General features: G+C 36.7%; 1 protein-coding gene across 22 annotated transcripts; it reads right to left on the bottom strand.

Moving 5' to 3' along the window:
- Positions 1-33761: 33761 nt before the first annotated feature.
- On the bottom strand, positions 33762-120336 carry TANK (TRAF family member associated NFKB activator). Of its 22 annotated transcripts, none has more exons than XR_011428509.1 (9): positions 120069-120328; positions 84270-84417; positions 64398-64506; positions 63172-63290; positions 55446-55613; positions 44896-44972; positions 44140-44255; positions 38063-38643; positions 33762-34618 (listed from the first exon to the last, which is right to left on the bottom strand). XR_011428509.1 is itself a non-coding variant. In XM_070241877.1 (9 exons), exons 3-9 carry the CDS (start codon positions 84366-84368, stop codon positions 34439-34441), a joined length of 1281 nt encoding a protein of 426 aa, XP_070097978.1. In that variant the 5' UTR covers positions 84369-84417; positions 103798-103900; positions 120069-120330; the 3' UTR covers positions 33762-34438. The 22 variants fall into 22 exon arrangements, 12 of the variants coding, with proteins under 12 accessions (XP_070097978.1, XP_070097977.1, XP_023478772.1 ...); XR_011428510.1 differs by lacking the exon at positions 120069-120328 and adding an exon at positions 103798-103906 and having other exon boundaries at positions 44011-44255; XR_011428508.1 differs by lacking the exon at positions 120069-120328 and adding an exon at positions 103798-103906.
- Positions 120337-144179: the final 23843 nt, after the last annotated feature.

Raw genomic sequence — 144179 nt, 5'->3', positions numbered from 1 at the left:
TTTTCATTATGTCTATTGAAAAAGTAACTTTGCTTATAAAAAGGAAATATTTGAAGAAATTTGTGACAGTTATCGATATTAACAAATAAAGTCATTCTTAAACTTTTGTATGCATCAGAATCCAGTAGAGATTTTGTTACAACTGTGTCCAGGTTCCAGGGCCCCACTTCCAGAGATTCTGTTTCAATTGGTATGAGATAGAGACTAGGACTCTGTATTTTAAATAAATATCCCAATCTATTCTTTTACCTCTCTGTGTTTCCCAGAGTTCTTAGCTAGCAGTAAAGAAGAAATTCTCCTTTGAATGGATGTAAAGTTGAATGTTTATTTTGGATTCAAACTTAAGGTGTGTTATACAACTGTAATGTATAGGAAAGAAATTAGTTTTCACATCTAATCCTCTTCCAAGTAGGGCAATACTGAAAATTCCATTTAATACTTATTTTCTTAATGAATAACATTTGGGGGCATCTCTTCATAGTCCAAGTCACATCTGAAGATGATAAACTAAAATCACTTCAGATTATTATTTATTAGTAAGACTGTCTAATATACAATTATGAAAAATTAATTAAAATTAAGGTAACTATCTCAGTTGTTTTTACACTCATCCTTACTTTTTTAAAAAATGTTCTTTCTAAAAACCAACTTTTGCCCTCCTTACCTTGTAGTAACACTTTTCCATGTCTTTTAAGTGACCCTGTTTTGAGCAGTGTTAACACTTCAGAAAAATCTCCAGATATGTGTCATGTATCTTTTGGTCTACTTTAATGACAAAACAGAGTCTCCTTGTTATCCTCACTTGCTCAACCAATGTACATTCTTGCCCCTGTGTTTATACAGTGCATTCATTAGTGGGTTTTACTTGTCTAGTCTTTTGGGCCATAAAACTAGAGTTTATTATCCTCCAGGTGATGAATCTTCTTATTTACAAATTAATTGCAGATCATGTGTGGGCAGCATGATTGCTGATCCTGCCTAATGAATACATTTAGTGTTTAACTTTTTTTCTGTTGCTATTTTCTAATTTGAAGTGGGTAGACCAAAACCAATTAATTCTATTCCAGTTTTTCAGCACTTTGCTGCATGCTTCTTCTGTCACTACAGATGCTTATGACTCTTAATGTATGGCTTTAAATAACATCGATATTAGAGATGTGCTGATATTAAACTACATGTTCCTGATAACTGCATCTTTCAGGTAAACCAGACATGCTAATGACTTTAAGAAATTTTAGGTTACATACTCATAATTTGAATTAATTTATCTTTAACAAAACTGCTTATATTTCAGATTGCTTTAATAATAATCATAGTCATAGACCTAGAAATCTTTAAGAACATTTAAAAACATAGCTCAAAGACTATAATACCTAGCAGAATGTGATTTTACCAGAGGGAAGTTTTGTGGGACTTTTTTATATCTGAATGTGAAATTAAGAAATAGACATGTGGGATATTTTAGATGTGGACATTAGCAGGCTTTTGAACTCAATACCTAGTCACTCAAGAGTTATGAATGAAGCTGAGGAGCAACTCTGCTTTTGTGAAGACAAGCATTTATTGAGGCTATCATAAAATTTCTGGGAATTTTTATAGCTTGTGACTGAGATCTGAGCATTAGTGAGTGAGTAGGAAGGTGAGTTAAATGAACGGGTGAATATTTATGTAAATAAATCATGACATAGTCAATAACCCCAATACCACAAAAATTTAGTGTATAACAGGAGTATCTTTATTTTTTTATGTTAAAGAATCATGAATTGGTTCTATATCATAATATTGGACTAATGATACTTCAAGGACCCTAATCATAACATAATAAGGGATAACTAGGTACCAAAAAATTATGTGACATTAATTAGCACTAGATACTTGAAACATAAAGAGTAGTGAGTGTGATATAAATGGATTTAAATATGACTAGTTGTCAGTATGTATAATATTTCTAGCACTGATCTAGGCATGATTAGATATTTCATTTAATCCTCAATCTTATACATTGCTTGCAGATGAAGAAATAGTAATTTATTCCTGGCTTATTAGTTTTCCTGTTCTCAATTACATATGCTCCAGCAGAAGCAAGCATTAGCATCGCTAGAATTCTTAAATCTAAGGCTGCGTAAGGACTTGAAGAGATTCAAGCATCAGATGAGTGCTTGAACCGGTGAATTCAAAATTCATCCAACCCTGGGATTCTATAAATTTATGTAATGCTGCTCCGTTTTAGATCATGGAGAAGCCTTAAAATCCATGCAGCCAGGGCTCAAAACCAGCAGGTAACATGAACACGAGACAGAAACCATGCTGATGCTCACAGATAGGCCACATTCATGGCAATCTGTCCCAGAGAGTTTGAAGCTGACTATGTATATGAAATTAATTATTTGTCCTTAATTGTCCAAATCACAGTAAAATAATCACCTAATATATAAAACATGAGAAAGAATTGGCTAGAAAGGATCCCCCTCCCCCATTTTTTTAAGTAGTCAGCTTTATACTCTCACCTACAGAATGAGCAGAGGTTAGAACATTCTAATTCTATTTCTCTGTAGGACACCAAAAATAGAAGCAGCTTGCATTGAAATAGTACTGTGACTAAGCCTAGCCTCACTGTTGCATGTTTCTAATTGCATGCACTTCAAAGTTTGAGTTTTTTTAGAAAGCTATTAAAAAGTAGGAAAGTAGGCCCTACAGTATGACTGAGAGCTTACTTTTCAAAAATTCAACTACTGAAAATTCATTAGTATTTAAGGCAGTGTTTATTCTTTACTTCTTTTTACTTTATTCCTTTTTATTTCCATAAATAGTCATACAGATACATTATAAGCTCATGTGCATGGACTTAAAAAAAAAATAACAATCTGGAAAAAAACAAAGATGGCCAGTTGTCAAAAATATAGAGGAAAGACTAAAGGAAAATTTGATAAACTTTGTCTTACTTCAACATTATCTTTTGGCTACACTACATGATAATTTGTGTTTGAATGAACTCCAATGACAAAGAATTCTTAAGTGTTTGCTCCAAAGAACTGTGAAGAAAGTTTGGTTTTCCTGCTTAACCTCTCAGATGTTTGCATCCTCTCTGTAGTATAATTTCCTTTTTTCGAGGCAAGTAGGTTCTTAGAGTCAGTCCCTAATTTCTCATTCAAGTTAATCTTAACCTCTATTTGTTTTATTGTGGTAAAATATACATAACATAAAATTTACCACTTTAGCCTTTTTTAAGTGTACAGTTTAGTGGCATTAAGTACATCCACACTGTTGTACAATCATCATCACCATCCATCTCCCTGTCTTTTTTTTTTTTTTTACCTCTTATTAGTAGAGATGTAGAACTGAGCCATTGCTGCAGCTTTCCTAACCCCCACTTTTCCTTTCTTAGCTGGTTTCCACAAGATAAATTTGCCAAAATTCTTCTAATCTAAAAGGCCACATTTGTTTATCTGTCTTTGCTACCAACAGATACTAATAGTATGAGGTAGCTAAGAAAACTGACATTAGAAAGTGGATGGGCCAAAGCAAATTATGAGGAGAAATAAGGATGTGTGCAGGCTCAAAGATGTTTTGAACCTTCTGTAAGATTACAATCATATAGTTGAAATGAAGAATTTTTAAAAATCTCTAAAACTTAAAGCCAAAGTTTAAAGCTATGAAATTCTGTAGCATGGAATTCTTTTTCTCCAGAATAAGAAATACAGCACACAAGATATGAATTTATATGATATTGAGAAAAAAACTTGTGAAAATGTCAATTCTTTGCACATTAATTATTTGTATATCTGAACATATTACCATAGATATTGAATCTCCAAAATAGCTTCATACAGTTGTTCTTAAAACATTTGTGTAAGAGAAGACCAAATTCACTCTTGTAGTTGATCTATTCATTCCATAGTTTAGTTCTCAATTGATCCTGAACATGCGTCAGGTGGAAATAAGATGATCCGGATCTGTCAGCATCAATGTACACATAGGTGGTTTATTTATTATAACTTATGAAATGCCTGCAAGCTGTCTTAGTGAGCGATCCCATAAGGAGATAATCAATATATAAGACGGCAATGGTCAAGTCATGCAGTTTAGTGAAGTGATCAAGTACAATATATTTTAAACATCCAAGGCAAATTGTTGGCCTGTTCAAAGGCGAGGTGCTATATAGTATAGCATTTTAGTGCAAATTATTTGATATCTTAAAAGCTATTTCTTGTTATTTCTTTTCAGTCTAAAGTGACTGACACCACTTCTGAAATCACTGGTTTCCATTTGAGTAGCATTTCATTAAAAATCCTAAGCTAAGACCCCTCTTATCCCTTTATTAAGTACTGCAGTCTACATCAAAACTGTCCACGGCCATGAGTTGTTTGTGTTTATGTCTTTACATTAACTGCTTTTCGATTGTATTGAGAAAATCACTTTTGTTTTTCAATTACTTATTGGATTCTAAAAGAAACAGTTGTCAGAAATAAGATTACAGTGGCGAATGGCTGCCTCAGTAAGTGTAAAATCAATTTGTAATTTTTATTTAAGAAAAGGGATCTGCCAAACTACCCACTTTTCCTTTAGTTACTGACTTTTGGTAGTGATGGCATATCTAAATCCAAAGAGAAAATTCTGTTTTTTTAAAAACAAGATAAAGTACTTTACCACGAAGTCAAGCATATGATGAGTTACATTGACATTTTTCAGGAAATAGGTTTTTTTCAATTTTCCTTCTTTGTATGTCTTAATTTTCTCCCTGAAATGATATGATCATCTGTTTACCCTACATGTAAATTTATTTCAGAATCAAAGTTCACAGCGGAGAGCCAATGATCTAACTTATTTAGCGTTAAGAAGGAGAAATGACAAAGACTGCAGAGAAAACTAAAGGACTAACTACGCAAATAGATGCTATGCTACAATAAAGCTCATAATTTTAGTTTTTTACCCTTTACATTTCTCTTGAGGTCAACTCCTGCACTTCAAAATCAACAACTAAAGTAGCATAAGCAAGAACAGTAGGTAGATACGTTGTCTAAGAGGGTTATGCTGATGCCAGCGCTCATTTGAGGTAAAAGTACTATTGCTAATTTGCAAATATTAAAATAAGGCCACATACGGCATTTGGGTCCTTGCTTAAACACAACTAACATTCCAATGAATTTGCCACGTGGAAGATTTTGATACAAATAATAACTAGAGAAGTATAGTGCTTGCAAATACTCAGAAAATAATTTTAAATTACCAAAGGCAAAGTATTAACGGCCTGTATTTGAAAACAAAACTGTTGCGTTGAAGTGTAGCCAACTAGACAGAAACAAATGGTTGTGTGGGACCCCGTGAAGTGGATAAGTTATTTTGGGTCTACCTGAGGAGGAACAAAGATGAGAGGAGCCATTTAAGAGCAGTTCTGCTTTCTGCCTCTTTTGTTCTTGCCAGGGTGCCCATTTTTAAAGTATTCAAACAAAGAACCACAAACCGCCAGTCACACCATAATACCAGCTTGTGTTTACATTTTCAGCTCTCCGGATCGTGATCCTATTCAGTGCACACAGAGCGAGTGCTCGTGTACACGCGCCCGTCCGCCATCAGGAGGACTGAAACTGTAAACACAAGCTGGTATTTTGGTGTATTCACTCTAATATGGCGGTTTGTGAGGTCAAGGGGTGGAAGGTGAATTATGGATCCAGAATTTCCTTGCTTTTGTCAGTTTAAGTCAGGCTGCTTACGCAGTAGCTGCTTTTCAAATTTGAATAACTCAGCTATTTTAAAGAAATCTGGACCTACCTTAAATAATTAGAGGGACTACACTGCAGAACTGTCTTTCCAGGAAAGTTGTGGAAGCTCCGTTCTTCAGAACCTATAAAATTAGACCATGAAAGGCATGTAATAGTCTAGTTCAGGACATAACTATGTGTTGGTCGCTGCAAAAAATGTTGAGTAGAATAACCCAGTGTCTCTATGGGACTTCTCACTTCAAAGGAAAACCATTTAGGGGGCTTGTTTTATTATTAAAAGTCCATTTAACCAAGAAAATTGAAAAAAATTGTTTAATTGTTCAGTGTACCCTAAGGAGGAAAGGACCAAGTTTGAGACGTAAGTCAGAATACTTTTCCCACTTTGCTGTTAAACAAAAATTTATTTTTGCCGTTTAATTACAGGTAGGTAATATATCTTTAACCAAAGTTGCGCTAGATGGGACCTTCAAGATTATTTGGGTTTTGCAGAACTATGGAAGTATCCTCAGAACAAAAAATATCAGGAATGGTATCCCAACTCCCTCTAACAAGAATGAGAAAAAGACCATTAGGAGCTGATCTGTGGGAGCTCGATTCCTGTGGGAACATAGGCCAGCTACTAAACAGACAATGTTTTATAGTCTCATTTATTCTTTCATACAGATACAGGTAAATATAATCCTTTTAGTCTGTTAATATTTAAAAAGTATAATCTTACTAAAATCATCAATATTAGAAAGATAAATGGTGGTTTCAGTAAATGGGATGCGTTTGTCTTGCCCTTGGTTCTTTTGAGTGAAGGTTACATGAGGTCTGGTTATACTTCTAGTAAGTAACTTAAAATTTCCATTCCTGCTGATAACACGGAATTCCTTTCAATGTGTATTCTTTAGATTTGTGTGAAAAATAGTTATCAATAGTTAGCAGTGTGTACAGAAATGAAAAACAGAAAGAAAATTTTCTTCTTCATAGATGAAGTTGTTTCTGGTTCATCAGAATTCAGTTTGAAACAAAGCTCAAAGAAAGTTTTTCATCTTAAGGCAAACAGGTCAATAATAATTGTATATAATAATATTATATATATATTTAGTTGTCCCATGGAGAGCAACCTTTCCTATGATCACACTGCAGTTTCTAGAAGTAAAAAGTTCAAGGAGTCCTTTGGTCCATTATAATCCTCAAGCTTTCTACAAATGTGGAATTATCTGCCATCCATAAGGTGGGATATGTAGAGTCTCCTTCTCTTAGGAGTCATCTCTGATTAATACAGAACAATTGGCTATTTCTTCCCTTTCATGCGCATGTGTTCATATGTAATAATATATGTAATAGATGCATATAAATATCTATATAATAAACAAACCTACAAATAAATAACTAGAATAACTAAATAATCCATATTAGTTTATTTTAAGTGAGCTCATTTCGAGTTTATCTTGTCTCTCCTAGGAGACCATCAATTATTTAAAAATTTGAACTATATTTAGTTTGTAGCTCCCAAAGCATCATTTATTCTGCTGGTCTCAGGAATGATGGCAGTACTGATTAAAAATGGAGGTAGTGAGCAGTGAGAAAATAGACTGTAAGGAGAGCCCAATGTCCCGAAGGCTGTTAAGACCTCAGTATGATTTTCCACATTTTTACATATCATTAACATATCTTTTATTACTTTGGTCTGCAACAATGTCTTTATTTTCCATTCACTTTAGAAATACATCTCTTTTAGAAGGAAAAGGGAAGTAGATTTAAAGAATAAAGAAAGTAATGGGAATGATTAAAGACAATCAAAAAGCCAGACCATTTCTTGCTGTATTTTCCTGCTTTAAGGGTTTTACGTGCCTCTTTCTTCCTTGAAATGCTTTAATAGAAAAATGTATGAAAGCAGCTTTATTTTCTACTTGTTTAGTTAAAAATTTTCCCTTCTTGCGAAAATGGGTGGCTATTTCTGAATTTGAATAGTTAGAGAAGAAGGGGGTAACTATCATTAGATTTTGTTTCATCTTATTAGCATAATGCCTTTTCATTTAGAAAATAGTGATAAGTCTTATGACATGATTATTTGGTTAATAGTTATTCTACTGATCAGATCAGATTCTGTGGTGTCTAATGGGACAGGTGATGCCCACATTTTCTTCTTAATAGTCTTACGCTAGAAGTCACATCAAAATGGCATCGAATGAGACAATCTCAGGCCTCAATCGTAAAAAATTTTCCTCTTTTCAAGAAAGAAATCTGTTCAGATTAAGTTAGGCTTCAGAGAAAATGTTGAAAACCTTGGTTTAGATATTCAGTTCTGAAAAGTGGAGATCAAAACCTATAGCTGAAATCTGAGCGAGAGTCTACACAGAGCAAGTCAGTTTAAGCATTTGTAATGTTTAAAAAATTTACATGCTTGGAAGGCAATTTCTCGTGATATGTCAGTATTTTTTGTCTTATTCATTATTTAAAATATTTCTCATATGATAATATAAATAGAAACAGGAAATAATTTTATAACTGTTACATTGTATACAGTATGTGTCAAAGTAGAGAGCCAGAAAGACAAGAGATAAGTAATACTTTTGTAGTTCTTATATTTCAATTACAAAAGCATGGACAAGACAGTCTCAGCAATAAATAATGTCATGTGTGAGGTAGGCAAATAAATAGAAAATAACATATCAAAACAGAACATACATTAATAAAGAGTAATTCCTAGTGGGCTTAAAGCAATGTAAGATGTACTTGAAGAAAAATATCAACTCAGTCAGATATTATTCAATATAAGACAGACAAAATGCTAACATGGGATGTATCTACTCATTTAAAAGCATTTAAAAATTATTCTATCTTTAGCTTTTGATAGAAATGCTCAGCTGCATCTCCTTAGAAGTTTACCAAGAGGGACCAACAGTCCAGATTCTCCACTGGTCTCAATATAACGTGTATGAATAGTATCCACTGAGTTAAATAGAAATTTGCTATTTGCTGCTAAACAAAGAGAAAGACGTAATCTGAACTAGGCATTTTCCAGGCAACCTTTATTTCCTTTTTTCTTTTTTTTTTTTTTTGAGGAAGATTAGCTCTGAGCTAACATCCACTGCCAATCCTCTTCTTTTTGCTGAGGAAGATTGGCCCTGAGCTAACATCCATGCCCATGTTCCTCTACTTTATATGTGGGATGCCTGCCGCAGCATGGCTTGATAAGCAGTGCATGAGTTGGCGCCTGGAATCCAGACTGACGAACCTTGGTCTGCTGAAGCGGAGCGCATGAACTTAACTGCTCTGCCACTGGGCCAGCCCCCGCTTTTTCTATTTTTTAAGAGAGTTTTCTTTGTTTGCTTTTTATAGCTTTGTAATAGGTGGGACGCGTGAAGAGAGGAATGGCCGAAAAGATGGAGATGTAGAGAATAATTATAAATATTTTACATTATACTTTAACAATTGTTTACCAGGGTTTCTCTGTGTAAAAAAGCATTGTTTAAAAAACATCACAGGTTTATTTAATTATTTAATACAGAAATGCATGCTTGCTGTTAAAAATTAAAACAATACATCAATACGTTAGAGTAAAAAGTGAAAACCCTTATCAGCACCTTAAAACATATCATTTTATCATCAATATACCTCCTTATTACAGAGGTAAAGAAAAGTGTGGTATCTATTGTTTCAAAATATATTTTTATGAATTTATGTCACGTACATTGTTTGGAGAATTTTGTTTCTTTTTTTAACTGTCAACAATATATCGTAGAGCTCTTTCCATGTACCCATATATTTATCTACCTCTTCCTTTAAAACTGCTGCCTGGTGTTCCAAAGTACAAATGTACCTTGATTTACACAACCATCTGTCAATGATGCACATTCAGGTTCTTTCAGTATTTTCTATTGAAAACAATGATGTAGCCTTGTATCCCTATCTTCGTGGGTATGTTGGGGTATTTTACAGGATAGTTCAAAGAACTGGAATTGGTGGATCAAATGTATGTGTATTAAACCCCAATGAACCGTGCCAAACTGCCAGCTATGATGAATGAGAACGTGGCTGAACACTTCCAAATCGTATCTTTAAAAACGGTAAAGTTATGCAGAAGTTCAAAGAACCAAAGGTTCCAATTTTGATTACCGTTATTTTACATTGTCAGTTCATCCAATTGACAAATAAATATTGAGAGCTGCCACGCCTCAGGGGCTGTTCAGTGGTGGGACAGTGAGTGACAAGGCAGAATGAACACTATCCTCACCTGGAACATCACAGTCAGTTTTGCAAAGAAAACTTCAATTTTTTTAATGGGTGTGTTGTGTGTGGACAGGAATGGCAGAAAACACAGACATCGACACGCTTTGACAGCCTATTAGTCATGCAATATGAAGCTATCAACAGTTAGGATAATGCAATAAAAACAAAAGACGTGGACCCCATTGGAAGGCTTTCAAGCAGCGAAGGCCGTTCAATCAGGCAAAGATGAGCAAAGCAGAGAAAAGCGAGAACAGGCCTTCGTGTGGGCCAAAATGAAATCAGGGCCAATAATATCAGTAGTTTGCAAAGAATATTTTAAACAATTGGGCAGGATTAATTGACCCATTTATAATATGCAAATGCTCTGCTTTCTTACACAAAGTTTACACCACTTAGCTAAGACTTAGGAATAAACTAATATGCTTTCTAGATACATACACACATTTCTCAGAACCATGGGCAGATAATTAAATAAAAACAAAACCACCTTACTTCATTCTTGTTTTCTACCAAAACACATTTCTTATGATTGGATCTAAATTAATTTATAGGTTTGCAGTATAGTTTTGAAAACTGACATTTATTCTTTCTTAAAAATTCTCATCTCACACACATATATATATACATATAAGAAACAGCCATTGCCGCATAAGAGTGAAAGCAAAGGATGTCTCAGCCTGTCCTAACTGCCCTTTTACTGAGCATTTCTTGGTTTCTGTATTACAGATCCCTTTTAAAACACACGAAGATGCTCCCTTTCAAAATTCAGTTTTTCAGAACTAACAAATAACATTTAAAAGGGCATTTTAGTTCCAAAACTTGGGTCTTTGTAGGACATTAAATATATGGCTGTAAAATTAAGCCTTAAAGTAATGCTTAAAAGTGCATTTAAGGGGCAGGCCTGGTGGTGCAGAGGTTAAGTTTGCACACTCCGCCTCAGCAGCCCAGAGTTCGCTGGTTCAGACCCTGGTGTGGACCTACTTTGTCAAGTCATGCTATGGCAGGCACCCCACATGTAAAGTAGAGGAAGATGGGCATGAATGGTAGCTCAGGGCCAGTCTTCCTCAGCAAAAAAAAAAGAAAAAAGAAAAAAAAGGAGGATTGGCAGCAGATGTTAGCTCAGGGCTAATCTTCCTAAAAAAAAAATAATAATAATGAAAACCTCGAATTTCTATGTTATACTCAAGAATAAATGGGTATAGTTTTGGCAACATTTTATTGGATGCTTGTGAATAATAGCCCTAAATAATCCAAGAGCATAACTGACCAAATGTATTTCTAACATATCTATTGCTATTCATTAAGGAGAAATAAGAGTAAATTAAACAACTGTGCTATTTTGCTTCATGTTCAAAATGTACATAAATAGGCCAATATATTGCTATGATGAAACTACACAGTAAATATTTGAGCTACTTTATTAATGAATAATACAGATTGAAGTGCTGGCAACTTATCTTGAGATAAATTCACAGGCTCACAGTGTTAGAAGAGCTCATCTGATATGTCACTGACCTTCAAAGGACAGTTTTAACAGACTGATAACTGTCTATTCTCTTACTTATGAAATAGGATATTTCTCTATCCAGAAGTAGAAATTTTAAAATTGTTGTTGGTATTTATCTCTAGTGTTTCCTTGACCCAACAATCAATGCTTCGTTATAAAAGTCACATAAAACTGTCTGTTATAATATAAACTTTTTGTTCTTATTTAGATGTAGAGAACACCTGCTCTACAGATGTTGATCTTTTCTCTGAAAATAATTCCTACAATTGAAGACTAATCAGGTCACATCTTAGCCTTCTAAGACTGAATAACGCCAATTCCTTTAGCTTTCCTCAAGGACCTAAATTAGATGTCCTTAGCTATTTTTCTGTTCTTGACCTCTTATCAATTTCTCCACATCCTTTAAAAATGTGATCCAAAACAGGAAGCAATTTTCAAACAAAAGTATAATTAATACATGATATAGAGGAGCAACTGTCCCTTGCCTATTTAAGATTAGTTAGGGAATCATAAATATTGTTTATTTTCTCCCATATTGTTGACTATTTGCATTTTGTAGATAAACCTTAAAGTCTTTTTCTTCTGTCCTTTTTGCCTAGACACTCTTGTACATCCTACATTGCACTGAATGTCTATAAGCCTGCTTTGCATCTGCTTCTTTTGAGCATCATTTTTTTTTTTTTTTAAAGATTGGCACCTGAGCTAACAACTATTGCCAATCTTCTTTTTTTTTCCTGCTTTTTCTCCTCAAATCCCCCCAGTACATAGTTGCATATTTTCTTTTAGTTGTGGCTCCTTCTAGCTGTGGCAGGTGGGATGCCGCCTCAACATGGCCTCATGAGCGGCGCCATGCCAGGATCTGAACTGGTGAAACCCTGGGCCACCGAAGCGGAGCGCACGAACTTAACCGCTCGGCCATGGGGCCAGCCCCTCGAGCATAATTTTTTTCATACAATCCAAAATTGAATTGTAGATTATTTTTTCAGGATATTAACCACTTCAATTAATTTAATATCATTTGAAAATTCGTGCAGTGTAGTTTTGACTTTTTTTAATAAACAGAAAAATGTTAATTATTATAGGTCCTAAGAGTAATCTGTCAACCCCGTCTTGGTAAGGCCTTGAAACAACTTGCTTATTATTCTAAAAGTAGTATGCATGAGAAGATATTTTCTTCAGTTATTAATGAGATGAACATATGTGGTGGAATCAAAAGTTTATTTATTCACCAGGAAAAAAAATGGTGGAGAATAGTCAGAAAAATCCTGTAAAAGAAAGAGTATGCAGTAGGAGCTAATCTACCCTTCCACATATTAAAGTGTCTTACAAGGCTTAGCATACTGTGAGGAAGCAGACATACGTTTATTGATTAACTAGATGCCAGGTGCAAGGTGTTTGACATTTATCATCTGTAGCATTGAATTTTCATTATAATCATATTTTAACAATGTGGAACCCGAGACTAAAAACATAACTAGCTCAGTGTGGTAGATAGCGTTATTTGTTTGCAAGTCTTCATTTTCTCCAAGTCACTGACTTGCCTTCCCTGTAAAGGCCATATACTTTCCTTTCTCATTCACCTAGGGCTTGGCCATGTGATTGTCTCCGACCAATGAAGTGTGGATGGAAAAGAGAATGTGCTTATGCAAATATGAAGTTTTAAGAATTAAGATTTAAGAAGTGTGGTCAAGTTTTCACCAGCCCTCTTGAACTCTTGCCATTTATCATGAGAAGAGTCTGTTCCAGGGAGTTGTTGTTACCTCAGCCTGAAAAAAGAGGCACGTGGAACATCATAAACCTGACCTGGAGCCTGGAGCAATGTCCATTTGTCCAGCAGAACACTGCAGCGTCATGGTTGACCCAGATACCCATGAGAGAGGAGTAAATGGCGGTTGTTGTAATCCATTGGGATTTGGAGAGTGTTTGTTACACAGCACTAACGCCGCAAAACCTGAACAATATTCTCAGAATCTCACTAATACAGATGCTAATACACATGTATGCAGAAGATAAAGTCTAGACCGAGGTTACAATATATCCAAGAACTTCGTGGAGAAAATATGGATTGCTCAAAAATGGCTGTGGGAACATTAACTAAGAATTTGGAAAAAATATGGTTAGATCTCTACTTATGTCTTAAGAAAGAAAGTCTAGATGGGTTAATGATCTAAGTGCAAAGTATGAAACCATAAATACAGTTAGAATAAAACACAGAGAATCTTTTCTTACTAATCTTTTCATAGAGAATGTCTTCCTAAGAATGATACCAAAGACATTAAATTCAGTGATAACTTGTAAATTTGATTACATAAAAATTTGGCAAAAATGACAGACAAAAAGGTAAAAGGATCAAAGACATTAAAGAAATACATATCACAAACAAAAGATTAATATTTTTAATCTTTAAGGAGCCACTTACAAGTCAATAACGGTAAGATATAGGCTCTGGAAGAAAAACAAGAATAGGATAAAATAGCTAATTCACAAATATAGAAATAACAACCGACCATAAACTTATGAAAACACGATCAACCTCATTAGTAATCAAACTCTGGAAATTAAAAGAACAATGAAATACCATTTCCCACATATCAGATTATAAAAGGTAATATTTTAAAAATAATATTAACATTCAATACTGAAAAAGCTTGAGAGCAAAATCACTATGACCTCACAGGACAGTTTGGCAATATGTTTCAAAAGTTGTAAATTATGCAGACTCGTTGATCCAGCATTTCCATTTCTTGAGGAAATAATGTATCAAATGCAAAAAAGATGTTTTAGAATATTCATTGTAAAATATTGGAAACTGCTTAAATGTTAATCAATGGAGGATTGATCACATAAATTATGGAACACCATGTAATAAAATATACGTTTTAATGGTAGCCATTAAGAATCATGAAGATCTGTATTTATGGACAATAAAAGACAGCAGTGATTATACATCAAAAGAAAAAAAGAGGCTATAAAACAGTGTGTCCAGTGTAGTCTCATAAATATATGAAATATTATGAATCAAATATGAATATGAACAGAAGTAATTCTTGAAGAATAGGCAAAATACTATTAATAGTGGTTTTTTATGAATGATAGTGTTATGGTTGATCTTCATATAAGAAAGTCCTTTTCTCTATAATATTTGAATGTGTTTTACAATGAGAATATTATATATTTATAGTCAGGAATAATAGCAATAAAACACTTTCCTTTTAAAAAAGAAAAATATGAAAAATAGCAGTATCTTCTACTACAAATGTGGAAAAACATGTACAGGTCTCAAAATAGGTCATATCTATTGTTTCCTCCCTGTCTAGTTTCTCATAAATTATTCATGGAAATCCTATCTAAACTAATAATTATTTTTATTCATTACTCCTTTGCATTTCTTTTCAGAAAATGACAGGTATTATACTCTGCAGTCATTTATATTTCAGAATATTCTTCATACTTGCTATTTTCTTAAGTCATGTTTACATGATTCAAAAAAATCATATAAATAAAAACAATTACAGTGAGTCAAATTAGAGTATTTCTACATAAACCAATAATTTTAGTCTGAACTTGAACTAACTTTAACTGACCAATTACTTTATTTTTAAAGTCAAGAAAAAATAATCAATAGCTTCCATCCATTATTTAAACAAAAAAATAGTTATAAAATATTTAATGAGACAAATTAACTTTACAAACAATAGCAATTATGCAATATGTATTTATAATATTCTATATCTATATTTCTGTATATCAATCTATAGATGTAGATACATAATTTACATGTATCTATCGATATATAAAATCTAGGGTTAAACTACAGAGCTTGTGTAGGAGCTATCTGAAGAAAATTACAGAACTTTACTGAGGAAGGTAAAAATTTTTGAAAAGTGTTCCTATGTGGAAAAATGACAATATTATAAGGATGTTCCAATTCATTTATAAATTTAACATAATTCTGTTTAGAATATCAGGTCAATTTTAAAGCCAAACTGCCTAAAAAGACTACCTTATAGTAAAAAGCAAAAGTTCCTCTCCCTCACAATGTCCATCCCCACTCCCCAAAGGTAACCCTTATTAACAAGTTTTCAGGCGATTCTTCCAGAAATTTTGCATGTTTCTATAAGGCATGTGCCACATGCACATAGGCATGCACACACACTTCCATACTTTTTCTGATTTCCTTTTAAAAAATTATAGGAGAGAGAATATCATACATACTGTTCTATGACTTGCTTTTTTCACTTAATATGTCTTGGGCATTTTTCCATAGCAAAACATATGTTCTCAAGTGAATTTTCTAACGTAATAAAGTAACTCTGGAGGATATAAAGAATAAACAGGCAAAAATTGACACAGAAAATTTTGGGGAAAAAAACTACTCAAGGACTTTCAATAACAGATGTAAGAATGTGTAATTAAAATATCGTGATAAAGATGGAAGAGTGGGAAATCAGTGGAGAAGAAATTAATCTTAGGAGTGGATTCTGGAACATAAAAGCGTTCAGCTTGATTCAAAAATCTTTTTAAATCAGTAGAAAAGAAGTACATTATTCAAGAAATATTTAGGGGCAATTGCTTAACAAATGGAAGAAATCATCAAATCCTCACCTCACATGATAAATCAGAATAAGTTGCAGTTTGATTAAAGCATTAAATGCATCAAATGAAAACAAAAAAAACCCAAAGTCATCAAATATGTAGGGGAAAATATAAGTGAGTATGTAATCTTTGTGAGGAATATTTTCTAGATGTACAAGCAAGGGTAGAAATTTTAATGAAAACATTTGAGAAATTGATAATTTAAAAATACAGAAGTCAATAACAAAATATGATACTAGCTTGGAAAAATACTTGTAAAATGTATGGCACAGTTTTGCTATCCTTACTACGTGAAGAACTCTCATAAATTAACTTAAAAATGCAAACATCTCAATAGAAAAAATGGATGATGTATAGGAAAAAGCAAGCCATAGTGAAACAATATAAATGGCAAATAAACATATGAAATACATTAAACTTTTCAAGTAACCAAAGTAACAAAAATAAAAAGAACAAAATTTCTTTCAAACATCACATTAGAGAAGATTAAAAACCTGATAACATTTAGTGTTAGTGAAGATATGGATAAATGGACTCTTTTACACTTCCATTTTGGAAGACACTTTGGCCTTATGTATCAAAACTTGTAAAAAAAAAACTTTTCCACCCTGAAATTCCTCTTTTGAAAATTTACCTGGGGGCGGGGCCAGCCCGGTGGTGCAGTGGTTAAGTTTGCATGTTCCACTTCGGTGGCTCAGGGTTCGCCAGTTCAGATCCCGGGTGCGGACATGGCACTGCTTGGCAAAGCCATGCTGTGGTAGGCATCCCACATATAAAGTAGAGGAAGATGGGCACAGATGTAAGCTCAGGGCCAGTCTTCCTCAGCAAAAAAGAGGAGGATTGGCAGTGGATGTTAGCTCAGGGTTAATCTTCCTCAAACAAAACAAAACAAAAGAAAAAAATTTACCTGGGGGCAATAATTATAGATGTATGTAAACATTGTCTACAGAGATGTTCATTATAGTATTGTTTATAATGTAGGAAAATATAGAAACCACCAAATATACAGTTTAGAGAACCTGTTAGATAAACTATGATGCACTATACAGTCATTCAAAATAATTCTGTTGACAAGTATTTAATGATAAGGGAAAATATTTGTGCTATATTTTAAGTGAAAAGTGTAGCTCACAAATGGGATATGTTATATATTCTAATTATGATTATATCGTTGTTATTATTTTTTTTGCTGAGGAAGATTCACCCTGAGCTAACGTCCACTGCCAATCTTCCTCTTTTTGTATGTGAGCCACCACCACAGCAGGGCCACTGACAGGCAAGTGGTATAGGTTGGCACCTGGGAACCGAACCCGGGCTGCTCAAGTGGAGTGAGCCAAACTTAACCACTAGGCCACCGGGGCTGGCCCTAATTATTTTTAAAACATATTAGTGCATAGAAAAATATGTTGTAAGAATATACTCTAAAGTATTAAGAGTGGTTATCTCTAATTGGCTTGGTTATGGGTGATTTTTATTTTATTTCTGTAATTTCCACAATAAACACTCATTAGTTTTATAACCTGAAATAATGTTATAAAAATAAAATAGTTTAAACAAATGTTTATCATGCAGACATTGAAATTTATGTTTTTCCTCAAGTGACTAGTTGCTTTGGGTTGCTTTCTGTTGTTTAGGCATAGTCTCAGGTCAGCTTCCAGGCATTTTATTGAAGAAAATAAATCATTAGAATAAAATTATATATTGATTTTGTGAAAAACAGTGATCTTTTGTGAGATAAAATCACAAAACTAAAATATGATATTTTCATTATTTAAAATGAAACAAATGACCTTTATAATTAAAAGAATTCAATTAGTATTATCTGTCTTCAAGATTAAATGACTCCCTCTCAAATTACATTATGTAATCCAGCTTCATTTTTTAATTAATAGGAACACAAATATAATTTATAATTTAGTACTCAGCAACAGATCTTTTTTAAATAAAAAATTTCTGAGGTTGGCCTGGTGGCACAGTAGTTAAGTTCGCATGTTCGGCTTCGATGGCCTGGGGTTTGCCCATTCAGATCCCAGGAACAGACATGGCACTGCTCGGCAACCCATGCTGTGGCAGGCATTCCACATATAAGCTAGAGGAAGATGGGCACAGATGTTCGCTCAGGGCCAGTCTTCCTCAGCAAAAAAAAAAAAAAAAAAAAAGGAGGAGGATTGGCCACAGATGTTAGCTCAGGGCTAATCTTCCTCAAAAAAAAAAAGAATTCTAAATATTTTTCCATATACTGCCCCTAGGGAAAAAGTCATACTAAAACTTATGGCAAATAACTTCTGGGAAAAGTTGTTCTTTCTAGAAAATGCTGACTTGTTGATTTGGTGGCAAACATATGTACACACATTTTGAAATTAAATCAATGCAAACAATGAAATAGTGAAATCGTGAGGTGCAGCTAGTTAAAACTACCCATTCTTGCTCATGTATCCTTCTTTCATTTGCTGTTTATATGAGTAAAACAACCTTTGCACAATCCACAAATGGTTAATTAATATAAAATTTTAGGGGGCCAGCCCGCGGCCAAGTGGTTAAGTTCACGTGCTCGGCTTAGGCGGCCCAGGGTTTGGCCATTTCGGATCCTGGGCACAGACATGGCACCGCTCACAAGGCCATGTTGAGGCGGCGTCCCACGTAGCACAACTAGAAGGAGCCACAACTAAAATATACAAGTATGTACTAGGGGGGTTTGGGGAGAAAAAGCAGGAAAAATAAAGCAGATTGGTAACAGTTGTTAGCTCAGGTGCCAATCTTCAAAAAAAAAAAAAAGCAAAAAACTGTAAGCCTCCCAAAGAGCAAGTATTGTACCTGTTCTTCTTTTAGGATCTGATTTTAGGCATGACTACTTTGGCTGGCAGTATGATAAGCAACAACCTGTATGACATGTAAACAGGAGGCAGGAAGTTCCAAGCACAGCCTGAATGAGGAGTGCAACTCATTTTCCAAAACCCAGATACCTTTTTAACACATCAACGCAGTCTCCATGTAAAACCAGGTGCTGTTCCCAAAGGAGAAAACACTGCCCTCCAGTGGTCTTTATTGGAGAGATGGAAATCGTTTCAGGTACCATGATTACAGCATTTATATAAAACACCAAGTATTTATCTAGTCCCATTTCTGGCTATATTTCTTAAGCTGAAACCTCCGTCTACAAGCAAGCATAAGGGAAAAACCTCCAAATTAAATTCTAACATATAGGTAGTTACTTCAGTTACATTGAAATATTACCCAGGAGGAATGATTATGGCTTTCTGACCCAAAAGCTGACCATTTATTTGACTATTACAGTTGGATTAAGTTAGCCACCCATAGCTTCTCACTTCCCAGATAAGGAAGAAGAGATTTCATCTCTGTTTCCCTTGTTGGCCAATTTTTTAGCTAAAAGACATTTAAAATTGTACAGCAGGCAGAACCCCAGGGGACCGAACAGTGTTCCAACATCCTTAAAGCTTCCCATTACTTGAAAAACCAAATTCTTCCTCCTGTTTCTTAAACTAACCAAAGTAGGCAACAGCAATTTAAAGAAGTCTTTGTGTCTAGCATTGGAACTTTCTCATATTTCACACCATTATATAAATGTCACTCTAACCTATATGTATCACAAATGCTACGCTAAATTAGGGCCAAATTTGCAACCTAGTTTAACTGGGTTTCCTCTTTTTGCAAATGCATTTTTTGTGTCTGCATTTAGCAATGCATACAAAACTGTCCGTGTAGCTAACTGCTTCGAATTGCTAAATTTCAGGATGGATGCGTAGATGGCCTGAGTCTTTATGCATGTGTCAAAGCAATCCTGTTTTTAGTCATATAAAGACTTCCTAATCTAATGGACCTCGATTACAGTGCTAAATTCTTGGACTACTTCATTGACTCTTTTTCATTTAGTAAGGGAAAAATGGAATTTTAAGAGGGGAGAGATGGTTTTCTACCCTCCTCCATGCCTCCATCCTTCAGGCACCAGAGTGGAACTGCCTCACATGATAAGATTGCAAACTTTAGAGTTCCCCAGCCATAGGGACTTGTCCATTATAGCTACATGACAAACTTAGCATCGTTTTCCTTATGAGTAAAATAAAGATAATAATGTTGGTCTCATAAGGTGGTTATTATGATTGAATGACGGAATGTACGTGAAGCGTCTAGTGCAGAGAAAGGACTTCACCAAGAATTTATTATTATTATTCTATCACCATCACTTCTTAGGCTATTAATGCAATGGCTGAATAAATTTCCTAGAGGCATGATTTTCTAAAAATATTATCCTTTATTATCTTAAATAAAGGCTCCTCATTCAGTTTACTAGATAGAATACATCCTGAGTGCTCCACATAAATTCTTCACAACAAATGGCCTGCGCTAAGATAAAATATTTGAACATCATATTGCTCAAATATATCAGCTTCAAATATGAATCAAGCTTTTCCTCGTTTCGCTCTCAAGGAAGGTGGTATCTATTACATATTCACCTGGATTCACAAAGTGTTTTAGAATTAAAAAAATGACAAACATAAAAATTATAATTATTACGAAAGTGGTATGGGAATGAGATATATTGTAGTGAATTATAAAGTTTCTGGGCTTGAGAGTATAGAGTTCCACAACCACACTGGTTCTGGTTATTTAACTCAGAAAATGTAGGGGCCGGCCTGGTGGTATAGCGGTTAAGTCTGTGCACTCTACTTCGGTGGCCCAGGGTTCACAAGCCCACATCCCAGGCATGGACCTACTCACCACATATCAAGCCATGCTGTGGTGGGTGTCCCACATATAAAGTGGAGGAAGGTAGGCACAGATGTTAACTCAGGGCCAATCTTCTTCAGCAAAAAAGAGGAGGATTGGTGGCGGATGTTAGCTCAGGGCTAATCTTCCTCAAAAAAAAAAAAAAGAAAGAAAATGTACACCTTAGAAAGAAATATTGCTTCCTTTAAGGAGGTTAATGCACTCTCCTTTCAGATGAAAAAAACCCTACTAACGTATTTTAATGAAACACGTACTTTCCCCTTTTCTCTATCTGTGGCAATGAGTTTTTACTCAGCCATGGTCCCACATCTACATCTCCTCCCACTGTGTACACCTGCAGCATTATAAAACATACTTTCTATCTGGATAAGTTAATTGAATGTTGTCTTCACTGTCCATGACATCTCACCAATCATCTCATTATGATACTTTGTGTCATACAACATAGAATCTTTGATTAATCAAAACAGTTCTTATAATGCAGTCAAACTGTTTATGATTTAAAACAGTAGGATAGATTGAATTGAGAGTACAACAATAATGTGGTAAATATCCTTAGAAAAATTTGAGATGAGGCTCCATTTAAAGATGGAACAAAGTAAGTACTGCGAGATATTGTGATAGTATATATGTGTTACATTGAAGCCCATGTATAAGCATTATCTATGCATCAATAAAAGTGCAGAAAATAAACTTTGGTTATAACAGTTATAGCTAATCTAAATTAATCTCAAAATTTGACAATGAAACACATGAATGTGTGACAAACATTCTGAATTTTAAAAAATGCATCATATTTGTAACAGCACCAAAATAATCTAAAGTCAGAACACTTTTTCTGGGTATAATTATATTATTATAATTCTCTACCTTGACAGATGACAATTTTAGAAAACTCTAAATACAATTTCTAGTATATGCACTAAAATAAAATGTAACAGATAGACAACTCACCATAGTATAAGTAACACATTCAAATTTAGTAATTTATTTTCCAGGTGGAAACCAGGCTTCTTGGAAGACTTCAAACTATGCCAAATGGTCTGATTTTACCATAGAGGTAGGCACTAAAGGACTAAATTTACTTCTGTGTAATTTTTGTTAACTACATTTTACATGCAAATGTCTATACAACCATGTTAATGAAGCTATAGAGAAGGAAAGAAAGTTGGCATTCCCATTTTTCTGTTTTATTCAAAAGCAACTTTTCAATTGACTTGCTATATCATTTTAAATCACTTTTCATTTAGTCATAAGAAAACAGAAAAGCCTAACAATGCGTTCAAATTGGATCACAAGTCAAGAAAAATAATACCTTACTTATGAATAAAATTTAGGCTTGACAATTTTTCCTCCCATACCTTGTAATCTTCAGAACATAGGATCCTTCTTTGGAATCAGACCAAAAAAGCTCTGTTAATCATAAACATTTAGAAAAGGGCAATCTACTGACCAAGTGTTGGTTATTTAGAGGAAAGGATTTTTGTCCTTCTTATTAGGGGCTCAAAATTTCTGTACTCCAATGGGATTGGATGGTTAATTGACAGTTACCCAAAATCTTTTTTTCCAAGAAATACAAACAAATATACTTATATTCTACATGGGTGAATTTCCTATTAAAAATCTGGTATTCCAGCTTCAAAGCCCATATTGGTAATGACAGCGTACAGTATCCTTTCAACTGGAATGTTAATAATCCAAAACTTGTCTCAGATTATAAAAGAACTGTCCTTAGGCTTTAAGAAAAAGAATGTTTTTAAACTAAAAACACACTTGATTTGCAATAAAACTGAAAGTAATAAAGCCATAAGTGTAGGTGAGAAAAGAAGAAAAAGGCAGAAATAACGGTCGCAACTCCGCATTTATGGTACATGTTACAGCCAGGATCGATACAATCTCACCCCCAAACACCTAGAAAAATAAAACCTCCCTCACCCTTACACATGGAAGAGAATCAGGATTCCGACCCAAATTTCAAACTCCTGAAACTTGGAAATATCTTTAAATCCTCCAACACACCAAGGTCTCTGAAACCGGCCACATCCCAGAAACAGGCAGAACTTCAAGGTGAAAATATGACTATTAAGAATTCACAGATTAGCTGAAACATTTGTTAATCACCCCACCCCCGTGCTGGAGGGAGAGGTAGAGAATTATAATAATATAATTATACCCAGAAAGCGCTGGGGAAGCTCTGCTGTGAAAATGCCAGGCCCTTCTTGGGGCTTAGGTTGTCAACCTAATCCCAGCCGCCACTACTACATGACTGGCTCAGGGCAAACAGTGCTCTTGGATGTGTGAGATTTGGAATGGGGTGGGGACCAGGATGTTAAGAAATTTAACCAATCCATACGATTTCTTTCTTTAAACATTTGAAAGGGTTGTGTTTATACATGCTGGGCAACATAAACCATAAATCTTGCTGGATTTCTGCACACTGCTGCGTGAAGCATACAAATGGCATTTCTGTCAATGGGAGGAAGAGACAGACAGAAATCAAGATAGAGACAGGCAGCAGCCCCACGACGTGACGCTTGTTCCTACTGCAAGCTGTAGTGGAAGGAGAGGATGACATCCAGAACAAAATGTCTTTTTCACGAGGATGCTGAGGATGCGAAAGCACTTGCTTTGTGATCTCTGTGTATAGAAGGAAAGATCAATGAAAAGGACTCAATTTCCCCCTTTTCTGGAATCAAAATATAAGGGCTTTTTAGTTATTTTTAAACTTCTTCCTGTAGAGTCCATTGTTGTGTTCCATGGAACAGACAAAACTCAGCAAGACAACAAAGACTTGATCTGCAGGAGAGAAGGTAATAAAGAGCAAGTCCTCTCCAGAGGGTAATTAATCCTTAGTCATTCATCCTAGAAGTCCCAGTTATAGTTAAGGTTAACGTTCAGGTAGCTTCTTTCTATTTCCTTTAAAAATTTTTTTAAACATTTTTTTTTTTACAGAATGTTATACTATTAATTGCCAATTTGCATATGTGTGCAGCTGCTGTTTTGGCTCTGAACTCAATCCGATAAGCTTGCTGGAGGTATCGCAGAGCACTTGGCAGCTTTCCTATTTGAAAAGAAAGCCTCTCCCCACTACAGAACAGCTGATCGTCTATCAGCGATAGACCCTGATGGCGTGAATTACAATTACACTACTTTTCACACTAAATCTGGGTGATAGCTACTTGGAAAGAAGTTTCATCATTTTTTACCACAAACTGGAAAAAGAATTACATGGTCATGCTGTGCTTTTAAAGGCAGTTTGGTTCACTTTTGTCTATTTAACACCTAATTCCAAGAAGTCCATAGGCATCCAGAGATCTGAATGGCGCGTAATGAATTCACTGTTTAGATTGAAGATTTTTAAAATCTACCTCAAATTACATTTATTAACAAGGCGACCAGGAAGTGTTAAAGTTGTTAGACGCTTCATTTATTAAATAATTTGTGGGTATTTTCAGTTGTCATATCTAGAGTCATGGGGTTTGCTTATTTTTTTAATTAGCAATCCAAAACAATGCTACTGCAATTTAACAATTCATCACATAATCTTGGGCTCTTCAGTTCAGCTGTTAATGTTAGATAATTCAGATTGTTATTTTGATCTGTTTATAAATGATTTAGGTTGCATTGTTCTGCGAGGAGAACTGCGGCAGCCGAGGCGAAGATCTTGCTCATCTTTCTCGAATTGCTCAGTGTGGCTGAGGGGCCTTCCAAAAATGCATTTTGGGAGTTTAGCGTTGAGCAGGGGGGAACGAGTGATTGGGGCAGGGGGCACTAATAATAACTTGACTTATTATCCTTACTTAGTTCACTTCGTTATTAATTTACATTTCCTGTCTGCTTGGAAACCTGAGGAAGGACTTCTTCGCCAAAGGGCATTTTATTAGAATCCTACATCTCATTTTCTGGGACGGCAGAAGTACCTCTTTCCTCTTCTTGCAAGAACGGACCAATCACCAGAAAATTTTAAGAGGCCCCTGAATATCCCTCTTCTTTCTTCTTACTCTCCCTTCAGATCTCTTCCCCTCCCATCTTGACATTTAAATCCATTTGTTTAAAAAGGAAAAAAAGAAAAAGAACAAGAGTGAAACCCACCTCAAGCAGCAGAAGTGGAACACACTCCTCCTGACGTAGTTAACCTAAGAGAAAAATAGATTTTGTTTTCCTTTTTTAGGCGCTAGCTTTATTAGATTTCTCACTCTCACAGATTATCCGAAGACTACCCATTGATTGATCGCCCGTAGAGCTGCATTTGGTGTAAAGAAAAAACTCACAGCTTTATTGGCTCCCAGGAGACAAAACAAACAGAACAAGATATTCATATTAATGCAAACAATGCAACAAATGAGGGAAGAATCGCCCGGCTGCAGCGAGGCGCCGAGCGGCGGCGGGCCGGGCAGGGCCGGGCAGGGCCTGGGCCCCCAGCCGCCGAGGATCCCGGGCTGCCCGACCCCGCTCCCCCGGACGGCCGGCGGAGGGGCCCCGGGCCCAGGCGCCCCCCGCAGGCCCGCAGGCCCGACGGCGCCCGGCGAGGCCTCCAGCCCAGGCCTCAGGGAAGCGCCGCCTCAGGCCTCGACCCCGCCGCGCAGGCCCGGAAGGCCCCAAGCGCTGCCCTGGCTGCCTGCGTTCCCTGTGCACACGCCTCCAGGGGCCCAGCTCCCGCGGCTCAGTCTCCCTCTCCCTCCGGGGCGGGGCGGGAGGGGAGAACTCCCGGTGTGCCTCCGCGCCCACCTGAGGCAGCCCGGAAGGGGGGCGAGAAAGACGCCAGGGAGCGCCGTGGAAGGAGGAAGCGATGCGACGCGCATTCTCTCTTCGAAAAGCTCACAGGATCATGGAGGAGACTCTGTAAACACACGTTTAAATACAACACAACACACTGTATAATCAACAGCGACGGGAGTAGGATGTACAGCGGAGGAGCAACATTTAAGAGGCACTGAGCCTTTCCCTGCGAAATGCGGAAGAAAGAAAATTCCAGGCACGGAAGGGGATATTTGCTCCACATCTAATCACCGTCTACCCCCCGCCCCCAAAACACAGAAAGCGAAAAACTAGGGGAAAATTTAAGTAAAACTGGATTTCACATCTTTATAGTCAATGAGATATGAAAAATACGGTTGCCAAGTATTGCAAAAAAATTATCTGAAATTCAAATTTAACTGGGCATCCTGTATTTTTATTTGCTAAATCGGGCAATCCTAACTAAAAAATACTTTATTGAAGAAATCATACAAGAAGCAGGGCTTATTCTCTACTGTATATTTATCAGGATATTCGGGACATTTTTAAAGGGACTTTGCTTGGAAAGGAAGTGAGTTAGCCCCACAGCATACTTTTCCAAGCACATCGTAGGGTGGAGGAAGAAGAAATGCCTGAAACACTTGGAAATGTCCTATTTTGGAGGAAGTGGCAGTGGCATTGTTGACTCTTGACTAGAAAATGGACCAGCATTCCCTCCCTGAGGCTGGCTCCTTTCCGGGCCAGTAGAGGGACCCTAGCGAGTCCGGAAGTCGTGTCCGTTACAATGGTACTCCCATGTCAGAAATACGTATCTTTTGTCTAAACTTTTACTATAGACCCACCTTACTTATTGCTATTTGTTTTATTTCGAAAGAAACAAAGTTGGGACTTGAAAACTTTAATCGTGGAAGGGCGGAGCAAAATCTGCTTCGAAATTTATCGTGTTCTAACCTACAAATAGAGCTCATCCAGGCCTTGTAGATGCTGAAAGAAAAGACTTTCAAAATGGCAATGGTAAAACCTCAGGAAAAACTAAACAAAATAGTGGGTCTTTGCACACTGGAGTGCTTGTGTGTGAGTGTGAGGGAGTCCCAACGCTGCTTTGCGGAGGAAGCCTGCTGCTTGCACTTCTCCCTCGGTCCGCGTTAGAGAAAGCTGTTTCAAGAAAGCTTTATCACCCTGACTGATACTTTGGATTCCCAGGGAGCCTGCCTTCCTTTTAAGCCAATTGCTTGAAGTTGTATGAATACATCCACACAGGATGCCCCTTTCTCGCTGGCGATTGATGCTATTTAACAACTGCAAATGGAGAAACTATTTGTCTAATGAGAGCTGTTTCCTGTTGATTCACCAAAACTTGGAAGCTAATACAATGCTGAGACTCCTCCGGAGTCGCAGGGCCATCTCTAGAGTGAAGGCCAACTCTTGAACCAAATGACATATTATGTTTGGTTTAGAGAATGTTTTAGTTCCAGCTTAATAGTTTTAGAAAATACATAGGTTCGCTTCCAGTTCAAACTGGTTTCCTTTTTGTTTTCTCTCCCACAGAAGCTATAAACTTTGGTTTAGAATTTGGACTGTTAAAGAGCTAGCACGGTGGTTTGGGTGTTATGGTGAGGTTTGACTCCATGCTTTAGAAGTACAAACCTTTTTTACCTTCTCTTCTACCTTAGTTCCTGTCTCAAGCTACAAAAATACGTTCGACACTAGTTGTGCCCTCATTGGAGCAGGCATGAGAAACGCTGCACATTCTGTGCGCTAAGGTGCTTCATCCTCCCAGCAGAACTGTGCTGGGGTCCGTGTCAGGGCGGTGATAAATTGATAATCCCTAAATAATACACCCCACCCCATGGTCAGTAATGTCAGGCTCCCTCCTGCCTCTGTGGGTTAGCATAATGGTTAGTCTCTTTGTATACAAAAGACTTCTGATATAATCATTTAACCTTCCTGTGAAGCCAAGTACAAAGCCAGTGAAAAACTTTTTCTTTTTTGAGGTGAGGGATTATTATGGAAAAAATAGTGGCTGGAAAGGCAGGAGAGCTGGAGTTGGGTTCTAGCTATTTGAGTTGGCTTGAAGAACTCTTCATTCAATTTAGACACAGTTTCTTGTTTTTCTTGTTGTTTTGTTTTGTTTTGTCCACACAAAAAGAAAATTGGATTAGGCAATCTTTAAGATTTTATTTCTAAAACAACTATGCCTTCAATTAATTAATACGTGACATCTTTTGTACGCTGCTTCCAAAGGATATAAGCAAGATATTTTTTTCAATTTATTCATGATATAGCCCTAAACAACGAAGGAAGCGTGGGCACACGCCAGGTTATCTACAGTCCAGATTCCAAGGGGACATTCAAGTGAGGGAGACCAGTTCAACATTAAGGGGTTCCAGAGTCAGGTGCGAATACTTTGGAGAAGTGTGAGTGACTTAAAGACAAGCAACCTTGTACAGACAGGACCAGGGGATAACATGTTTGAGAACTTATACTTCAGTCCTATTTGGGGATGGAAACCACAGAAAGAAGAAGATTGCGATAAAGCTAAGGTTATTTAGTAAATATATGTGGCATCATCATTCTGGAGGTTCTGGTATTTGCTGACTTTAAGTGTATGAATTTATCCACGAGGAGCTCTGAGGCTGGAGGAAGTTAGCAATCTAGTTGTAACAGGTTCTAGAAACAACCTAAGAAGCTTGCTTCCTCTTATCCTATCAGTGTTATAAGGTGATGTGTCTTTTAATTTGAGGCCCTCGTTGAACTGTAAGCTCCAACAAGCTTTCGCTAAACAGACTTCATTCACATTCTGAATCTGGTTTTTGTCTCACACATATTAAATTTTACAAAACAGAAAGAAACAATAGAGCTTATTAGGAAAAACTTGTTTTGAATCGTAAATTAAGCATAATTGAAATAGGCACATGTTTTAGCACAGTTTTCCCCCCTTTTTTACCAACTGAACATTTACATCTTTTTCAAAGCGCTGTGATTTTCCCCTAAAGTCTTAAGCTGGCACCACACACTTTCAATAAATGAGTCTTACATCATTTGTATCTACTGAGAGAAATCATTCTAATACTGTGGATTCCAAATGCACAGCCTTCTGAAAAAAGAGTTTTAAGCAATCATCCCTCCACTGTATTAATCAAATCATTGTGGCATTCGAAGAATCCACAGAGCTACCTAATTTCAAAGACTGTAAATCAACTGTCAGTTCTGACTGCTTTCAAATTATGCCCTGTTCTTGGAGACTGGAAACCTGTACATTCAGAGGTACACCTGACTAGATGGTTTGTTACTGAGAGATATGCCCCAGGTGGAGGCGTCTTCAAAGCCAATATATTTTCTTTATAACTGGTGTCAAATTGATGTATATATTAAAAAATCTTGGAAAATGATCTCAAAAAGGAAGCAACAGCCCAATGAGCCATATGTTCAGGGAACCTAACAGGTTTCCATTGGGACCAAATTTCACTTCACCTTTTTGTCCTTATGTGCAAATAAAAACTTCTCTGTAAATACACCATTAAAAACAATCATGCAAATTTGTGAAATCTATAGACTGAGAAGAAATTACACTAAACCCATAACAACCAAGTTGTTGGAAGGTAAAGAATTTGATTAGATAATAGAAATGCATCACATAACATGGAATTGAACTATATTTACTTGAACTCTATAGGTTCATAGCTTAAAGAGAGACTTTGCTTCTATAGAATTGGTTAATGAAGAAAGAGAGAATTGGTTAATGAAGAAAAGGCTGATGAATAGTTAATAGATTCCTTAATTTTGATAATGATGGAGCATCTGAATCTCCAAGTTTACATTACTAAATGTAAAGTTATTTTTTTTCCTATTAGATAGGTTGCTATTTTAACAGATTCAGATGCCAGAGAATTTTCCAAATGCCAGATAATATTCTAGCACTGAGAAGTCTGTGATGCACTAAGGGCAGAGAGGCCGGCTCAGTGGTTTCCCAAATAGTGGAAACCAAAAAGCATTAACATTTACTTACACACAATTCTTTATGTAATTCTTTTAAGAATTCTCAATTTTAAAACTTTTAAACATTGTGTATTATTTTAGTAGATCCTAACAATTTTGCATTCAGCTATTGTATTGTATTGTATATTGTAGACTATGCCTCGGGATATGCTAAAAGGAAAAATGATTCACTCTGTGCGTTTGTGTAGTTTTTCATACCATTAGATCAATGATGATGATATAAAACACCAAAATTTACTCATTTGTATTTTATTTTTTGTGTTGTACTTTTATCATGAAACATTACAAACAAAGAAGAGTAGAGAGAATAATATAAATGAAAAACTCGTGTATATACGACAGCTTTATCAAACGTTCACGTTTTACGTTGATTTAAATGAACAATTGTGTGTGTAAAGTTCTGCAATAGTAAAGGTTGGCAGGAAAAAAATCAGACTGCATGGATTATCTTTCAGCCATTTCCTTTGCCACCTATGGCTTGGAGAAGGAAGTTTTATGATGTTGATTTAGACACCTGGTTAGCTAAATAGCAGGGAACGCGGTAGAAGGAATTGCATCCTCATTCAGTCCAAATGCCTACCAGTTCTCTGTAGCTGTGATCCCTTTAACCTAGTTAAGACAGAAGAATGTCAATGTTTTAATGTTTTTTTAATCTCTAAGGGTACTTTCTGTAAATTTGTAATAGTGAAAATGTAGGAATAAAAGTGTATTTTAAGCAAAAGCTTGACGCTCAACAATCAGCTTTTCACCTCAAAAGGAGGAGGAAATTGTATCCAAAATCTCAGGTCCCGGGCCTTCCTCAACAGGTACAGGAGACCTTTCTCGGCAGACACTCGGGTTCCGGTGGATTTTCTGTGGAGGCCAGAACACCGTGCGGAGCAGCCAGGCGGGGTGCTGCCAGATAGGCCCCGGCCCCCTCTGGCCTCCAAGTCTCCGCGGCAGAGGGTGGGGTGGCCGGTTTCTCAAAGGCGCTCTCTCACCGCGATGGTTTAATGGTGTTTCTCTGGGGGACCAGAAGTCCCTTAGTCTAGACTTGGGGTCAGGAGGTCAGGCCTTGGAAGCACAACTAATGCAAAGGCCCTTTATTTATCTTTCCTCTCTGTGCTTATTAATCGGGTAGGTATCCTTCTGGCCTGATTGGGGCGCGGAGGGTGCTGGGGTCTGCAGGGCTCAACCAGGGAGGGGGACTTGGCTGGCGGCTGCTCCCGGGCGGCCTGGGGCGGTAGCAGCGGCGCTGGGTCCGGGTCGGGGACCTGCCGTCCGTCCAGGGGCCTTCTTTGCCTTCTGGCCCCAACTCTCTTGCCACCCCTGGCTGTCGCTCGCCCTTCCCGAATTCGCTTGGCTTCCCACTCGCTGCCCAGCGCGTGCAGTGCAGCAGCAGAGAGCAGCGGGCGCTTGAAGGCAGGCTGCCGGGCCTCTTCCCTGGACGGGGCGCGGCCCGCGGGCCCTCGGCACCCCCGCGCGGGGAGCGCTCGCCGGCGGCGCGCGTGCGGCCCGGGCCACCGGAGGGTGCCCGCAGGGGACGCGGTGGTCGCGGTGGCGGTGGCTGGGTTCCACTCGCCAGCGGCGGGAAGGACGCGCGGGAAAGCGAGGGAGGAGGAAGCGGGTGGCGGCGGCGGGCCCGCTGGAAAGGAGGGAGCGCCGCAGGCGGGAGGAGGGAGCGCGGAGGAGGGAGGCCGCGAGGAAGGAGGGAGCGCGGCAGGCAGGCGGAGGGAGGGCTGATTAGCATGCAGCAGCGCTCGCGCGCCCGGCTCCATTGTTTTAACACCTCCCCTCTCCTCCGCGCCAATCTGTCACCGTTCAGCAGGCGAACGCTGCTGCCTCAAATGCTGCTCTTCTCAAATGAGACGGATAATTAGTTGCCCCGCACGAATGCCGCACTCTTCTCACCCCTGATTGCTATCACCTTCTTGCTCCTGGCAGTTTTGACACCTCGTAATCAGCCTGCTGCTTTTCTCTTTTCTTCCCGACTTCTGCTTCCCTCCCCCCCTTTCCTTCTTAGTTTATTTATTTATTATTATTATTTTAAATGCAATCCCGGTTCCTATTTGGACGAGGCCTCCGCCGAGTTAACCTTACGCGTATACATGGGCGCATAAATGTGTACACGTAAAATAGAGTGTATGTGCGGGAGTCGGGGGCGGGCTTGCAGTTTTGCGGGAAACACTGCTTCCACGCGGAGAGAATTCTCTTCTCCTTAAGATATTTTTGGGAAGGGAGGAGTTGGGGAGAGGGACGGGAGGGGAGAGTTGGGGAGACCTCAATTAATGCTCTAAAGATCTCTTAGAAATTAACAAACTGGGGAGTCTCGGAATCTGCTGTCAGAAGCGTGTTTTCCCCTCTCTCCTCTAACAAGCACTGACAGTCTAATTACTGTAGCTACAAGCAGCTGTCGAGGCAGCAGCCCGGGAGAGAAGGCGCCACAGGCTGAGCGCACCCGGCCGGCCCCTGCGCCCGGCAGACCCGCCGAGGCCCGGCCCAGTCCGGGGAGGACGGAGGGAAGGGCAAGGCCCTGCACCCGAGAGCCCCGCGAGCGCGGAAGGCGGGCCTAGGAGCCAGCGGACGCGCTTTTCGTTTTATATTTATCAAGTCTTTACCTTGAAGGTTAAAAGATGTGAAGAAAAAAGGAGGGGACGTGGGGGAGTAGGAAGAACATCTCTTGAGCTTCTATCCACCTCTTTCCTACCTCCTCAAGCTCTCCCTCCCCCCGTGTTGGTAAAATAACCACGCAACCCGGGCTGAGGGGGCGGGGTGAGCCAGGCTGGAGTGTAAGAAAGCAGATGTCCCCGCTGGCAGCAGCCTCAGCCTCCGGGGAAAGCTGCACCGGGGGGGGGGGGGGGGGGGGGGGGGGGGGGCCCTCTCGAGGACATTCACCTCCCACTTCTCAGGCATCCCGCTCACAACTGCCTCGCCTCGGCGGGGGTGGTTTTTTCAGACTCAGCGTTTTCGCGTGTGCAGCTTTTTTACCTGGGAGCTGTTCTTACCCGGCCACGCTTAGCAGATGCCAAGATGCAGCCCCTGCACGACTCAGTACTAATAAGAGACAGAGGGAGAGACCTGGGGGGTGTTTCAAGTTGCAGCCAGGGCCACCTCTGCAGTGCGGGACAGGAGCCTGTTCTCCAGGCTGCCTCTCTTGTGGCCCAAGAGGGCCTTTGTCCCTCGGAAGCTGGAGCTTGCGGTAGCCTTGGAACCGAAAAGAAAACAAGAGTATTAAAAGTGGTGGAGGGGGGAAAAGGGTGGACTGGAGAAGAGGGGTCAGTGATACACTTTGATGTGAGTCACTTTCTGGGCTCTAATTTCCTTTGGCTGTCAGCAGGCAAGTAGATGTCAACTGTGTGAGAGGGGCTCTTCCTCTTCTAGAAAAGAAGGAAAAGAAAATCCCTTTCACTAGATAGGTACAGTCGTATATTTTGGCTGGTACACGCTGGGAAGTTTTTATTTTTAATTTTGTGTGTGTGGGAGGAGTGAGTGAGAGGGGAGGCTGGGTGGGCGGGAGGTAGGGGGAAGGGAAGAGGCTTGAATAATTGTCTAAGCATTTCCATTCAGCCCCAGCGGCAATGAAAGAAAGATGTACACGCCTCAGAACCCTTCCCAGTGAATACCGAATAACCCCTATGTCACCTGGGTGAGGAAGATGTCAACGTGATGTGCTTGACGCCCTGAGAAGTCTCGGCACCGCTCTCGTTCTTCCATAAGTTAAGGTTCTTTACAGTGGCACAGGGGCCTGCTCCAATTCCCCATCCTAAACCTCCAGCTCTTTAAAACACTTGCTCCAAAGAACGCTTAAATTTCTGTTTTGAGAGTTGCAAATCAATGTTTACTTCATAAAATGGAACCCATGCCTCGAACATTTTTAAAAATTGAGGGGAAAAGAGAAACCTAAAAGACAATAATCATACGGAAGAAAATGAAAGGGAGGTCTCATTTTAAACAAAATTCTGCAGCTTTCTGCAATTTGGTATCCTCTCTCTGAAATGCCTTCCAGTGGCTGCAGATCAGGCTGCTAACAATGAATAACAAGTTTCTCAACAAGAATGTGAACATTTCTAATATAAATTAATAAATATGGATAGTCCTTACAAGGTTTTAGATTTGCTCTCATTAAATACAAATGTCTCTTTAGCAAGTTTAGTTTGAAAAGTAATTTTAAAATTCAAAGTGATCTACTAGTTATAATAAAATGTCACTAGATCTGGTATCACTCTTCTATCAGGTTACTGGAAAGAAAACATGAATTTTATAAACTTCTCAAAAATGTGATTTATTTTTTTACTCAGGAACAAAGACCACATTAATAATCACAACAGAAGTAACTTTTTAATATTTAACTCATTTTGTCATGTAGCTATACACATAGTAAAAATTAAAACCATGTATATTATTTTAAAAAATCTAAAGTGTTTAAATATTCTACCAGTGATTTTATCACTGGGCAACAAATGTCTTAGGTTTGGTATCTACTTAGATTTTTATGTTGTCTGCTATTCTCTATTAGAGGTTTATTCAAAAAGAACATCACCTATAGCATAAATAACCTAAATTTTTATATGAAAAAACTCTATAAACATTTGACATCACCAAATTCAATAGATCTAACTAGAAATCCAAGCAATAAGCTTAGATATTTGAAACAAAGATAAATTATGATTCTATAATTCCATAAGTCACATACATAAATTTTGAATTATGGTGGTAAACACTGTAAACATGAATACAATGAATTGCAGTTTTGTACAGAATGATCCTTTAAAAGATAATAAAAGTTACAGTATACGTTTAGAAAAAATTAAAATAGGTCTGACAGTAGATTCTTCAATAAATGATCCTGAACTAAGTTTGCAATCAAGTATTTATAGTATTACAAACCCCAAATCATCACACAGAACTTGGTGTGTCTGTTTTCAAATGCGTCTTAAGTCTCCCCATTAAAGTGTGAATTAAGATGCCGGAGGAAATCCCCCCTGGATGTAATGGATGGTGGGAAAACTGCTTGACAGAATTCACATACTCGAGGTATATGCAGTTCTGCGCCCGTGCCACTGAGTACCGATGATAAGTCACTGTCTTGATGAGGAAAGGGCTTCCAAACGGGCTGCAGGGAACAAATAAACAAAAACATCTTCTGTTATTTGTATTTAAAATCAACTTGCATTGAATTTCAAATTCCCTAATATGAAAGCAAATGACCTTTCCATAGAGTTAGCATGAGGACACGACTCAATTCTCTTTTTCATAAAGGGCACAACTAAATTTTGATTAAGAATCACTTAAAATACACATTCATGCACTTTGTCTTCACATATTTAAAAACCCACCAGCTTTAACATCAGCACATTTTAAAACCCGTTATCACAATGGCAGTAATTTTGCAACAACAGTCAATAATTGAGACTTTTAAATATTAAATTCTATCTTTTCTATTTTACAATAGAAACCTTAACTTATAGGGCCTTTATTAATACATAGTACACTAGACATGATTTGTGTGTACATGCATTTTGATCAAGAGCAATTTAAATTTCACTATTTATAAGCAAATATACAATGAATAAATCATATAGAAATGTGGTGTTTTGATTTCTGAAATTCTTTTCTTATAAGGTACTAAACAAATTCCATTGATCAGTTGTTTTTTGAAACCTCAAATATTTAATCATTCAACAAAATCTGACACTGGATGCATTCTTTTGACTTCTTATTTTGCTCCTGTTATATAGCGCAGAGTTTGGTCTTCTTTACTCTTTCTTGCAGCTGAATAAAGTGAAACCTGCCCATAGGTGCCCAATTAAAGGATTATGGAAAATCATAATTCAACAGAACTACCTCCATTATAAGCAGCACATATATACCCTTAAATGTTAACTGCATTTATTATTTTTTTAAAAAAAAGTCTAGAAGGGAAAGAAAAAGCATTTAGTTCAACAGTAGGTGCTCAATAAATGTCTGTGGACTGGAATATCTTCTTCTTCTAAAATGTGCTAAGCCAAATTATTTTTTAAATTTGCATTCTTACCTTGACATAGGTAAATTACCTTGACATAGCTAAATTTTGATACTTTGAGGAAAATCACCTCAAAAAGTCAATTTAAAGAGACCTCTTTGCACTCCCATTACTAATATGTTTTTAAAGTAACAGCCTAATCCAACACCTGACACAGCATTAGTTTCCATTCCCTTAACCAATGTCCTTCATTCTAGTTAACCAATCACTTATATAAACAGTATATTACTAATTGAAGCATTTGGGTTTCACGGCATCACTATTTTCTTATAAACATCTTACTGGACAGCTGTGTACAGTTGGTGTAAATATACAAAGTCTGTCTAAGCACCGAGATACATTAAATATCAGTACAGAGGGCTTATAATAACACTGACTCAATTCCTTGTGAGAAGTGGCAATTTTATTACAAAAAATAGTAATATTTAAGTATACATTTTGAAATTTGGGGTAAAATAATTTTCTTTAGAAAAATCTTTCTTCCATGATAAAAGAAGAGCAGTAATAATTGTGAGTATATAAGCAAAAATCTAGTTAGAGTTAACTAGATTTAAAATTCACTGTTTGCAGTTTAAACAAAAAGTACAATTGATTAATATGCATCACTCTAATGGGAAATTTATATGATATAAATAAAAGATTATTATGTTAAAGATAATTCTTAAGGTCTATAAAATAGTAATAAATAGACTTAGAAGCAACTTAGCTTCTAAATTTGGTGAGCCAATCTTCTACTGCCAATTTATCTTCAAAGTCCCTATCTATCCTCCTCTATTAGGAGCTATTAGTTCAGATTTGATCTCTTCCTGGAATTCAGTTGGGACCCCAATAACTGACTCAGTAAAGTAATAAGAAAAGCAAAGCACATAGAACAAAAATAAGAAGATAAATTTTAGACTTTATGGTAGCTAAATGTTTAAAAAAGGTGTTAAGTAGTAATGACTGATATACAGTAAAAATTTGAAATATGTAACCAAAATTTCACTTCTCTTTGTTATTAGCAACAACTCAAGGATTCTGTATTTATCATACTAGCCTTATTAATGCACATATAATAGCAAAATGTTTTTAAAAACCCATTTTAAGAAATATTCTTTCAATCCTAAACTGTAACATGGCCTTCAAAACAAACTAATTTCTTTGCCTTTTCTGCCAAAATATCAATTATCTAACCTTATGCCCCATGTCTTGTGACAGCTCAACACCAATTCTCCTGCATTTTTTAAGCTGAATACTTTTCCATCAAGTTGTAATCACATACCAGCTGTTTCCCTTGCTGTAGCATAGAAAGCAAATGCACAATGCAGGGTGCCATCTACTGAAACATGAATGCACAGACTAACTAGTAAAAGAACAAGCAAGAGAGAGAATGGAGAAAAAAGTAACAAGCATTAGAACTGATGCACTTCACAGCTCCACAGGAATTCTTCTTGCAATAAGTGAAATTGTTTAATTTGTTTCATTTAGTAGTAACTATAACTCAGATGATGATGTGAAATAAGGTATAATGTAGAACATAAATGAGTTTATAATGAAAGCTTATTGTCAGAGATGCCTCGTTTCCCCACTACTAAAACATACCACAGCTTGATTACTACCTCCTTTGTATGCTGATTTAAAGGCTATAAACTATAAGAGTGCTTATAAAGCCAAAGGATATTCACCAAGTTGCTTTTTTTTGAAATTAATATCTCAAGGCAAAGAGAAATCAAACAAATGTTTGCAAGTTATATAGACATTTATACTAATCTGTATTTTCATGAGCTTCTGTTTATTGTAACAATTATATATTTTTCATTTGCCTTCAGGCATTAATTTTTTTTTTTATGCTGAAGGAATCATTCTGTGATAGAACCTGAATAAAAGGGAGGATAGGAATGGACTGGGGGGCTGTAAGTAGTCTGCAAGCTTTAGAAACATTAAAGTATTTGATTAAAATCATATGTATGCAGAGACTATTTAAAAAATATATTAGGCTGCAGGTTCAGTGCCAGATTAGAAACCAAAACCAAAACCAAACCCTACAGACTACGTACTGCGTAACTGAGAATGAAATAGAAGCATTAATTGAAAGACAGTTCATTTGTTTTGATAAATAGTAATATACAATATGATTATTTACTTATGAAAAATGCATTCTTGTAAAGATAAGTATGATATAAACTTTTTAATAAAAAAATGTCATTTGTTTCACAGTATGAAATTTAATATAGAATCCCATTATAATACTGATGCTGAGTAAAAAAGCTTTGAATAACAGGGGCTAAGAAAGTGACACACTAGATATGGATAAGGCTTACACATATTTTAAAATGTGCCATAAAATTTAAGGTACTTTATAACAGAGTTTTACCATATTCATCTTTTATAATTTCATGTCATTTATTATAGGACTTGGATTTCTTATTGAAAGCTTAATTTGGCTAGTCATTAGTTTAAAAAGGATGTCTGATAACCTGAAAGAGATGCGTATCTGTGCATGTATGGCAAAATGTGTGTTCACACATAATATATTTGTTACTGTAAAACAGTTACCTGCTGTGGTCCTCGGATGGCTTTTCCAGGGGAATCGAGTGAAGGAAAAGATGCATCAGACGGGTCCTGAAGTGGGAATGTATTTACATATAATGCATTATGATCTCCAGGTGGCAAACACGGAGCTCTATCCAGAGCTGTCCTGATACAAGTGTTTACAGGATTTGAGGGTTTTGTTTTGTCAGTTGTTTTAAGGTTTTGTATAGCTGAAGCTATGGGGTCAATTCCCTGAATTTCAAATAAGGTTTCTTCTGTTTTAACAAAGTTTCCCGGGTTGTCTCTGAACTCCACATTAAATTTATCCTGGCACACGGCCTCAGATGTGGCAGGACCAAGGACGTTGGGTCTTTCTGCAGTGCTATGTAAGAAAGTAGAGTCACTGTCCATAGGTGGAAACTTGATGTTCAATTTAGAAAGTGATTCAAAAGAGGTGTCTTCCTCATCTTGGCCCACTCCTCTCGGTGTGACAGATGTGATGCATGGTGCACCTCTATTTATATCATCTTTAGCCTGAGGCTTAAACAGCACTTCTTGTTTATCTGTTTTATCTGTACACTGTACAGGCACAGAGCACTGTGTTTCTGCAAGGAAAAGAACACAAAAGGAAAACAGTCGTATTCCAATCATTCTTAAAAATCTGAATGTTCAATTAGCTTTGGACAGATGAGTATTATTTTTCCTACTAGTTTTTATGGCAACTGAAGACAATTGGGATTTTTTACATTTGCTACCATTTACAATTGCTTATTAGTTGCAGTTTAACTACTTTGTCTTTTCCTAGGTGTTTTGCTGTAAGCTTTGCATCTTGTTCACAGTTATACTGCTCTACACTTAAAAAACATTTGCTTGTAGTGTATACATTTAAACATTTGTCAGTAATGGAAGCTGCAACTGTGAGCTTGCTTAGACAAATCAGTTGTTAAAAAGGAAAATCCCTACTAGGCATATATATATATACACCATACAGGTAAGAATCTATATGAATTAGGTGATTTATTCCCCCTAACATCACTGTGTGACAAAGTTATCACCAATCAATTTAGCCATTGTCTACTCGCAATAATCTATGTGAGGGAGTGGTGGTGGTGGGGGTTAGGGAGAAAGAAGACAGTGGAGGCAAAAGAAGAATGTAATTTGGGGATGCATGTTCAGAAAATTTTATGTGAATACACAATTTTCTCATTTTATATACATATATATATGGCCTCTGTGGATAACAGGTAGATGCCAGGGTCTCTATAGCTTATATATCTAGAAGTCACTTACAGAACAAATTCGGCTCTCTAGGACACAGGCAAAAGCTAGAAAGTAAGTAAACAGAGCTTCTGAGGAGTCAGAATTAGAGCCACAAGCTCCAGAGCTACATAAATTTTGCTCTTATTCTCATTTTAGATTTATTCTAACAAGCTTGATGATGTTTCCCTAGCTCACAGCTGGTTAGAAGCAGCAAATTACAAGGTATGGATATGAGTTGTTGAAGGCAGACATAGATATCAACAAGAGCTGAAAGCATGAGAGGAGACAAGAAAAACAAAAAGCAGATATAAGAACTTGGAAAACACTACAGCCTAGTGTAGGGCCAACAAGGGCTACATTCTCTGCAAAAAAGTAATGATCAAAGCACTCTCCATGTTGATGATCCTGAGACACTAGAAAAAGCTAAATTGTGTACCACAATGCTATTTCAAGAAGGCAGTGAGATTGGAGGTTGGTAACGTGCATACTTCCATTAAATGGACAAATGATAAACATTAAAGAAATTAGCACTTTATTGTTTTGGGTGGGGAAGACTGGCCCTGAGCCAACATCTGTTGCCAATCTTCCTCTTTTTTCTTGAGGAAGATTGTCGCTGAGTTAACATCTGTGCCAGTCTTCCTCTATTTTTTGTACATGGGATGCTGCCATAGTGTGGCTTGATGAGTGGTGTGTAGGTCTGTGCCTGGGATCCAAACCCATGAACCCTGGACTGCTGAAGCGCAGCCCGAGAACTCAACCACTACACTACTGGGCCGGACCTCCAAAATTAGCACTCTAAAAAGGTAGTGGTCAGTGAGGTTGTACATTTACAATGGAGACTTCAACAGTGATGCCTATTTATGCAGACAGGGTGTGCAGAGCACTTTGCATAGTGTCTGTCCAGGTTAGCAGGCACTTAAACGTCAGCTCATTTCCCTTCCTCTGGTCTTTGCATCTCAGGACACCTTTCTATCTTTTGCCACAGCACATTTCAACATGAGAAATCTTCCGTTTGGACATTGCTGTAGTACAATGCAACCAACTTTTTGGTTCATCCTGTTATATATCTCCTGCTTCTCTTTAGTACTTATTATCTTCTCTTACTGGATTATTACAATAGCCTTTGAATTGCTTCCTTGCCTCTAAATTTATCTCATACTCAATCTATTTTCTACATTGCATCCCCCTTACCTCCCCTTAGATTTCTAAAGTATAAATTTGGTCATGTTATCTTCCTAATAAAAACTTTTCATGGCTTTCCAAGGCCCTCAGCCCTTAAAGTCATACAAAACTGTTCATGATTGGCCCCTGGTCCCCTCTCCATGCTCTCATCTTTCACCATACCTGTTTCACTCCTTATTCCAGCTGTAATGAACTTTGGTACAGTTCATGTTCTCTTGTCTTTGGGCCTTTGCACATGCTGTGTGGACTGCCTGAAATGCCCCCTCCCATTACTCTTTGCCCAACTCTTATTTGTTCTTTATGTCCCTGGATGACTCTCTCCAGCTTCCCAAGACTGGTTTAGGCTTGACTCTTGTGTGCCCTGACAACTAAATACTCTGCATTGTATTTGCAAGTCTATCTCTCTTTCTCCCATTAAAGTAAGGTTTTGTAAGGTCCTGAACTATGTCTTGCTTCCTGCTTATACCCGGTACCCTGTCCTGTGCCTGGCACATGGTATGTCCTCAATAAATACATTCTGGATGAATCTGGATTCTCTTCCCTGCAGAGCCAAGTATAATAATCTATATTTACCAGATAATCTGACTAGGAAAAGTACGGTAATTGAGACTAAACTCCAATGTTTAGCAGGATTTCTTTGTCCTCTGAGGTTCTCAAAGTCCATTAACTCTCAAGTAGTCATTTTTCCTGGTAGTAGACTTAAGAGTGGCAGGAAAATCTAGGAAACAGTACTTTCTTTGTAGGTTATAAATTTGTTAATTGCAAATAACAAATCAGGAAAACCAACTGTTGAGGTAACCAAATTCTGTAACACCTAAAAATGAAGAAACACTTATCAAAATGATACTCACAAGGAGAACAGGGTGAATGCCAAAGAATCTGCTGCTGCTGCTAATGACTACTAACATTAATAGCACTTCTACGTGCCATGTACTGTTATAATCACTGTATGTGCATTAATTCATTTAATACTCAAAACAATCACATGGTAGGCACTACATTATGCCCACTTTACACGTGAAGAAACTGAGACAGGGAGAAGTTAATTCCAAGCTACACAGCTAATGAATGAGTGGTAGACCTGGCACTGAAACCCAGGCAGCCTAACTCTAGAGCCTGTGCTCTGAACTGCTATGCTAAATTGAACATGCTGGTTTCTATATATAGAGGAGTCCCCCAAACGACAGAAATGTGCTTTAAATTTCTTTTCCAGTAGTTGACCTATCTTCATTGTGAGCAGAACACGGAAAACCCAAATAGCTATAATAAAGCAGATTATTTTCTTTCAGGATAGCTAGCTGGCATAAGTCAGCCACATTAAAATAATCTTCTGAATTAATGTGCTCAAGCATGAGAGTTACTATTTACAAAAAAAAAAAAAAAAAAAAAATTAAACCTAAGATTTCTAAGGCTACTAGAAATCCAGGCTCAGAAAACTTAAAACTCAAACAAGGCGCATGAAAGCACTCGTCATCCTGACACTATACTGAGAAACTTGATCGGGTGAGCAAACTGCTTTTCTATTTTGTCTATTTTAAGAACACTTACTTTTTCAAGGAAAAAAGTAAAATGAGAAACATTTTTAGATTTCTATATTTTAAATACTGCCTGTCCATTTGGATTACTTCTCAGTTTTTACCTCGTATATTGACAGAAGAAAAAGATCTGATGGTTGTTTGTAACCTCTAATTCTATATTCTTCTCTCCTGATCTCCACTGAAATAGGAACCTTCTTTATGGACCAAATAGTATATTTTTTGAAGCCACATTTGCGTAACTGTACATTTTATCTTTATCCCTTCTCAAGGCTATTGTCATATGTGGATAAGAACAAAAACAAAGTAATAAAAATGAAATGTACAATTCTACTAAGAACTCAGCAATTTTCATGAATTATATCTGTGTATTTAAAAGTAAAAGTCAAATTTGAACAAAAATTAACATAGGGACAAAAATGTTATATATACTCTTTCTAGATGTGTTATACAAATCACATTTGAAATAGTTTCTTTGTATTTTTATTCAATGTAATGTTCATCCTTGAAAAGCCTGAATAGGCATCTTTTTCCAAAACATTTCTTCTTATTTCTTTCTCCTCGTGATCTACTGTCAGAAGTACAATATTTGATATTTTGGTTTCTGTTTGAACCTAGCAAAACTTCACTGGAGTCTGTAGCACAACAGATCTAAAAGATTTCAAGGATAATGTTATATTTATTATTTGTGACACAGTTAATACAAAGTATAAGAATAATGTTAGGAAGCCGTTTTAGTGGGGAAGAAATTGAAGTTAAACACTCAGTGTTCTAGTTGACAGATACGTACTCAGATTTAGACCTGTGCAATTTAAAAATGGTCAAAGTATTAAGCCACTGATAATGGGGTAGGTTTTCTGTGTAGCAATGAATATCTCACCATTACAATGTTTTGATAAGATGTTGATGTTCAAAAAAGCATGTTTATGAATTCTAGGTACTACATCTCTATAGCTACTATATTTTAAGTAAAAATGATTCTTTTACTTTAGAAGTATCTAGTGTCCAAGTACTTAGTCTGCACAAAATATCAATTTCTCACGAAAATGGCAAAAATTAAGATGGAAAAATTGAAGTGGTTTTTGGGGGCATAGGGGGAAATGAGGGGAAGAAACAAATTATGTCTGTCTTCAGAGATTGTTTTGTTTCTCCAACACCACATTGTCTACCTTTTCTGAAAATAAAATGGTAGTAGGAAGCAAAAAGTGAACTTATACTACAAAATGATTTTTAAATAGCCTAGATATACGAGCTGTAAGAAATGGAAAGTGCTCTTTAATTAAAGGGGTGTTAGCACTGCTGCAACTTCTCTCAGAGTGAAAACCACAAATCCATCTCTTGGGAACTGTACGCAGAATCTCTCAGATCACGAGGGTAAAGGAGAGTTTGTCACTACAAATCATCAGTGTACCTTCCTACTGTTTACGGGAGGGCTTGGTGGTCAGGCATAAGCTGTTCACATGGAAAGGCTGGAGCAAGCGCCAGGAAGCCAGTCTGGGATTTTAGGGAAGGTGGAGTTTTCACAGAACACTGCAACACATGTGTGCAACAGATGTTCCTTTTAAGCTATATTTTATACTAAATTTGCACTTGGTGTCTCCAACAGAATGGGCTACATGAAATGTGAAACATTTATTTCTTGAACCAAATTATAAGAATTTATTCGTAGTGTTCAATTAACTTTCAGGTAGAAGTTTTTACAAACAAACTTGAGGTTATAATTTTACTTACTGCTCATTTATTGGTAGTGCAGCTTCAAGGGTGCTTACTAATACATGAATTAGTGTTTAATAAGACTCCCAAAGAGCAATGAAAACTTTGAGAGATATATCCCGTATTTATTTTGTACTTTTTCCAAGGTTGGGACTTCTCATTAAAATGATTAGTAATTATCTCATTCAATTCAATCTATATAGTACCACACACAATAAAGAGAGAAGGAAAAAGCCAGCAACTATATAATGTAGTACATTACGGAACTTAAACAACACTTACCCCATTACAATGGTGAGGTGCAAGTTGCAGATCTCTAGCACTTAAGCATTTAGAAATATTTTCACAATCAAAAAGAAATCAATTTCAACCAATAAAATTAATATTACTATACATTAAATCAAACCTTACCAGTTGCAGTGACTGGTACATTAAGTTTGCTTAAGTGGTCTTTTTGGGCTTTTGCTAGCATGCATATTCTATGAAATTCTTCTTTCAGATCACAAAAAGTCTTCTCTATATAACCCCTAAAAATAAACCAATATTTTAAAATATAAGGCTATATCTTCAAATATTTTTTATCATAATTAAACTTACATAGCACCTTTTTATGTACCACAAAATAATTATTGAAAGGTTAAAGTTAAAAAAATTTTTTTTAATTCCTAGAAAATGTCCCCCAAACTACTCTAATATTTAGAGAGCCAAGCACAAAGTAAGCAATAAATTAAAAGTTCTAATACATAAATGTAGTGCAGAATAAGCCTATCTACTTATTCATATATCACAATTATGCTGGCTGTCTCATTCTCATATTAGAAATTTCAATGTATTGATTCTTGTTCTCTGTAAACATCTTAAATAGAAAATTAAATATTCATTACTTTGATAAGGTCACATTAAGACCCATGCATATAAAACAATGTGGCATTAATACTTGGTCAACTGAAATACCAGAGCTGCAGAAAGTTCAGTTTTTAGATCCATCTCTGCTATTAACTGTATGACTTATTTAGGTCATTTTCACATGGAAGAGCCTTGAGTTGGTCACCTCCAGTTCTAAAAGGCTACTTTTTGTTACAATTGCTAAAATTTTAAAATACATAAATAAAAATATATTTCAATATTTATGATTTTTAGAGTTGGTAAAAAAGGATATAGAACTACCTTTCATGGAATAAAGGAATGCCAAGACTCCTTGGTGAAGTTTCTTTTCTAGGAGAAGAAACCTCTTGTCTTCTTACCTTAAAGACACAAAATAATTACCACTTTAAATTGCTTCTAAATGAGAACGGGTTAACAGAAAACACAATGGAAAATTTATCTTCCTCAGTGAAATCCTAAGTTTAGGTACCTTACAGATATATATATAATGTCTAATAGATTTTTTTCTTTAAATGAGAACCATCAGGGAAAAAGGAAAATGAAGGTGTAGAAAAACAGGATGAAGACATGAAGTATTTCTGGTAACTTTTTCAATTACTATTTCCAGTACTGATAATTCAAGGAATTTATTCAAATTCAACTATTGATCAAAATTGCTACTCTGATTACCAAGCACCTTATTTGACTAGAAACTTTAGGAAAAAAAAAAGAATCTGTGTTTGTGTGTGTGTGTGTGTGTGTGTTCACTTCTTTCCCATTGTTCGCCTATACATTTAAATCACTGTCTTTGTATTCTGTTATAGATTCTTTGCTGAGGAATGCAGCTGTATCAGAGGAAGAAAGAAAACCAAACTACAGACAGCTCCTTAGCATTTAACAGGCATTTTAAAGATACTGCAATTATGCACGAAGCTACTTTACCACAAGTTCTTGCCTTTCACTCCCACCGTGTGGCTTACACTGGTATTACATTTATTCTGACAAAAGTCAACATTAAAGAACATGTTGTAATAACCTACTGTATGGTTTAGGCTTTTGAAAAAATCTTCAATCATATATAGAAAAATTTTGTGTACCTTCTAAAGCTATAAATTGAAAAATTCAAAGATCTGAAGTCCTATTATTACACAATCATAAATTATAATTTGGCCAAAACTGTATAGGTCTTATTTTAGTTCAAATTCAAACCTGTGGATATTTATATTTAGCGACTTTTTAGATTTTATTTAATTAAGGTAATTGTAGCTATTTTTAAAATAGATGCTTTTATTACATTGTGTATCATCTGAGTACACTTTCCTTTAATCTTGCTTTTCAAAAAGTTCTTTCAATTTCTTAGGAGTCCTACTTGTTCTTTAAGAAGAAGACTTGATTCCAGTTTGTTTTCCTTAAAATTAATATCTTCTTCAATTTATTAGTTTTTGCTCAGTTACTGGTCTACTCTTCCAGCTTTTTCTAAATATGAATGTTTGGTTAACATTTCTAAAATAGAGTATTACTTTACAGTAATTAGTAAAACAAAATCTTGGCGACCTAAACAGTTTGTGATTTTATATATTATGCTGTCAGACTGAGGTATAATAAAGATCATTTGCTGCTGCATACTTTCTGTCTGACAAATATTTAGGCCATGTCTTCTTATGAATTACAACTGCTTTATTGAGCTTTATAAAGCCGTCACATCAGAAGACATTTTCACATTCACAGTTTGTTTTTAAAAGTGGTAGACAAGGTTTTTCTTTAGTATTATGTGCAATTAGAATACTCAATGAATTTTAGTGTGGACTAGGAAAAAAGGAAACATTTTAAAGCTAGCCAACCATTCAGGATACTACAAGTATGAAAGAAATTTTTAAAAGATTATATTATAGTAAATCTATATCAACAAAATGAGAGAAGAGGTATTAAGATAATAGGAACATCTGACAACGTAATATGTTAAACAAATCATAATAAGTGATTAAATGAAATGATTAATCTCTTCTTAAAATTTACTACTAGACATTCTCAATGCGAAAAAAATTATCTTACTAGGAGCTAGAAAGAATCAATAAGAAGTACTCCGTAATTTCAGCCTAAAAATGAAGTTAGATAACAAAGTGGTAAAGAAGACTATCCCATTTCCCAAGTACTGATTTTGACGATAAACTAGAAATGACTGTCCTGACGTTAAAGACGTCTAAAACATTAAGCAGGTGGGAAGACAGAAGGAGGTGAAGGAAAAGGTAGGAGAAGAATGATAAGCTTGTGTTTGGCTTGGCAAATAACTAGTATCAACTTACATCTGTGATGTTTCCATTTTATAACTGGTGTGGGAGAACTGATCTGGAAGAGATTCTCTGGGTGTACTGGCCAGGGGAAGGGAGGCCGCACTTACTGCAGTATCTATTTCTATGACCTCTCTAAACTAAGGGCTTCAGCTTATGTGGGGTTAGGAACACGCTCTGCTTACTATTATTTTTGTTATTATTATTGAAGAAAAGTATTACTGATTGTACTAAGCAATACCTGCACCTTCTATCATTCACATCAAATAAATATGTTCATATATTTTGAATGACAATTTTAGGTCCCAGCATCCCAAGAAAAAATTTCAAAAAGGGACCTTTTAACATGTTAGTTCAAAGAAAAAAGGCAAGCAGTTCTCTGACAGACATTTTGAAGCTGGGTTTACCTAGAACGGGTGTAGCATGTTAATCTATCTTCCATTGTACCAATCTGACACAACTTTCTGAAACTATTTTTTCAAAGGATTTAGGACTGGTATAGTCAATGACGCCAACACTTTCCCCAGAAACTCAGACTTTCTTTTCAGTGCTAAATTATCTTACTTAATGAAGACTACCCAGTTTGTTGAGCATCCCAGAAATTAAGTAAACATTAGAAGAGGTAACTTGTATTTTTCTTTCTATTCTCAAATGCTATCTGGGTGGACTGTGCAACGCAGCAAGTTGAATTTATTGCAACTTCAAATAAAAAAGCAAGGGAAATTTGAACATTATATTTTAGGAGATTTTAAACGTTAAATCATTCAACAAATGAATTTATCTTGAGGTTCTAAAACTTAAAATACTTAACATTATAAACTGTTCCAAGTACTAGTTTGGAAATGCCGAACTTGTGGAATGAATACAGAAATAAGAGTTTTACACATCGTACTTTTCATTTACACTTCCAGTATGGCGCTGGATAAATCATTCAACTAAATCATTAAGATAAATCCATTTCAAACAGTTGGAAGATGTTGTGAAATGATTCCTTAAATTTCCTCTTATGTGAATTGGGAGAATTTTGTTTTAGGGTAAATCAATTTAAGCTTCTCATAGATGGGTAGCATATAAAAAATACATGTTTGAGGGCTAGTTGAATAAGCAATGATATTTAAGAAGGAGAAAAACAAAAAGTAGTTAATAGTTCATTAGTCCAAATCCAGATTTATTCTTAATGCAAAGATAATGGAAAATGTTTTTGTGTTGGGAGTCCAGGATCTGTTAGACATCAACATCTCAAAGAAGGAAATGTACATTTTCCCTAATGTCTGGCTTTTTTTACATTTGGTACTAAAAGTGAAATTATTTCGTTCCTTTTATAAACCAACTGAAAAATACAGAAATGATTCACAATAGCTAAGATACGGATTCAACTTAAATGTAAATTGATGGATGAACGAACAAAGAAATACACAGGAATAGTGTATATACACACACACACACAATGGAATATTGAATACATACAGGAATATTTTAAGGCTGAATACATCAGCCTTAAAAAAGAAGGACATCTTAACATTTGAGACAACATGGATGAACCTGGAGGGCATTATGCTATATGAAATATGCTAGGCTCAAAAGGCAAATACTGCACGATGTTATGTGTGGAATCTAAAAAAGTCAGACTCATAGGAGCAGAGCATAGAATGGTGGTTTCCAGGGTTTGGGGGGTTGGGGGAAATGGCGGCAAAGTTTCAGTTATGCAGGAGGAATAAGTTTGAGAGACCTAATGTATGGCATGGTGACTATAGTTAATACTACCATATTGTATACTTGAAACTTGCTGAGAGTAAATCTTAAATGTTTTCACCACAATAAAAAAGAAAGGTAACTATGTGAAGTGATGGATATGTTAATTAAATTGATTGTGGTAATCATTTCATAATGCATACATATATCAAAACATCATGTTATGCACTGCAAATACATACAATTTTTGTCAATTATACCTAAAAAAAGCTGGTGGAGAAAAAAGAAATGCAATGAAAAATTTTAATTCAGAATCATGCTTTTTCTTAGAACTTCTAAGCAATTAAAGTTAGCAAAATTAAATTGAGTTATGGAACTTTTCAAGATATTAAACTCACTAATATAATGTATATTCTCTCATATGGAAGAAATCTAAACTTTAAAAGGCTAGGGCCAGCCCCAGAGGCTTAGTGGTTAAGTTCAGTGTGCTCTGCTTTGGTGGTACACCACTCATCAGTGGCCATGCTGTGGCAGCGGCCCACATACAGAATAGAGGAAGATTGGCAATAGACGTTAGCTCATGGCAAATCTTCCTCAGCAAAAAAAAAAAAAAAAAAAAAAGGGCTAATACTGAATAAAGGTAGTAAGTTTTCAATGAGACATATTTGAACTGTAGCAGTGACTATCACTTTACTCCAGGGTTCATATCAAAGATTCCCTCTAAACTTTAGTTGAGATCCTTGCATGCAAAACTCGAATATTTATTTTTAGGTAGCTCAGGTAACTGAGTGTAGCCAATATTTGACTTTGTTTCTGGATGAGGCTTAGAAGAATCATGCTTTTAAAACAGAAAAGAGAACTATGCTCTTAGAACAATGTAAACCACGGAATAAGCCAAGGTGAGATGGGATAGATTAGTAAAGGGAATATAAACTGTGGAACAGTTATAAATAATGCTTGATAATTTACTACAGAAAAAGGAAAAACGAGCAGTAGAAAAAGAATCTGAAAAAAAGGATTTACTTTTATCACTTAGACTTTTGAAACTAAGAATGAAATGTTAAAGGATAACCTGAGGTTGAATATTTCCTCACCAGTTTTAGATATACTGAGACAAAGATGTTAGAGTGAAGTCAAGCACTGAATATGGTTGAACCAGGGAGTAAGGGAGAAAAGAGCTGAGACAAGAAGAGATTAAGGTAGAAAAGAGAAACAGAAAAAAATTACTAAAAAGAGATTTGATAGGAGTAAATATAAAAGTATAGTAAAAGAAAAGTTTAAGGAGAAAAGATAAAAATAATATAAGGAAATTATATTTATAAGACTTTATGGCTATGTAAATCTATGGTTCTCTCACCCTCATTAATATTACTGAAAATCTAGCAAAGCAAGAGGAACACAAATTCTAGGAGCCTTGTCTGTTCTGCACGACACAGTATGCTAGGCAAAACCACTGCCAGTGCGGGAACAATTCCAGGGCAAAACGGGATCCATCCCAGAGTTTTGAAGGAAGTGGCAAGAAAATAAACAATATAAAAATAAAATGAAATACCCCAATTACTTCCAAGTTCTTTACAGGGTTTTGGTTTAATGTAAATCCCCCAAAATCTCTATCAATTCAATGTTACAATAAAACATTCTTTAAAAAAGAAGTTAAAATCTTTTACCAGTACTGCCACAATTACTGTAACATCAATTCTATGCAGTTAATTTGAAGCAGAGTGAGATAAACACTTTCCTAGTGTCTGTCTTTTGAGTCTTTCACTTTGTATTAGGTTCTTTTTGCATATATCTTTCTGAATTCATTTTCTTAATAGAAAGAAATACCTAACTGTGCGGATGGCTTTTTATGCAAAATAGAAAATGAATAACTTAAAACGAGCAATTTAAAAAAGTAAAGGCTTCCCATACTCCCTTCACCCCTTTTCCAAACACTAGGCTTAAAATGAACTGATTTGGGAAACTCCTTTTCATTAACCACAAATATTATGTTATACCATTACCATGGTGAGTAGAAAATATCTCGATGAAAATAGCTATTATTCAAGTAATTTTCATGTTACTATTTAAAATCTTGTGAATTAAGTACTTTAACTTGATTTTAAAGTTTACTGTAGTAAATAAGGCTTTGGAGAAGTCAGATAGTTTGCCTACAGTCCAGCAGGTGGAGTAGCTGCGACTGGAACCCAAGCCTCACCACCAGGCTCTTCACTTCTCAGGCACAGGGCTTGGCTGCTAGAGAAGCGACAGCTGTCTAGCACGGTGAGGTAGGTAAAGAACATTGCACCGAGGCAAACTGATTTTAAGATTCTAAAACCTGTCTGTCATACAACAAATATATTTGTCACTGAGGAACACTTATAAGCCAAGTTTTGATGTTTAAATATTGCCTTGGAAAAAAACCTTAGGTACGGTCTATTTTGTGCTCGAGAACGTCTAAGTAGAAATTTACATCCCCAAATAACCTAGACAGGTTTATGCCAAACCAGTTCACTTGTTGACAGAGGCAATTTGGCAATAGTTTTTTAATCAAAATTTCATACTTTTAAGTGTTTCCCAAACTTGCTATTAGAAGTTAACCATTTGGGGGCGGGCCCCGTGGCTCAGTGGTTAAGTTCATGTGCTCTGCTGCGGCGGCCCAGGGTTTCGCTGGTTCGGATCCTGGCTGTGGACATGGCACCGCTCATCAGGCCACGCTGAGGTGGCATCCCACGTGCCACAACTAGGAGGACCCACAACTAAAATATACAACTATGTACTGGGGGGATTTGGGGAGAAAAAAGCAGAAAGATAAACAAAAAAAGAGAAGATCGGCAACAGTTGTTAGCTGAGGTGCCAATCTTAAAAAAAAAAAAAAAAGAAGTTAACCATTTGACAAAGAATGACAATGCAGTATCTGTTAATTCTATCCTCTCAAAACCGTAACTCTCTTCCTTGCCTCCCTATCTCTTAATAGAAGACTGGGCATAGTCACAGTACCTGATTTAAAATCCTTGTCTTACAACTTTAGTGTCTGGATCATCTCAGGGTTGGGATCTGCTGTTCCCTTGAAACTGGGTAACATTTTCTTGACTCTCCATATGTTGAATAATTTTGGACTGTACCCTGAACGTTGTGAACATTATGTTGTGGAGACATTATGTTACATGGTGCCGAAGGGTGTTGATGTTCTTGCTTTTGCAGGCAATTAACGTGGTTAAGGCTCAGACTCTGAATTATGGCTCTTTTGAAGAGCAGCAGCTCAGATCTCAGTTTAGTCCTTGAAGACTCAGCTGCAAATGGGTTTCGGTTTGCCCTGCACACCCATGGGTTAGGGGATAGCCAGACACTTGAGCTGAGTTTAAACACAGAACTTAGGGTTCTCCTCTGACTCTCTTCTCTCTGGAGCTCCTTCCCTCACTCTCTTGGTTATTATTTCTCACTCTCTCAACGGTATTCTGGGCTCATTCTCCTTCCTGGTTCTTCCAGCCAGAATGATGGTGGGCTTTCTACTGGAATTTCAGCCACTGTAACTGTGGCCCCCCTCAGAACAAAATCAGAGAAAACAGAATTTACTCTGAGCCAATTACTTGCTCTACATTTTGAGTCCTCTCCAAAATATGCAAAGTTCAGTCTCCAAAGTCCTCAGGTAGTTGTTTTTTGGCATGTTGCCCAGTTATTACTGTTATTTGTAGAGGATTGGTTTGATCAGTACTCATTCCTTTAACCGAAGCTGAACTCCCAAGCTCGGGGTTTTTTTAATCCCTCCATTTTTCTGAGATTTCACCATGATTTTCCAGAGATGTCTTAATCACCAATCCAATGGCTTTTCCTAAAGCTCTTATTCTGCTTAACGCTTACTTGACAGTATTTCACACTATTGACCAGCTCCTCTTTCTTGAAACGTTTTTTGGCTACCAGTATAATATTTAGGTTTTCCTCTTAAGTTTTGGTATCTTCATTGGTCCCTCTTGTTCCTAGGCCATAAACATGGGTCATATTCTAAGGTTCAGACATGGGGACACTGTTCTTCTCTCATTATACATCTTTCTTACCATTCACTCTCATGGCAAATCTATTGAGTATTCATGCCCTAAAGTCTGTATCTTCAGGTCCACCCTCTCTCCATAGTCACTCTCAGTTCTCTTTCCATCCAATATATTTTCACTTGTTCTGTTGTCTATTTTAGACCACCAAGTTTTAAAACATGACATAATCACCTTTTCCTCAAATCTGATTCATGCTTCTAATCTTCATTTCCCTTTTTTAATGTATGGCCATTCTCCTTGGCATCAAAAAATCTTAGGGCAAGATAAAACCTTAAAGAAATTGAGATGAGGCTTTCCTGGAATAGTAAAATGCAAAACAAAAATAGGGGTCTGAAAAGGGCTGCCAACTTTTTATCTTGCCAAGAAAGAAGTCCGTAAAAAACAACTACCTACCAAGATCTATTATCTTCTTCATGTCAAAAAGGGATGGATATTTACCAAAAAGTAGGAAGGAGAGAGTTTCAGATTCAGCTTTATAAAATGGTTATCACTTCATCCTCAGGACACGAAGAGAAGCAAAAGCTAGGGGCAGGAATGGGGATTCTGAGGCTCAGCGGGGGGGGGAAGAGAAGGAGGAGAGAATGTTCAATCAGCAGGAGCAAGAAGGAAAACAAGATTTACTGATGCCATCTGGCCATCCAGCAGAAATACATTCCAGATGATACTTTCAGGGAATAGTGACAAGTCAGTGACCCCCTGTAGTATTATTTGGATGAAATGTAGAGGGTTACATCCTTACGGTTGAATAATAGTGAGGAGTGATTAGGGGCAGAAATAACAGTGGATAAACCCATCCAATATAGAATTACTTAGATGAAAACTGAGTTGGAATACAAAAATCAAACCACTACTTACAAACACAAGAGAGAGAAAACAAAAGATATCCATCTCAGAATTATTTTGTTTTCCAAAAGGGACTTTATCAGGGAAGAAAAAAAATCACAGGTTAATGACATAGAATGCCTGGGAATTACATTACAATAGTTTTATTAGGGTTCTAAGACATATATACACATAGGTGTTAGAGCAGAATACCACGGGTATGGAAAGATGTATAAATGGCAACAAGATCACCAAAAAACTTTCAGGGAAAAAGTCAGCTTTCATAACATGGCAAGACTGCCTATGCAAGCAACAGAGAAGTTCAGTGAGCACAGCATATTAGGTGCAAATGAAAAATTAAGTGAAGCTTTCCCTCCACTCCCCTGCCAAATTCTAGCAATATCTTAGAGGGGACTACAAATCCAACAAGAGGTTGTTAAAATACAATATTAGGAAAAGTGCTAGCTAAAGATTCTGTGGTTAAATGAAGCTAAGCGCTTTTCTTACTGTTGATTTCAGATCCTATGATACATTCTTGTGCCTTTAAAAATTACCACAGAGCACACAGTATGCAGCATTTCACAGGTCTAGGGTTCTGTGGAACACCTCAGGAAATGCATCAGGCACCATTCTATCTTTTAACAGATTAGAGTCAAAATTCAGAGTTTGCTTTAGTCTTGATATACTAGGTATAGGTAAGTAACCAGGAGTAATTTACAGGTATCATGATTTAAAGTATAATGATGTAAAAGAATTATTTATTCAATAAACGTGAAAAGGACCTATGAAGAAACAATATGACCTCCATGCATAAACAAGGGTTCCTGAGGCGATGCTAGAGTATTCTTAGAGCATGACATTTTTTCAGTAGGATGAAAAGTAAATAACCTAATTGACACAAAAGCAAAATTATTTTTCTAACAGGAAATTATAATCTGGTAAAACCAGTGGTTCTCAAACACAGTCTAGGATCCCTGGGGGTCCTGAGATCACTTCAAGGGGTCCGTGTTGGGAGGGGGAACCTGCATGGGACCTGAGAGTCCCTGCACTTTTCGCTGTGCATGCCAAGAAGACAAGCTCTGACTGTTTTTTACTTGGGACATTTCTCAGGGTTGTGTTTGTAGAGGGCAAACTTGAAAGATGAAGTAATGTCTCCCTCTTGGACAACAAGCAGGCTGCTTATTGCTTGCTATAAAATGGTGGGTGTCCCAAGCTCAATGTCTTTCTCCTTTAATGCAACCCAATGCACGTGCAGGTCCATCTGGGTCTACTGCATCATCCCCCAGGTGGGACGATGAAAACATAATGCTCTTGCTGCTTGCTGTGATATACATAATAAAGACTTTATTCTCTCTTCCAGGAGTCTTGTGTCTTCTTTCAGCATCTATGAAGCAGTAACTGGCTAACTTACTAGCTTGTAAGGAGGGAAAATCAAATCCCAGAGAAATACATGCAGTCAACTATTGTCACGATACTATCAGATGTTACTTGCCTTTTCTACTGTGTTGGCATTTATACTGATTACACAAAAGCAATGGTTAGTAAAATTGCTGGTGCCTGAGTATGACAACCAAGGCCGTGATACTAAACTGTAGCCACTGTATTCTTCAATGCCACACACTCAGTAGAACAAGAAGCTAGTTTTACCTAAGAATGTCCTTGACGAGGCAGTAAAAAGTATTAATTTTATTGAATTCTGATGCAAGTTAACATCTTTTTGATATTCTCTGTGATAAAAAGGGAAATATACACAAAGGATTTCTGTTTCATATTGAGGTACAAGGCTCATCTTGGGGAAAAACACGTGTGCAACTGTTTGAGTCGCAAGCTGAACTAGTCACTTTTTAATGAAATGCCATTTTCACTTGAAAGGATGACTGACATGCAAGCTAAGGTTATTCAGACATTTTCTCAAAAGCAAATGAAGTTAGTCTCTCACTTTAAGAAAAACAACTGACAAGATTTGTTGTCCATTAAAAATTTAAGTTTTCAAGTGAAAATTAAAACTTTGGAAAACTCATACCTGTTACAGTTAGCTTGACAGCTGCCCAATACTTTGAAGACTTTTCTGATGAGATTAGTGATGATGTTACATGTGATTTAAAAATATTATATCATGAAATAAGTCAATATTTTGCAAGATCTCCATAGCTTAATGAACCAGTATTTTCCAAATGACCAATTCAGGAGGCTACAAAGTCAAGCATAGGTAAAAGATACATTCAAAGTACAAGATAGACCAATGGCTTTTAATGCAGCAGAAAAGTTCATTGGTTTCAGCTTTTATACTGCAGCTAACATTTAGGAAACTACCCCTTAAATCGAGTGTTAGTGTAGTATCCAAGAATATCCACAACTCCTAAAAAGGTTATTAAAATACTCTTCCCTTTCCCAAATACATATCTGTGTGAGGCTGGAATTTCTTCATATAATTCAATCAAAAAAAGAACCCCCTGCCCCCAAAACGTATTACAACACATCAAATGAAAAAGCATTTCGTGACACTAAAAAACAACAACTTTTAGGCTGACAGATTATAATATAGTAATAAGAGAAACTAGACTGTTTTAGGGGGCTAGTCCTAACCTACTGAGGTTGAGACAACAGCCTTTCATGCCTTGGTCAAGAGAAATCAGGGCTGAATAGAACATACAAACTCTGCTTTGTGGGCTCTGGAGAAGAGTAGAAAAAAGAAAAATGGGAAATGCGAGAAAGGGTGTAATAGGGGGAAATAAGAGGAGAAAAGCCACACTAGAGATATTCAAATCTGCTTAGCCAGGGAAGAGAATTTAAAAAGTGATATGCCACTTCTCATTTTCTTCTCCCTTCAAAAATTACAGTATTATAACAAAGCATAAACCCCAAAATGATATATTAAATTAAAAAACAGAGACCCAGAACAGGAAAGGGTTAGGATGAATAAATAACTCAGATTTAAAAACAAAATGTCCGCAACAGAAATTTCAATATAAATATTAAAATGCTTTGGACATCCTAAAGTTTATGATATATTTATTATGACACTTTGGAAAAAAGTCTGAGTTTGACTGAATGAACTGGTTGAAGATTTTTTTCCTTCTAATTATTCTTCTACCAGAGAGTCTATAAACAAAGGCTAGTCTCCAAAGAGGAGTAATACAGAGTGTTACATATAAAAACAAGGTATATTCGATCGAGTCTCCAGAAACAAAATAGAAACAAAACCAGGAGGAATGGGACATTTGCTCTCAATGAGAAAGCACGGTGCTACACACACACACACACACACACACACACACGTTTTCTCCAATCCTCCATAAGCCCCAGCCTAGGATGGCATGTGTCATTGTATAGTGGGCAAAATGACCGTTTCTATCTAATAAAAGATGATGAAAAAAAGAACCAAGCATTAAAGAAATACAGGGATAGTTCTTTGTTTGTTTGTTTGTTTTACGAAGTTGAGGCATAATGAACATAAGCAGTCAAATTTATTTCAAGCTTCTCTCTTAAGAAAGGTACTGTGTGTTAAGATGATGTACACCAGATTTGATTTTCCCAGAGAAATCACTTGATAGTTACATGTCTTCACTAATGGTCTAATTTCTAACTTTTGTTCAAATGATGAACAACATATTTATCATACAGCTGCATACGATACTTTTATTTTTAAGCTTTTACAATGTATATAAAACCAAGTACCTGGACAATATGTAGAAACTTTACAAACAAATATAGTGTAAAAGACTTGTAATAGAGAAAGTATCTAGAGTGTTAAGAGAGGCTATAGGGGCCTAAAACTCAGATGAAGATTCCCTAAGTGGTAACTGCGCCTGAAGTCCAGAGTACATGAGAAATGAACAGTTCAAGGATGGGGATGCCACCAAGACTTAGACTTGTGAGGCTAGGATGTTATAAGCCACAGATGGCCAGAAAGCAGAACAGGGCTAAAGTTCATATACTGCCTGCTGAAAACTGTCATACCTAATAACTGGAGTAATACACCATGGTAAATAGTTCTCACTTGAAAGACTGTCTATAGAGTAAAGTAACAAAAAGGTAGGGAGCATTCTGTCCTCTGAAGCCATGAGTATGTCATTTTAAAAAGGTTATAGTAAATGAAATTGCTCTTTAAAAATCCTCAGTTTTAGCTTTCATTTTATACAATGTTCTCGAAAGGGGCCTGTAATAATCTTGGTTCTTGTCATTATTATTTCTTCCATTAAAATCTTGTAGAAAACTTAAGTTTACGTATCTATGCGCACATTACCAAGATATAGGCAAGAAATAATTTGTTTTCCTTTCCCTACTTGAACTAAATGTTGAGCCCCTGCTTAAGCCTACCTTCAGCTCATTGGGAATTTTTATTTTAAAATTAAGGTCCTATATGTTTTATCTGTACCATAAAATTGTAATTAGGATTTCATTTTGTCATATAATTAGGACTTCACATTGTCTTACAATGTTTGCTAATTGCTTCGGGTCTCCAAATCTTTTGTTTCTCCAACCAGATTGTGGCTCCTTAAGAGAATTAGTCTTGTCTTACTCTGTTTTTGTATTTCTGTCAATAACTAGCAAGACCGGGCAAATAGAAGGAGTTCAATAAATACTTCCTGTCTAAGTGATTGACAAGTGAATTTTTAGACATCAGCCTTCTTCAAACATGTCAGAGCTTCTATATTTACTTGCAATTGCCAGGTACAGCACATCTTATTTCCTTAACGTTAGCACTGATGGCAGCTCCACAGCTACATCACTGTTTTACTATTCTAAACCTACAATATTTCTTGCTCCTGCTACAACATAGCTGCTGATGTAATCGCAATGAGAGCTACATCAGAAATTTGCCAACTGTCTAACTGGCATCCTTCAATAACAACTGTATTGTTTGTATTTTTAAACTTTAGCTTAAAGCATATAAATCAGACAAAAAAAGACATATAAAGAATAAATTAGAAACATACATAGAAAATTAGAAATGAAGCATAAAATCAGCTCTTGGAACACATGATCTCTATTTAAATAGTTGAAAGTTCAAATAAACTCACACTGTATTTACTGCATATCTTGGATCCTAGAATCTGAAAAACCTTTACAACATTCAATAATGTCTATTTTGGTTATTAAATCAAGACTTTAAGCCAGAGGGAATGGACAACATCTCTTTGCTCTTCCAGTGGCTGGCAGCATCAGGTACAGAGAAGTTCAGAGTTACGCAATGAATGAGTGAAGAAAATTTACCAATATCACCAAATTCTTTTATGTATTCTATACTGTTGCTCTCTACATATTTTCTTGTATCAAAACACTCTAGACTTTTGTATAACTTCCCAACAACAAAAAATGGGACAGAAAGATGATGGCAAACAATTTTTGTCAAACCCTTGACACTTAGAATAGTATTTAGTTTGGCAATTGAAGTGCTTCCCAGAAACAGTATTATAAAAATCTCTTATTTCCAAGATCATATAAATTATCCAGTATATTACAATCCTACTTTTAAAAAAAGTGAATTAAACAATGCCAATTTGTATTTACATTAAAACACAAAATTTGTTATTTAAATAATAACTATTAGGAAATATGTTAGTTTGACAACAGTGTTCAACAAACGAGAAGTGTCTTTGTCATGAATAAGTGTGTGTGTTTTTGTGTTATTTGACTTCCTATACACAAATATTTTTAATTTTTAGAATTGGTTATAAAAAATTAGCAATTAGCATACAACTGTTTCTTGATTCTCTAAAGCACTGCTCAGGTATTCTCTGGAAAGTTATATTCATATTAAAATTTTAAAAATTGTTAAGATGATAAACTATGATATTTCTTTCCTCTGAGATTAATAATGATAGGATTGAGAAAGTCGAATTCATTATTATATTCTGCCAAGTTCCTTTAACCTTTCATTAATATTTACCATATGGGAATTAAATACTACTCCCCACACACACCCCTGATCTTTGGTATCCTCTTTTGTACATCACAATCTACAAGCTCTGATGCTTTAAAAATAAGTCTACAAAATCTCTGACACTTCCTTACAAGAAGAGGAGCTTATTTCCTCGCCTCTGTTCATTATTTCTAATGAACAGAATAAAGTGGAAGCGAAGGCATGTGATTTTAGAGACTAGGTCATAGAAAGCACTGTGGCTGTCTCCTTGCTCTCTCTTCTGGATCTCTTACTTTCTTATTTCGAGGAAGTTAGCTGCCAGCTTGTGAAGAAAGGCCTGCGTGGTGAGGGCTCCCGCCAACAGTGAGTGAACCAGCTCGGAAGCGGCTCCTCCAACCACAGCCAAGCCTTCAAACGACGAAAGCCCTTGCCTACATCTTGACTTTTCATCACTTGAGATTCTGAACCAGAACCACCCAGCTAAATCACTCCCAAATTTCTGACCCACAGAAACCGAGATAATAAATATTTGTTATTTTAAGCTGTTAAGTTTTGGGGCAAATTTTGGGTACTTTGTTATAAGAATGACCCCTTTGCCAAAATCAGATCTCATCAAGAAAGACTGTGCAAACTACTATGGTGTACAAGTTCCATTAAACTGAGTACTTTTCTCTATTGTCTCTAAACTATAAGCAGAGTAGTAAGAGTTATCCATCGATAGAGGCTCTGTTGTCTTGACTTATGCCTTTTTGGAAGTCAAAAGATTGTTGCAAGCTCTTTGTGTAGGATTACCATGAACAGAGGCTGGACTATAACTTTCATGTTTCTCAAACAAAATTTTCTAAAAGGGCCTCTTACCCCTCTTTCCTCCACTCTTTGTCTCATTTTCCATGGCAGACAAAGTTGCCATTTGTCATAATGTCCACAGGTCTTTACTCTCTCAAACATCCTAATCAAATCCTAAACAAAATAAATAGTCTAAAGAAAACAAATCCTCAAACCACCCACCAAACAGAAGGAGGAAAGAACTGTGGGTGGTTAGTAGTAGTTTCCTTCTGTTACTGGTTCAAAGCATTTCTACTAACTTACTAATTCATTACAGAGCCTAGGCCAACTGATTTGGAATACGATTTCTAGAAATCAATTAGTTTTTGAGAAGACTAATAATATAAAAATATATTAAAAATAGAAAAAAAACAATTATGCCATTATGCTAGCCACTTCTGCATGCTGCCTTCTAGTTTTTGTCCTATTTGTAGATGCATACTTTTATAAAATTGCAACCAACCAAAATGGAATTTTTTCATTTTGGAAAAAGCCCTAATATATCCAAATTATTCAAAGTTCCTTAGGAAAGGATTTTACTTGTATTAGCTAAAAGTGACTTTAAGTCAGTAAATAGAGATCTACATATGCCAATGAAAAAGATTTTAATTTCAATTGCTTAAGTGGCCAGTATTTTTCTAAATTAGGCCTCATTTTTTACAATGAATATATAGCCAGCTCTCAAATATTTAATAAGTCCAACTTATCCATTCTTTTAGAATATATTTTTTCTTCTCTTTAATCCCTTATATATTTAGTTTGGCTCTAGATATATAAAGGAAGATGAGAAAGCTGAAATACAAGACAGCTAATTTTTATTATAACGTATAGTAAAAGAAGATTGAGTTGATGAGCTATTCAAAGTATTAAATATGTGGCTGTCACATAAATCTTTCCTCTATTATTAAAGATAAGAGAACTCACTGAATTTACATTTATTTCCTACTTGGAGCTTTATATTTTTTTCTTCTTATTATCTGTCCACAATAAAGTTACCACTGATTGCATTGCAACATTATTAAGTCTTTGAAAATAAGCTGTCTCTGACATGATTTCTGTTTCTTACACTTAATTTCAGCCTAGGTATCCAGATATATATTTAGAGATAAAAGACACCTTACAAAATTAAAACAAATTTAAAAAAGAATTCTGTTGAAAGTTCTCTTTGGACACTTACTGAATGAAAAATAAACTCTAAAACTTTCATAAATAATGACAAATCATCCAAATTTAAAATAAAGTAAATTATTAACATATCTTAGAGCCTTTCACATCATCTTTTTTGTACTAACCAAAATATATACCTCCTATATATTTTGAACAGGAGATATTCTATTACCGTCAAAGAAATGTAACTGGAATAAAGAATTGTGATTAAAAATTAATGGTAAATAATGACATTTAGAAGCCCCTGAAACAGGAAAATGGACTGTAGATATTGTTTACCTAAGCACTGTAAGTCAGCATTTTATAGTAGTTCAGTGATTATGTACATTAATAGACGCAATCATAAAATTATATTCCAAAAGTCAGAATCATTGTTTCTGAATTTTGTGTTTTGTAAAATAAATCTGAACGAATTCCAGTGCCATGGTTTCTTGTGTTTATCAGCATTTTTAGATAAACAGAAATTGGAGTGGGGGTGAAGAGAAGTGAATGATTCAAATAAAAACACAATAATAATTTTGAAGAAAAAAATGAATTGGGAGATATCATAGAGAACTTCTTATTCTAAAATTTTTATTTATAGAAGAGTATCAAAATTGAATCTCTCAGAATTGAAGTAAAATAAAAACAAGTTAAGATAGTCTTGGTTACAGGATCAATATCTGAATAACCCTGACACACAAAGCTAAAATCTCCTACCTTATTTAGAAGGAAAGAAATAAATATAGTACTCGACTTAATTGGTTTGGTGGATGTTGAGTCCTCACTTGTTAGGAGATCTTATTTTATTCAAAAGCTGTTTCATCCCACTAAAATCTAACTCATCTCAGTTAAAAAATTCCTTTTTAAACATAAAATGTCAGTGATTCGGAGAAACATGAAGAATAATATAATACATCTATATATCCACTACTCTGTTTAGCAAGTGTTAACATTTTGCCATATTTACTTCACATATTTTCCTCAAAAAAAGAAAAGTTACAGATACAACTTAAATGCCCCCTTTACTCCCTTCCCAGAATCATAGTCTCTTCTCTCCCCAGCTGTAGAGGTGATCATCTTTCTAAAGAAGATGTGTACCCTTCCTGCCCATGTTTTTATAAAAACAAAAATAAGTAGTAAAAGTATAAACAGTCATACTGTCTAAAAAATTTACAAAAATCATTCCCATTTTATCACTTTGTAATTTCCATGTTTTACTCAACATTGCTTTTGAAATCTAGGCATATTAGTATACAAATATTTAGTTTAGTTTTTCTCAAGAGTTTCATTGTAAAGATGTATCATTCTACTATTGGATGTTTAGGTTGTTTCTAACCAACACAGCGTGAATACACTTGTACATGTCTTTTTGCGGATATGGAATATTCCTTTCTATATTGCTTCAATGAAGACTTTTGCTTAAGCAGGTCAGGTGGATTTTTTTTTTTGGAATTAAGCACAGGCAATTGAAGAAAAAAACTAGAATGCTATTTTCTAATCCAGAAATATCTGTGTCATACTAGCTACCTTAGTTTAACCTTTTATTTCTTTGCTAAATGCCTATACAGAAAAGAGAAAACTAGGAAATATTGAAACGTAGGCCTTTATTTTACTGGGAAATAGTGTTTCTCTTTAGGAATATGTAAGTCATTTGTTTGTATATACAGAATTTCTGTTTAGAATTCCAGTGGATCCACCTCAGGAAAATAAAATGAGGAAGATGTGTTATGTTCAGCATTTCAATGTTGCTTTTTGCAGAAGCAATGTTAGGATTGAAAAGAATCTTGTCCACTTTCTCCCCTCCCCCTGCTCATCAAAATTGTGACAGAATAATCACTAAATAATTCAGGAAGTCTGTGGAACCTGATTTCTCATTTCCTTTCGGGAATAAACCATCCGCACAGTCTACCTTTGATTCTTTTTCTCTTGGTATTCCTGATTTTACTTTATCAAGTGGCGCATCAAGAGTCAAATTATTCTTCCTTGCTTCACTGTCTTCAAGCAGGGGAACATAACCATAACTGTTATCTGTAAGACAAAAACCTTTTGGACATAAGTAGGAAACCCTTGTTTTTGGTACCCCCTGAAAAAGCAAAAAGAATACAAACCCAAATGCCTAAATTTAAAGAGCAGAGATTTTAAGCTATGAGTTTTAAAAATTCTTTAGATAATAGTTACTTTGACAGTTTAGATCTGCTCCTTTAGATTTTGGCATGTTTACTTCATATTTGTTTTTTCATTCTCACTAAACACATAAAACCCCTACTCTTCCAAAATCAGTGGTGTATAAAATATGTAGAATTTAGAAAACTAGAAGTATGTTCTTTGCAGCTTACTATCAGTATTAGCAATTAAATTTTTATGTTAAGTTGCATTTCCAAGTATGCATTTCTTGTTTATTATTTGCATAACCACTCCATGCTTATCACAGGAAAATTAGAAAATGTAGACATACTAAAAAGAATAAAAAAAATAAAAACTACTCACAATTTTTATCATCTGTGAATTATTCCTGTTAATATTTTGGTTTATATTTTATCAGAGTTTTTCTTTTCCTATACATATAAATTCACACAAGAATCTTTTTTTTTCGCATAAATATTTACTTTTATATCTTGCTTTGCTCATTTTGATATATATATCCTGAATAGTCTCATGTTAAAAAGTTAACATCTATTATCATCACTTTTCTTGGCTACATAGCTGTTCATTATATGGATGACTGTAATTTAACTGTTGGATATCTCTTTCTTTCGTTTTTTATTTCAGAAATTATAACATGATGAGCATCCTTGCATATATATCTTTCAGTACTTGAACAGATATTTTCTTATGGTATATTCTTAGGACTTCAATTTTTAGTTTAAAAGGCACAGACATTTTAAAAGCTTTTGCTATTTATTGGCAAATTGTCTTCAAGGAAGTTTTATCAACTTAGAGATCCACCATATAGTATATGTGAATGTCTCATTTTCCCATATTCTGCAAGAGTTCATTTCTTAAATACCATCCCATCGTTATTAAAATAACAGAACTATGGAGAAACAACAGAGAAATAAAATAGAAAGACGTGACGTCCACCTTTCTTTTCTCCAAGAGATTCAAGAAATATATAAAAAATTAACATGAACATACCTCGACTGGAATTCACAAGAAGTAACTGTAATTTTAGCTTGTCAATAATAGTTTGTTGAAGTGACAGCTGTTCCTGTTGCTCACGTATTCTCTGCTCATAGTTCTCAGTCTGCTGACATAAAACCAGTTAGCCTGATATTTACTGACAGACATGTATATACATTTATTTAATGTCCATTAATAATTATATATAAATGAGTTGTCCATATTGCCATTTCCTTGGTATTGAGCATTTAGCTATGAGCTAAAAATCGGCTCCAGCAATGTATTTATAATCATTACAAATATCAGTGATTTAGAACACTTAAAATACTGTAAAATTTTTAAAAATCACCTTAATTAAAGAAATTTCAGTTAACAGTTCAATGTATGGTTTCTTGGTCCATCAGTTAGGATAAAAATTGTAATTTAGAATTTAATCTTTAATGATAAAAAAAGCATGAATGAAAAAATGGACGCCATACTAAAGTTATTCTATAAAAATACCCACTAACTTTAAAAAAGGTAAGATTTCATGTCTTTTAAATAAACTCACTTTTGAATTTATTTTTAGAGTGCAAAAATACAAAGGAAGTAGCTATAAGTAAGACACTATGAAAATCAAAGGGACAAGTACAAATTATAAAATTATATTGGTCATAAACATCTAAGATTAACTTTTAAGAAGTCAAGAGAACACCTGGTTAATCTTTAGTAGAGATCTTAAACACCACAATTTCCCTTATATTTTTAATCCATTCATCTTGCTATTTTTATTGCAATGGCTCTAAGAATTAAGCAATGAAAGAAGACACAAGTTTGCATTAGAGAATAGAGATATTGCAAACCTTCATGCAAATTTGAAAACGCCGCATTACAATTACCAAGTTAGTACAAAGTCAAAAATATTAGCAAAATCTAATAGAGAATTCTTTACAAATTTCTATTACTAGAGGAACAAATAAATAAACGACTAAATTCTAAATTCCTTGAAATATGAAATAGGGTCTTAATAATTTTGGAATGTCCTTCAGTAGATACTAAATATTTGATTTTGAATTGATTCTTAATCAAAGTTCAAAATTAGTGAAGCCCTATTATTTTCAGAGACCAATAAGCCTCAAGTTGTTTATAAATTACACAGCTGTTCCCAGATTCCCAAATTACCTGAAGAAATCACAGCAAAATATCATTTTCTCAAATAAAAGGTGAAATTTTATAATACACTTCAAACATGAATAACTGACAGAACTGAGGAGTAACACAAAAATGGTGTGTCACCTTTGCATGTTGCCTGAGGGTAGTCCTATATAACTTGATACTCCCATAACTCTGCAAAGTAACTTATATATAGGAGGTATTCAGTACATGCTTATTAAAAATAAATAAATGAAATAAAGAATTCAAGTTAAAAAAATCCAAGTAAGTTTTATTATTCTGAATAGAAGAATGAATCTTGTGAGTCTGTCTGGACTATATGTCCTATGACTCTGAGTATCAGTACTGAAGCTTAAATACCAAAATCCAGTTTAGGGTCAGGCTTTCCAAGATAAGACATCTTATTCCTATGCAAGTTTACATTCAAGCCCCTAGAAAGAGTGGGTAGGCTGACTGAAAGAAGGATTCAAACGTCTACAGTAAATTCTGTAATAACTTAAATTTACCTGGGCTACACAGAGCCCCCAGGGCTGAGGAATCAGCAAACAAGGTGAGGCTGCAGTCTTCTCTACCTACTTCTGTGTACTTGGAACTTTCTCCAAAGAACTCAAAGCTCTTCATGAACGCTGGCAATAATTGCCCATTCTTTCACTGTATTTTGATAGGTATACACATTCTACTATCCACACATTAAGCAACCAGTACAAAAAACTTAGCAAGTTAGAGATCGGCCCAGAATAAATGTGTAAGTTATTCAAGCCTCAGCCCATTCTCCATCTACTATATATTTTTTTCCCACCTTAATGAAAACCCAAATGACCTGTATTTTCTTTTGGAACCAACTCAGAAAGCCTCTGCCAGGTAATTTTCATCTTCTAGGCTATGGCTCAAAAACATACTTTAGCACATATCATAATAAATAAATAATGCTGAAGATGTATTCATTAGCTGGGAAAAATCAATAGATCAACAACTATTTCAAGCTGAAGTTTTGAATTATTTGTTAAACCACTTAAATTACTTTATAAACTCAAGAAAATTCTGTAATAATTTAAAAACAGACTCTGGAAGAATAGCAGGAGAAACAGAATAGCAATGGTTCATGTTCTCTTTCTGCTCTTTCCACTTATTTACATTATAGAAATCATAGTATTCTAGTCTAACTGTATGTATGTCTGATTTCCCTTTAGATTATGACCTCCTCAGGGGCAGAGACTATTTTCTTCTGTCACCTCCAGGGTATAACAGAGTGTCTGGCACACATTGAGATGCTCAGTTAATATTAATATAAATTAATTAAGTCGTTAAAGAAGTGATCTGAAGGAATGGAGAAAAGGTTTTGGTTATATTTCTATAAGGGAAACAGGAAAAATGGAGACAAGGTGAGTAGGTGAATAAGACAAAAGGAAATTAAGTTTGAGAAAATGGATGCAAAATATAGACATGTCTGAAGATACATTTTTTGGAAAAAAAGGGAAGTTATACTGTCAGAAAAAAGGGTACTAATTTGAGGAGAAAAAAATACATACTCAGAAAACAGAATGAAGATTTTGACCACAAGGCTATGAGAAGGAAAAGTCCAAAAGAGGATATTCTATCAAATTGGGAAATAACCAAAATTTGGCTTATTTGCTATGTTTGGAAACTAACAAAGTTTTTTTTTTTCTTTTTATTAAATGCTTTTGTTCACTGAACAGATCTGAATAAACTTAAAGCCTGAAAAGTCATTTTAAAAGGTCAGATAATTGTTGTACTGTCACAGTATTTTTTAAAAAACAGTACAATTACAAAGCAAGTACATTCCAGCACTATCAAAGACCCCACAAAACAGAAAAATCACTAACAACCACATTGAAAATGTACAACAGCAATGTCTTGTCAACACTTCTGTACAGAGCACAGACATGACAGCTAAAACAGACAGAAGAGAAGATGCTTTTGACAGCCAGTGTGTGTGAATGATTCTTTGAGTCAGATGGCAGCAACAAGTTACCAACTAGGAGATCTGCATGACAACTAACCATCCATCTGTATCAAACACCATCTGGCCAAGATGACTCTGGCTTCTGTGTATTTGACACTCCTTCCAATTCCAAAGACTAGCAAAACAAGTGGTCTACCAGCATCTAAAGAGGTAAACAGGTACTTAGGTACTTGTGCCATAATGTACTTTGTATTCTTTCTTAGTGTTCAAAAGGAAAACTTAAAACAAGTGATCAAATATACTACACATCTTAAATTTATTAAAAGTGGTTGTCCATACATACTCTCGACTATGATAAATATAAAGCAAAAAGCTTATCTTAAGAGATGTCCCTTTATCCAGGCAAAATTTCAATCCATCTTCAAAACTAAGGCAGCATATTCTCTATAATTTTGGACATATAGCTGCTCAAGTTTTCCTGAGTTTCATAAATATTAAAACAGAATTCAAGAAATTGAATTTTTTTCCTATTGCTGACAGTGAAAATTCTCATTTTTCATATTTTCCAAAGCACTTACTTCTAGATGGGGAAACAAGTTCAAGTGTCCTTAAGTCATCTGTAACAGGTCAAACATTATCTCTTCTCATCCTCAAGAACTAACCTCAATATTCTGAAAAATACCATTGTTTTCCTTCAAATATAAAAAGAATAGGAATTCAATAAATGTTAAATGGATTTTAAAAAAAAGAAAGTCTCAATTTAAAAACCTTTCAAATGGTTCCAAGATTAACAAAGAGAATGAAAGCTTTACTGAAGGATTTGCTTGGCTACCACAAATGCTCTCGATAGGGAGTTCCACAGTTCATGAAAGAAGATAATTAAATATTAATCGGCCCCATACATCACACTTTAGACACAAACCATCTTGAAACTTTGGTAAACTAAACATCAACTTCAATTTTCAGTTTTAAAAAAATGAGGTTGTATAGGATTAGCAACTCAGAGATCCTGGTTTACATAGCTCATTCTTCAACTGTACTCTTTTATATTCTCTGATAACTAGGTTTATAAACCCTGCCCTCTTTGCCCTCCCGAATTCAAGACTTATCTAGAAGATCTGTAATTTGATGGATCAGATTATCAATCTGGTTATCTACTATTAGGTGACAGTGCTGCCACCAATTTCTCAGCATACCAAATGGCAAACTATGACAAACTATTTTTATTTTACGACCATGGGTTTTGGTCCCAATTAATTTACTTAGCCTCTTTGTTTCTTCCTCTTTGAAATGAAAATAATATTTATCTGAAGGATTGAAGGAGATAGCATGCATAAAATATCTGGCACATGATAAGTTCTCTGAAAACATTAGTTCCTTTCCTTTAATAACGAGCAAGGGATCTACCTAATATCTATTACTGTAGCATGTGGTGCATACATCTAGTAACTAAAGTTCTGATTACCACCAAACATAGGCAATTTATCACCAGACTTACCACACAACCACCCTATGCTCTAAGCCAGTTTTCTCGTTCTTTCTTACATTTCATTGTAACCTAGGACGCAGAAGTTTTTTTTTTAAGAAATCAGTGTGGTCTATCTCCATTGAATCAAAAACATTCTTTTAAGCAAAAAGCAAAAAAACTCTGGTTGTTCAAAGTTTACAAAGAGACAAAATAGGCCCAAAACTGATTAAGGAACAATTAATGGCTGTTAAAAATTACAAAAGCATGTTAGTTGAAAAAAAGTGCAAAAACAACAAAATTGTCCACCATCACCACAACAAATACCCAGATATGCACAAAGTAAAAAGTGACATTCTTCCTTTACTTTGCTTTCCATTCCTCCTCAGAGGTAACTACTACTGACACCTTGGTATGTATGTACCCTTTCAGAACTTCTGTGTACATGTATACGTATCTTACTTTTTAAAAAATGAGAATTATTCTGCAACCAAATTTTTCAAGAATACATCATCATCATATGATCATTTCACTGAATACTTACTATGCACCAAAATCAGAGAGCTTTATTTTCTTTCTCTCATTTAATCCTTAAATGAACTTTCTGCGGAGATTATTTCCCACATTTTACAGATAAGAAAACTGAGGCACAGAGGTACAAAATAACTTGTCCAAGGTTTCTCAGTAGGTAATAGAGCTGGGAATCGAATCCAGGTTTACCTGATCACAATGCCCAAGCCCCTAAATAACCAGCATGGCATATCCTTGAGTATATCTAGTTCTACCAAAGTCCTCTTTTTTGCTATATCCTCTTCCCTTAGGCAATCTCATCCCTAGTGGCTGGTCATACGCCAGACTCTCAAATTTCTCCTTCTAGCCCAGACCTGTCTTCTGAACTCTGGATCTATGTGGCCAAGTGCTACTGGGAAAGCAATTGAAATTTTACTTATTCAAAACTGATGATCTCCTTCTGCCAACCACCATCTCCCCAAATCCCCTTTCCTTCGCAAAATAAGGTCCTTTACTAGCATTCCTTCTCTCAGTATACGGCACCACTGTCTATCCAGAAAGCTGTAACTATCCTTGACATCTAGCTGTTCTATAGCCTATCCATGACCAAGTGTCAATTTTAATCTTAAATCTCTCTCAAGTCTATCCACTTTTTCATCTCCAATGTAGCCATCACAGTTCAAGCCATCACAACCTCAATGAACTACTGCAATAGCTAACTGCTCTCCCCAAATCTATCAGCCAATCCATTTTCTACATAGTAGCCACTCTGTTCTTTGCAAAATGCAAATCTAATCATAACACCCATGCTTTCCTCCCACCTCTTCCCCCACAAAACCTTAAATGGCTTCCTATTGCTCTTAGAATAAAGAACCAAAAATCCTCAATATGGTCTCTAAGACCCTACACAGTCTTGCCCTGACCCTTTTCATTGTACCTTTCCCTTATACTTTCAGTTCTTTTAGGCCAATGGGTCTTTATAATGCAGGTCCTTGTACCTGGAAAGCCCCTCAAGCTTGCCCTTTCAAAAATCACTTCATAAAGATTGTCTTCTCTGACTGCCTGGATTAGGTCAACTCCCTAACAGACATTCTAATAGCAGTTTACCTTTCTTCCTAATACTTATCAGAGTTTGAAACTTTACATTTATGAGATTGTTTGACTAGTGTCACCATTCCATAAAGCAAGAAGCATGTGTGCTTATCATTGTAGACCTGGTACTTAGAGCAGTTCCTGAAACAGTATATTGAGTAGATGCTCAAAGTATCTTTGAATGGAGAGCATAATTTAAACATTCCTAATTATTGATGGATCTTCTTGAACATAAATCCTAGCATACCTGTCTAAAAGTTTTGACAGAACATATTTCTGGAAATAAAAACCTGGAACAAAGGATACAAACATTTTAAATTCTGATAGGTGGAAAACGAGTCTATGGCAAAGTACTGACAACGTACAACTGTAGAAATAAGTCTTTGAGCAGAAACAGCCAGAAGCACCTTTATTCTAATACCAGTAGCTTCAGTAGGAAAAAAACAGAGTGAACTGCTCTATTTCCACTGACACTTTACACAGAGATATATGTTTTTGTGGAACAAAGAAAGGAAAAAAATAAGGAAAAAAGAAATGGCCTCATTATTTGGTAAACAATAATGAGGCCATCTACATCATAAGTGAAAATAAAGGTATTTTTTAATATAGTAGTACCTCCAATAAAGGCATTTATATGCAATCCTTTAAAACATGTTTTACAATCTTTTAGAGGTAACATAAGCCTTGAGGCTAAGAGTTTACATTTCAGATGGGTCAAGACTAGCTCTAGAATAAAGCAATCTGACAAGACAGTCCTTATGGTTTCATATTTATTGTTACAAAAGTGTTTGGATCTGTAATTTATGACAAAAAGACAGAGCACAGTCGAATTTAGTCTTATTTGAGGTCTTCACCTTAGACTCACTGGTTAGTCAATAAGGCTCTTTGCTTAGCAAATAGGATGGTTTTACACATTCTGTATCCTTTACCCTTCTTATCAGAACAAAGAAAAAGCAATTTATAGCGCAGTACCTAAACTAAGAATTATGGGGATTTCTTCCTTTCTATATAAGACATTGTTGATTTTTCTCTTTTAATCAAGAACTGGGCAAGAAGAGACAAATATGTTTTGTTCCATATTTCTCTTTTCCATAAGAAGATTTTTATTTTTTTTATTACATAATACAAAAGATCTTGGGACAAGCAAAAGATCAGCTGTCAGAAGTTTTCTGTAACTTTATCATTTATGAATACGGCAATCTGACTTTTAAATGGCAATGAGTTTTAAAATTTTCAGATGTTTTTATTATTTTAATTGATTCTTCTCTTGGAAAGATGGAAAGAAGCAATAGAGGGTACTTAAGTCTTAATTAAATATATTTGGTTTCTCCCACAGAAAAGCAGCAGAAATTGATAACAAGCAACTTGGTATAAGTAATAAATTGATTAAACATTTAATTCCACATTATGGAATCTTGTCATATTTGAAACCCTCCAGGCAACTTTAGCCTAGTCGGCCATAAGATGTGGCAAAGACTGCTAATTATTCTCCCCATTTACATTCTTCTCTTTCTTTCAGTAATATAGACTTTTAGCTGGGCACATGGTCATCCAGCTACGTTTACTAGCCTTTCCCATTACTAGGTATAACCATGGAACTAAGTTCTGGCTAACAGTATGTGAACAGAAGTGACCCATACAAATTCTGGACCACATCATTAAAAGGAAGTCGTCTGTTCTTCCCTGCTTCTCTCTCTTTCTTCTCACTGGCAGGGAAATAGTAACAAGTACAGCAGTCATTGTGATTCCAGAGAGGGAAACTATATTTCAAGGTGTAGCCCTGGCTACTCACCTCTGGACTGTCACAGGAGAGAGATAAACTATCTTATTTAAGCACAATATTTCTTGGTCTCTTCGTAGCAACAGCTGATCATATACAATAACTAATTCAGGGGTGAAGCCAACTCTACCACTGCCCTGTCAGGGGCTATTGTGATTAAAACATTCCTCTACTCTGGAAATCAGAAGACCTCTTACTGTGAGTACATATGAATGCTTATGCAAGGCAAGAAACAGAATAAGCAATATTAGACTCTGAACCCTTTTAAGTGCACGTTCTATGTTTTATTTATCGTGGATCCCTAGCATTTATTATGTGCCTGGCACACCATAAATTGTTTGTAGGATGATTGAAATAAAGATTAATAGCAAGCTTTATACTCCAGCCTCTTTTGGTAAGAGATGTGTAAATCACAAAGTAGGAATTCATCCAAGAAAAAAGGAAACTATATTAGATTATTCAATGGTAAGAAAACAGTTTGAGGGGCTGGCCCAGTGGCGCAGTGGTTAAGTTCGCACTTTCCACTTCAGCGGCCTGGGGTTCACTGGTTTGGATCCTGGGTGCGGACCTAGTACTGCTTGTCAAGCCATGCTGTGGCAGGCGTCCCACTTATAAAATAGAGGAAGATGGGCACGGATGTTAGCTCAGGGCCAGTCTTCCTCAGCAAAAAGAGGAGGATTGGCGGCAGATGTTACCTCAGGGCTAATCTTCCTCAAAAAGAAAAAAAAAAGTAAGTTTGAAAACCTGAAATGGGCTGTAATTTAGCTAGGTTAGTATAAAGAATATGGACTTCAAAGTCAGATAAACCTAATTTTAGTACAGATTCTGCCACTTATGTTGAAACATGTAGTTGTGAGTCTCAGTTTTTTCATTTGAAAATAGGGTCAACAATGCTTACTTTGTAGGGCTAGGAGGATTTAAGTACAAAGTAGGTGACACTTGTAAAATATACTCATTCATTAAATGTTAATTCTCCTTTCTGCTTTATGAAGTAATATGAATTTAAGGACTGAAGGAGGGAAGAGAATGTAATTGGTTTAGCATTATCTGTGATTACCTGATATTTTAGTATGGTCCAGAATAAAGGCTATACTGGAAGGATAAGCTAAAAATAGTGATGTTTTCTTAAAGACTAGAGGTTCTAAGACAAAAATGTAATGGCATGGTGGCAGGAGTGCTCAGGTAGAACAATGGAAAATCTGGCACAGAACTGAAAGAGAAAACACTACTTAGGGGCCAGGGAAAGTAAATACACTTGATGATCAATAGTAGAACACTAGTAGTAGTATGAGGGATCATCCTTTGAAATTTAAGTGAAGTAATTTATGATAAATAAAAGGCAGTATTATTCCACACAGCCCTTCTAAGACTCATTACTCCCTTGAAATGGTATACAGGTGAGAAAAATAGTGAATATATAAATTCAGGTCAGACATTCAGCTTAATGTGTCTTCCAAGAGGAAATGAGATGTATGGGTCCAGAGCTCAGAGGGCAGGTCTGGAGTAAGGAGATAAATTTAGGAGTCACTGTCATAGGTATCTGAAGCCACAGGAGAAGATGAGAGGTCACACAAAATATAAAGTAAGAAGCCAAGAAGGCCTTGAAAAACTTTTAATAGTGGCCTGGTAGTAGAGAAGAAACTTACAAAGGAGATTAAGGAAGTGAGGCCCAAGAGGGAACGAGAAAATAAAATATGGTGTGTGGAATGTTAAAGAAAAATAGTGCTTTAAGCAAGAGGTAGTACAAGTGATATGGCCAACTATTAAATGAAATGAGGCAGCTCTATATGTATAAACTTGAAAGACTATCGATGATTTTAGGCAAAGAAGTTATAGACATGGAATGTGTGGTCAGGTAGATTTTTTCACATCCCAGTTCTACTAGCTTTACTACTTATTAGCTGTGTGGTTGTGGCCAAGTTATTTCACCTCTCTGTATTTCCTTTTCCTCATCTGAAAAATGAAAATAATACTTCCTCACAAGATTTGTATGATTAAATCAGATGACTGTAAAGCACTTTGGCAAACATGAGCCTCAATAAATCTCAGTAATGATGATGGTGAAGATAAATACATTTAAAAAGTTTGAATCCTTTTTCAGATTAAAATAATTCCATTTTTGAAAAAATATAATTCATATATTCAGTAAGGATATACATCAAATTATTAACAACAGTTACCCCTAGGGAGCGAGGGAGAGGACCATCATTTTATATTCTGTGTATCTTGAATTACTTGCAATTTTTTCAATATGCACACGCTTCTTTTTTTTTTTTTTTTTTAAACATTTTATTTTTTCCTTTTTCTCCCCAAAGCCCCCCGGTACATAGTTGTGTATTCTTCGTTGTGGGTTCCTCTAGTTGTGGCATGTGGGACGCTGCCTCAGCGTGGTCTGACGAGCAGTGCCATGTCCGCGCCCAGGATTCGAACCGACGAAACACTGGGCCGCCTGCAGTGGAGCGTGCGAACGTAACCACTCGGCCACGGGGCCAGCCCCTATGCACACGCTTCTTTTATAAGTTTGGCCAATTATATTTTACAAATCACTTACCTGCCTTCATTGTCTTTGTCTCCCTTATTAATTTGGAATACTTGGATGCCTTTGCTTGACAAAATGTTCTTAAATAGATGAAGCGCACTGACTTCTCAAAGAGGAGCTTCTGAGTCTTAAACTGCAGTGAACTAGAAGAATCGCTGTGAGAAGAACTGGCTTGGAGTATGGACAGCTAACTGGTAAAAGGCTAGGGTGTGGGGCCGGCCCCATGGCGGAGTGGTTAAGTTTGCGTGCTCTGCTTTGGCGGCCCATGGTTTCACCGGTTCAGATTCTGGGCGTGGACACGACACCGCTCATTGAGTCACGTTGAGGTGGCGTCCCACATAGCACAACCAGAGGCACCCACAACTAGAATATACAACTATGTACTGGGAGGCTTTGAGTAGAAGAATAAGAAGAAAAAAGAAAAAGATTGGCAACAGATGTTAGTGCAGGTGCCAATCTTTAAAAAAAAAAAAAAAGGCTGGGGAGTTGGTACAAACTGATGAATGACAGATAAATAGCAATAAAACATAGCTGGTAAGAGAATCTAGGCTACACCAATTCTCTTTTTTTTGTAACAGACTTTTTAAAGTTGTAGTAAAATATATATAGCATAAAATTTGCCATTTAAACTATTTTAAGTGTACAGTTCTGTGGCATTAAGTACACTTACATTCTTGTACAAACATCACCACCATCTATCTCCAGAACTTTTTCATGTTCCCCAACTGAAACTCTGTACCTATTAAACACTAACTCCCCATTCTCTTGCTCCAGCCTCTAGAAACTACCCTACTACTTTCTGTCTCTATGAATCTGACTACTCCAGGCACCTCATATAAGTAGAACCACACAATATGTGTCCTTTTGTGACAAGTTTATTTCACTTAGTGTAATATTTAATGTTGTACATTGTGTCAGAATTTCCTTCCTTTTTAAGGCTGAATAACATTCCATTGTATGTATATAAGGCATTTTATTTATCCATTCATCCATGGACTAACACTTGGGTTGCTTCCACCTTTTGGCTACTGTAAATATAAGCCTACTATGAACATGAGTGTACAAATACCCCTTTGAATCCCTGTTTTCATCTTGTTTGGGTATATACTCAGCAGTTGAATTGCTGGATCATATGGTAATTGTTTATTTTTTTGAGGAAACATCAAACATTTTCCACAGAGGCTATATCATTTTACATTCCCATCAGCAATGTACAAGAGTTCTGATTTCTCTACTTCCTCACCAACACCTTTTTTATTTTTACTTTTTTATAATAGCCAATGGGTGTGAAGGGGTATCTCATTGTGGTTTTGATTTGCATTTCCCTAATGACTAATGATGTCAAGCATTTTTTCCATGTGCTTATTGGTCATTTGTATAACTTATTTGGAGAATGTCTATTCAAGTCCTTTGCTTATTTTTAATGGGTTTTTTTGTTGTTGTGGTTGTTGCTAAGCTGTAGTTCTTTACAGATCCTGGATATCAATCACTTACCAGATATATGATTTGCAAATACGTTTCCTCATTCTTTGGGTTGCCTTTTCACTCTGTTGATAGTGTTTTAATTTTGATGAAGTCCAATTTATCTAATTTTTCTTTTGTTACCTGTGCTTTGGTGTCATATCCAATGTCATGGAGCTTTTCCCCTCTGACTTTTTTAAGAGTTTTATAGTATTAGCTCTTGCATTTAAGTCCTGATTTAATTTTTGTCTATGGTAAAAGGTAAGGGCCCAACTCATGAACATGAAATTTTTCCCCATATGTTGGTATTTTCTTTAATTTCTTTCAGCAATGGTTTGTAGTTTTCACTGTATAAGTCTGCTGCCTACTTGGTAAGTTTATATTATTCATTTTGATGCTATTGTAAATAGAATTTTCTTAATTTCCTTTGCAGATTGTTTAATGTTGATGTATATAAATGCAACTGGTTTTTATGGCTGATTTTGTATCCTACAACTTTGTTGAATTTGTTTATTAGTTCTAGCAGTTTTTTTGGTGGAATCTTAACAGTTTTCTACAAATAAGATCAAGTCATCTATGAACAGAGATAATTTTACTTCTTTTCAATTTGGATATCATTCTTCTTGCCTAATTGTTTTGGGTAGGATTTCCAGTATTATGTTGAATAGAAGTGGTGAAAGTGGGCATCCTTGTTTTGTTCCTGATCTTAGAGGAAAAGCTTTCAGTCTTTCACCATGGAGTACTACGTTAGTTGTGGGTTTTTCATATATGGCCTTTATTGTGTTGAAATAGTTTCCTCCTATTTCTAGTCTCGTGAGTGTTTTTATCATAAAAGGGTGTTGAATTTTATCAAATGCTTCTTCTGCATCAATTGAGATGATCATGTGTTTTTCATTCTGTTGAAGTGGTGTATTCCATTGACTGATTTTGTATGTTGAACCATCCTTGCAGTGCAGGAATAAATCCCTCTTGGTCAAGGTGTATAATCCTTCAAAAATATTGTTGAATTCAGTTTACTATTATTTTGCTGAGGATTTTTACATCAACATTTGTAAGGGATATTAGTCTGTAGTTTTGTTTTCTTTAGTGTCTTTGTCTGGCTTTGGTATCAGGGTAATGCTGGCCTCAAAGAATGAGTTAGGAAGTGTTCCTTCCTGATCAAGTTTTTGGAAGAACTGGTGAGAAGGACTGGCGTTAATTCTTCTTTGAATGCTTGGTAGAATTTACCAGTAAAGCCATTGGGTCCTGGGCTTTTTTTTTTTTTTAATGAACAGCACATAGAATGCTTTCCTTTTGTTTGCTGGGAAAGATTTGCCCTGAGTTAACATCTGTTGCCAATCTTCCCTTTTTTTTCCCCCTCCGCAAAGCCCCAGGACATACTTGTATATTCTAGTTGTAAGTCCTTCGAGTTCTTCTATGTGAGCTGCCACCATAGCATGGCTATAGATGAGTGATGTGGTTCTGTGACTGGGAACTGAACCTGCGCTGCCGAAGCAGTGAGAGTGCCAAACTTGAACCACTAGGCCATCAGGGCTGGCTCCCTGGGCTTTCTTAATTGGGAATTTTTTTGTGTGGAGGGAACTTATTGATTACTGTTTCAATCTCTTCACTAGGTATAGGTCTATTCCAGATTTTCTATTTCTTCATATCTTGGTAGGTAGTATGTTTCTAGGACTTTGTCCATGTTATCTAGGATATCCAATTTGTCGTACAACAATTGTTTACAAGTGTTTAGTACCTTTATAATTCTTTTTATTTCTGTACAATTGGTAGTAATGTCCCCTCTTTCATTTCTGGTTTTAGTTATTGGAGTCTTCTTTTTACTCTTAGTCAATTTAGCTAAGGGTCTGTCAATTTTGTTGATGTTTTTGAAGAACCAATTCTTGGTTTCATTGACTTTCTCTATTAGTTTTCTCTATTTTGTTTACCACTGCTATAATTTTTTCTATTTCCTTCTTTCTGTTAGCTTTGGGTTTACTTTGTTCCTTTTTTAGTTTCTTAAGGTGTAAAGTTAGATCACTGATTTGAGATCTTTCTTTTTTTTTGGAAGATTAGCCCTGAGCTAACATCTGCTGCCAATCCTCCTCTTTTTGCTGAGGAAGACTGGCCCTGAGCTAACATCAGTGCCCATCTTCCTCTACTTTATATGTGGGATGCTTACCACAGCATGGCTTGCCAAGCAGTGCCATGTCTGCACCTGGGATCCAAACCGGCGAACCCTGGGCCGCTGAAGCAGGACGTGAGCACTTAACCGCTGTGCCACTGGGCTGGCCCCGAGATCTTTCTTCTTTTTAATGTAAGCATCTATAGCTAAAAAATCTCCCTCTTAGCACTGATTTCTCTGCATTTCATAAATTTTGGCATGTTGTGATTTTATTTTCATTTGTCTCCAAGATATTTTCTAATTTCTCTTGTGATTTCTTCTTTGACCCATTGTTGTTTAAGAGCATGTTATTTAAGTTCCACATATTTGTGAATTTCCCAGTTTTCCTTCTGCTGTTGATTTGTGGTTTCATTCCATTGTGAAGAAAAAAGATACTTGTATGATTTCAATCTTTTTAAATTTAGAGAGTCATTTTTAATGGCCTAACACATGGTCTATCCTGGAGAATGTTCCATGCAAACTTGAGAAAAATGTGAATTCTGCTGTTGTTGGGTGGAGTATTCTGTAAATGTCTATTAGTTCCAACTGGTCTATAATGTTGTTCAAGTCCTCTATTTCCTTAATGATCTTCCATCTGTTCTATCCATTATTTAAAGTGTTCAAAGTGGGATACTGAAGTCTACTACTGTTATTGTAAAACTATTTCTTCCTTTCATACTGTCAATGTTTGCTGAATATATTTTGGAGCTGTGATGTTTGGTGCATATATGTTTATAATTGTTATATCTTCTTGACGAATTGATCCTTTTATCAATATATAATGTCCTCCTTTATCTGTGGTAACAATTTTTGACATGAAGTCTGTTTTGTCTGACATTGGTATAGCCACTTTTGCTCTCCTTTGGTTACTATTTGCAAGGAATCTTTTCCCATCCTTTCATTTTCAATGTGAAAAGGACATTTTTGGCATGTCTTTAAATCTAAAGTGAGTCTTGTCAACAGCATATAGTGGGATTCTATTTGTTTATTCATTCTGCTAATCTATGTCTTTTGATTAGGCTGTGTGATCCATTTTCTCTTAATGTTAACTACCGATAGGGAAGTACTTACTTTCGCCATTTTGTTGTTTTCTGTATGTTTTATAGCTTTTTGTTCTGTATTTCCTCCATTGTTTGTCTCTGCGTTTAGTTGATTTTTTGTAGTGACACATTTTAATTCCCTTCTCCTTTCTTTTTGCGCATATTCTATAGATTTTTTTTTGTGGTTACCATTGAGATTATATATAACATCCTTAAGAAATGACAATCTTAAATTGATACCAACTTAACTTTAATTGCATACAAAAACTCTACACCTTTATAGTTCTACCCTTCTACCTTGTTATTAATGTCACAAATTACATCTTTATATATTGTGTACCCATTAATATAGATTTAAAGTTATTTTTTATATACTTGCCTTTTAAATCCTGTAGAAAATAAAAAATGGAGTTACAAGACAAAATTACAATAATACTGGTTTTTATACCTGTCTATTTAGCTACCTTTACCAGAGAGCTTTATAATTTCATATGGCTTCAAGTTACTGTCTAGTATCCTTTCATTTCAACTTGAAGGACACTCTTCAGCATTTCTTGTAGGTTAGGTCTAGTGGTAATGAATTCCACCCACTTCTGTTTATCTGGCAATATTTTAATTTCTCTCTCATTTTTGAAGGACAGTTTGCCAGATACAGAATTCTTGGTTAATAGGTTTTTTTCTTTCAGCATTTTAAATATATCATCTCACTGCCTTCTGGTCTGCAAAGTTTCTGTTGAGAAATCTGCTAACAGTCTTATTGGGGCTCCCTTGTACAAGGTTGTCCTCTTGTTTCTCTTCTCTTGCTCTGTTCTCTTTCTCCTTGGTACCTCTTTCTTCCATTAGTCCATGTATCATTCCTATGAAGATGACTCCCAAATTTGTATTTCCAACTGGTACCTTACTTCAGAGATCCCCATTTCAATTTCTTGCTGATCATCTTCCCCTGGCTAATCTTCTAACACTTGAATTCAAAATATCCAAATCAAATCAAATGAGTAAATATTGATCTTTAGGATCTTCTATTTTCACAATAAGTCATGAAAGTGGGGAACTGGAATGGGATTGAGGAATTCAAGAAACTCATTAACAATAACCCATCCCTTGGACTCACATTCTCTACTCTCTTTTTTCACTCCTCTGTGTCTGTTCTCTCACTTCATGAGAACTTCAGCCATAAACCTTCTTTTTGTTCTTAATCTATTAGACTCCTCCTAGATTAGCTTCCTTTTGCTTTTAGCTTATATCTCAAAGCATATAATTTCAATTGCTTTTGTACGCACTTTCTGGCCATCCAACTGTTCTTGTACTCTTAACTCTGCAACCTCCTAATCCTGGATTTCACCATCCAGCTCTTCTACTTCTATACCAAGAAAGCTGCTGAAAAAGTGATCAACAAACATGGACTGATACCACTAAAAGTTCACAGTAAAGGGTGAATGAAACATTTTTCTTCTCTCTTTTATTAACTGAAGCTATTTTAATTCTTTACTACCACTCTCAGAATATCCTAAAATCACTTCACTCAGTAGATGACCTCACCTTGTATTTCACAGAAAAAAATGGACTCAAATGATCACTCTTTATTTTTTAATTGAGTAAATTTGATGAGTAACATTGTGTGAGTTTAAGGTGTACAGTGTGTTACTTTGAGAGATTTAGATATTGTAATATGACTGCTGTTGTGATATTTATCACATTATATAATTATAGTACAGTATTATTGTCTGTATTCATTACACTGTGCATTAGATCTCTATGGCTTATTTACTACTTGTTACAAGTTTGTATCTCTAAACATCATCAATCTTAACCCCACTCCCCAACTCCTCCTCGTAACCACCATTTTACAGTTTTTTACAGGTTTCACTCTTTCAGATTCCACATATAAGTGATATATGATAACCCTTCTAACTTCCTGCCACCACCACCTCCTATATGCACAGTTATCTTCATTTGCAGTTTTTTCTCTTGTTCCCTTCTGTTCTCAGAGGAATAGGTGTTTCTCCTCTTGTTCACAGTAAATTCCTTAACCTACTTCTGAATCTCCAGAAACCAAGGGATTGGCCATATTTCCTTCCTCTTACCCTCTTGCCCTTTACATATTCCTTCATCCTATACACTCTAACTCAGGAATGTTATCCACATTCAAGGCTATAATAAAATCTGTTGTTCTATAATCTCTAATTCTGAACTCTACCTAGGCTTCTAGTTCCAAATTTACAACTATCTATTAAACATTTTCATCTGCATGTCCAACAGGTAACTAAACCTAATAACTAAAACCTAATTACACATCTTATTTCTCCATCCTCAAATCTGCATCTCTTCTTCATTCTTGGTTTCAGTTATCAGCACCATCAATCCAGTCTTCTATTCCAGATACCTGGGTATCATCCTAGAATCTATGCCATCACCCTCAGAAGTAGCCTGCATTCAGGTGCTACCTGGTTTCCATTCTATCTCCTAAATAAATCTTAGATCTCTTCTCTAATTCATCCCTAATGCTTAATTTAAGTCCTCATTGCTTGAAATGATTGACATTCATTTTTTCTTTTTTAAATTGAGTATTATATGTACATTTATATTTAACACAAGTATATTAATAATTTATAATTATATACTAATAAATATACTAAAGTTCATAAAGTGCAACTTAATGGTTGCCAGGTATTTTTACAGTCCTGACTCTTAGAACACTGGTTAGCATCAATACATACATTTGTTGAGATGAATTCCACACTGTCCTCTATCCTATCTATCCTCTATCCCCAATATCAGGAAGACTTTTCTAAAGCACATATTAATCCTTCAGTAAATTTTGATTGAATAAGAATACAGTACAAACTACTTACTCATATTCATCATGATAGGGCCCCAATCTACCCTCACAGCTTCTTTCCTGTACTACCATGACTAGTCTTTCAGAAGTCAAAGGATTACCTTATGGTACATGGAACGTACCATACAGTCCCTCGCTTCTGAGTTTTTATTATATATACTGCTCCCTCTGCTTTCAGGACTCTTCTCTAATTTACCCAATACCTCCTAATCTGAGCCCAAGTGTTGGGCTTGATACTGAGCTTAAGACTTGATCCTCCCAGACTAAGTTAGGTGCCTTTTCTCTGTGCTCATATATTATCCTGCACAGATCTCTATTATGGCACTTAGAACACTATGGTAATAACTATTGATCTTCTTTTTTATCCTCTTTACTTATTGGAAAGTTCCTTAAGGGCATAAACATATTTCAGTATTCTCAGAACCTCATCAAGTACCCAGCACATAGTAGACACTCAACAATATTTCTTAAATCAGGATATTTTGAGTCTAATATAAAAGAACATATAGTAAACATTTTTTCTTCTCCTATTCTTAAGTACTTGACAAATACAAAAAAAATATATTTCCCTTCCTCCTCTTTAGGATAATTGCTCATGTGAGCAAAGGCTTCTTCCATGGCAAATAAGAGGTTAAACTACATAAGTTTTCAGTTGCTTACCACTGGCCAGTGCAGGAAGAGAGTACAAAAATTCCTGTTTCTATCTTAACCTAAGAATAGCTCAATACTCCTCCTTCCCTAATTCTGTGTTTCCTAACTTTCCTAGAAAAGTATAGGACTGTTGAAGTTTCTTAATGAATCTAATGGGAAAATAAGAATGAAAGCTGGGAGGTTTTGTTTTTTAAAAAATTATTATGCCTTATACCTGAACTGGAAAGGAAAAGAAATCCAAATTCCAAACTTCATTCCAATAATTTCAGAAAGCTCCCCATCATTATCATGCCTCTGTTGCTCCTCTGAGCCCCCAATGAAGATCGATAGTCCATAAGTCTACCTACATAAGTGGGAGTATGCTTTTGAAAACCAACAGAATCACAAAGAATAATGATTTGTGAGGAATGCAGAGAAACATGTACAACAGCTTATGGTATATGCATCACTTAGAAAGAAAAAGAGAATTGTGGAGTTCCCATATTTACGGAAGAACCCAGAACTGTATGGCTAGCATATTTCTTAGACTTCAGAACTTCACAGGCTAGTAAAATTTTTTTTTAAATTGAAGGAACCAACATAAGATGCTCCACTTTCAACTCTTTGTAGGAATAATTTAATATAGTATGTCTTCAGCTGTTATCTTCAGAAAAGCCAACGTGCAAGGTTGGCCCTTGGCTGGCATCTAAGAACTTGACTTTTGAAAACAGTTCCTAGTGATAAGGTTGTGACTGGTGTGCCAGCCTATTCAGACTGTACCATGAGATTTATGGAGAACACCTTTAACTTTAAGAGTTAAAAATAAAGTATTTAAGGGAAATCTTTAATGATGTAACAGAAGTTTCAGCTTTTTAAAATTACCCCTCTACATAGAAAATTTCTGTTTAGTACTTTCATTTTCCAAAGAAGGTAAATTAACAACAAATTTAGTTCCAGCATATTTTAAGAGTTGTACAGTCATCCTGCCAGTCAAACAACAATGTAAAAAACCAAAGAACAAAACTAGCTGAGACAGTGATACTTCTAACTTTGTCATTTTACTTAAAAATTATTTATGGAAGATAACATTCATCTTTCCTCCACAGAATCACCTTAAAATGAACTCTTCCCACAGGTCACAATGTTTTTTTAAAAGGCACCAGATAAAAATCTCAAATTTCATCCATTAATATATCCCTGTTTCAGTAATTATAGTTTTTTTGGCAGTTTCTAACAATATTTTTAGTTGCAAAAGACTCTCAAATTCCATTTACCAGGATAAATAACAACTTTCAAAACCAAAACGACAAACCTTTTGCTGTAGTTCTTTTACTGCAGAATCTCTATCCATGCATGCCTGTCGAAAGGCTTCATAAGCTTTATTGAGTTGCTCACCAATGTTTTTATCCATTCCTCTCCGTCCTGTAGCATCACTATAAAGGATGGAGTAAATGGCAGGTCTGGAAAATAATCAGAACAATTTAGATAGTCATTAAGTTATATAAATCTCATTTCTAAAATGCATCTTAAAGACAGTTCTATACGGTTTATCATGAACATTATAGCACCAAGTATTACAAAAGGTTTATAAAGGCATAAAAGTCTCATCTAAAATCCTGATCAGAAATATTGTGAAACTTTAACTTCTACAATTTTTAAATATTCTTTACTAATGTTCAAGGAGCAAGAGGGGTTTGCTTTCATAGAGATGCTACTTTGGAAATTGTAATCTATAAATGCAACCTAAAAATGGAGAAATACAAAAAGCCATGTGTTATTAGTACTCTATCATAGAAACGCACAACAGATTAGCAACGTGAGAAGGGATTTCTTTCTACTAGACAGACAGTTACTCCCACTTACAAGGTGAATTCTTGCTACACTGAAATTAGAGAAAAATTAAATAGATAATAAATGTTTGCGGATGGAGTTCACACTGTTGTTATCGCAGAGCAATTAAAATGTGTGAAAATGCTCTTATTTTAGCACAAAAATCTAGGGAGAGTTGCTGTTGGATTGTACATTAAAAAAGAAAAACCACATCCCTTCAGTCCTACCCTTACTCCCCATTAGTTTTCCAACCTCCCTGCTGTTTCTGAAGTATAGGTCATTTACTCAGTTGAGGTAATTTGGTTTTATCATCTCAATTTGCACCACATCTCTAACCACATTCCTTGGCTCTGAGCAGAGGGCCATCTAATAACTCTGATTCTTCCTGTCCAGCTGTAAAAACACCACAGGACCTTTCTCTTAATCCTCTGAAAGGCACAGAATAGAAACTTCTCTATCAGTCATAGGGGATTTTGGGGATATCAAATTATTTTCTTTTTTCCTTTTTGGTGAGGAAGATTGGTCCTGAACTAAGATCTGTGCCAATCTTCCTCTGTCTGCTTGAGGAAGACTGACCCTGAGTTAACATCTGTGCCCATCTTCCTCTATTTTGTATGTGGGATGCTGCCACAGCATGGCTTGATGAGCAGTGTGGAGGTCCATGCCCAGGAATCGAACCTGCAAACCCTGGCCTGCTGAAGCAGAGTACATAAACTTAACTACTATGCCACCAGGCCGGCCCCTTATTTTACTTCTTTATGAGTGAAAATCCTTTCTAATCTCAGTCTCTAATATTTCATAACACCTTTCATTTCACCTTTGGGTACACAATGCTTTGAAAATTTTTAGTATTTTACATTAAGATATAATTCATGTAACACAAAATTCACCATTTTACAGTGTATATGTCTGCGGTTTTTAGTATATTCACTACGTTGTGCAATCATCACCATTATCTAATTCCAGAACATTTTTATCACCATAAAAGGAAACCCCCTATACCCATTAGCAGTTAGTCTCAATTTTCCTCTCCCCATCCTCCGGCAACCACTAATTTGCTTTCTGACTCTATGGATTTGCCTCCTTTGGACATTTCATATAAATGGCATCATAAAACATGTGGCCTTTGTGTCTGGCTTTTTTCACATAGCATAAAGTTTCTGAGGTTTATCCATGTTGTAGCATGTAATAGTACTTCATTACTTTATATGTCTGAATAACATTCCACCATGTTTATATACCACATTTTGTTTATCCATTCCTCAATTAATAGACATTTGGGTTGTTTCCACTTTTTGGTTATTCTGAACAAAGGTACTGTTTGTGTATACATATTTGTGTGAACATATGTATTCAATTCTCTTGGATATATACCTAGGAGCAGAAGTGCTGGGTCCAATGACAATTCTGTTTAACTTTTTGAGGAACTGCCAAAACTGTTTCCACAGAAGCTGTACCACTTTATATTTCCACTAGCAATGCACAAGAGTTCCAACTTCTCCACATCTTTACCAACACTTATTGTCCATTTTAAAATTATATCATCTGAGTGGGCGTGAAGTGGCACCTCATCAGTTTTGATTTGCATCTCCCTAATAATGTTGAGCATCTTTCCAGTGCTCATTGGTCATGTGTATATCTTCTTTGGAGAAATGTCTAGTCGAATCCTTTGCCCACTTTTTAATTGGGTTATTTTTCTTTCTACTGTTGAGTTGTAAGAGTTCTTTATATATTCTGGAAACTAGGCCCTTATCAAATATACATAATTTGCAAATATTTCCTTCCATTTTGTAGATTGTCTTTTCATTTCATTGATAGTGTCCTTTGACACACACAGTTTTTAATTTTGATGAAGTCCAATTCATCTAATTTGTCTTTTGTTGCTTGTGCTTTTCATGTAATATCTAAGAAACTGTTGCCTAACCCAAGGTCATGCAGATTTTTACCTGTGCTTTAAGAATTTTATAATTTTGGCTTTTACACTTAGATTTGTGGTCCATCGAGTTAATGTGGATATGGTGTGAGGTAGGGGTCCAGATTCGTTCTTTTGCATGTGATTATCCAGGTATCCAGGCACCATTTGTTGAAAGGCTGTTCTTTTCCCTCTCAATGGCCTTGGCACTTTGACTATGGTAAAAATCAGTTGACCATAATTACAGTGCTCTTTTAAATACCTAGGTAATATTTCAATTCTACCAGCCAGTCTTTCATTTTAAGACACTAAATACACTCCTAAATAATTTTCCAGGCTTAATAAAAGCAATTTCAGGGTTTTTATTATGGGGATCACAGTGTCATTACTTTCTGAAGAAATGAATGAATGGTAATTTTTTTAGGCATTCGACTTAGGAAGTTTGTTTCTACTGCTACCTCTGATAGATAAAATACTGTTAGGATCATTAACACTCACAGGATCTCTGACCTGCCATAGACACTGTGGAAACATAAGCAATTAGCATTAATACAAAGTACCACTGAGTACTTTATTTAAACACTCTATCATTCAAAAGATTTAAGGTGGCTTACAAAAATACACACAAGATTAAAAATTAAATATACAAGCAGGAAAAGAAAACTAAGGGTAGGCAGCTACAGGGACTACAGTATACTATAATAAGCTAACGCACAAATTAGAGCTTTTAGGTAGCTAAGTGGCTAAGTTATCTATCACTGTCTTAAAAAGCTGCACATGTCATGACAGCTGTCAATGTAAACCACACCTATATTTTTATATCTAGGACAGACAAGAGCCTTGTATTGGGAACCCATCTAGTTTCTTGTTTTGTTCTATCTCTGACTGACCCTGTGACCTTAGTTTGAGGCCACTAAATCTTTTCAGACCCAAGTTTCTTTCTCTCCAATACAAAAAAGATGTTTGGACTTGATTTCTAAGAAACTTCTTTGTTCTACAGTTCTTGAGTCTGTGAGTCTAAAAACGCATGTCTGTTTCACCAAGAAGGTACATTCTTGTTTTTAAAAATGTAAATGCAGTACTGAAAATAGCTGCATCATATGCAAGTAAATCATGTGAAGCCTTCACTTCAGGTCCTTGAATTAGATCACACAAATGTCACTAAGAAGAGTTACTGAGTAAATTCCACATGGATGCATCCTATTTCCTGAAATAAGAATGTATGCTGGGGAGATATGATTCAGGTCAATACAACTAACTAAATGATACATTTAATTCCTATCTCACAACCAAGAAGAGAATTGGGTGTTAGATCAATGACACTGACCAGAGAAAAAGGAAACATCTCCAGTACCCAGCTAATTAAACCAGGCAGATTTCAAACATTAACACCCTGAACTTTAAAGCCACTTGTTCTTCTATTTTTTAAAAGCATTTGTCAAGTGTAAAATTAATTTCACAATTTAAGAGGCAGTCACATTTCAATTACATTTTGGTATGCCTTCTGCAAAACTTGCCAGGCTTCAGGGAAATGGTTTTATTCATAGTAAACATGCTCAAACCCAAATCTAATGGCCACTCTCATCCCCCAAACCCAGGAGGTCAAAGCTAGAGGAACCTCTGCCTTGAAAACACTCTTCTAGTTATGGTTTCACTCTTTTAAATGTATTTTTAGGAAAGCCTTTCATGGTAATCTCCACATTTCTGGGTTTGGTTTATTGGTTTCCTTCCTCCACACAAGGAAAAGATTAAGTCACTGATTCCTCAGAAGATAGCTGGGTAAGCAGAATGCAAAGCAAAGCACCTGAGTGCTGCCCTCTTCCCCCACCTCCCCAGCAATCCTCCTGAAGACAGGTTAGTCCCCACCCACCTGCCTACGTCCCTCAGGCGGTAGTTTCTTTTTTCCCCTGGGTGGTTCCTGCAAGAAGGAAAATGGAAGGCAGCAAGTTGCTGTTCTGCCTCCAGGGTCCAGCATGTGCCCACCCAGGAGGAAGCACCAAGAAAATCCCTGGGCAGCAGACTGCTTCCTCTTTCACCAAAACTGGCCTAGGGTAGGAGAGGCAGCATGTGCAACAGAGATAATTTTATCATCCCTTGGTAAAGTTTCCCCAGCTCCAATGAAGGTTTGTTAACTACAAGGGCCAAACTTTGATTTTAATAAAATATATCCCATTACTACTCAATCTGAGAATAAAGTACTTGCTTACTACATGTAAAGCACTGTGTGGGGTGTAGCAAAGGGCTTCAGAGATAGTACCACCTTAGATTTGTGTTTCTTCTACAAAGTTTTTTCACCAATTCTTCATTTCCTATTATGCGTATTCCCATTTGACTGATAAGGCTCAGAGGAGTTAAATGACTTGCCTACAGCTACAAAGCTGTAAATGTGTGAACTAGGACTAAATCTTTGAAATTCTTAATTCAAAGATTGTTTATTAAAGCCAGCTGCAAAGTATTCTCCCAGGGTGTCATGGTGGATATGTTCATTCAATAAAACATCTACTGGGGCCAGCATGATGGTGAAGTGGGTGTGGGGGATTGGAATTGGCTACCCCAAGATACTTCTCTTTGGCATGAGGATTATTTTGGGCTGGTTACTTTTAAAAACTGCAGACAGGAGAGAAACTCTGAAAAGTATAAGTTACCCTTTGTAAGAAACATTTACATTTGTAAGGAAATCTCCATCTTTAAAGCTATCTCCCTCTCTGCACCAGGAAGAAGGGGGATGATCTTCTCTAGAAACTCTCATCAATGCAGAAGGCAAGGACCTAAATCTACATAATAACCTTACTCTTGTTTACTGTGCTTTTCTGGTAATCTCCCATAACTGACTGCCCCACCCCCAACATCCTCCTTTGTAGCTAAAGATGGTATTTAAGATGAGAACCTCTGCCATTTTGGCGAGTTACTCCGTTTGCCTGAGTCTCTCCCATGTATACATGTTATAAAGCTGTGTTTAGTTTTCTCCTGTTATTCCGTCTCATGTGAATTTAATTCATAGCCCTGCCAGAAAGACCTAGAGTGGGCAGAGGAAACGTCTTTCTCCCCTACATGGGTAAGTTCGCTCACTCTGCCTTAGCGGCCTGGTGTTTGCAGGTTCAGATCCCATGTGCGGACCTACATACTGCTTGTCAAGCCATGTTGTGGTGGCATCCTAAATACAAAATAGAGGAAGACTGGCATGGATGTTAGCTCACAGACAATCTTCCTCAAGCAAAAAGAGTAAAGATTTGCAACAGGTGTTAGCTCAAGGCAAATTTTTCTGAGCAAAAAAAAAAAAAAATCTATTGAGTGTTAACTTTGAGCAAAGACACTGCTGGGCACCACTGATGCAGTGAGAAAAAAACAGACATGAAACCTGTCCTCACACAGGCACCATTAGCTGAAACTTAAAATATATATACGAGTACCCTGAGATACCCAAAGGCCATAGAGTTTGGAGAGGAAAGTGGTCACATCTATTTATGAAGTTTAGGAAAGGCTTTGAGAGGTAGGTGGCATTTGATCTGGGGTTTCAGTTATGCATAGGAATGATCTCAGTCATTCCTTTTACTTATCAAATAGCAGCCATCTTTTCTGAAACAGGTTCCTGATAGCTATAAAGATGTTTTTAGTGTTAGATAATATCTATCCTTCACTAAAACAGGCCAGGATTAAATGCATTTCTTACGTTCAGCTTGATTTTCCTGATCAGGACAACTCTGCAAACTTGTGACAATTCTTAAGTATAAGAATGATGGTTATTTATAGAAATAATTAGGCTAGTGCTTTTTCCATGATACTTGAGAAGAGGTAGGGATGGGAATAAAATAAAGGACAAGTCCTGTATCTTCTCTGGACCTCGATTTTCCTTGCCTTCAAAATGAAGTTAAATGATATAATCTCCGTCAACTTTATGATTATATAGCATTTCCAAACAACTACAGAGTATAGAAGCTTTTGCTTGGCAAACACAGTGATTTATTTTTCCTGATAAATGATATTATAGATTTAAAAGGAGTGGCCATTTTATTTTTAAACTGTATTACAAACTAGGCCTTGGGTACAATCAGTTGATACGGCATTTCATTTTAAGATGGTAGAAGCATGGAGTAAAGTTACAGAGGCTGTCCTGAAAGCAAAGAGATAATATGACACTGTGAAAATATGTGATATAACACTGTGAAAATTAATGACTATTTATTTAATAGCACTTATATATTCTCTCCTACCACTTTACTACATACAATGAAAAAAGATTCAGATTCCAGATCTGCAATTTTCTAGCCATTTACTCAGTTTCTCTGAGTATTAGTTTTCTTATCATACATAGTTTATAAGGTTACCGTGAAGAGTCAATGAGACCATATATGAAGCTTATATTTTACTTTTTCCTTAATAGCCATTCTCCTCTTCTAGTATTCCTGATTTTTAGTTGGTTTGGTCACATGACTACATTCTGGTCATTGGCAAGAAAATGTAACTTCCAAGATGAGCTCTCTTCTTCACCTTTTTCCCTTTCCCAGCTGGAAGGAATGTTGTGGTGAGTCACCCAGAATACCATGCTGAGGACAATACTTTAGGGATAGTGCAACAACACGGGTAGGGTGGAACAACAAGAACAAAGATGCCTAGATCCTTGACATTACGGAGCTGCCAGATCAGCTCTGGACATTTTATGCTTTGAACTGTAATATGTGAGAAAAATAAAATTTCTGTCTTGTTTAGCTACCGCCTTTGAGGTCTCTTAAGAGCGGGGCTGAGCTGTATCCTAACTGGTATAATAATCCAGACTGGTTCAGTGCTGAACATATACTAGGGGCTCCTTTTCTCCATAAGAAAGAAACGAGGTCATAATCCCTGCCTTTTCTTCTAATTAGAGCTTATAATTTAGTAAGGCAGACACACATGAAAATGATTAACCTTATTAGCAGGTCAATCATAAATGTGTAAAAAGGTATGAGTAAATCTTGATAGCAGTCTGGGAAGCATAGGTAGAAGAAGCATTTGTAGGAACTCACTCGATAGTTCACTCAACATTTGTGCATTTCATTGTATGTTAAGTTTTACCTCAAAAGAAGAAAAAAGAACTGTTAAATAAGAGCTACAAGCAAGATAAAGCTAAATAAGAGGAAGAATTAAAATGAGAAGGATTGTGGAAGGTTTCAGAGAGGATCTAACACTTAAACTGGGCCCTGAAATATAAGGATTTCAACATGTAGAGAATGAGAGGAGAAAGAATATTTACTCTGAAAAGGCAAGGGGCACTGATAATTCACTAGTCTAGTGCATTTAGGGACTGGAGTTGAGTATTCTACTTATGAAAGTCTACTGTGTATGCAGAGAGGATGGGGAAGTGAGGGTGCTAAGACAAGATAGAGCCACTATGTATGATTATGCTGTACTGCAAAAGCCCAGGGGCACCACTCATATAAACCATAATTGGAATGGAACTCCCTAGAGTTATAGAGTACACTAACTGCATAAACTATACATAGCAGACTCAGTTATGGCCAGACTGTCTTAGAAAGTAGACCTTAAAGTCTAAGAAACTTAGACTTTAACCTGCTGATATTCAGGAGTAATGGAGGATTTTCATGCAGGAGAAGGACATGTTTTAGAAAGGTAAACTGGATACTAGCATAGAATACAAATGAATGAGGGAGACAAAGTGGGAATATCCATAGGAAACTATTGCTGTACTCTGAGTGAAAGGTGAAGGCTTGAACCAGAGGAAAAATGAAAGATGCATGAGTTCAAGAGTCATTTCAAAGGCAGAATCAACAGAATTCATTGGCCAACTAGATCTGCACCATAGACAAGAAGGCAGCATTTAGATCCCTGCAATTCTCCAATCAATGGGCCTGGGACGCGGCCCCGGAATCTATATTTTAATAAGCAGAGTAAGCCAGGTGATTTTGTTGAAGATGGATCACCAGCCATATTTTTCAAAATACTAGGCAGACAGTGATGATAGCCAGGCACAGAGAAACAGGAATAAAAATTGGGGGGTGGGGGTGGGGTGGAATATTGAATTCAATTTTGGCCAAAATTACTAGAAGAGACATAATTAGCAATAGGTAAGAAAAATGTACCAAGTGAGTGATAACAAAATCTAGAGGAAGAAATGAAGGCTAAGTATGCCCTCCTTCCTGCTTATATTCTTGGAAGTTCTCTTTTGAATGTCCTCTGATACTGGTAAATCTTTGGACAGTCAACCAGGCCAAAATCTTTTTACCAAAAACATGCAGAAAAAGCCACATTTTTGAAAAGAAAATAGTGGAGAAAGAAACAATACTCATTATTGTACCATTTTGTGTCACAAGATGCACATTTCTTTTCTCCCTAACATAAATAAAAAAAGAGGATAAGCCCACTTACTATCTGTACAATGTCAGAAGGAAAACTAGGAAATGCATAAAACAGTAAGGTATTTTAGTAGAAGTCCGTTATCTTATTATAAAGAGACTATCAGCCAAATAGGTGGGAATGTTATCTAACGCTCTGTTCTGCTAACCCTTACACGCTGTTAAATAACGAAAACTAACTCTCTGGTAGAGTGAATGTGTGACTTTTCCTAAGTCTCTCTTTTTTATTCTACCAAATTTATGATAATAAAATAGTATTACTAGTGATCTTTCACAAGAGTAGGATAGTTTGCACTGATCTTCTGGTCTTAACCAGAAAATTTTCAAAAAAAATATTTTCAGTAATCTTGAAAAGTTCTCCCACAACAGAAGACAATAATGTGAGCGATGTCACAGGCTGCACCAGATTCATAAAGGGCAAAGTTGTTTTTGAAAAAGAAGTAGTTAAAATCTCATGAGTTAACAGATTAGGGGCCCCTCCAGCATCTCTGAGTCATTTACTGTAACAGAACAAAACCACCATGAAAGGAGAGAGCTCTTCTATGAAAAGAGAGTGAAACTTCAGGAGCCAGAGGACCTTTTCACAAAAAGGTCTGTTTTCTCTTAAATTGCAGTTTAAGTTGCTGAGCAGTCATTTAGCCTTGAGAATATTACCAATGATAAATGGGAAGAGGCAAAAGCCTACATAATTACCAAGCTGTACTCTACGCTCTTAACCACTGGCACAGGACTCTACGGCTCTTCACAGCCCTGCTTTTAATTTCCCTGAGGACACCTAGAGGCTCTTGGGTAAATCCTTGCAAGGCACAACTTGTTTTATTAGAAGTAATTGTGAGAACTCAATTGAGAAAATAAATAAGGTTTCAGAGATTTCCAGATCTCCATTTCCAGTCATTCCCAAGACGTTTAGGGTGCGACTTTAAATGTATAATACGATAAAAGTTTAAAACCAGATGCAATATTTTTACATCATGCAACACACTCTCTCAATCCAACTGTTGAATACTCCTGAAGACAGGACTCAAAAATTCCTGGGTAGGCTGACAAACCAACCTCTCAGACCTGCATCTGTGCCCACACTACCCAAGTTTCCACTCTTTTCAGGGCCACAACAGTTTTCCTCAAATATGAATATTCAGACCTAGTAAATCCTAATACTTGCTGTGCTATCCCAACTGTGGAGAAGAAAGAGTTTATTAAAAATCTAGATTTGCTGTTTCACTTCATTTTGCAACTAGGAAAAATAAAGAAGCTATAAAATAAAGATTCCAAACAATTTTTAACTGAGACCACATCTTGTGTAAAGTGTTAATTTCTCTATTATGACAATTTGTAGAGTAGAGAATCAAAGTTAAAAAGCCTAATCAACCAAAGATAAAATCAGCGTTGGAGTACAGAATACATGACCAGTCTAGACATGCTTGTTGACGGGTGAGAGTGAACACACCATTTAACCTTTCTGTGGACCTCGGTTCCCTCATTTGCCCCAGTTTAGAATGTTTGGGGTAGAGCATGATGTAGGAGACAGGTTCCCAACCTGTCAGCACATTATCACCATCAGGGTGGTTTAAAAAAATAGATCAGCAAACCCTGTCCAAGACTTCTTGGATTATAATTTTTGGGGGGAAGGGAGGGTAAGGGGGAAAGGGGAAGAGCAGCTGTAAGACAGATTTAGAACCATTGCCATAGGGGGTCAAGTCATAACTGGGAGAGCACTGTATCTGTGTAAAACACTACACAAATATGCACCAAGGCAGGGAAACAGACTTTCATAAAGTCTCCTTTTGTTTCACAGAGATCTGCTTTCTGAATTGTTCCAGAGAAGTATATAGAATTTGAAAACAAAACTAGCAGTTGCTAGAGTAGATGATCTTTTTTTTTTTTCCTTTAAAAAGTATTTTAATACTTTGGCAGATGGACCAGAGCAATAGCACTCTAACGATCCCGGTTCCATGAAATTTCCACAACTCATCAGTCTGTATGACAAGTGTTTTCTCTACTAATGCAAGAGACTCCATTAATGGCATCTGCACTGAAGTTCATGTTGAGAGAGAAATTCGAGTGTGACCACAGCTCTTCTCCCACCAAGCAGCAAGAGCCCTTTTACCTTGATGCTCTCCTTACTAATACTCAAACCATCTCAATTCTATTTAAATTCTAAAACTATCTACAGATAGTTGAGAAAGGACATAGATCCTAATGACATGCCTTCAATCCAAAGAGGCACAGAGCCATGGACCAGAAGGACAGTCTTAGTCTTGTGTTTGAATGGCAAGCATCCCAACAATGAAGGAGGTTGTTCATGGGAAACATTAGGAAGAAGGGTAGGGACCAACATCTCTTGAGGTAATATTATTTGCCAGGTGCTTTAAATAAACTACCTTATTTTAATCTTCCCTCTGCAGGAGCATATATTATCTCCCATTTCCAGATAAGGAAACTGAGCTTCAAAAGGTCAAATAAGTTGACTAGGGTCACAGAATTAGAAAATGGAAGACCCAGATAAATCCAGGTCTCTCTGATGTGAAAGTCCAATCTCTACCTCGTTCACGCTAATTTAGTTTTGATTTTATTTTTAATTAAAGCCATACATATCTATATTTTAATGAGTCACATAACTTCACAAAGCTTAAGAGAAACAGTAGTCCTTTGCCCTCCTCCCCACCCTCCCCATTTCCTGCTTTACCTTGGCAACAATTTTCAGCTCTTTTGGTTGATTCCTTTTGGTATTTATCTCTGTTATCTCTAAATAACATGCTAATATTGCCACTATTGATTTCTCAGTTTTACTTGTTTTCCCACTATGCATGGGAAGGATTCAGCTCTCTTTTTGCCCCCCTCCCTGTACTTTCTGTCATCCCCATTCTCCCAATTATATCCTATTTTTGGATATGATTTGGATTAGCATTCAACTTTTACTTTGTCTTTTTTTTTTTTTTAAGATTGGCCCTGAGCTAACATCTGTTGCCAAGCTTCCTTTCTTTTTCCCCCCTCCCCAAAGCCCCAGTACATAGTTGTATATCCTAGTTGGAGGTCCTGCTAGTTTTTCTATGGGGGACGCCATCTCAGCATGGCTTGACGAGCAGTTTTATGTCTGTGCCTAGGATCCGAACTTGTGAACCATGGGCAGCCAAAGTGAAGCACGCAAACTTAACCACTGTGCAAACTTAACCACTATGCCACCGGGCTGGCCCCCAAGCTTTACTTTCTTAGGACTATGCAATGCTATTCACTGCTGAGTCATATACTATACTATGGCTCCTTTACCTTTCCCGAAAAACCTTTTTGCCCTGAAAAAACTTTTTGCTTTATTTTTTATTATCACTAATACAACTCCTTAATTTATTCAGACAGTTCAGTTACTCTATCAATTTCATCTCAGAGGAAAGCCTTCATCTTGTGACCTTCTTCCACCTTGAATTTGAGGATTCCCTCTGTTCACCTCTCTCTAGCTGAATCACTCATTTTCAGTATCCCAAATCTTCATCTCTGTTGTTTTACTCTCCTATTTGGTGGAGCAAATCCTTAGTAGCTTCCTGAGAAAGAGTGTGTGAAGTAAATTTTTTTGAGAACTTGCATAACCGAAAATATTTTTACTCTACCCTCAGATTTTACTGACAGTTTGCCAGGTTAAGAGTTTTAGGTTGGAAATAATTTTTCCTCAGAATTTTGAAAGCTTTACTATGCTCTCTTCTAGCTTCCATTTGTTTTTGTTAAAGTACAGAGCCACTCTGAATTCTGATTTTGTACTTAACCCATCTGGACATTCATCCTTCAGTTCTTGGAAATTCTCTCAAATTATATTTTCGGCAATTTTAGTCCTTCTGTGTCCCTTTCTGGAAGGAGTTCCTTTCTGGAACTCCTACTATCTGGATGGCGAATCTTCTGAAGTTGTACTCTAATTCCTCCCACCCTCCTTCTCCCTTTTAAATGAACTTTTCTTATTTCATAGATAAAATATCTTAAGGCTGTTGTCTTTGGCAACCAGTATCATGCTGCCAAATGACAGTTAACCAATTCTGAATAAAGTAATAAAGGTAAGTAGTGGTGCTTCCAGAGCCCCACTGAGGCTGGGGTTGTGTGAACCAAACAATGTTCCACCACCAACTGCCCAGTTCAACCACAGGAGCTCAACTTTAATTAGTTATATATATCGGGACTTCAAGTTTAAAAAGAATCGCAGGCTTAAAGGTAGATTCCCACCACCCCCACCCCAGAATGATTTACAATTCTTTAATAAGGTCTACTTTTTGTGGGGCTGTAAAGGCAAGTGTGGGTGATCTGGGGGGTGGGAAAGGCCCCTCTGCTGGGTTTCCCCCACTGCTGAGACAATTCTGCTTCTGGGTAAGTGTTCTGCTAGGGTTCACACTTGTGGTGAGAGGTCAGTTTAAATCTAAAGCAGTTTCAGGATGGGGAAGGAAATCACCTTGGGTAACTGTTACCTCTTCCACTCTACCCTAGAAAAAAAATCACCTGCTTTTCCTAACCCCTTGGGGTATGAATAATAATAAGAGTTCACATTCTATTTCAGAAAAGTTACCACCTTAGCAAACAAAGAAGTGAATAAGTGAGAGATACATCCTGTCTTTTCTATATCTTAGCCCTGTGTTCCCCTCTTCACCCACAAAAAGCATCAGAAGCAAAAAGCAGAAAATAAGAACATCCTCTAAAAGGACATCCTCTGTCATAGATGGTTAAGTAAATCTTTAAAGACACTCAAAAGTATGTGTGTTTTCCTTACCCGAAGAAAGGTAATGTCACTCCTAACATTTACTTAGGCTCATTTCCCACTTTTAAGAGAGTTCCATAACACAAGCAGCCAATTCTCCAAAATGACAACTTGCATTTCTGTTCTCACTTTCCAGGTTGTAAACTTTGGTGATGGATATACCCACTGCACTACACTGTTACTGTGTTCCAATCAGGGAACTGAAATAACAGAAACTAATATCATAGATCCAGCAGTGTCAGAATTTGGATTTTGTATTTTTTCCATAAACTGGTTGGCTAAATGCATCAAGATAAACAAGGTAAGACAACCCCAATGATCAAACCTAAAGCTCCTCAGATCAGGTTCTCCATTTTGCTGGATGTTAGAATATGATGAAACTTTTTGTGCTATCTTCTAAGAGTTAAGAGAAGACTTCAGAGTCAAAGACCACACCCATGAGTCTCAGCTTTGCTTCACTTCCTTTTTTCTCCAGTAGTACTTCTTTCTCTCAGACTGTTTAACAAATTCTATGGGTTGAAGTGCACAACTAAACAGTATAACACCAAAAGGGAAAAGGCATATGAAGTCCTACCCTCTGAGGTGGACAGAAACATGGCACTGCTCAGTTAGCTTGCTCAGCCACTAAGGGGTATCCTCTCCCCTGAGGAGGGGCATGTTAGAATTTGGAGATGGCAGGGAGGTGGGGGTGGAGGGGAGGTCGGGCGAATACAGTTTAAAAATGGCTATTTAATGTTAAAAATCTGTTTTCATAAACTGTATAAAGTAGGGCTCTGTAGAATATTCTTGGATGGGGGAATCTACAAGAGAAAGTTTATATTCAGTATGAGGAGGTGTAAGAGAGGACTGTGTGGAAGGACGGGTACATATCAAACTCTCCTAGGACTTGTGAGATTTTAATGTTTATCAAAAAGGAAATATGGATTTAAAAAGGTTGAGAAACATCAGTATCAAGGGAAATGCATTTCTAGTTTAGGGATAGCAAATATATGCAGTCATGAATTACATTATAGTAAATGCCACATAATAAATGGTTATGAATAGTAAAATCAATTAAATATCCCACAATAACACAGGATTTTCTTCAAGCAATTTTAAAAAATGTATTATTTTGAAGGGACTTGAGTCCCTGACTTCCGTCCTTATAGAAAGTCACTCCCCATAGCAAAATTACCTGATTGTGTTTGTTCTGCTGCTCAAGAGAACAATTCTTCATGCCTCATTCCACCGCAAACATTCAAGGATTCTCATAACTTACAGAATCCTTGAATTCATATAACTTCTATGCAACTTACTACGTAACCGTCGAAATGGAACTCATTATTTTTCTTAGTCCATTCAATTTCTAATAATTTCTTATGGCAATGACTTGAAAGACAGACTTTGTTTTCACTGTTAACAAACTATTTTCAATAGACTCTTCTTCTTTGCAAAGGAAAAGTACTGGTAAGTGAAAGCTACTGCGGATCATCGGTGCTCAAACTCTTTACTCTCATAATTTAGTAGAGACAATTAACATCCTGGAGTATCTCTGAAGGTAAAAGGAAGAACACACAGGCTTCTGTACAGGACATTTCCCCCGTGAGACAAACAACTATCATTATTATATACTTTCCAAACTCTTTTTCTTAAAAAAATAAGTCCCTTAAGAAATGTTTTTCCTGGTTGAATAACAATGTGAATACATTCAACACTACTGAACTGCACACTTAAAAATAGTTAAGATGGTAAATTTCACGTTATGTGTATTCTACCACAATTAAAAAATATGTTCCTATAGACTAGTGATTGAAAAACTATAATATGTATTACATAGGTTCCAAAGCCTTGTCAGTTGTGAAGGACCTAGTACCACTGCCTATTCCAATCCTCCTCAACTTTTTTGAACAGCTGTCAAATATTGCACCTAATTCAAAAGACTTTGTACATTAATCAGCCACCTACTCGCAAGTAATTCATTTCATATTCTCTGTTATCCTTTTTTGAAGATGACTCAGAACCTTGGTCCTGGACTATCAACAGATTTTTGTTACCTATCCTAGATAATAGCCTTCTCTTTCCCTCTACCAATGAGTGAAAACCACAGCAGCAAGCATGGGAGATAGCGGGGGGAATGACAGCCACAACATAAATCCTACAGCAAATAGAAACTAAAACTTGGCTTGACACAACTAAACACAAACAAGTTGAAATTAAACGGTAATATTCGTGTTTATAAGGTGTTAGAAAACAAAAAGTATAAATAGTAATAACAGCTAATCAGCTAACGCAAGACATCAGATTAGTTAGAACAGTGAAGTTTTACATCAATAGGCTATTTTTATTTACCATTTACTTTTGGATAACTGGTATGGTTTTAAAAAACATGCAAAGTCATTCTTTGTCACAGAGAATGCCCCCAAACCATGTCAATAATTATTTTTTCTAGATTAACAATCAACTAAAATACTCAAATATCTAAGCATTCACATAATGCCTACATCCCTCTGTAAATACCACTTATGACTGTCTTGAAGTATCCTCCACAGTTCACAAATGTACACTGCTAAATTATATTACCTGCCTAAGGTCATATTTTTTAAAGTGATCAAAAAGTGTTTGATATCATTTATAGAAGTTAATAACTCTACCAAAGATTACATAATACACTATCAACCACATATTAACAGTAAACTATTAGTTGAGTAAAAAGATGGGCTTTGCTTAGATGGTTTTTATTCCTTAGAAGCAGCCCTGCTCTATGTGTGTGCACACACCACGCACCTACCTAGACTGTGCTAATGATTTTCACTTCATATTAAATAAGTACAAGCATGCTGAGCTTATGTATTTTCTCACCCACTCATTTTGAAACTCCTTATGGGATTTGGCTACAGTAGAATGTCAGCTTGGTTATTACGTCTAAAGTAAGAAATTTCCCAGCAAAATTGGGAAGCAAATGACGACAAAGTGAAACTGACGCTTTCCCAGCTGAGTTTCACTCTTGGTTTCTTTCAGGGCATAGAAGAACTTGCCCATGCAGAAGTAACACCCTTTCTTCTATAATATAACTGGAATAGAGGAGAGGAGACGATGACTTTTGGACAGAAAATCCTTTTATTATCAGTATCAGCCTACCTACAGCATTTTCCCTGACCATAAAAAAGAAGGGAGGGAGGAGAAGTGGAAAAAATGACCAGGATCAGTACAGCAGTTCTTTGTTCTCAACATTACTGGTGTTTCAGACCCTTTCATTTATTTGGATATACTCTAAGGAGTTTTTGTTTGTTCACTTTTTAGAGTTCTGGACCTTTTTGCTGAATATTGTTGCTGTTTTAAGAACAAGGTACTTTCAGGACAAGATGGTTTCATAAGTTAATTCTTTCAGACTTTCAAAGAACAGAGCGCTCTTATGCTATTTAAACTACTTCAGAGCAGAGAAAGAACTCTTCCCACTTCTTTTTAGGAAACTAGCATAACCTTAACATCAAACTCTGGCAAAGATAACACAGAAAAAGAGGACTATAGATGAAACTCAATTATTGCTATTACATGAAAATGTGACCAAAAAGGAACCCATATACTTAAATATTACACCATGACCAAGTGTAAGGTTGGTTCACAAACTGGAAATCTACGAAAATAATTCACCATCCTAATAGATCAAAGAAGAAAAGCACACGATGGGCCAAAAAACCACAAGACAAAATTCAACTTCCATTCCAGATAAAAACGTTTAGTTAAGTAGTAATGAAAAGACATCATGTAACAACAAGAACTATATCGACCAAATAAACACTCAACATCTATTATTTAAAACTGTTCTCAATGCAAACAGAAAAAAAAAAAAGACGATGACTTTGGACACAATCCAAAATCCACTCTCTGCAAAAATCCTAGTAAGCTAGAAATATTAAAGACATTTCCTTGATAAATAAAATTTATCGAAAATTAACAGTAAACCTTGTATTTAATGATAACCTAAAAAATTAGATAAGGATAGCCAGAATCACTATTATATCACTGTTCTAGAGAAACTGGCAATTCATTAAATCAAAGAAAGAAGTATAAAGGAAGAGATGATATTTAAATGATTGTTTTCCTAGAAATTCAAGACAATTTATTAAAAATAATAAGTTTAGAAAATTGGCCAGATATATAAACATTCATCTACATAACAGCCACAAAATATCAGTGAATATAAGAGCTAAAACACCAAAAGGATTATTTTAATGAAATATAACAGTTTATTTAAAATTTTACCTGAAAGAGAACATAATATTCAAGAAAATTTTGAAAAAGACAAATGAAGAGACTTGCTTTATGAATTACGAAAAGTGCCATAATCAAAGAGATTGGTAGTTGTATAGGAAGAGAGAAACAGAACAAAGCAACAGAAAAGTCCAAAAAAAGACCCAGGTACATGTGGAAACTATATTAAGGTAATATATCTAGTCAGTTGGGAATAGGTTGATTTCAAGAAAAATGGCTATATCCTTAACTTATACAATGTACAAAAAAACCTTTCAGATGTCTTAACGAGTAAAGCACAAAAAAACGATAATAAGAATTAAGAGACAATATAGGAAAATATTTTAATTTTTCAGTGGGGACTGCCTTCTCAAGCAATACAAAACCTGGACATTTTAAGCCAAAAGACTGACAGTTGTCGAAACTATATGCCATATATTTCACAAAGGACTAATATATCTGTATTCTAATGAAATGTAGAAAAGTAAATGTGAAGAATAAAGGGCAAAATATACGGACAGGCCATATTAAGAGATGGTTAACTATGTTATGGTCCATCCAAAGGAATATCATGCTGATATTAAGATAAAGTAGAGCTACATATGACAAGATTTCCATCATATATTTTATCTGGAAAAGCAGCTAAGAGAATGGTATGCATACATAACCTCATTTTCACAAGAAAGCAAAACAACATGTTTACGTACTTATAAGAGAGATGTGGAAGGCCTTGGAGTACCTATGGTTGGGGAACGGGCAGAGGAGGAGCTTCATTTTTTGCTTTATACATGGTCGTTTCATTTTTAGGGCTTTCCTTCCCTCTCAAATGATGAGGACAATTTTCAACGGAATACAGTGCTCGCTTCTCTTCTGCCTCTCGTTTGAAAAGTGTATTGCAACCGTGGTAAGGAGGGAGATCATTTTATTTTCCTTCACTTTCATGGCACCTCACTTCCTGTACTACCATTTCTCCCTTATGATAACTTGTCAAAAGCATCTGTGAAGTAAATGACACTTTACATAGCAAGGCTGCTCCACTTTTGCTTGTGACAGCCTAACAGTGAGGGAAACACAACTCCTCTTTGGTTTGAGTACCTTCCCTTTTCTTTCTTCACTTCTTGACAAGCACGGCTTTTTACACCTGTTAACTCTTTGCTAGTCCGTTGACACCGGGGTGGGGCCTCTACCTAACACCTGGTTTGCTTTTGCTCTTTCCGCCTCTGCCACCCATTCTCTCCGTGACCCTCGGGGAAGTTACCCAACTTCTCATTGACAAGGTTATGATGACACCCCACAGGAAAGCAGAGAGCGGAACTGTGCAACAACCTTGGGAAAAACAACAGAAAGAACCTAGTAAGAAGTTTGCGAAAGAGTAAGCACAGTAGTACTAGCTCCTGGAAGGGTGCCTGGGACGCTCCTGACGAGGTCCAGCGCTCACTGTGACACCGCAAGCCCCGCCTGCCCCGTCTCGCGGCGGAGCACTGCAGTCCAGCGAGCTGCCGACGCCGAGGGGGCAGGCGCCCTCCCCGGGAGCGTCGCGGCGGGCCGGCGTGGCGGCGCTGACGTCGCGGGCCCGGAAAGCCCCTCCCGGGTCCGCTCCGAGAAGCGGCCCCGGCTGGTTCCTCTCGCACAAAGTCCCTCCCCACTCGGAGCACTAGTAGTCTCCGCGGCTTCTCTCCCGGCGGCGCCTATCCTGCCAGCGCGTCCCTCTTGCTCACACACACACAAGTTCTCCGTCGGCGCGCGCGACGGATTCGGACACACCAACTCGCTCACGAAGTTTCTTACTCACAGTTCAAGGGTTCCACGCCGGTCTCTTAAGCCTCGGGTCGGCGGCGCCGGGCCGAGTGACTCCAACCGGAAGTTGTTTTCCGTTCCAGTTCAGAGAGCAGCGCCTGCGCGTGGAGCCATTTAACCCTTCACCCTCCACCCCGCCAGGTCAGGCCTTGCCCCTCCCGGCCAGGCCCCGCCCCCTCGCCCCACCCATCCAAGCGACGCCCAGCGAAGCCCCGCCCCACCTCGCAGGGAAAACCACAGGCGCAGAGAGGCGTCCAGTGTCAAGTTTAAAGGTCACCTGAGGGTCTTGGCTAGATTTTTGCCAAACAATAAATAACTAGGTCTAACATCACTCTGTATGTGAGTTAGCGTACACGAGAATCACCTGAGAGGCTTGTTAAAGATGTAGATTCACCGACTCACCCGTGGAGATTCCTAGACTTCAGAGCAACTGGGGTGAAGCCTAGGAATCTGCGTTTTCTACAAATCCTCATGTGGATGTGGTTAAGATGCACACTCTGAGAAACGCTACACACACACACACACACACACACACCCGTTTAGTTTTTCTCTAACACCTTTCACTAAATGAACTTGCTAAAGTTGGTTAGTAAATGCAAGAAGACCTTTATCAGAAAATTTCCCGTGAACTTCCCCGTTACTCCATTTCCTAGCTATTCTTGAATATTCTCAAGATAGACATTTTTGAGAGATACCTCAGGAAAAGTGTTTGTACTCCCAATTTTAGCTCAGATACCTACTGGCTCAGGCAAGTTGCTTAATCTAATGAACCTTAATATTTTTATCCGGCAAATGAGGACAATGATAACCTACTTCACTGGGTGGATGGTTGGGAGGATCAATCCGATAACGTGAGCGAAAGCACACAGTAAAGTCTGGAATGCTCTGCAAACGAAAGGTGTTGTCCGCCGTCATTTTTGTCAGGCTGGCTCCTTCCCACCAGCAAGGTTTTCCCTGGGGTTCCTTTCAGGAAAAGTGCGCAGTCAAATCCACAGCACGTGTGGAAGCTTACTGAGATCACTGAAGGCTGGGACTGTCCATGTTGACTGGAGCACGATTGCATCTGGCTGAATGCGTGTAGCACTCTCAGAAGCTTCTGTGGTGATGACCTATTTATTTATTTAATTTAAAAATATTTTTAAAACTCACTGCTTGTGCACATGTCTGACGTGGGTCAATGGTGTCTGAAAAAGACCTTACCACCAAGCACAAGCGTACTAAGGATGTTGAAATAGCAATTTGATAGCCTAGACTAAAATGACCAGGAATACTATGTACTGTTGTCATGTAGAGCCTGCTCCAGAACATAGCTTTATATCCATGGACTTGATGAAACTTCCAAAGCTGAGAACTCTCCTGTCTTACTGATCCTAGCTAAGACATGCCTGAACAGGTCTTCAGCTCGTGATTCTTTCTTCATCCTGAAAGGTTCAAGCCTGGCTCTGGAATTCTTGAGCTTCATTTTTTTCTGGTCATATGGTCCCATATGACTTAGAAGCTGCTGTCTCCCCAGGGGAATACAGCATCTTACTCCTTCTGCTGGAGCTGGAAGATCAGGTTCTGGCTGCCCCAATTTCTCCCTGCACTTCTGAACCACGATGTTTGCACTTCTTTCTTTAGGCTGATAAGTGCAAGGATTTAAAAACCTGCCAAGTTGCAGTGCATTTTCGAATATTGGGCTTACTTTTAAAACTCAAAGCCAAAATATGGTTTAAAAAACTTCTTTTTAACAAACAGAAACTTCTTGTTATAGCATTATGATCAGCTGAACAGTTTTCTTGTAATAAGTAATCGAGATTTCCCATATGCTCCCTCCCTCAACACGTGCATAAGCCTCTTCCATTATCAACATCTCCCACCAGAGTGGTACATTTGTTACAGTGGATGAACCTACATTGACACATCATTATCATCCAAAGTCCATAGTTTATGTTATGTACAACACCAAGAGTTTGGACAGATGTATAATGGTATTTATTCACCATTATAGTATCATACTATACTAGTTTCACTACCCCAAAACTACTCTGTACTCCACTTCTTCATCCCTCCCTTTCCCCCGTCCCTGGTAACTACTGATGTCTTTGCTGTCTCCATAGTTCTGCCTTTTCCAAAATGTCATATAGTTGGAATCATACAGTATGTATGCTCTTCAGATTGGCTTCTTTCACCTAGTAACATGCATTTGAATTTCCTTCATGTCTTTTCATGGCTTGATAGCTCATTTCTTAGTACTGAATAATATTCCATTGTCTGAATGTACCACAGTTTATTTATCCATTCACCTGCTGAAGGATATCTTGGTTGCTTCCAAGTTTTGGCAATTATGAGTAAAGCTGCTATAAACATTAGTGTTCAGGTTTTGTGTGGACATAAGTTTTCAACTCCTTTGGGTAAATACCAAGGAGCGCAATTGCTGGATCATATGGTAAGAATATGTTTAGTTTTATAAGAAACCAGGAAAATGTCTTCCAAAGTGGCTATACCATTTTGCATCCCCACTAGCAATGAATGAGAATTCTTATTGCTCTACATCCTGCCCAGCATTTGGTGTTGTCAGTGTTCCAGATTTTGGCCATTCTAATAGCTGAATAGTGGTATCTCAGTGTGTTTTAATTTTCGTTTCCCTGATGACATATGATGTGGAGCATCTTTTCATTTGGTTGTTTGCCATCTGTATATACTCTTTGGTGAGGTATCTGTTAAGGTCTTTGGCCCATTTTAAAATTGGGGTTTTTTTATTGTTGAATTTTAAGAGTTCTTTGTGTATTTTGGATAACACCCCTTATCAGATGTATCTTTTGCAAATATTTTCTCCAAGTTGTGGCTTGTCTTTTTATTCTCTTGACAGTGTCCTTTGCAGAGCAGAAATTTTTAATTTTAATGAAGTCCAACTTATCCAGCACTTCTTTTAAACAAATTGAAGGAGCTGCTTCAACGATTTCTAATTAAAATAGTAGAATTTAATAGTACACTCAGAATCTAAAACTGAGTGCATAAGCATTTTGAAATGTGGGAGTGCTAAAAACTGTGAATAAGGAAGAAAAAATTAAACATACACTTTTTTAAATATATATTTTTCTATTTCCACTCCTATGATGTTGTAGTTATGAAGAGAAATGGCTGCGTACTTCTCCAATGTGTGAAACATACGTGAATGCTGGAGTAGATGGATGAGTTTTGTACTAAAACAGTGTCAGACATTTTCCTTTTTCTATAATGATGATGAATATTTTAGAATTGACATGAAGTATATTTTGTTAAGGTTAGGAATTGAGTTGAGAGGTTTATTTGAGGAATAATCTTTTAAAAGAATGACATAATTTCACTCCAATTTTCCTTTACTTATATTATTATATACCTCAGTTTAGCAAGCAGTACTATGGGGTAGGGTGGAATGAAAATGAGAACTGTAACCTTATTAAAAATATTTTAGGACCTATTTTCAAAACTGCTTAATATTTTTATTGAGAGTTCTGAATATAAATCTAGGGACAAGGAAAGCTGCCAGTATAAACACTTACTACAACTTGGAATGTCAGGTATGCATCAATGATCTCAGTTAAATCTTTGATGTGAATTGTGGCTATTAATAGAATCTGGTTGACTTCTGATTTAGGATGACATCTGGACTAGCTGTTTGTGTCTCCAGACTCTCAAACTAAATGCCTAATGAAAAATATGAGAACTCATAATAGCATCAAAAGGCAGGATTGATAACCAGGCCCAGCAAATATGACTGAGTATACTGCTCCCTCAACAGGGCACGCAGCTGACAGAGGTGCTCACTTGTCAAGCTTTGCTGCCTTTGGCCTGAGACTTCCCCAGAGGGGTGTCTTTTTCTAAGTCAAAAAAGGCATCAAAAGAGTAGCTGCTGAAAAGCATCCTAGTGACAAAATTTGACAGGATTTTCCACCATTTGCAAGAACTGTGGGCCTGAAGTGGACATGAACTTTGTTGTTTGAAGGTAAGTAGATCTGCTGGCCTGAAGGATAGTAAGAAAGGTCTCTGCCTCATGGCACCTAGTAGTGAATTAACCTCACTACTATGTGTTACCTACAAGTAGTATTTTATACCTCCTTGCCCCAAAGCCCTCATTAGTGCTTCTATTATTCATTTTGGAACTATGATTTGGAGTATACCAACATGATCCCAATGGAAATGGATAGAAGTGATGCTTTGTATTTAAGGATATGTGAAGCCAATAATGAAAGGGGCTGGGCAGACAGGGCTATGTGTTTGACTCTGGAAGTTTAATTTTGCAGATATAGTTCCTATCAAGGAAAAGACCAATGATTGTTTCTGATTAACCAGGAATTCTCCTCTTTTTAGTAAAATAACTAGGCAATAAGGATGAGGGATCTCACCTTGGGCCAATACCCATAGTGACAAAATTGATAAATGTCAGCTTTAGGCCAAAAATTTAGCTGTAAACTGTGCATGTCTACTTGTCTCTCAGCTTAAGATCTGTGCTGAGGAACTAATATAAATCAGGCAGATAATGAGAAGAACCAAGAAAAATCCATATGTCTGGTTAGTAAGGGCTGCTCAAGGCTTGGAGTGAGTAAATACAAGACAAAGCATCCCTTTGAAAAGATTATACTGCATAAAAGAAGAAGGACAGAGTCCTCAAAATGCAGGGAAAGTGAACACTTTGGAAAATGGTTTCCCAGAAGTGTAAGTAAATGGAAAGAATCGGCTTTGTATTTTCTATGAAACAAGAGATAAAATATAAGTCAAGAGATTGGACTAAAATAAGGAGGGACCTAGTTAAGAGGCAGGGAGAAATGAAAACAAAGTTGGATAGGTTAAAGCTGTAAAGACATAGAACATACAATGGCAAAATTCAAATATTATTTGGACATAATCAAGGATATAATCAATACTGCAGAATATTAAATCAATGATTAAAGTAAAGGCTTGAAAACTCTTTCAGAATGTGAACGGAAAGGACAAATAGATGAAAACCGCTACACGAAACAGTGGAAAAGATAGTGCTCCAACTTTTTCCTGAAGAAGAGATCAGAGTAAAGAAAACAGAAGTAGCAACCAAAGATATATCAGAAGATGTCTGAAGTAATACTTTGATCCAAAGCAATTAGAGATAACAAGGACTCAATAAATTTTGAAACATATTAGTGAATTAAAGGAGACCATACACTTTGACCTATTCTGATAAAAATTTCAATATTAAATGATTTATCAATTTATTAAGCAAATATTTCGTGAGTGTTTGCTATGCGCTAAAAGTTAAGGATACAAAGATGACCAAGAAACAGTCCTAACTTAAAAGAACTTAGTGTGTATTGTGGGTGACTAAACATACAAGAAGTGGGCAATTACTACACACTGTGGTATTACAATATTACAATAACGATAAGTATAAGGTACTCTAAAAACACATTGAAGAGGCCTTAGTCTAGGTTTGAGAGGGTGAGGGAAGGCTTCCTTTATCTATGGGAAGAATTCAACAAGAATCCAGGCCAAATAAATAAATAAATAAATAAACTTGCAAAGGAAGGAAAAGAAAGAAAAATAAACTTATCTTCAATATTAAACTTCAGAAGCTAAATAGAATTAAATTGCCTGGGAAGGGTTTGATTTATAAAGTCTACACCCACTCAAGTTATCATTCACATAGGAAAGGAAAATAAAGACATTCTTAGATATCTCAATGTTCAGAAATATACCACCCATTTCCTGAAATAGTTGAAGATACACTTCAGTTAGTCCAAAATGGAATTAAAATAAAAAAACCCAAGAAAGATGAAATTATGATATAAAAGAAATATTTGTAAATATTTGAAATAATTTAAATATTGGACTAAGTAAAAACTTGTTGCAAATGTAATGAGAATATTAAAAGTAATTTTTAAGACATAAGATACAAGTCTAAAGAAATAATTAAATAATAATACTTTCTGAACTTCCTGATTATAGCAACAAAACCTCATGTGGGTGGATGAGAGGTAGCAGGAAGTAAAAAGTTTTAATTTACTCATTTTCTTGTCTTCTATATGCAGAAATAATAAGATCTTATTCTATGATAATTTAACACATATTATTGTAGTTTTTTTAATATGTAAAGGTAAATAACTATAAGTAGAATTAAAAATTGTTTGTTTATTTCTTTGTTAATAGAGGAAGTAAGAAAACATTGCCCATATAACAAAGACATAAAACTCTTATTTCCCAACATTTAATCAATCACTAAATAAGGTAATGCCTGTGAGTACTCCTTTGCAACATTTCTTGCCTGCATATACTCACTGTTCCCATTGCTGCACTCTGTCCTCATTGCCACTTTCTGTCTCTATTGCCACCCCTTGTTCAAGCCACCATCAATTTGTATTTACCATACTATCTTCCTAACTGTTCTCCTCGCTTTCTCTCTTGTCAAATTCTAGATGTTATTATGTTCCTGTGTCACCTAAAATCACTCATTGGCTTCCTATTACCCTCAGGATAAAATCTAAATTCTAAGCATGATATAAGGCTTCTTCCTACTTCTCTAGACTCATATCCTGCCTCTTCCTCCTGGTGATTTTGGGCTTTTTTCAATAACTCAAATGCTCCCTGTTCTGTCCTTTTCTGGTGTTTGCTGATGTGGTTTCCTCATCCTAGAACGTGTTTCCCTCACATTTCACCTGGTCTTTTGAGGTCTTAGTGGAATGGTCTGATTCTAAGCAGGGCCTCACTTGACTCTCCTTCCACGTTAGAACTGTGGGCTCAGCTATGGGCTCCCATTTCACCCTGTCCTTTCCCCTTTGTCATACATCACACTTGAAATTCCAAGATACATATTTGGATATTTTTGAAGTTAGGATGGCTATTACAACTGATCTTAAAGAAACTTGCAACCATCAGTCTGATGCCTAAGTGGTCATTGCCCCCACAAAGGCAAACCCAAGCTGAGAGAGGCTAACGCATGCTGGTTATAAGTGAGAAATCTGAGTTAAAATTGCCTCATTCATATGTTAGTATTGCCATTTACTAACCATATGACTTTACTAACCATGCGCCTCTGTTTCTCCATCTGTCAAATGCAGATTATAATGATATTTGCCTAAAAGATTGTGTGTATATATATATGTGTACAATGAGATAATATATGAACAGGGTCTGGTCTATAGGAGGGACTCAATAAATATTAGTTAATATGGATAGTTTCTGTAGCTTAAGTAGGTAGTTCTACATGTAGTTGATATTTAATTTAAATAAGTAGCCATAATTATCATTTAAAATATTTTTAAAAGTTCACCCTGAGAAAATGTAGACATTGGATTTAATAGAAGATTTTAAATTAATTGTCTTAAATACTCCCAAAGAGCTAAAGGAAAGCTTGGACAAAGAACCAAGGAAATCAGAAAAATGATGTATGGACAAAATGGTAATATCAATACAGAGTTAGAAATTATAGAAAGGAATCAAATAGAAGTTCTGGAACTGAGCAGTACAGTAAGTAAAACAAAAAATTCATTAGAGGGGTTTGGCAGCAGATTTGAGCAGGCAGAAGAAAGAGTCAGTGAATGTGATGAGAAGACAATTGAAGTTATCCAGTTGTAGGAGGAGAAAGAATAAAGAAAAGTGAATAGAGCCTAATAGACCTGCAGGACACTATCCAAAAAATCAATATGTATATGCATTATGGAAGTTCTCAAGAAGTGAGAGAAAAGGAGCAGAAAAAATATTTGAAGAAATAATGGCTGAAAGCTTCCCAATTTGATAAAAGACAGAATCTGAACATTCAAGAAGCTCAATGAACTCCACTAGGATAAACTCAAAGAGATCCACACTGAGGCACATTATAATCAAACCACTGAGAGCCAAAGATGAGAGAATCTTGAAAGTATAAGAGAGTAGTGACTCATTGTGTACAATGGATCCACAGTAAGATTAACAGCTAATTTCACTTTGAAATCATGAAAGTCAGAAGACAGTGGGATGACATATTTAAAGTGCTTTTAAAAAGGTGTCAACCAAGAATTTTTTATCTGGCAAAACTATTCTTAAAAAATGAAGGAGAAATTAAGACATTCTGAGATTTAAAAAAAAAAGCTGAAGGAGTTCATTGCTAGTAGACTTACTCTATAAGAAATGATAAAGGGAGTCTTCAGGCTCAAATAAAGGGCCATTTGACAATAATTCAAAGCCATACAAATAAATAAACTTTGGTAAAGGCAACTACTTATATAAGTATAAAACCCAGCATGATTGTATTTTTAATTTATAACTTCTCTTTTTATTTCCTACATGTTTTAAAAGAAAAACACTTAAAAATAATTATAAATCTATGTTAATGGGCACACAATATATAAAGATGAAATTTGTGATTACAACAACATAAGGGAGGGAACTAAACTGTATAGGAGTAAAGTTTTTGTATATTATTGAAGCTAAGTTGGTATTAATTCAATTAGATTGTTATAAATTTAAGTTGCTAATTTTAATCCCCATGGTAACCACTAAGACAATATCTAAAAAATGACACAAAAAAGAAAATGAGAAGGAAATAAAATGGTACACAGCAAAGAATCAATTAAACACAAAAGAAGGCAGTAATGGGGGAAATGAGGAACAGAAAAATGGTAGAGGGCATACAGAAATCAAATAGAAACATGTCAGAAGTAAGACCTTCCTTATCAGTAATTACTTTAAATATAAATGGATTAACCTTTCCAATCAAAAGGCAGGGCTTGGCAGACTGGATAGTACAACATGGTCAAACTATATACTATCTACAAGCAACTTACTTTAGATCCAAAGACACAAATAAATTGAAAGTAAAAAGATAGAAAAAGATTTTCCATGCAAATAGTAACCAAAAGAGAGATGAGGCAGCTATAATAATATCAGACAAAATAGCTTTTAATTCAAAAACTGTTACAAGAGACAAAGAAGGATCTTCTATATTGACAAAAGGATCATTCTTTAAGAAGATATAACAATTATGCACATATACACACCAAACAATAGAGCCCCAAAATATATGAAGCAAATATTGATAGAATTGAAGGGAGAAATAGACAGGACTACAATAACAGTTGGAGACTTCACTATACCACTTTTAATAATGGATAGAAAAAGAGAAGATCAAAAAAGAAATAGAGGACTTGAAACACAGTATAAACCAACTAGACCTAACAGACATATATAGAACACTCTACCCAACAACAGCAGAATATATACTCTTCTCACATGGGGATGGATCCTTCTCCAGGACAGATCAAATGTTAGGCCACAAAAACATCTCAGCATATTAAAAAAGACTGAAATCATATGAAGTATCTTCTCCAACCAAAATGGACTGAACTAGACATAAATCACAGAAGGGAAACTGGAAAATTCACAAATATGTGCAAATTCAATGACACATTCTTAAACAGCCAATGAGTCAAAGATGAAATCACAGGGGAAATTAGATTTACTTAGAGATGAATGAAGACAAAATTGCATCACAATGGTTCAGCAAAAGCAGTGCTCAGAGGAAAATTAATAGTAGTAAAGTCTACATTAAAAAAGAAGGAAGATCTGAAATCAATAACCTAACTTTACACTTCAAGGAACTAGAAAAAGAAGAGCAAACTAAACTCAAAGCTAGTAGAAGGAAGGAAACAATAAAGATTAGAGCAGAGATAAATGAAATAGAGAATAGAAAAAGAATAGAATCAAGGAAGTCAAAATTGGTTCTGTGAAAAGATCAAGATAATTGACAAAACTTTAGCTAAACTTATAAGAAAAAGGGAGCGAATAACAAATAACTAAAATCAGAAATGAAAGTGGAGACTTTACCACCAACCAAGTAGAAATAGCAAGGATTATAAGAGAATACTATGAACAATTGTATGCCAACAAATTAGATAATCTAGATGAAATGTACAAATTCTTAGAAACACACAAACTGCCAAAACTGAATCTAGAAGAAATAGAAAATCTGAACAGACCTATAACAAATAGATTGGATCAGTAATAAAATACCACCCAATAAAGAAATGTTCAGGCCCAGATGGCTTCACAGGTGAATTATACCACACACCTAAAGAAGAATTAACACCAATCCTTTTCAAACTCTCAAAAAAAAAAAAAAATGAAGAAGAAGAAGAGGAGGAAATAGTTCCTAACTCATTCTGTGAGGCCAGCATTACTGTAATACCAAAGCCAGACATAGACACCATAAGAAGAGAAAACTAATAACGAATATTCCTTATGGATAAAGATGGAAAAGTTCTCCATAAAATACTAGCAAACTGTATCTGACAGCATATTAAGTGGATTATACATCATGACAAAGTGTGATTTATTCCTGGAATACAAAGGTAGTTAAACATAAGAAAATCATTCAATGCAATATACCACATTACACAATAAAGGGAAACACCCCATGTGATCATCTCCATTGATGCAGAAAAGGCATTTGACAAAATCCAATGCCTTTTCCTGATAAGAAAACACTCAGGAAATTAGGAATAGAAGGGAATTTCCTCGACATGATAAAGAGAATTTACGAAAAACCCGCAGCTAATGTCATACTGAATGGTGAAAGACTGAAAGACTTCCCCCCAAGGTCAGGAACAAGACAAGGATGCTTTTTTTTCACCACTGTTATTCAACATTATCCTGGAAGTTCTAGTCAGAGCAATTAAACAAGAAAAAGAAATAAAAGGCATCCAAATTAGAAAGGAAGAAGTAAAAATATCTCTATTTTCAGATGACGTTATCCCATATATAGAAAATCCCAAAGAATCCACAAGAAAGCTACTAGAGGTAATAAATGAATTTAGCAAAGTTTCAGGATATATCAACATTCAAAAATCAGTTGCACTTCTATATATCATCAATGAACAATCTAAAAAGAAAATTAAGAAAACAATTCCATTTACAATAGCATTCAAAAGAATAAAATATCTAGAAATAAATTTAACCAAAGAGGCAAAAGACTTGTACACTGAAAACTACAAAAGATTGCTGAAAGAAATTAAAGAAGACCTAAATAAATGGAAAGACATTCTGTGTTCACGGATTGGAAGAATTAATATTGTTAAGATGGCAGTACTCCCCCAAATGATCTACAGATTTAATGCAACCTGTATCAAAATTCCAATGGCCCCCCCACTTTTTTTTTCAGAAATGGAAAAGCTGATCCTCAAGTTTACAAAGAATTGCAAGGGGCCCTGAGGAGCCAAAAGAATACTGAAAAAGAAAAACAGAGTTGGAGGACTCACACTTCTCAGTTTCAAAACTTACTACAAAGCTGCAGTAATCAAAACAGTGTGCTACTAGCATGAGGATAGACATAGAGACAGCAAGAACAGAATTGAGAGGGGCCGGCCCCATGGCCAAGTGGTTAAGTTTGTGTGCTCTGCTTCAGTGGCCCAGGGTTTCGCTGGTTCAGATCCTGGGCGGAGACATGGCACTGCTCATCAGGCTATGCTGAGGCGGTGTCCCATATAGTACAAGTAGAAGGACCTACAACTATGTACCAGGGGACTTTGGGGAGAAGGAGAATGGGGGAAAAAAAGGATTGGCAACATATGTTAGCTCAGGTGCCAATCTTAAAAAAAAGAAAAAAGGAAAAAAAGAATAGAATTGAGAGTCCAGAAATAAATCCTTGCATCTATCACCAATTGATTTTTTGACAAGGGTACCAAGAACATTCAATGGAGAAAGAATAGTCTCTTCAACAAATGATGTTGGGATTACTTATAGCCACAATCAAACGAATGAAATTGGACCCCTACCTCACACTATATATCAAAATCAACTCAAAATGGATCAATAACCTAAATATAAGACTAAGACCATAAAACTCTAAGATAAAACATAGAGGTAAATCATCATAATCTTGAATTTGGCAATGGATTCTTAGATATGATATGAAAATCGTGAATAAGAAAAGAAAAAGTACATTGGACTTTACAAAAACTAAAAAAAACTTTTGTGCTTTTAAAGACATTATCAGAAGACAATCTACAGAATGGGAGAATATATTTGCAAATCATGTATTTGATAAAAGTCTAATATCCAGAACATATAAACTCTTATAGCTCAACAACAAATGACCCGATTGAAAAATGGGTAAAGGACTCGAAGACATTTCTCCAAGGAGAATATACAAATGACCAACAAGCACATGAAAAGATGTTTGACATCATTAGTCATCATGGAAAAGCAAATCAAAACCACAATGAGGTACCATTCACACCCACTAGGACAGATGCCTGTAACAAAAAACAAACAAAAAAATGGAAAATAACAAACGTTCGTGAGAATGTGGAGAAATGGGAACTCTCATACACAGCTGGTGGGAATGCAAAATGGTCAAGCCACTGTGGAAAACTATTTGGCGGTTCCTTAAAACTTTAAACAAAATTGCCATATGACTCCACAATTCCACTGCTAGGTATGTACCCAAAAGAATGAAACCAGGCATTCAAACAAATGTAAGTTCATGGTCATAGCAGCACTATTTACAGTAACCGAAAGGTGAAAACAGCCCAATTATCTTATCCATCAATAGATAAATGGGTAAACAAATTGTGGCATATACATACAATAGAATATTATTCAGCCATAAAAAGAATGAAGTACTGATACATGCTGCAACATAGATGAATCTCAAAAACATTATGCTAAGTGAAAGAAGGCAACAGAAAAAGTCACACATTATATGATTTCACTTATAGGAAATGTCCAGAATAGGTACATCCAGAGAGACAGAACACAGATTGGTGGTTGCCAGGGGTTGAAAGGAGTAGGAAGTGCTTCATGGTGACAGAGTTTTCTTTTAGGGTGATAAAAATGTTTTGGAACTGGATAGAGGTGGTGGTTGCACAACATTGTGAACATACTAAATGCCACTGAGTTGTTCACTTTATAACATTTCATTTTATGTTATGTGAATTTTACCTCGATCTTTTTAAAAGGAAAAAAATTACAAAATCTGAATACACATGGACTGAGCTAATAAACATGTATCAATATTAATTCCTTAGTTTAATCAATATTAAACCCCGTACTAATGTAAGATGCTAATAACGGGCAAAACTATGTGTGGCGGGGAGGCGGGGTGGTATATGAGCAGTCCTTGTAGTGTTGGCTCAATTTTTCTCTAAACCTAAATCTGTTCTAAAAGAATAAAATCTATTAACTAAGAAAAGCTTTATCGTCCTAAATAACTCTTGGATCAAAGAGGAAATAAAACTGCAGTTAAAAACCATAAAATAGTGATAATGCGAAAATGACATAGCAAAGGTCGTAAGGTGTAGTTAAAACGGTACTCAGAAAATTCTTAGCCTTAAATACTTTCATTACAAAACAAGAAAGAACAAAAATAAATGAACTAAGTATTCAACTCAAAAATCGAGAAGAGGAAAAGTAAAATAGTCTAAAAAGAGACATTAAGAAAATATTAATAATGTTGAAAGCAAAACTAATTATTTAAGAAAGAGCTAACCATGTAAGTGAGACATCCAAGAGATTAACCCCTTGACAAGTCCAATCAGGAAAATAAAGAGAGAAAAAACATAAATGGAAAAAATTAGTAATGAAAAAGAGTTATCCACATGGTGGAGATGATTCAAAAAAGTACAAAAATACCATGCATGCCAATTTGTTTGAGAAGTTTGATAAAAAGGATCATTTATAAACAAAACAACCTAAACTGTGTGCAAAAATAGCATAAAACCTGAATAGATCAATAACAATAAAAAACATTGGAAAGCTTTTAAAGAATTACTTCCAAAAGCGGATGCCAAGAACAAACAGTGTTTGCTCTTTAAACATTTCAAGGAGCAAATAACTCTCATGAAGCTTTTTTTAAAACATGGAAAATTTTGATATTTTTATCAGAAAATAAAAAATACAGGTTAATTTCACTTATGAATATGAAAGCAAAAATGCTCAATAAATTATAGACATTTCTTTTTCAGTACACACTTTCTGATATAAATTGGTGTAACATTAATCAATTTGAACACACGTTTTGCATAGCACTGTTGGTTGTAACTGAATTGTAGTCTGCAAGTAGCACTGTCACAATAGGGAGAAGCCTTTCGCACAAAGCGTAGGAACAGCTGCTTTGTCTGAGTATCTGGTTGCTCTGTCTGGATAGGGCTCCTTGGCTATGCCACATTGTTTTCATTCTTTTCTGTTAATTTGAGTTCTGAACTGAATTGTGAAGCCAAAATAACAGCGGAGAGGCGTCTAAGCATGTGGATTGAAGAGAAAATGAGGAAATGTGTAGGTTTGTTTTGTTTTGTTTTAATCAACTAATTTATTATTTTAACCAGAGCAATAAAAAAATATACTCTATAACTATAAATCTACCTTTATTACTGAGGCATGATTTTTGATAACAAACAATTTTTTTTAAATGCAATTACTGTATTGTGTAACAGCAGAACACTCTATAGTTTAAAGTAGAAAAACCATACAGTTGCCTCGAATTATACCAAAAAGACATTGAATACAGTTTAACATGAAGTCTTGACACATCTTTTGTAAACGAGGATTAGAAGTATATTTGGTAGTTATTTGGTTTTTGTGATAAACATATTTATCTCAAACCAACAGCCGACGTTGTTCTTAATGTTAACCACTAGGGAAATTCCCAGTGAGATCAGAAGAAGACAAGGTTGGCTGCTATCTCTTCTCTTACTAAACACTGTTCTAGAAGTTCTGGCCAATGTGGTGAGAAGAAAAAAAGAGGAGACAAAAATATATTTATACAGGCATCACATGTGAATTACCTAAAATAACTCAGAACAAATAAAGGATCTATACAATGGCTGGATGCAAGATAAAATTATGAAATCAAGTATTTTCCCAAATGCCAGCAGTAATTAGTCAGAAAACATAGTGGAAAGAATGCCTCTATCAAGATGGCATCCCTACCGCACACATGAAGTAGATAAAACAAAATACATTGGAATATGTTTTACAATAAATAAAGAACCTCTATGGTTCCTGAGGCCTTAATACCTGGAGGGAAAGAATGATTGCAGACAGGAAGGTTCTCTAATGTAGGAATGATCATTTTCCTCAAATTAGTGCATGAGCTTCATGAAATTTCAACCAGAACTTCTTTTGGAGGAATTTAACAGATTTATTTTAAATCTTCCAGCTGGCTATCTCTTTTATTGTTACAAGTGTTTAAGAGAAATAACTGGATGTTGCTTTAGGACCCTAGTTGGCTGCTAGCAGGAACCTCCGTCAGGTTGGACCTGGTATACAGCCCCATGTCCTCCCTGGACGGAGGCAGACTAATATGCGCACCTGTGCACAGGCGGAAGTACACTCTGGATGGAATGAGGAGATGGGGTGGCAGAGAGGAAAAGGGAGACCCAGGAATGACTTAGAAGTGTCTATGAATGATTGGCTGTTCTGTGCCCCGCGCCAAGTCATCTTCCTCTTTCCTCCATCATTTTGCAGCTTGGATAAGACTTCTTAAAATATAGGTTCAATATTATAAGAAGACAAGGCAGTGTTAACAGAGAGACATGGAAAAAGAAGTGGTATAAAATTATAAGTCCTGGCTCTGCCACTTACTAGCTGGAAGTTCCTGTGATTGTTTTCCTCCAACAGACGTTCAATAAATAGCAGCTATTAATATAATAATACTGATAATGATGATTGATGTTTAATCTTTCTGAACTATCAACTTTTCCTAAGATTATTCTTAAGAAAATAGTACATAATCTTTAATATTTATTTTTGATAGTGAAAATAAAGGCTAATTGGTAATAGAATAAGACTGGATTACTCTGTGTAAATTTAAATGTTCCAAGATAGGGAATGCAAAGTTGTCTATAAGATTAATACTTTGCTGTAAAGAAATATTCATTAACCTCTGTTTCTTAGGATATGGAAAAATACTAACTCCAGTTAATGTTTGAATGGACACGCTGGAACATGCTGGAATTGATCTTTAAAAATTTAACCAAAAACTACGAATATATATAGTGTAAGTTTACTTTTCAACCTAATAAGCTATACACAGCTTTACTTATGCCAAATACATATCCTTTAAGTCTTACATTATGTTATGAAAACCACTTATTGGAGAAGGCTTATATTCCAAATACAAACTTAAGATCATTTCAAGTAGAGACATAAATTCTACCTTAAAAGTTGGGAAGAAGGTAAAAAGACCACAATGTTTAAAATTTTCCTTTAGTCTTAGCTAGGGGCTCCATTTTTTAGAGACCAAATTTCCAACTATGACAGTGAATACAAAGGCATTATTGAATAATGTCATAAATTACTCACTTAGCAGAAGCAAGAGTAGAACGAATCTGCCACACTTCAGTTTAAGACATCCAGGCCACCTTGGTAGGTTGAGAATTGGTAGGAATTACCAAAGTTTTGGTTACTTCTTCTCCAAGTGACAAGTCTTCCTTCACAGTCTATTGCTCTTTAAAGATACAGGTAGTTACAGAGTCTGGAAGCTTTATCTAGAGGCTCTAGCAATGCCGCCCAAATCGTGAGCTCTCCCTTGTGTTGAACTGGGAACTTCCACTGAGAAATCCCCTGACTTGAAGACTTCCTTATTTGTAGCTATCAACAGCCAATCATGGCAAGATATTGAAATGAAGCAAAGACTACCAGAAAATGTTCTGTAAACCACCCGTGACTGTAACCCTGACTTCCTTTTGAAGCAAAGATACTTTACTTGAATAGTTAGGGCATTCTAACAAAAATCCAGAAATTGTCAACACAAAAGTATTTTGGATTAAGCACATTTTCATGTAAGAAAATTTAGAAGTAAGTTTGATAATTGGCTTTTTTTAGCTTTTAAGAAGTCACTTTTTGACGTAAGCAGTATATTTATAAACAGCTGGAAAAACTAGACTGGAGTATAGTTGTCTTTGCTTCACAGGCTACAGAGGTCACTTGGATGAAGCCTAGCAATAAAATTTATACTGGATTCCAGAGCCTGACCTCAGGTACTTAGAAGAGAGGTGAAGCAAAGAAGGCTCTTAAGACAGCTTTTCTCCTTGGGAACTAAGGGTCTCTGTTCACGTGGATGAGTGTATGCTCCAGCACTCTGAGGAGATGCTTTACAAATGCATGTATTCTTCTCAGGCTACTCGGAGCAAAACATCAAATTTTGCATGCAAATGGAAGGCAGCATATGCACCACAGACATTTTTCTTTGTTATAAAATTTTAGAGCTGGAAATGTCCTTAGACACCATCTGTTCCATTTCCTATTTATTACAGATGAGGAAACAGGAGAGGGTAAATGCTCAAAGTCACAAAGAAAGTCAGAGGTAGCACTCAGAGGAAAATCCTAGTCTTTTGAATCTGAGGGCATTTCTCTTTTTACCATACCATATTCTTAGCGTATAAGTTATTGAACAGGAAAAAGACTGTAACAAGAAAAATAGATTGAGAGTCTCCTTGTTCAATTCTTTCATTTTGCAGATGAGGATTCCGAGATCTTACTCCAAGGCCAAAGTTAGCAAAAGGCCTAGAACTAAGAAATTCTGATTCTCAGTCTAGTTTCTTTTCCACTTTAAAACACTGCCTTCTCCTAAATTAGTTGTTAAACAAGCCTAAGATATTCTACTCATGATGAAATTATTCTATAAAAAGGAAATAATTTTGAAAGTATCTAATATGATGAATAAGATTATATTAAAAACATTTCATATACTCATCTAACACATAATGAAGTATTAATTTCCTTTGGCATCGTGTGTTTTATAATTATTTTACTGGCATCAAACATTAAACTTTCTTGTGTGCAATGGAAAAATAAAACCCGTCTAATACTGCAAATAAAGCAAAACAAAACAAAGAACTGAGATAGCCACTGGTGGAAGGAAAACTTTCTTCTCAAGCACTTATATTTTGAATGAGGAGGATTTTAAAAACACAGCTTTTAAAAAAAGCAGTGTTGATGTCTTAACTGGGAAATACCCCTTTGGTCTCTCTGTCCCGTGCCCCTTCTCTGTTCTATTTACTTTGGCATGTGAGCTTGGCTGATGCCCAAGCTCCAGCAGAACTGGCTAGTACTGGGTATTTGACCTCAACCTGGTGGGGTACTGCTTGCAAGAGGGTCCTGATGCCAAGACAGAGAAGCTTATAGTTAAAGACGCTTTTTGAGAAAATTCTGTCCGAGTGCATGGAATTTAAAACCAATGCACTCACTAGTTCTGGCCCTAGGCAAAACACGTGAGACAGATGGAAGTTTTTGTCTTTGTTGTCTCTGGTGGTTCCGTTTCCTATTCCCTCCTCCTCCTTTTTCCTCTTAGAGTCATAGGCCATGTGACCAGGGCAGACAGAAATGCAGAGATTCTTGTAGGAAAGGAAGGAGCAAACTGGCAGCAAGCCAGGATTGGCAAGGGTTAGGGTCCAATGAATAGGGTAGGAGGGGATTGAGGGTGGGGGTGGGGCTCCAAGCCCAAATGAGAGGATGGGAGGCAAAAGTCAGGTTCCCATTCAGGCAGAGGTGAATGGCCAAGGGGTCGCTAATTAAAGAATGAAGGGATCACCACCATAGGACGGCAGAGTTCTCAGGGCAGGTCTGGGTGAAAGGCCTTCTTAAGAAGAATCCCTGGAAAGCACAGTCTTCCCTGGGGACAGTGGAGGACAAGAAAGCCAGGGCTCTTCATTGCTGACTGAGATGCAGAGACAGGCTTCCAACTTCAGGAGGGGACCCAGGTGCTTGCAACGCTGGCCAAGGAGCTAGTTAGACAGCCGGGCTGCATGGGGTGGGTGTTTGATTGAGCAACTTGGTTCAGATGATCATACGGGCACCTGCAGGATGAATCTATGTTCTAGGCATGGTATTTGTGGGAGCAGCAGAATCTTCTAGCCTCTACTTGCTGGTGGGCTGATGCTCCAGGATGTTATAGGCCCATGGCCACAGCAGGACTGGCACCTGCAGGGATGATGGATACTCTTTTTTCTGCTACCAGCCCAATCTCTATAAACGGCACTGGGGGGAGTAGCTTATATCACTAATGAGCAACTTAACTTAAATTTATGCCAAAGTATTGCTTCTTCAGTGGGTATACTTGCATTTTATGTCTTAGAGAGTCGTAGAATTAAAGGTGTGCTCATTTAATGGAATTTCTGGCCAGAGTGGCAGAAAGGGATCTGGTGGAAGTAGGAAGGGCGTAGGGAAGGAGAAATGTCCTTACTCCTCACAATTCTTCTACTTAAGCTGTAACTTCAGTTAATGACTGCCCTTGTATCAGTAGGGACACACAGTTAGCATGCTTGCTCAATTACTTATCCAATAAACATTTATTATCTCTTATATGTCAGGTTCTGGGCTGGTGTAGGGATTATTAAAATGCTTTTTCTTGCCCTTGAGGAGATCATGATCTTAAGGAAGAGACAGACAGGCGAACATTTCCTCTGTCTATTGCCAAAAATAAGAGCAGAGATATATACAAGGTGCTGTGTGGGCAGAGAGGCAGTTCTCAGAGCTGGAGCTGCTCACAAAGAGATGCCTAGGCATCCAGGGACTGAATAAATAAAAGGATCAAGGGTTAAAAAATTTATTTTAGGGGCCGGCCCATGGTGCAGCAATTAAGTTTGCACGTTCCACTTCTCGGCGGCCCGGGGTTCGCGGGCCCAGATCCCGGATGTGGAGGTGGCACCACTTAGCAAAAGCCATGCTGTGGTGGGTGTCCCATGTATAAAGTAGAGGAAGACGGGCATGGATGTTAGCTCAGGGCCAGTCTTCCTCAGCAAAAAGAGGAGGATTGGCAATAGTTAGCTCAGGGCTAGTCTTCCTCAAAAAAAAATTTATTTTATACCTTTTTCCATATTCTCAGTAAATTCACTGTGATTTCTTTTAGGCTAAACTTGTGGCTTTTTCTTCATTTTCATAGCTTTATAGGTAACATTTTTTCTGAAAAATCTTAATTTGCTTTTTAACATTGTAGAGGATTGCTCACAATCTTGATGATAGTTAGATAGAAACCATTTTAGTCTTCTTGGCACCGATCCTTGAAAAACAAATCTCTGAGGTACACAGATAGCCTGAGAGTTAAGAAGTACCTTAGGTCTATTATTTTTGAGACTAGGAACAAAAGCAGGACTCTGGCTTCCCCAGCATTCTGCCATTCTCATTGTATAATGGCTACACATTTTTTGCTATCAAAAGAAAGAAGACACAATGTTGTATGATTAAAAGAAGGTTGGTAGAACTAAAATCTAAGAATATTTTGATAAACTCAAGTTATAGGCTGATGATAATATGAAATTTAACAGGAGTAATTATAAATTTGTCTAGTTACTACTCCCACCCTATACCATCCTAGGACTATCTAACAACCATCCACATCCTACAAACAAACAAAAGACAAGAAAAAATTGCATAAGCCCAGAGAGGGGATGGTGAGATGCAATTTAATAGCAGTCATACAAAAACAAATTGAGTTTTACTTGAGGTGGTAAAAAATGAATGCTAAAAAATTCCAAAATGAATAGGACCTTAGAATTCTCTCTAGAATGAGGAAAGCCCTAGTCCTGCCTTCAGACACATCTTCCTGGGTACCAGTCTTTAAGAAGACATAGACAAACTAGTTATTAAATACTCATCCATATTACATGTATATGATTGCAGGAATGGAGGATGTTTAGTTTAGAGAAAATGAGAAGGAAATAACAGTATCCATATATCAATTCAGTTCTTCTGTATGGCTCCAAGGTAAACTTCAGGCCAGTAAGCAGGAACTAAAAGGAAAACAAATTTTAGTTCACTATAGAAAGATCAACATTCCAACAGTAAGAATGATAGTAAGTCACCTTGGAAGGTAGTGAGTTCCATGTTCCTGGGAAAAATCAAGTACGAGATAAATGACCACTGCTTGGGAATGTTGAAAGGGTATTAAAATCTCAGATGAAATAATGACTAATACCTATATAGAATTTACTATGGCCATGGCACAATTCGAAGTACTTTACACACATTGTTTCATTTAATCCTTATAAGTACCCTATGAGAAAGGTGCTATTTTATGGATACAAAAACTGAGGCATAAAGAAGTTAACTAACTTAACCAAATTCACACATAGCTAGTAAGTGGAAACCCAGGCATCTGCCTCCAAAGTCCATGCTCTTAACAACTTCACTATAGAGCAGCCGGGATGTCCATTATAGTGCAATTTATCAAATGCAGGTGCCCTCATTCACCTACAGCATGGAATTTTAGAGGAGGTGAAAAGAAAGTCAGATGTTTTCCTTGTCACTTGTTATTCCTTCTCATGCCTAATTTTGAAAACTTCCAGCCTGGCAAGAAGTTAAGAACTGAAAATGTGCCACCTCCAATCCCTGCTTAACATCTACCAGTTTGGTCATAGGATGGGTTTGTAAAGATGGTATAATTGGAGACAGCAAGAGGATGGGAAAGGAAAAGGAGGGTGGTGCAGAAGGGGGACTTTGTGGAGAAGTGGAAGAGGGAATAAGACTCGCTGCCTTCTCTCAAACGCCAATTTAGGAAAATAGGGCAGCCTTTGAGCAGATTCAATGCCATTAGTTAGGGAAGATGACGGTGCACATTTTGTTTCTGCAGATTTACTTATCCTTCAGTTTTTTCCTTTCTAATCTATTATGTACAGCTTAGTAAGTCTCATAAAGAAATCCATGATGCTTTCTAGAGGGTACAAGGTGAACTATCTAAGTCTCCATAAAAAAAAATCCCTATAAGTTGACAGAATTTCATCGGGGAATGAAGGCATCTCACTACACAAAGGTTTGTTTCAGGTATTGTACATTCTGCTTTTGTGGCCAAGGTAGCAATACATTTAGTTTATTGTCAATAGCCCTTTTATTTTGATCTATGTACTGGGATTTCTCCTATCTAAGGTTAATAAAAACAACCTACCAAAAAAATGAGTCTCATAGGCATTTTCTTTCTAAACTGAGAAACCTATAAAAGTGGTTTAGATATCAGAATACAGAAAACAGGAATTACGTGGATCCCTCACAGAGATCCAGAATTTATAAAAGGTAGAAAACAAATTTGCATTACCTGAAATATATTTCTTTTGGATTTGTAAATTCATGAAATTGAAGTTGCTGTGAGATCCTTAAGATCATCAATAATTTTCTATGTGACTACACAAAGTACAGCAATTTAATCCTGATATAGTTTCTAATATTAGGAGGATTAATAGTTCATACTTGTAATTCTCTATAAATGAGGAGATAAAAAAACATGTTCGTCCGACTATAACCTCTAAGAGACAATGACAGTGGGAGAAAAATCAGAGAGGAAAAGAAAAAAGACAGAGAGACAGAAAGGATAATCCATAAACTCTGGGTTTTTCTATGCCTTTAGTAAAATAAGTCAGATTTTCAAAGAGATCTGACCTTTCAAAACGGTTTAGCTTCACTCCAGGGGGATGTTGAAGGGATTAACTAGCTGAAGCTTGCAGAGAGATTTCAAGATTCCTTGTGTGTTTTTATTCTTTGGTTTACCAGTTAAGTTCCCTTTTAATTTGATCATATTTGGAGGGATGCCAGGGCCATGTTGAGAGATTCAATAAACATGGGTTCCAAGTAAAATCACAAGCTATTGTTTGAGAGGACAAGATTGAGGTAGTGCTAGAAATGTTGGAATAATTTTGTGTCTGTGTGTGTGTGTGTACATGCTATGCTTTAGATGACCTGGTTGAATTACTTCACTTCAAAGAAGAAGAAACTGAGACTTGAAGAGATTGATTTTCTCAATATCAAGCAGCTGATTGATGGTGTTGACAAGAGTTCCACTGGCGTTAGAGATCCTAGCTCCAAAGTACTTGATCATCTCTGACTTTATAATCTGAGGATGCTGCTATGGTTTGGAAGCTGAATGGGGTGTGACTGGAGAACTGTTTCTAATTACACTGTTGGTGAAAGGCCTGTGTGCTTTGCCTCATCCCTTGTCATTGGGTTTCTGGTTTTAAAATACTGTTTCAATGAAAAAAAAACCTTCAAGGGACACCACTTTCCTATGTCATTCATTTGTTCATTAGTCCTTCATTCATCGGTTGCTCTATACTGATCACCTGTGGACAGAGGGTGCCATAGAAACAAGCTCCATGGCACTTTCTGTAGAACATCAGAGGAATTAAAAATTACCTCTTTGTTGAGAGGCAGTCTCAGCAGAAAGGTTAGGCATACAGGTGCTGTAGCCATATTGCCTGGGTTCCACATCCTGAATCCATTCTTGAATAGCTCCTTGCCTAAATTTTATGGTAGTCTTGAGGATTAAATGAATGAGTATATATAAAGCATTTAAAACACTGAGCACACGGTAAGACTATGTAAGAGGTTTTTTTGTTGCTGTTGTTTATTGCTTGTTATGTTTTTATTCACTGTCTCTGTAAAATCATGATATGAATTTATACAAGTATTGCAGAAACACTAGACAGAAGGAAATTAAATTATTAAGCAAGATCTTTTTGTTTGTCTATACAACGTCTGTATTGCCTTTTCCTCTTTCTCCTCATAGCCTATATGCTGTTTGGGAAAACTCCACCACAGATCCATAGGTAAGCTATGATTGACTTACAGCAGTCAGCACATTTCATTTTCATGGACTTTGCTCTTGGATCAGGGGTGATCATGTGACCTGTGCCAGACTAATTTGGGTGAATCCCAGGACTCTGGTTTAGAATATGGAGCTCACTTTCCCACTGAGGGTGAACAGTGAAGCATAGCCCTCATTATGGCTGGCAGCCAGACTACATTTACAAAGGGCTTCAGCCTTAAGAGAAGCCACGACCATGGAATGGCCAAAAAGAGAGGAACAAAAATGAGTCTTTCAGTGATATTGCTGAGCCATTGGGTGAACCAACTTTGAAGCTCCCTTTACCTCTTGACTTTCCTGTTAAGTAATCCTCAAAGTCTCTCTTTATTTTTTAAGCCACTTTGAGTTGGATTTTCTGTTACTAGCATCTGAAATCTTTTTGCCATAATACTGAATAGAGTAAAAAAGGAGTCACAAACAATAGCAATAACCAAAAAAAATAGCCTTGGGGGAAGTTGCTGTATGGCAAGCACTGTCCTAGGTACTGATCTTTCCAATAACACCGTGAGAAAGGTATTATGATTCTCACTCTCCACCACTCAAAGAGCCGGACTCTGAATGCTCTGCATAACACATTGTGACTGCAGACCTTATACTACCAATGTGGCCTGTTTGTGGCCTATTTTGTGTTAATATTTTTTCAGAAAACAAATGTAAATGCCTAATTAGTCAGACTCCCCCTTCCCTGGTCTCCCAGATAATTTTCTAAACTAAATACAGAAGATATTCATTTGGGCACAATAATATTGAGACAGGACAACTGAATAAGGCCCTTGTGTATTTAGATTCGATTTCTTTTAGTTAGTTTATTTTGCTTTATTTTATTTTCAGTTGCAGGTTTAACACGAGAATCTATTTTTCTAAGATTCAAATGCTTGGTGCCTTTTTTTCCTATCTCACTTGTTGTAACCAAGACATTAGGCTCATTTGCAGTAGATTACTTTGGCACAAAGTCAAACTATACTTCTGGTTCTTCGTATACTTTGGGTTTTTTAACAAATGTTTTGAAGTTTTATTCTGCAGGAATGAAGATCTTATTTCCCCCCCTTATATCAGTCAGGGGACAATCAGGAGACAGCACGTAGTAATTTGAACAGGGAAAGTTTAATATAAACAATTATTAACTATAATAGGTGGTGATCTATCAAGGGGTAAAAGTAACCCCCCAAAAATAGGCTAAGGCTCAGGAAGGGTACCCAAGGAGGGAACAAATGTGGAAAAGAGCCCTCCTCCCCAAGGCTGGAACTCCAGCCATGTTGGAGAAGGTATGGCTGTGGACCAGTGGATTGCAGAGAATTTTGCTGGGTTGTCCAGGCCAGAACTGATCCACAGATACTGGAAAAGCAGGAAATACCCCTCCAAAGTGCAGGTGAGCCGAGGTCGGGAACCAATATCTGTCATATCTATAAGACCCATTGGAAAGCTGTCAATAGGGATGTCACAGAAACTTGATGAGAAACTGCCCATACATATGCCACTGAAACTTGATGGAGGTGGGTGCTACTGGATATGAAGCTGGCAGCCATGAGACAGGAACAAGATGAAGCAAATAGAAAAAAATCAGAATCAGGAAGAGAAGGCTGGTTCCTCTTGTGGTGTCTCTCCCGTTCCCTATAATGACAAAGCTGAACATTGTGCTCACTGTAAAGGAAAAAAATTTCAACATTCCAGCTCCACTTTTTTAGGGCAGACAATAAAGTGTGGCTTTGCAACTGGGAGGAAATACATTTTTAGTTGGCACACTTTTGAACGTAGAAGATTAGTTCTTATGATACTCTATTATGTCGGTATTCAACAGTAGCTTTTATTTAAGTATATTATCTGTATTACTTGAAGGTAGGTAAAGTAGATGTTAACTATAAAAAGTCTCTTCAGGTGCAGTCTCTACCAAAGTCTTGAGACTTCCCCAATACTTCTTGACTGGTGTCTGAAATAGGTTAGGTCTTTAGTTGTAATGTAAGACTTTGACCACAATTACAATGTAACTACCTCATTAAGGAGAACCATTATACTCTTGTGGGCCATTAAACCTTAAGGTGACTGAAGACTCTAACAATAACTATTGATAAGGAAAATGAGAAATTTTTGAGGAACTAGGACGGGAGTGGTCACCGAAGAGGAACATGGGTTAAGAATGCAGAGGCTGGGAGTACCCAAGATAGTTTTGTCCATTTCTCAAATTTGTCTAAACTGATTGCTTGGAGAAGAGGCAGAGGATAAGATTCTTAAGAAGAAGGGAAATTTAGCAGAAATACAGTTACTGGGAACTTTGTATATGATAGGGTGGCTTAGATATTTTTAAAATGAAATAATAAATGACTGAATGATAATAGAAGATGGAAAGTCCTCGACTGCACACAGTGAAGGGCAGGGTAACTCTTTGATATCTAAGATACCATCCAGCTCTAATATGCCAACAATTTGTGATTCGGTTCATTGGCATCATTGAATTTCTTATACAGAGCTTGTTTATGAGAGGATAGGACACAGGAGAAAATTGAAAAGAAAAGAAGGTGGAATGGGAGTGAAGACGTGAGGAGGAAGAATGTGTTCAAGGATGGTTGCATGCAGGTGGGCTGCACTGAGATGAGCTCATGCCCAGTATGCAAGGCTGAGGTTGGGGTTCTTGAGAAGAAAAATGAAGTTATCCAACTAGAAACAAAAACAGTGTATTTAGCATTTGATGGCACATTCATTGTGGACACTCTGTTCTTAAATTAGATGTCTTTTTTTGCCCCAAGCTGAAACTTTACCCTACCATTAGTCAGAAGACTTTCCTGTCTCTTCTGAACTTTTCTAGCACTGAAACTCTGATATAGTTTAGCTATATCTTATACATTCCTTCATTGTTCTAGAATTATTCCTTGTATTTTGAGAACGAAGGCCATGACTTGCACATAATTTGTACCCTCACAGCACCTAGAAGTGCTGTGCCTGTGCTAGGCACTTAAGAGTTAATGATATTTATAGTAGCTGAAGGAATATAGGATTGGGGTTTGAGAAATGACCTGATTGCTACTGAATAGATGGCCACCCAGGATGAGTTTCTATTACTGACGGAAGAATTTCCTATTTGGCATTGTATGTTAAGAAAGACTCTTTATAGTAACAAAACTCTTACTCAAAGAAACAAGAGGCTAAAGGATTTGGGCATTCACTCTTCTCTTGAATTGAGTCCCACCCAGAAACTTGAGAAAACTACCTAATTAAATACCTTGGCCCTATCCACTTATAAGAATTATAGTGCAAGATATTAAACAAAGAAACTTTATGAAAATATTCAGTGCAAGCTAAAGTAATTACTGGCAGTATTGTAGGTTTTCTTCCAAGATCCTCAAAGTAATTCAAGGCACTTGATGAGAAAGTCAAAAATAAATGTTGATAAAGAAAGTAACGAAATGCATTTATTAAGTAACTTTATTGTGCCTGGGTATCAGACTAGCCGCTATATATAAATACATTATCTTACTTAATCAATTCAACCACACCATGAAGTAGATTTTGTTCTCATTCTACAGATGAGAAAGCAGAGGTGGCAGGGTCACACAGCTACAAATGTGGAACCAGGATTTGAATTTAGGGCTGTCTAACTCTGGAGCCCATGCTCTTTTTACCACATGACACAGTTTCTCTTAAGATAAGAATCTAAAGTAATTAGAATGAGTGGAAAATTCACTTACTTAGTTTAGACCGATGACCTGGGTCTCCTCTAAAAGCAAAGAAAATTTCCATGGAGATTGTGTTTGTAGCTTTGAATGGAATTGGAATTGGCTAGAGTGGAGTTGGGGCTTATCAGAGAAGCTGCCTAGACAAGAACTACCGTTTTATCTCAGTGGGTGGCCCAGCAGGGAGGAGCTGTGCTGGTGAAGATTGTCTCCAGTTGGGTGCTCCTTGCCAAAGGAGGGGCCATGGTCTGCAAACAGGGGGTGCTGCAGCTGAGATAGCTTTGGATCCCTGTAAATTTTTGAAGCTAAAAGTACCTTAAATATTTATTTGGTGGGATTTCCAATTACGTTTTTATTTTTTATTTTTGTCAACTAGAGGAGACGCCATATCTCACTGTGTTACCTCTGTGTCTTTCAGACCTGGGTGTGGGGGTATGAGGAGGGAGGAGAGGTTTGGGACAGAAGACCTGCTTCTGGCTGGCTGGAGTGGTAATGTGACTTTGAAGGCCTCTGTACGGGGCAGATGTCCAATTGTTTGTGAGACACTTGTCCTGTCCCTGGTGTGAACAATGAAATTTCTATCTGGCTTCTCACTATTGCTCTTCAGGCCTTGCTTCAACATTACATCTTACACAGACTCTTTGTTTTGGGACCTTGGCTTACACCTGGTTACCTCCTGTAATGTCCACTTGGGCCAGAAAACCTGTGTTGTTGCTCTGCTAAACTCTAGAAGTGTAGGCCACTTCCATAATAACCCTCTCTTCTTGCTCTGTTTTCAAAGTCAGGTCCAGGCCAGACTCTTGCCTTTAAACTTTCCAATTAAGAGTCTCTGTAGCCCACTAATGTTAGTGGACACAAAGCCAGGCTCTGTGAGATCACAAGAGATTGTCTTGAAGCTCTCTTTTTCATCTGGTTTGAGGAATGTCTGTGACTGCTCTCCCAAATTCTACCATGAGATGAGTAGAGGAAATGCACTACGCTGTGATTAATCTCTCTGAATAATCCCTCACCCCCAAAACTGTATAATCTTGTCAGGATTCATCACCTTGCCTCCTTTTATTTTTTGGGTTCAGTTTCTGGATCAGCTTTTTGGGGTGACTCCTGAGCAAATTTATAGATAATGTGGCTCTTAACACTGTTCTCTGCTCTGGAACTTCAGAAGAAAATCAGACGCAACAGGAACAAGTCTACTTACAACTGCTATACACATCAGTAGTTTTACTCTTGTGTTTATATTCATGTTATATCTATAAACAGAACAAGGTGGCTTAATTTATGAATTTATTTTTTCAGAGTAATGCTTTAGTCAATATGGTTGGACCAGTTTGGTGTGTAGAATTAGTCTCAGAGACTTTCATCATTCTTTCAGGGTGGTTTCCACAGACAGGCAAATGGATAGACTGAACAATGGGAGTTATTTTGTAGGCTAAAACTGACAGAGGAGATTTCTAAGAGGTCTATTTAAGATCTCTTAGGCCTTCTTTCCCAGAAGGCCTGAATAAAAGGGCTTCACTTAGCATCCATTCACCTCTGGTCTTTTGTGTTCCTGATTCTCAAATAATGACTGAATTTTCTGATCTATTGCGTTCCTCATTTTGGCATGATCACCAGACTCAAACTGCCTATGTTTCTGTGTTATTTCTGCCTTGCTCCTGATTTCAATGATCGTATTTCCAATCCGTCTGAGTCTGATTCCTGTTTCTCCCTTGCTTGAGTTCTGGTGTCTGTGGCCTTGAATTTGCTTGACTATGGTAACCCCATTGTCATGACTCAGCAGGAAGGATCCTGCTGCTGCTTTCACAGCTTGCCTACTAGTAAAGATTTCAAAAGTCAGTATAGCTCTAATTCCAAAAATCTTTTGATTTCAGCTTCATTGTCATTGAAGCCAGTTTTAAAACATGCGAGAAAATAGTTGTTTTGCCTTCTCTTCAAAGCCAGCACAACTTCTCAGAAGTGATGGCAGAATGAAATCCTGACAGAGACTCAGAAACTTGTTCCTCTTCTAGGGACTCACGCTGTGTGGGCTGCTCATAAATGGGCTCATAAATGCAGCCCACACAGTGTAAAACAGTCTTTGGCAACTTGATGAAAATCAGAGATTCACATTCTGCAATAATTGAAAAAGCAGCTCTTTTTGTCCATAACCTGGCATTTCCTCAATCCACAGGAGGGAGGATTGCTATAACTTGGACATGATAGGACCTATCAATATGGACAAGCAGGTAGGAGAAGGAAGTTGAGATGGGACAGATGGATATAGAATCTGGCCTTCCCGGGACTGATGGGTGTCTACCTCACAGAGCACAAAAAACAGGATATGCACAGAAATGGTTTAGCAGGTACTGATTTTCAAGCCTGGTCCAAAGGAACCAATTCATCCCCTGAGCAAAGACCTTAGTCCTTGTTGTTGATGAGGAAGACATTGCCCTCTGTTAGAAGTTCCTGTTACTTAAGCCTATAGTACTCAAAGGAGAGTGTAAGGACTGTTGTCAGTGACAAAGTTTTTATTAGACCAAGTGAAATGAGAAGGATCATGTAGTGATTTGTCCTCTAAAACTAAATTTATTCACTTTAAAGAACTGCTTTTCATTCTGAGATTAATTCCCTCCTACTTTATTTTTTGGTGTTAATATGTGGTTTGAAAAAATAAAAGTGTTACTGCATGATAGTTATTTGTTTTTATATCTTTGCTTAGCAAATTAAAGATTGAGAACCTTATATTAGTTCCCAAAATATTTTTGAAAATATTACTAGTTCCTAAAACCCAAACATTTTGGAAGTTCTGATTTTAGCCACACATTATCCAGTGATATACCAATTGACAAAGAAATAGGAAACCTGCTCAGGAAGACACCATGTTCTTTGGATGGTGGCAAACAGAGTGTGGGATAAAAGTGGCATTGAACTCTAGGCCCAGTTCTCTAGGTCAGCAGCTGGAGCTGAGCCTCTCATAAATGTCACCTACAGGCTTTCTATCAATGCTGCCTCTGAGCACTGTGGAAATGGTTGCCATTGTTTTGTTATTGTTAAAAGTAAATCATGGAGAAGTATCCATAAAGCACAAATTATAACTGCATAGTTGCAGTTAAAATGAATATTTAATGTTATCTTAAGTGTGTGAACACTTAAACATACTATTTTATTATCACTGGCAGGTTGGTGTCACAAAGAAAGAGATGCTATTGAAGTGTCTGGCCACGCTGAATCAAAGTAAACTCCCTTTGGGAAGTGTCCTTACTTGGAATTGATTGTTTCCTCCTCTGAACTCTCATCGTGTCCATATCAGGGATGCCAGTTTGGATTTTGGGGAGGTCACTGTGTTGGGAAGTATTCTAAGGCTAAATATGGGATCAGGGAGAAAGACTGTTGTGAATGGTCATTGATACAGGCCAAGGGCTCCAGAGGGGAGGTAGGGGCATGTATTTGAGGTGGCCGTGTATTTGCCATCTCAAGTCAATATCCTCATTTGATCCTTAGCATATACTGTTCCAGATTGTAGTTATCAGTTTATTTATACGAAAAGCCCTCCCTTTCACCATGGTGTTTCCTGTGAACTGAGTGTAATAAGAGTAGGTTTTCATAAAATGGATTGTGCTTTTCCCAAGGAGCAATGCTTTAATTATAGAATGCATTTCCTTCCAAAGACTCGACATCAAATATACCAGAAATGGCAAACAAAGACTGTTTCACAAAAGAAGAAAAGTCTTGACACAATAGAATTATCTTCTGTTCTAGAATTTAGAGATGAAAAAAAACATGGATGTCCTTGCTGCCTAAGCGTGGTTGACAGATAAGCAGCATCAGCATCATTAGACTATTAGAAATGCAGAATTTCAGGGCCCTGTCTCTATATTTCTCAACCCAAATCTGCATTTTGACAAGATGCCTTGGTGATTCTTTTCTTTTCTTTTGGTGAGGAAGATTGGCCCTGAACTAACATCTGTACCAATCTTCCTCTATTTTATATGTGGGATACTGCCACAGCACGGCTTGATGAGCAGTGTATAGGTCCATGCCTGGGATTCGAATCTGTGAACCCTGGGTCCCCACAGCAGAGCTCAAAAACCTAACCACTACACCACCATCAGAAGGGTTGAAAGGAACCACTGTGTCATATGAAATGCTGCTGGGCTGTGTCTGGAAAGTCATTGTAAACTCACAGGGCTCCTTCCTGGGAAGAGATGACGTGGATCTTCTCAAATCCAACCAGTGTCTCAGCTGGAGTTTGGACTCAGAAATTAATCAGTGGAGGTATAATAAACGAAAGGGGAGAGAAAGAGTCATGTCTCCTCCATCTCACTTCCCTCAGGCTGCTCATTAAAATCTCCTGGGGAGCCTTAGAAAGCCTCCAGTGCCTGGGTGCCATCCCCATATATTCTGATTTAATTGGTCTCAGGTCTGTCCCAAGTATCAGCATTTAAAAAATTTCCCCAGTTGATTGTTATGTGCAAACAGCATTGCAACGTCTGTGATATTTTATTTCTTTAAGGAATTTTAAGATGAAGACCTGCAGGGGGAAAAAAAAAAGTATTTACACTCCATAAAAAAACAGCTCCATTACAGCATAAATATATGCTATATAAATTAATATGAAAACTAGGGTAAACATTTAATTAGAAATATCTCTTTATTGTGTTAGAACCTAGAAGGATGAGGGGGAGCATGAATTTGAAGATCTACATATTTTTTAAGAATTACAAATCAAGTATTCTGTTTTCATTTTATTTAAATTTCCTGTTGCAAACAGATACTCAGAAATATAAATTGGAATTAAGAATCGGGATATGCTCTGTGACCTCCGGCTGGTGATTAACTGTTGTTGAAACTGATGAATGCGTGGGTGAAAGTGAAGAATGGGTGTTAATTAGACCGCCTTGAAGTGGAGCAGCTCCACAAAAGGCTAATCTTGGAAACGGGAGATTCTTTTATTACCTTAACACCTAGTTTGCAAATTCCTATGAAGGAAAGGAGCAGGAAGCTAACTTGTATTGGGTGCCTGTTTTGTGCTGGGCTGGGCTTTCTCATTTCATTTTCACAAGTACCTTGTGAATTAGATATTTTTCAGAGGATAAAGCAGCCTCAGAGAGACTGAGTAACTTGGCCATAGCGAGTAAGTGGCAGATCAGGATTTGAATTCAGGTATGTCTGTCTCCAGGGCCTATGGTCTTTGTATGGCACACATGCTATGTTCCCCAGAAGGCAGAAGGGCCTGTTAGATCATGTTTCTTTATAGCGATAAAGATATTTCCTACAGATGACAAATGGCTGACAATTATTTCTTTAAGAATCAACAATCGAGTTACATGTGAAACACATATTAGGTGGATGTGTACAGCTGTGTTTTACATAGTGGCAGTGGGCTGTGATCTCACTTCTCATCGCTTCCCATCATTCACTTTCTGGTAAATCTTCCACTATTCCCACCGTATAATATGCGCCTTCATTTCCTGTGGAGCTGAAGAGCCAAAAGCCAGCCTAACTCCCAGACTCTCTTTCAATCCTACAGCTGCTGATTCTTGCCTGGCAGTCTTTGAAAGTTTAGGTGGAGCGTCCAAGCCTGGAGACATCCAAGAGAATTCAATGAACTGCATGGTTTTTGAGCCTTAATTCAAGTTAGACACAGGAGGAACTGGGATAGAATGGTAGCCTCAAACACTCTAATTCAGAGATTAGTTCAAGCTTAACACTCAATAGCTAACATTATGGGTTTCCGAGACCCTGCGTATTTCTGAATTATTGATGGGACTGAATAACTGACTGATCTGAAAGGTCATTCTTGGGCTATCTCCTCTATAATATGAATTCAAGACTGCTTGAATTACTAAGGCTGAGCTCATGGGAAAATATTTTTGATAGCAACTCCACAAAATAGACACTAAATGTTGCATAACTAAAATGAAAGCTGTCGTCTATGTTGGATTTGAACTAGATGAAGTGCTAAAATGAGCAATTCCATAAAAAATACCAATGATTAAAGAATTGATAACCATTGCAAGATGGGTTTGGTGACAGAGGTAGTCTTGTGATGATTGGGGACAGCTGTATAGGCACATGACTGTCATAAGTTATGGTTTCAATACTAAGCATGGTGTGAACATTCATTAATCTGCGTGAGGGTTCGCTAAGTGGAAAATACAGTTTTGGAACTAGTTTGAAACTTACCCAGTGCATCACTTTGGCATCTCCCCACCTCCAATTTAATGTTTGACTGATTTCCTTTTTGCTCAAAGTTGAGATGAGAGAAACAATAATGATGATAATAATATTTATAATTCATTAGGTACACCACTGTCCTGTGTATGGTATTAGGCACTTGTATACATTAGCTTTGAAGTTAAAAGCTCATAAACAGAGAGGACTTACTGGAGGTACATAGTGCTATCTTATACTTTTTATTCCAGATCCTGAAGGAGCTCTGCCATTTTCAGGGACACCAGTATCGTTATTATTGAGCTTCCCTGGTATTGTGCTTGGGTGGGACAGATGCTACAGTTGAGGATTATTCCTCTTCAGTCAGACTCTGCTCAGGAGTCTCTGTCCCCTGAAGAAACTGAGTACCAGGAGTAGCCTTGGCAGGGTCTGATCCAGCTCCTTTGTTTCTTTTGTACAGTTAAAAGAGCAGGAAAACAAATGCACTAAGAAAGGGAACGATTCTGCATTTACAGGTTGTCTGTTATATTGAAGGTTTTCTTGGACAGGCATTTTTGAGAGGGTGAAAATCATGCAATCAAGAAGCTTTAAAAATAGACAAACATATAGCAGATTTCTTCTCTCAACAGAGAATGTACACCCCCTTCCAGGTGCTACATCAATGAAAGGATAGATAAGGTGAGCAGAGTTCTGGTTAGATATTGGCCACCACTCAACATCTTGCCTGAGGTTTGTGTAGTGCACCTCCTGAACAACCTTTCCTGATGGCCCTGACTCAAGATTTTATTTTATTTATATTATTTTACTGCTTATAAAATAAGAGGATGATTTAAGAAGAGTATTTCTTCTTGAGATTCTCAATATCACATGTTTTCTACTTGTAAGCAGAGGGAAAAAATTCTTACTTCCTAAATTGACAATCTAAGAACAACAACTACAACAAAACCCCAAATATGGCCAATTTTGATAGGTCAATTGTGGCTTTTGCATTGCAGAGCAAAATTTATTGTGAATTCTAAGTGTGGTCAGATGACCTGTGGATTTCTAGAGAGGGGAAATGAAGGTACTTTCTGGAGGGTGGATCTTTTTGAAACCCTTGAGAGACTGTGAACAGATGCAAGTACTTGAGGACATTAGGGGAGGGAGGCGAAGATGGAGAGGATTTGATTTCTGGTTTGAGAAGTGAGTTAAGAAGGCTTGCAGATAAGTGGTTGAATATTAGTGGGAAGATGCTGGGAAATGAAAAGATCTTAATATGTTAAGGTGAAATCTGGGCCTCATCAGAAATCAAGGTAAACAGAATTAGTCACTTTCACTTATTCTCTTGTTTCATAATACTTGCAAAACAGTGTTGTTAATCTACTCGGTAGAATTGTCAGAGGCTGCAATTTGGATTCCCAAGCCCTATCACAATCTATTTCTTTAGCTTAAGTTGTAGGAAAAATACAATAGTAAATATATTTTTGGAAAAAAAAATGGAAGGGGGATTCACCCATAATTTTACAGCTCTGACCCTTTCTCTCTTAGTTTTTTCTGAATACATACATATATTTAGCTGTAATAATCATGAGCATGAAATTTTGTGCTCCACATTTTTGTTTTTCTCATAGATATTTTTATTTTGCTTAATAGTCTTCATAATGATCATTTATAACAACTGCAAAATAGTCTCTTGCGTGGATGTACTATACTTCAGTTAATGATTTTCCTACTGTTGGATATTTGATCCTTTTAGACTCTTTGCCTTTTAATAAAGGTAACCATTTAATAATATGTATATATATTATTAAAATACACTTGGTCTTTAGAGATCATTCTATTTAATTAAAAAATGTTTTTTGTCTCTTGCTTTTCTGGCCTATGCTTTTGTCTTGTAGTCTATAATTTAGAAGATAAACATAATTTTTGAAGTTCTATTCATGATTGTTTTAAAAGAATGTTTCTCAAACTTTAGTGGCTGTCAGAATCACCTGTGGTGCTTATTAAAATGCATATTTCTGACTCTATCCTCAGACGTTCTGATTTAAGTAGATCTGGGGTGTGAGCCTAGGCATTCCAGTATAGGGGTTATAGAGCACACGTGATAAAGACTGTCTTCAGGGGAATTTAGGATATCTTTTAACACAATTGCTGTTAGAATTAACCATAGAATGATGGAGATATTTGAATTTAGGTAAACTTCTAAAGACAGTGTGTACAGTCTAATGATTCTTGTATCTATAAGCACAAAATCTAGTTTTGACTTTATGCCAAAACTCACTAGGCAGCAGAGAAGAAGTTAAGACTGGAAGAATGAAGAGGTAATCAGCTACCCCAAGCTGGAAGACAGACAGGGAGGCAGTCCTGCCAACTCCGTGTGAGATGATGAGGAGCGTCGGGAAGAAATGGTAAGGGGGACTCAGGAATCACAGATCGGTACTCTTTTGCAGCTACAAAGTGAGGTGATAAAGAGATAGCAAACCTATTTGATTCTTAAAAAATCTAAACAGTAATTTCAATAAGAGCAGAGTGCTTAAATATATCTAGTCAGCTTTACAGTTGGATGAAACTAATGGCTTAAACTCATGTTTGGCATTAAAAAAAAAAATCAGTATCTCCACCTTATCAGAATGAAATATCTATATGTTTATCACACTTCCTCCAAAGGCATCAGAGAATAAAAGCGTGATTAGAACTCAGTGTATTTTTTATATGATGTTCTTCTATTTCTAGAGTGTCCATCATGAAACTCAAAGCATTTGTCAGACTGTTCTTTTTCCTTTATTTCTCAAAATAAGCAGTGAGTGGGCAGATATCATTCCTCTTTTATAATCATAGAAAGAGAAGCGCTGAAAAGTGAAGTGCTTTGTTTATAGTCCCATACCAGCTAATTGATCTCTTTTACTGGATTCTTTGAGGGTTAAGATCATGTTTCTTCAGTATTTATAAGTGCTACAGCAGGTTTAGCACTGCTGGGAGACAATTTTCCATGTGTCTCTCACATTTCTGCATGTTTTGGGAGCAGAGACATAGACTGCCATTTGCTCTGGAATGCCTTTTCAAGGAGGTTTGTATAGCAAACAGCCTTTGAAGACAGAGACAGTGTTTCCCTCCAGAGCAAAAGGCAGGCGTGCTTGCTGTCCAGTTTAAAATATTCAAGTTTCCTAAGTTCAAGTTTCCTTTCCTGAAATGCAACCCACTACATGTGCAAGCATCCATCTGGGCCCATCTGTGTTGCCTCCATGGGACTTGAAGAGAAGGAAGAACTGACAAAAATATACTACTCATGCTGCTTGCTGTGCCATGAGTAATAAAGTCTTCATCTTTGACCCAAGAATCTCATGTCATCAGCTAACATCCATGAAACTGTGGCAGGCTAACTTGTTATCTAATCAATAGGATAAAATTTCAGAGCCTTCACACTTCTTGAGAATGATAAAATGGCATTCAATTAAAGGTTATGGAGTAGAATCAAGACCCAAATAATAGATGCCAGGTCTCCGACCATAAATTCATGGCACTTGGAGAAGTCAGCACTGCCATACAAAGTATAGCCAAAGAAGAAATAACAGCAGCTGTACATTCCCTGGGAAAAAAAGACACCTAAGTATAATGAACTGCTAACGAGTATGGTTATTCTATTTTATTTGTATTTGAACTGTTGAATTTCAAATCACAAACTTGTGTGATCAAGAAATGTCATATTACTTTATTTTCTGTAAGTTACTGAGCTGGTAGGAAATCCAATCTTTGTCATTATTGTGCTCCTTTTCCTGCCTTTCAGAGGTTTAAATTTTGCCCAGAAAATGGAGGCACAGCGAGTATGGTCCGTTATAGTCACCACTGATATGCTCCTTGTCTAAGTCAGTGTGATCCCCTTGAAGCAGCTGACTCTGCTGCTCTGTGATGACCTGTCTATGGACCTCTCTGCTGGAGCTCTACCTAGGGAGGGAGACTCAGGTCCCAGGCTCCTCACTCTCTTTCCAGGTGTGGGGAAAACTCTCTCAGTCAGGCCAATTTTTTCTCATTATCATAGCATAATACCTTCAAGGAGCTCACAATTTTTGGAAAACAATGTCAGGAAGGAAATATTTGGGCTCCTGCGGCAAAGGAGTCCAAAGGGCATGGCTCTTTTTCTGGAAAGGGGCTAAAGAGGAAAAAGTGATTGAAAATAAAGCATGATTTAATCTGTCAATAAATTATCCTGCCACACTATGTTTTATATATATATTCTTTCTTTCATTCTCCTCGGATCCTTTCCCCTAATAAAAATGGGTGATCATTTTTAGAGTGTTGCATGGACTATTTTAAGGGTGTAAGTTCCAGGACAGTAGCCCAGTGGGTAGGAGTGGGGTTTAAGGAAAGAGAGCTCACACAAAAAGCAAGCAAAATGAGGAGGAAACCTGTAGGTTGGTGCCTTAGGCTCCTGCCCTTTGTTCTCCTCAACTAGTAATTTTTTTTCTCTCTACCAGGCTGTCAAGGTAAAACCAACCGGCAAAATGCCTGCTTAACCAACACTTTTACATTTGAAGACTATGTAAATGACAATAAAACACTGGCAGTATGTGCAGATTCTCTTGCATACTAGATTCAGAAAGGAAAATATGGTCTGTCTTGACTCTCACTGCTGTCAAGTGTTTAAATTGTCCTTCCAGCATATATTTAAAACACATTGTCATTGCAATGTTACCAAACAGTGAGCAAGTCAATGTATCTGAGACCACACAATGATTGACACTTTATAAGTCAAACAGAGAGACATGGAACCTCATACTGCGACTGCTGTTTCCAGCTCTGAGGCCTGCTGATACAGTTTCTGACAGTGTGGAGAGATGCGTAATGTTGGTTTACAACCACAAGCTGTAGAGTCAGAAGGTAGCCTCAACTCCTCTGTTGCTTGGCACATGTTGCTTCCTTGAGTGGGAGAGAACAGAGGCAAAGGACAGTGATGTCGCTAACACATTCTCAGGCAGTTGTTCTTTTTTGTGTGAATGTTGAGGGGGTGTTTTCTTATTTTGTTGTTTTTGATCTTTTGCTTTATTTGGGCTTGGTAAAGGTGAGCATATCTGGGTTACACGCTCATGTAGGACCTCTTATAGGATCACAGTGCAAGCCAAGGGGACACATGGGCCTTCTGGGTCGCATGGTCATATATGGATGAGCAAGCTCCTTGCCCTCAATTCAAATCACTTGCTAAGTTTCTCACAAATCATCAGAATTCGACAAAGATTCAACTTTTAAAAATGGAATTTGCACCTGAAATGAAAGATCAGACTAACCTTCTCAATTAGAATAAAGTTCTATCTAAGCAGCTGCTCCAACCACTACCTCAACTGAACTAGGGTGAAACATTTTTTCACCCCTAGATTGTGAGCCATTGCAGAAAGCAGAAAATGCATCTTTTGTCCTTGTACTCTAAAACCATAGGTCAGTCCATGGCACAAAATACATGCTTGATAAATTTTTGTCAGATGAGTGAAGTAATGAATGCCAACAACTAAATAACAGCACAAATGAAAAAAGAGCCTTTCAGGTTTCCTGGGTCTTGTTTTCCGAGGTTACTCTTTCTATGCCATTTTTTTCAGCTCTAATGACTACATCTCATTTTATTACATCCTTTATTTTTTTCTAATTAAGCTTACCATGGTTCACAAACCCTGAGAAAATAGCAAGGTTATCCACTAAAGAGTGTTTCTTGACCCTCATTCCCTTAATAAGCATCCCTGGCAGTGTTTTTGACTTCCCCAAAGGGTTGTTACATAGATTTTGTATTATTTAGATGGAGAAAGAAGAGAACAACGTGATCAATGGAATTAAGGCTTTTGCATAATTAGGGAAAAAACATCCTTTGCCTGGCACAACTTCAATCTTCTTTTTCACCAGCTGCTAAGTCATTTTCATATCCCTAGCTGCTTCCCCCAAGCGCAAACACACCTGTTCTCCAAGCTCAGTACCCATTTCATGTTGGCTCCTTGTGAGCAGGAGATGGGAGTGTTTTGATCTGTATCAAAGAACTGAATAATCATCTCTTTATTCTGGGATGACAATGGTGCTCTTTGGCAGAGGTAGACAGCTGAGTAGTGGTCAACCTCAGAAATCTTTTCCTGAGACTGTGAGTGGGACAGTTCACTTAGCAAACAATTTTAGGTATAACTACAAGCTTGAATTTCTTTCTCTGGTCAACCTGTTGCTTTATCAACCTGCCAAAGCCCCGCTGGCCTGGTTGTACCTTATCAATGGCCAGAGCTTAGTGTCTGGTGGCCAGTCCAGAAACAACCAGTCTTGTACTTCTATGTCTGCTGCAGATGAAGCCAGCAATAGATTGGCAGCCAATGTGGCACTTCTTGCTCTGGCACTCAAGGAAGGAACTTGAACTAATGGTTAAAGGCCACACAGCTTATGTTAAATGGGAACAAAGCAAAAGCAAGTGTCAGAGATGAGATTAAGGAGCTCAAAGGTAGAGCAGTAGGTGTGCTGATTGGCAGTGATATTTCTCAAAAGTAGCAGCTATTCCCGCCTCTGCTATGCCTATCATACTCCCATCAGGTACAGATGGGTTACACGGAATTCAAGATTTTGAGTCCTCAGCATCCTTAGTGCTTTGTACCACAGAATGTTCAAGAGTGACTAACTCATTTTTTATTGGGAATTGCTTAATAAGTCCCCAACCTCACCTGATTTATAGTAGTTTCCAAAATAATGGTGTCATTCTGAGGATTTCCTTCCATTGTTCCACTCTGTATTCTTCCCTTTGGGTAAGTACACCACTCATCTTAATTAGTAAAATGCCATCCTGTCTGATTCTCCCTTGCTGGCAAGTCATTCAGTTCCCAAATCACTTCTTCACCACCATCATATAGCCTAGTATTTTGCAACAGGAAAACAAACATAGCACATTCTTCTCCTAACAGAGAAAAGTGAAATCCACTACAGCAATGCCAATTAAGCAGAGTTTAACATTAGCTTTAATTTAAAGCAGCCCTCCTGAGACTTCCTAGCATATACCCAGGGTGTCATAAAATAGGAAGCCACGCTCCCTCTCAATTAGCA

Source organism: Equus caballus, chromosome 18, assembly GCF_041296265.1.
Source record: "Equus caballus isolate H_3958 breed thoroughbred chromosome 18, TB-T2T, whole genome shotgun sequence".
Classification (NCBI taxonomy): Eukaryota; Metazoa; Chordata; class Mammalia; order Perissodactyla; family Equidae; genus Equus; species Equus caballus.
Note: the sequence above shows the minus strand (reverse complement) of the source record. Positions and strands in the feature narration are given on the sequence as shown.

Excerpts from the sequence above, each read along its gene's own strand:
- TANK (XM_023623004.2), bottom strand. The coding sequence starts at position 84,368 with ATGGATAAAAACATTGGTGAGCAACTCAATAAAGCTTATGAAGCCTTT. Across the intron at positions 63,306-64,397 it reads TCTTGTGAATTCCAGTCGAG|GTTTTTGTCTTACAGATAAC; the intron begins GTATGTTCATGT and ends TATGTCCAAAAG. Across the intron at positions 44,256-44,895 it reads ATTCCTTTATTCCATGAAAG|GGGTTATATAGAGAAGACTT; the intron begins GTAGTTCTATAT and ends GTTTATTTTTAG.